Source organism: Chiloscyllium punctatum, chromosome 29, assembly GCF_047496795.1.
Source record: "Chiloscyllium punctatum isolate Juve2018m chromosome 29, sChiPun1.3, whole genome shotgun sequence".
Classification (NCBI taxonomy): domain Eukaryota; kingdom Metazoa; phylum Chordata; class Chondrichthyes; order Orectolobiformes; family Hemiscylliidae; genus Chiloscyllium; species Chiloscyllium punctatum.
The window spans coordinates 20,176,562-20,320,740 of record NC_092767.1 but is presented as its reverse complement, the minus strand read 5'-3'; the positions used below and the strand labels follow the sequence as shown (position 1 = coordinate 20,320,740).

The 144,179-nt window shown below is 43.6% G+C and overlaps 2 non-coding genes across 2 annotated transcripts; both read right to left on the bottom strand.

Annotated features, from left to right (window-relative positions):
* Nucleotides 1-9,612: 9,612 nt before the first annotated feature.
* On the bottom strand, nt 9,613-9,685 carry trnar-ucg (transfer RNA arginine (anticodon UCG)). The gene has a single exon. It is a non-coding gene; the product is annotated as a tRNA-Arg (tRNA).
* Nucleotides 9,686-11,811: 2,126 nt separating this feature from the next.
* trnas-aga (transfer RNA serine (anticodon AGA)) lies at nt 11,812-11,893 on the bottom strand. The gene has a single exon. It is a non-coding gene; the product is annotated as a tRNA-Ser (tRNA).
* Nucleotides 11,894-144,179: the final 132,286 nt, after the last annotated feature.

Genomic DNA, 144,179 nt, shown 5'->3' with positions numbered 1-144,179 from the left:
TAACCAGAGGGTATTTTTTTCCTTTGATGTTCTCTCTCTGATCAAGTTCTACTTGTGAAAAAATGTGCGACTTTATCAGATCACGGCGGAGAGATTGGTTTGTAAATCTTCCCCTTCTAATATCCTGCAAAATTGATGTTATCCAAAAATAAGAGCGGGAAAGCAACTTTCACAAGACTCTGGATACTTTCTAAGATATGGTCTGAGGGTGATGGATTTTTGACACTTAGAATGTGATCAGAATTTCGTCAGAATCTTTCATACACACAGCATCCACCACAGAGAACAAATATATCTGCAGGTGGATATAAACACGGTCACCTCCCTGTTCCTTCGAGGTCAAACGCTGTCCTGCCTTGTCTGACATGCAGTTCTGTTGTAGCTGACATTTCTTAGAATTGCATCATGGCAAAGCTGAAGCCTCTGTCTTCAGTCCCGAAATCAAAATCCACTGGCTCGCTCCTGAGTCGAAAGTGTGCTGTTGGAAAAGCACAGCAGGGCAGGCAGCATTCAAGGAGTTGGAGAATCGACGTTTCGCGCAAGAGCCATCATCAGGAAATAAGCTTGTATATCGAGGGGGTAGAGAGACAGATTGGAGTGGATGGGGCTGGGTTAAGGTAGCTGAGAGTGTGATAGGTGGATGGAGGTGGGTGTAGTGGTGATTGGTCGCAGAGCAGTGCGGAGCGGATAGGTGGGAAGGAAGCTTGATACATAGGACAGTTCATGAGAGCGATGGAAGCCCAGGACCTGCATGAACTTGGGTGATTGGGAGGGAGAGTTGAAGTTTTCGGCCACGGGTCAATGATGTTGTTTGTTAATGGTGTCCGGGGGTGTTTTCTGAAGCGAACTGTTATTAGGTATCCTGTTTCCGCACTGTAGATAGACTGCATCAGGAGCAATTCAATGACATGTGTGGAAGTGCAGGTAAAACTCTAGTGGATGTGGAAGGCTCCTTTGGGGCCTGCGACAGAGTGGAGGTGTGGGTGGATGTTTTGCAAATCCCGTGTTGGAATGAGAATGGGGCGGGAGGGGAGGGTGGTTTGGTGAGGGGCGTGCACTTGACAAGGGAGTCATAGAGGGAATTATCTTTATAGAAAGCGGATAGCGGTGGGGAGGGAAACACATCTTAGCTGGTTGGGTTCATTTAGCTCTGTCCTTGTTGGAGGGATGGGTTTTGTGAGTTGAGTTGCGGCAAATGGATGAGATGAGCTAGAAAGCATCATTGACCATGTGCGAGGAGAAAATGCCTCGTCACTGAATCAATCTTCTCCCTCGCAACTGTCTGAGTCTGAACGAGTCACGTCATAACCATAGTGACATCCTTCACTGCGTTTTGTGCTTTCAACCACATATCGTCATCGTCACCATGTCAGCCTACTTGCACCTCATTAACATCGTTAACTCTTCTCCGTCTCCGCTCTTCTGCAGCTCAAACTCTCATCCATTCATTTGGATTAAACGGTGGTAACACACTTCCATCCGTCCTCTCAAATTCCCCCTCTGCTCTGGCCTAACTCCCTCTGCCTCTATTCAAGAGTGTACTTGTGTTCAGTTCAGTGTTTCATTGTTCCTTACCTGAATGATATTTTTACCACTGCACATTTTCCCAAACTTGCACTGCTGCCTTCGCAGCTTTATCTTTCCACACGGGCTCCCACATGCTGGAAGGGCAGGGATTGCGGGTTATTCATCCAAAGATGTAGTCCTGTGATCTTTCCACAACTCTGCTGCACGTGGGAGTATTAACAACAAGGGCTGTTCACCCATTACCGGGCAGCTAAACACAAACGTTTTTATCACTTCTGCAAATCTCTTGACTGTCTTCGCTCTGTCTATCATTGTCATGTCCTCCAGCCCACTCAAGAGCAATTAGTATTGTTCAATAAATGCCAACCCAGCCAGTGAACACGGCACCCAAGATTTTGTTTTAAAACGCACTCTCAGATACCTGCATAGCCTGGAATTCCAATCTCCGGAGTATGTTCGATTTGAACTGTTCCACGTTTGGTGCCTCAACTTCAACAACCAAGGTCATAAATTGTGAAATCTCTTCACGACGTAAATCGCACAATGCTATAGGAACGAATTAGTCAACAACGGAAGAAGAAAAGCTGTAATCTTTGTTGAAATTAAGGGCAATTAATTGCTATCAAAACTACATCGTGCCTTTCACATAATGGAAACTTCAAAGCTGTTCCTCTGGAGGGAGTTGAAACAAATTTTGATCCGAGTCACATTATGAATTATTGGGAACCTGACAAAGTGTTATATCAAACAAGTGACCAAAGAAATGGATTTCCAGTTGTGTTTTAAAACAGAAAATGAAGCTTGCATCACGAACCTCGGACAACGGAATTTGCTGTGCTAGAGTTCATCAATTTCTGTTCGTCAGAAAAAACGCTTTCCTTGCCGGTGGCTCCATAGCTCAGAGGTCTTATCAACCATTGGTTGTGTATTCAAATCTCGCTTGGGCCTTGCTGAATTTGTTTACAATTGTTGCAACAAACATTCACGGAAGCATTTTCCGTGCTGCTTGGAATTATTTCTGAGGGAACATCGTGAAGTGATTTTCCCCACGGACCAGGCCTCATCTGCTTGACTTTCGAAATCCCCCTCTGTGTTTCTACTTCGAGGAACACAAGGACGACAAGCGTCTGATGCCAAGAATTATCTCGTTTAGCCGAAAGAACAACGTGATACAGTCGAAACAGTAAAGTAACGGTGAAATAGTGGGGAAGGAAAACATACAGAGAAGCGGTTGAATGCTTCAATTCCTTATGGAGGTGCGTGTAGTGGTGATTGGTCGCAGAGCAGTGCGGAGCGGATAGGTGGGAAGGAAGAGGCAGGAATCTGCTGGAATCCAAATGAAACAGGTAGGAGGCTGGAAGAACACGGCTAGCCAGGCTACCTCAACAGGTGGAGAATTCAACGATGAGCATTTCCCAATTATTCACGATTGTGCCAGTCCTAGAAGGACAGTCGCCTGCCTGTTTACCCCTTTGCTTATGCAAACAGAATCGGGTTTTAAAGCCCGAAGTGAAGAAAGAAGAGGCAAACAGTTCAATTCCTCATTTTCTGAATGTTGGCCTCTCCTAAGGCCTTTGTCATTCTCACAAGATGTGTCTGTGTATTTCCCTCTTCGGTTGAAAATGCGGTTCAGTTCTCCCGCAGCTCATGATCAAATTTAAGGGTATCTGACTTCAGTCTCATTCGCTTCCTCACTTGAGATTAAACCTTTGCAGGGAACGTCTCTTTAAGATGAACACTTCAGAAGTCAGGCTGCAGGCTACTGGAAGCTGGAAATGAGAATGGATGGATGTTTAATGGACTGGCATTGACATAATGCATTATTCTGTGCTGTAAAAGCTCGGTGTCACGAATAGTATTTTGGAAGAAACGTCTCATCGCAGGAAAAAAAACTATGCTGTTAAGAGAAGATGCAATTGCACCTGCCGTCCTAAATGTCAGCTAGTGGTTACAATTCAGCACTATCACCGCTGTGGTTTGGTTTCATTGCCTGGTCAGGGAATCAGGATTATTGTTCCTGATAAGGACAACAACAAAAGCGGAGCATCTTTGACAGGAAACGCATTTTACATGCTTCCGCATGTGCCTTGAAATATTGCTGCAGGGCCGCAAGGTGGCTCACTGGTTAGCACTGCTGCCTCACAGAGCCTGAGACATGGCATGAATCCAAATGGGTCGACTGTCAGTAAGGTGCCTTATTCAGGAACAAATGAAGAGTAATAGGGTAAGGAATTGTTCTGTGGGGGTTAATCCCTGGAGGATCGGTGTGAATTTGTTGCATCAAATGGCCAGTTTCTGAACTGACGGCATTCTATGATACCTTACTGTGTTGTTTTAGCACATGTTCAAAGAGGGGAGAAAAGTGAAGAAAAACAGTCATTTCCCAGTCAGTGTTTGATCCATTGTGTGACAACCAACCGATTGACCTGTGACTGAACTAGCTCCCATCTTCCCTATACTGGTAATGACAGTATACACCATTCGAGCGGGTTTTCATGTGTTGCATCAGAACAGTATTCTTTCTCAAGATGGAATTCTCTGGGATATAAAAGAGATGATAAAAGACATGGATGCCGAAGACTGGAATCAAAAGAAGTTAGGAAGAATGGACAGCGTCTACTGAGGAACCATAAAGAATGGAAAGGAAGCCAACGAAGTACTGGGGCATACGCCATTAGAAAAGACAAGGCGGTGTTTCGTGGGATGGTGGAACAGATGAATAGATAATGTGGCGTGGAACCAGGTAAAACTGAGTTGCATCCATATGGAAGTTTCCCTGATGATGTGAATTTGCTGAGAGTAAACAGGAGGGAAAATCCTTCATTCAGATGGATCTATAACTAGACTTTCGAACTTCAAAACCAGTGATGAATGATAAGGAAAAGTTCGGAGCACTTTTCTTTCATTCTGCACGAATTGAAATCGAAAATGATTATTTTTCAGGAAAAATGTGTCAGAAGCTGATTCTAAAGTATTTGTAAAAATGCGTTGAGAAACATAATGAGTGAATTTCACCAAGACATGGAGTCTGGTCGGCCGGGTCGGGTAAGCGTTACGTGCACAATTTCTAATTGGTTAACGTTAATTGGAAATATACCACATATCACCTCCAACTGAGTACGACTAAGTGTAGAAAGTGCTGGTTTTGAAGAAAGGTTTAGCAGCTTGTTCTACGTGAACTTCCATAAATTGTAAAAGAACTGAGCTGTTTCTGTTAGCTCAGCATTAAAGGGAAGTCGGTAAGCTCAGTCCGCTGCATAATTGGTTTATGATATAAAGTTATGCCAACAGTGTGGGATTAATTATCGCAATGTCTCAGCTTACCATCAGAATCCCGATCTCCCCACTCACCTAACCCTTTATACGATGGCGACAATCAAAGTGAAATTATCCTATAGTGACTGGGAACTGACCTGTCGATGGAATGCACCTTTTTTTTCATCTATTGCCTTGGACATTTGGCTGCAATCACAGAGAAGGGAGTGAGACCATTTGCTGCTCACCCATCTCCCCCAAAGTGTCCAGTGACAAGACTCGAAAAATGTTTGAATCCTATTATCTTTAAAGCAGTACTTCAAACATCTTTATCATTTCGGTTCCAGTTTTGACGACAACATTGTCCAAGGAGATAAATCTAATAATTTTTGGATTGTTTTAATGGCCTGTGCAAGGTTGCAACAAAATAAGTAACATGAACCAAATAAACGTCCTTTCCAAAATTTAACACAGCACAGGATCAGCGATATTAGAAACGTCAACATCTAATCTAATCAAACGTCAACATCTAATCTAATCAAACATCACCTCTATATCTCTATTGAGAGATGGATATTCACTCAGGGAGTATTTCTGCTGGTTGTAAGTAACTGAGGTATTTCCTAAGGACAGAACACTCCACAAAATCATTTTTTAAAAAACAAATGTCATTTCAATCAACTTCCTTTTGCAACTTTTAAATATATATGTGCACACGCATACATGCAAGTGCACACAAATTTGTATATACATGTATATATGTTCGTATGAGTGTGTGTATGTGGCCAATATTAGGAATGGATTGCCGGACCTTTGAAATTTCTTTCTGTAGAATGTGAGAGGTTAGGGTCTTCAATAATGTCCCAGATATCCACATCTGCGGGAAGTGCACCCAACTCCTTCTCCTCGGCAACTGCGTTTGGGAACTGTAGCTTGATGTCAGATCATTTGGAGTCTGAGTGGAATTGAGCGAAGTTATAGGGAGGCAGTAATACTTCACGTACAAGAAATAGATAGATGGGATACAGTCGGGAACCGAAACGCTAACAGGCAGACAGTGCCGGCATCTGCTGTGGTCGTGCCCCTCAGTAACATGTATACCATATTTGTTATTTTTAGGTGGGATGACTTCCGAGGGGAAAGCCGTTGGGTGTAAGTGTTTGGCACAGAGTTTGCCCTTTTACTCAGAAGGGTGGGGAAGAGAGGAGGAGAGCATTTGTTAATGGGACTCCATATCGATGGGAACAGATTGAGATTCTGTGGATATCGGGCAGACTCGTGATTGGTGTGTTGTCTCCCAGCTACCAGGGTTTGTGATATCTCTTTTCGTGTTTTCAGGATCCTTAAGGGAGAGGGTGGGCAACCCCAAGTCATTGTCCACATATGCACCAACATCAGTAATAAAATGATGTGAATGTATGGCAGAATTTCAGGGATCGAGGGTGACATCTTAAATCTAGAACAAACAGATTTGTTCTCTCTGATTTGTTGCCCATTCTACGTCGTAGTGAGGTGAAGTGTAGTGAGAGAGCATTTGAAAATGTTTTTGGAAGGATGGTGCGGGAGGGAGAGATTCCAATACCTGGATAGTTGGGGCTTATACTGGAGTCGATGAACCTTTACAAACAGGATGGTCTTCACCGGAACTAGAAGAGTACCAATACCCTGAGGGGATAATTTGCCAAAGCTCTTCATGAGAGTTTGAACGAATTCAGCCGCGGAGTGGGAAACTGAATTGTACCTCGAGTTTGCAGGTGGTTGTGAGTGGTTTTGTCATAAATAGCGTTTCAGGTTTACAAGAGTGTACTGGCAAGGATGAAGGTGGGTTGAAATGTGTTTGCTTCAACGCCAGAAGCATGTGGGATAAGGTAGGTGTCATGGGTTGTTACCTGGGACTTCGATGTTGTGGCCATTTCAGAGACATGAACGGAGGACTGAAGAGAATGGTTGTTCCTGGTACCTCAGTTTCGATTTTTCAGTCAGAACAGGAGGGTCGTTTCAGAGGGGGAGATGTGGCATTATTCGTCAAGGACAGTAATATGGTAGCAAAAAGGATATTGGTGAGGATGCGACTGAATCTGCTGAGGTGGAATGTACTGAGATTAGAATCAGGAATGGAGAGATCACCACAAAAATGTTCTAGATTTATGGAAGAAAAGATTGCAAAGATGATTCTGGATAGGAACAAAAGTGACAGGGTAGTTGTTATGGGAAGCTTGAACTTTCCAAATATTGATTGGAAATGTTATCGGTTCAGCACCTTGGATCGGTCAGTTTTTGTCCAATGTGTGCAGGAGGGTTTCCTGATGCAGCATGTAGACAGGCCAACAAGGTGCAACGATACATTGGATTTGCTTATTGGTAATGAACTCAGCCAGCTGTTCTCTTTGGAGGTAAGTGAGCACTTTATTGATAGTGACCACAATTCGGTTCTGTTTATTTAGTGATGGATAGGCATAGGTATTTATTGCAGAGCATGTGGTATCGCGGGGAGAAAGGCCATTATGATGCGATTAGACAAGAGTTAAGATGCACCGCCTGTGGAAAGCAACTTCATGGATTGTGCACCCCTGAAATATGGAGTTGTTCAGGGAAAAGCTACTGCATGTCCTTGGTAAGTATGTATGCGTCATGCAGGAAATATGAGGTCGACACAGGGAGCAGGGTTTACTGAAGAAGTTGAATCTCTTGAGAAGAAGGAGAAGGAGGCGTATGTAAATATGAGATATGAAGGCTGAGGTAGCACGCTTGGGAATTAAAAGTAAACCAGGAAGGGCCTAAAGAGAGAGCTACTTCGAGCCAACAGGAGGCAGGAGAAGTCTTTATCTGGCAGGAACAATCCTGAAGCTTTCAATTGATAGTTCAAGAAGAAAAGAATGTCTAACATATGATTATGGCCTGTCAAGAACAGAAGTACGAAGTTGTCAGCAGAGTTCAAGGATAGCAGAGACGCTGAATGTATTTTTTTTCATAGCAGAAATGAAAAAGACAATGTTGTCGAAGAGAGTATTGCGATGCAGTCTATTAGAATAAACGAACTTGACATTCATAAAGAGGAGTTGTTAGCAATTCATGAAAGTCTAAAAATAGGTTTGTCCCCTGGACTTGATGGGATGTATCCGAGGATTCTCTGCGAATCGTGGGAGGAGATTGCAGAACTTTTGACTATAAGCTTTATTTCATCAGTGTTTATGTCATTAGTGCTAGAAGACCCGAGTTTAGCAAATATTGTCCTCTTCTTCACGAAGTGGAGTAGAGACAATGCTGGTAATTATAGAACAGTGATCCATAGCTTTCTTGCAGCTAACGTTTTGGAACAGATTATGAGAGATAGAATTTATGATCATCGAAAAGGAAGAAATTGATTCAGGATAGTGTGTACGATTTTATGAATAGTAGGTTGTGCCTCACAAACCTTATTGAGGTCTTTGAGAAGGTGAGCAAACAGGTGGATGAGAGTAAAGTGGTTGATGTGGTGGATATGGTTTTCAGTATAAATGACCTGGATTAGGGCATGGAATGATGGATTCATAAGTTTGCAGATGACATTAAGATTAACGATGTTGTCAATAGTGCCAATATCTGCTCACGGTCACAGAGGGACATGGACAATCTGCCGAGCTGACCTCAGATGTGGCAAATGGATTTTAATGTTGAAAAGTGTGAGATAATTTACTTCGGAAGGAGCAACAAGAATAAAGATTTCTTGACTAATTGTTATATTCTTGGAAGTGTAGATGTGCAGAGCGATCTCGGTGCCCATGTATTTAAAATTCGGAAAGTTACCACCCATGTTGACAGGTTCGTTTGCAAGGAGTACGGTGTGTTAGTTTTTCTTGGGAGAGTGATTCAGTTTCAGAGTGAAATTATCACTTTGCAGCTCCAGAAATTAACTGGGGTGGCCGCACTCGGAGAGTTGCGAGCATTTCTGGTCACCACATTATACGATGGATGTGAAAGCATTGGAAAGGGTACAGAGGATATTTCCTAGGATGTTGCCTTCTAGGGAGAGATGGTTTTACGAGGAAAGGTTGAGGGACTTGAGGCGGTTTTTGATTGCGACAAGAAGTTTGAGGGGTGAATTTAGAGAGACATAGAAGATGATCAGAGGTTGCCATAAGGTGGACAGTGAAGGCATTTTTCTTCAAATGGTAATTTTGGCACAAGGGCACATCGATGTAAATTGAGGGTGATAGTTACCGAGGTAGGTTCCTTTATCAATGAGTAGAAAGGGTGCTGAACAATACAACCAATCCATGGGCGGGAATACGATCCGGGCCACGGTGCTGAGACTATCGAATCCTCACAAGTAAATAACAAGACTAGGCGATAGATACTATCGTATTTGGTGAAAATAAAACACCCTTTATGAACATTTTCGTTGCAGATTATTTTCAACTTGTCTTCGTAGATTTACAAAGTGGGAAAAGGCCATTCCGCCTGTGTGCGTCGCGGCTAATCAGAGAGCCATCCATTCCAGTCTCAGTTTCCAACTTTGGCCCAAAGTCTCGTGTGTTCTCATGTTCCCAGTGCAAATGTCAATGACTTTATCCTGTGTTCTTAAATGGCACAATAATGGGGCAAATGTATGACACTTGCACAACGACTTGGAACTCTTTTGACGAACTCATGCTCATTTTCACCCCCAAAGGGAGACACACAGAAAGATACCCCCAAAGCGACAGAGGTCTCCGTTGTGGTGAGCTGGAATTTGAAATGGACAAGAGGACAAATGCAAGTTCCAAACGTGGAAGCACAGAAGCGAAGTCCCGACAGGATTTCACAAGGGAGCGTCAACCTGGGGCACGATTAAAGTCAGACATTCCCCTTCGAACCAGGTAGGACTCGAACCTACAATCTTCTGATCCGAAGTCAGACGCGTTATCCATTACGCCACAGGCCCAACAGACGCGCTCACCGCTGGCAGAATGTCGATATGTAATGCCATGGACTTTCACGGAATCAGAATTAAAAAGGTGAACAAGCAGCGAAGATAATCACCAACACTGCTTCACTTCGAAGTTTCCAATTTGTGAAGCAGTGCCTTTCACTGGCAAAGGAGAAACATTTGTCCTCAGCTGCCTGCTTCAGGGTCGCCTCCTTCTCTGCTGGAAGTTTCCATCGTTTTATTCGCAGTCCCGACGCGATTTCATGATCCACTCCAGTGAAAACGTGTCATGGTGTCGTCTAAGCAAGACCCTGCCGAAACTCTGCGAGAGACATCTGGTCATTTCGAGCTCAGGATGTGGAATTAGACGAGCTGCGTGACACCTTTTATTGGCGCCGCCACTTCACTGCAAATTAGCGGCTCAAAACGAGCCGTTGTTAGCATCAGCTTGATTTGTACCTTCCTGTCGTGCATTTGCTGAACAACATCAGACAGATCCCGTCCGGCCCAGCTGACTTATCTATTTTCACACTCTGCAGTAGTTCTAATATCTCTTCCATGTGAACCTCAATCTCTTCTAGTCTAGACGCAAGTATCTCTCGATCTTCCTCGCCAACATTTTCATTATCTATAGCGAACTCTGTCGAAAAATATTTATTTAGTGCTTCCTCTATCTCCACTGACTCCACATACGACTTCCCACTATTATCCTTGATTGTCCCAAATTTAACACTCGTCATTCTTTTAGTGCTCACATACCTATGGAAAGCCTTAGGGTTAACCCTGATCCTATCTGCCAACAACTTCTCATGTCTCCTCCTGGTTCTCCTCAGCTCTCTTTTTAGGTCTTTCCTGATATCGTTGGAACCCTCGAGCGCTCGAACTGAGTTTTCACGTTTTCTCCTAACATAAGACTTCTTGTTCTTCTTGACCAGGGTTTCCACTTCCTTAGTAAAGCACGGCTCACGCGTTCTATATCTTACTCCCTCCCTGACAGGTACATACTTATCTAGGACACACAGGAGCTTTTCCTTGAATAAGCTCCACATTTTTAATGTGCTCACCCCCTACAGTTTCCTACCGAACTCTACGATTCCTAAGTCTTACCTCATTGCATCGTGATTTCCCTTCCACCAGCTGAAACTCTTGCTCCGTGGAGTACACCTATCCCTTTCCATCACGAAAGTAAACCTGAGAGAATTGTGATCGCTGTCTCCACAGGGCTCACCTCCTTCCAAATCTAAAACCTGGCCAGGCTCGTTACCCAGTACTAAATCGAAAGTGGCTTCTTCCCTTGAAGGCATGTCTACATACTGTGTCAGGAAGCCCTCCCGCACACAGTGGACAAAGACTGACCCATCTATAGTACTCGTACTGTAGTGATCTCAGTCAATATTTGGATATTGTCTTGAGTGTTCCAGAGTTTTTCATTATCCCACAGTCCAGATGAAGTTTGTATTCCTCGCGTACGGGAGCGAGAATTCTTTCAATGTCTCAAATCAGTTCCTGTCTCGAGAAGATCAGAGTCAATGTCCCTTCCTCTACTCGGACTGACAATTTACACTTCTTCAATCTCCTATGATTCCATTTCCCAAAGGGTTTCTCAAGATTTCCAAAGCTGGAGCCTAAATTATATGGTTTGCTTCCTAAACATTTTTCCAACTGCCAACTGACAATATTTTCACAGGAACTCTTCACAATCATCTGGCTTGCACCATGTCCAGGGATGAGAAGTCCCGTTTGGTGGAGAGAGTTCCTAGGCTGGTGAGTTTCACTTTGGAACAAAGATGGTTAAGTGGCAATTTCCTGCGGTCGTTTGTAATGATGGGAGAGGGAGCGGTGAGGAATGAGCACTCTGACGAGCAGGAGGAAGTGTTGCCAATGACCAGAGTCAGAGAACAGAGGACAAGGGATGGAAGGAATCTAATGAAAAGCAGCACTTCTGCTCAGGGCGTTCAATACAACTGCAGAAACCCGATGTGTCGAGCAGTGTATCTGGAAAGAGAAACAGAGATAATGTTTTAAATGTGGAGCATTTCTGATGAAGAACTCGAGTTTCTCAAGTCTAATCAAATTACAGGCCTGGTTTGCAAAACAGGCCTTCAGAACTTTGAATAGTTCCAGCAGGAAAGCGTTCATAACTTAGTTAGCAGGATTCGAACCTACGTGGGGAAACCCCAATAGATTTCTAATCCATCGCCTTAACCACTCGGCCATGACTACAGACACCAGCGACCCCTGAGCATTGACCAAATCAGCCGTGATCTCATTGAAAGCTGCCGCTGACTTGAGTTACATGTTTCCATCTCCATTCATACCTTTGCTGTCATTTGTAAGGTGCGAGACACCAATGTAAAAGAAGAAAAGCACAAAGTTAGGACAAGATATTTGCAGCCAAATTGAGTCAAAAGTATTCATTGAAAGGAGCTATGGATCTGAGTATTCTTGGATCTGAAACAAACAAAGTTTAATGACATATTCATTTCTTTTTCTGGCGAAGGAACTGGTCTTTCCAGATGCTCACAATGACAGAGATTTTTCCCAATTAAAGAAGGCAAATAAGTCCCATCTCACGCTGACACCATCGTGAGCGCTGCTGTTTCACAATGCCACGGAGTCAGGGTCAATTCCCGCCTCAATCAACTGAATGTGTGGAGTTTGCACAATCTCCCTGTGCCTGCGTGTGCTTGCTCTGCTTTTCTCCCACAGTCCAAAAATGTACCGGTTTGTCGAAATGGCCGTGCTAAATTGACGTGGTTAAAGCATTTGGGCTCGGGCGGGTCGGTGTGGAGTTGCTGGGCTGAAGGACCTGTTTGCACATTGTAAGTATTCTTATCTACAGTAATCAATGACCAAGGTATGGCGCACGTTGTTCGGTGGGGCATGTATGAGTTTTCGATTGTTTTTCTTCAAAGTTTCTTTACAATTCAAACAGGAGAGGAAGAAGGGAAATGAATGTCTCCCATAATTCTTGCCTTCATTTATCATTCACAGGCGGTATTTTTTCCTGTACGTTTTTTGTTACACTGTGGTTACTGTTAGTGTTCTTGTAAGCTGCACCGGCTGGTTTCCTCTTTGCTCAATGTTCCTCATCTCTACCCAAACACACTTTCCAACCTTATCTCCTGTATCAAAGTGATCTCTAACCATTGAATAATTGCGACGGAAAGTGAGCTTTTCACACGCCTGTGTATATTATTTCCCAATATTAATTGATCGTTTCCTGTGTTGCAATTGCGCACGAGAAGAGGAAAACAAAATCGAGGCCGGTGGTCCTGGATTTCAAACGCACGTAATTGCAGCTCAAACGCAGATTACTGCACACAATGCGATCACGGAAGCACACAATAAGTACAATGCTGTCTGTCATGTCAGGAACAGGACTAGAAACACAACAGAAATACGTCTCTTGGGTACTATTTTGGACGTATTTCTCAATGAGCTATCGTGTTTTACATATGTTCCATCGGGAGTTACCTCACACAAGGAAGTAACCAGTGCTGCAGACGGTCATATCATCCGAGTTCCAAGTCCCGGAGTCAGAGACACTCAGAACCCTGTGTGTACCTACAAGGAACAGCTGTGCATGGGGTTTACAGGGTAACTGAACTGCCTGAACGCAGCCCGATGGTCGTCTGTCTGCTTCTCCTCTATCGTTTTATGTGCAGTCCCTGCGTGCAATCCTGTTAACTACGTTTGTCTGGCACAAGTCGGGCATTGGTCACTTGTCTCTGAGAGAGGCTGTTGGTTTATGTGTTGTCATAATTCCGAGTGTAAGGAGGAATCTGGCTGTCAGTTCCTAGAAACTTACTTTAATAAATGGAAGCGTGCTTTTTAACTTGCCGTGTGGCATATACTCATTGCAAAGTTCGTGCACTGCGAATCACGTTGCGGGACTATCCAATTTTGGCAAAGAATTTGTGTGGCAGTCATGAGTTGCCACGACCAGCTATCCCGAGTAGCAATACGGACAAATGGCAAGAACAACAAATTCGATTAGAGCAGCACAAGGTTAATGGGTCAGTGCAAACAGAAGGCAGCCAGAAGATTTCTGGGTGTAGGGCAATCACCCAAGGAACCTTTTCATATGAAAGTCTGTGCATCAGTAGAACCTGGGACCAAAGTAATCTACATTGGTTATTCATATTGCAGACAACTTGCTTTGTTCCTCGTTTACTCTGAAAGTGAATAGACATAGTTATTTCACCGTTATTTCGAAAGAAGATCCTGCATTGAATCTGTTCACCGTTTTTTGATGCTGTGGCAAAAAGGTGGGCAATCGCGATGTGAAACGTTGCTGTGCTTTCATTTCCTTCATTACTGTCCTGGTGAGGGAGAAAGGTGATTGGCTCTCTCGATCAGATGGGGGCACCGGCGCATTGATGGCCGAATTTAATCACGGATATAATTGGAAATGATCACTTTTAATGGTTCGTTGTTGTGTTTTGTTTTATGATACTTGAGCACTTTCTGGGACTTGGCAATACACTAAATCTCCAGTAGGTTTGGAATTGCATTGCTGTTATTTGTGCGAGCAGTTCATGTCAGAGACGACTCACAGTGCCTCACAGACAGCACTTAAGCTTCGGTGTGTCTGATCATGGTACTGCCTTTTCAGTTTTGATTCTGTTCCACGTTAAGAGCTTTCAGTTTTTGGATTCGCTGGAGAGCAATGTGGGTAATGCGATACGTGAGGTATTTTTCTTCATCCAATATCTTTGATGGCGAACTTGGGAAAGTGTCAAGAAGGATGGTCATTGGCAGCAAATATCCGGAAAACCTTCATCTCTGGATCGGTTGGGCTCATCCACCCTCCAAACAAAATAACCAAACTCGCTGGCTGAGTAACAAACAACATGCGGTTTTCTTTTGCAAATGGTGTATTCAAACTGTTGCCGGTGGCTGGAGCATCTCAGACTTGTCCAGAATGGAAACAAATCCCGCGATCCAACTTGCCCTTGCTGAATAGATAACCGAAATTAATCCATACATTTCTGCCAATATTTGTGCCTTATCTCTCCGAGGTCTTCCTGTATATACACCCATTCAGATGCCTTTGAAATGTTGTGAGTGCACCAGACTCTGCCACTAAATGTGGCAAGTCATTCTACACACGCAAAAGTTCTGTGTGAAAAACATGTGTCCGTCACATCCCTTTTCAATTTTTCCTCTCTCACGTTAAACGTTTGCCATGTAGATTTGAACTCGCGTGTCTTGTGAAGAAGTGCTCCCTGACTATTTACTCTGTCTGTCTTCCTCATGATTTTATAAGCTTCTGTGAGGTCAAACATAAGCACTGAAGCTCCTGGGAATCTGACGAAGCCTATTCAGTTTCGTTCTCATGTCCAAGCAGTGCAAACCTTGCAAATCCTTGTAAAGGTTTTCTAAACATACACTTGCAAGAAGTTTGTCCAGCTGCAGCACTTGTTTGACCGCGTGGCCACTCTGGAGCTGCGGGTGGACTCACTGTGGAGTGTCAGAAATTCTGGAGAGTTATATTGCCTCCCAGGTGCTCAGGCCAGGGATGTCGCCCATCAGCTGAAGAGCATTCGAAAAGGAGATCGTGAAAAGCCAGTTGTCTTGGTGCATACAGGCACCAACAAAAAAAAACGAGATGAGGACCTGCAGGGAGAATTCAGGGAGCTAGGAGAGAAATTAAAGAGGAGGACCTCAAAGGTAGTAATGTCGGAATTACTGCCTGTGCCATGTGACTGCCAGCGGAGAAATGAATAAAAAAAAACGGCACGGTGAACACGTGAGTTGAGGAATGGTGCTGCAGGGCGGGTTTCAGATTTGTTGGATTTTGTGATCAGTTCTGGGGAATGTGGAACTATAAGATAATTGATCTACATCTGAACCAGATGGGAACGTATGTCCTTTCGGGAGTTTTTGCTACTGCTGTTGGGGAGGTTTTATACTAATGTGGCAGGGGGCTGGGAACCACAAGATTCAACAAGTCGGCAGTGAGGTGGAAACTGGAAACCCCAAAAATCTGGAAGATAGCATTAATAATGGGAAGAGTAGGCAGAGAGCAGATGAATGCAAAAGAACTGGTGGACTGAAATGCATCTACTTTAATGCATGGATAGAGACAGATGAATTTAGGGCTGAGGTTGGTGTCTGGAATATGAGGTTATTGCGATCACAGAGATTTAGTTGATGGAAGGGCATGGTTGGCAACCAAATGTTCTAGGATATAGACGCTTCAGACGGGACAGGGAGGAAAGTAAAAGGGGAAGGAGTTGCATTCCTGGTCAGGGATGATCTCATGGCTGTGCGAAAGGAGGACACCATATAGGGCTTGGGTCGTGAGACACTATGGATGGAGCAGTGAAATAAGAAGGATGAGGTTAGATATTTGGGGCTGTATTACAGAGAGCGTGAGGTGTAAGAAAAAATAGTTAAACAGACCATGGAAAGACGTAGAAGCAATAATTTAGTGTTGATTGGAGATTTCCGTTTTCCCAACATTGACAAGGATACTCTTAGTGTCAGAGGTCTGGATGGGATACCATTTGTAAGAAGCCTCCAGGTGAGTTTTCTGGAGAGGTATATCAATAGTCCGACGAGGGAATAGGCCATATTGGAACTGATATTGGGGAATAAGCCAGGGCTGGTGATAGCAGTTGCCGTGGGTGATTTCTTTGGGAAGTGTCCAATATTCTGTAAGTTTTAGAATACTCATTTACAAAGATGAGAGTGGTCCTAAGGAAAGAGTACGAAACTGGGCCAAAGCTAACAATATCAAAATTATGCAGGAGGTCGGAAATGTGGATTGGGCACAGCTATTTGTAGGAAAGTCCACAGTTCATATGTGTCAGGCTTTCAAAGATAGTTTAAATATAGTGCAGGATAGGCATGTCCCGTTGAAGGCAAAGGATTTGAGAACTGTTGATGACAGGACAATTGTACGACTCGCCAAGAGGAAAAGGGAAGCACACATATCGCCTCGGCAGCTCACAACATAATGGTCCCTGTAGGAACATGAGAAGAGTAGGACAAGTCTTAAACGAGGAATCAAGGGTGTTGAAAGGGGTCATGAAACAACTCAACGCTAGCACAATTAAGGAGAATCCTAAAGCCATTATTCATATATAAGATGCAAGCAGGTAACCAGAGAAAGGATTGGTACACAAAAGGAAAATTAAGGAAGGCTGCATGTCAAATCTGAGAGAGTGGGTATGATTCTGAATGATTATTTTGCATCAGTGTTCACTGAGGAGAGGAACATGATGAATGTTGAGTCTAGAGGAAGACATTTGATTAATCTGGATCATGTTGACATAAGTAGGGAAGCTGTATTGGGCAGGCTAGGAGTAATTAATGTGGACAAATCGCCAGGAACAGATGGGATCTATTCCTGGTTCCTGAGTGATGTGAGAGAGGAAATAGCTGGGGCCCTGACAGATATCTTCGTGGCATCCTTCAGCACAGGTGAGGTTCTGGCAGACTGGAACGTTGCTCATATTGTCCCCTGTAAAAGAAGGATAGTAGGGATATTCCGGATAACTACAGAACAATGGGCCTAACATCAGTGTTGGGAAAGTTGCTGGAGAATGTACTGAGTGATAGGATCTATTCATATTTAGAAATTAATGTGCATATCAGTGAGAGGCATTGAGTTTTTCGGGGAAGTGCCTAAGTTGATAGATGAAGGAAAGGCTGTTGATGTCATATACATGCACTGCAGTAATGAGTTAGATAAGGTTCCCCATGGTAACCAAATACAGAACGTAAAGTAACATGGTGTGCAGGGTGTTCTACACAGGTGGATAAAGAATTAGTTGAGCAATAGGAGACAGAGTGGCAGTTGAATGGAGTTTCTGGAAATGGAGAAAGATGACCAGTAGTGCTCCACAGGGGTCAGTGTTGTGGTCACTGCTGTTTGTGATATACTGAAGTGATCTGGAAGAGAGCACTGTTGCAATAATCAGAATAATGCAGATGACACGAAGATTTCTGGAATAGCAGAAATTATAAGTGACTATTAAAGAACACAGGAGGATATAGATATACTGGAAAGTTGGGTAGAAAAGTGGCAGCTGGGGTTCAAAACAGACAAATGTGAGGTGACGCATTTCGGTCAGTCTAATTCTAGATGGGGTTATACAATCAACGGAAGAGCTTTGGGGGAAAAAAAGTTGATGGATAGAGAGATCTGTGAGTGCAGGTCCATTATACACTGAAGTTTGCTGCACAGGTGGATAGAGTGGTCAAGCAGGCATAGAATATGCTTGGCTTCATTGGATGGGGTATTGAATAAAATGGCTAACAAGTCATGTTAAAACTGAACAATGCATTGGTCTGACCACACTTAGAATACTGTGTAAATTTGTGGTCGCCACATTACCAAAAGGATGTGGACGCTTTGGAGAGGGTGTGTAAAAGGTTTCAGCGGATGTTGCCTCATATGGATGGTGCAATCTAGGAAGAGAGGTTGAGTAGGTTAGGTTTGTTTTCATTAGAAAAAAGGAAAGTTTGAGGGAGACCTTTTTGAGGTTTACATAATCATGAAGGGTACAGACAGGGTAGATAGAGAAAAGTTTTATTTCCCAGGTTGAAGGATTAAATACCGACAGGTCACGCTTTCAAGGTGAGACGTGAAAAGTTTAAGAGGGATACACGCGGCAACTACTTGACACAGCGGGTGGTGGGTGTCTCGAACGCGTTCCCAGCAGAGACGGGAGAGGTAATCACGGTAGATACATTTAAGAGGCGTCTGGACAGATGCATGAGCAGGTGGGGAGCAGAGGGATACAGATGCTTAGGAATTCGGTGACAGGTTTAAACAGTAGATTTGGATCGGTTCAGGCTTGAATGGATGAAGGGCCTGTTCCTTGTCTGTACACTTATTTTGGTCTTTCTTCTTAAATTACGCCAATTTCATTACAAAATTTGCGAGGTCTAAGTGTCTGAAGTGAATCCATGCTGAAACACTAGTCATAACAAGTCTGAGTGCTGGCTTTTATGTGATAGCGTGGTCGAGCGGTCTAATGTGTTGGATTTTAAGCTTCAGTTTCTATCGAATGGTGGCTTCAAATACCAGCATTGTCAGTGCGCAACTATGTGAGAACTGCGCATGTGTGGATGCCTTTTAATTTGAGTGTTTGCAGTTCCTCAGTGTGCTAACCCTCTCGGTGATAAAATCAGCGACCGTCTCTGAAAACAACGCAAGTTCCTGCTGTCGGACAGATCCTCACATCCCGTCGGTAACTTTGCTTTTGGATATCTGCGTTGCCAGTTTCTGTATCTCAAATGGTCAGTGCATTTGGCTGAAATGTTGGTGGTTCGAGCCAACCCAGGGAATAAGCCTCAAATATTTCGGCACAAGCATTTACCCCGACCATGTATTGATATTATAACCGGGAAAACTCATCCATGATTCACCCCAAGTCCGCAGGGAGCGAGACAGTAACACGAAGCAGAATACGACATCACTTTCTCCAAGCTCCCGATGCCAACAGAAAGCGGCCACTGCAGCTTCCATCAGCGACTTTCTGCCAAGACATAGGAAACAACTCGTGGAAACTGCTCCCTTAGGAACAGCTCTTTCCGTGTGAAAGGAGCAAAACTTTCACTTTAAATTGGAAAGGGCTTCAGGACATTGGAATGTTGCTCCACTTCTTCGAACGTGTTATAAATAAAACTCCTGACTTGATAATAAGAAGTGGTAAAGGTTTTAGGTAGAAAGAACAAATAAAGTGTTCATTCAGACGACTCTGTCTCGTCAGCAGATGGGAAATGCCCCAAACTGGAAAGGGAAATGATTGGGTTTCCTTCGGTAATTGCCCGACTGATTTACTGTCTGCCAGCGAGATTGGAATTCACATCAGCGACAGAAAGGTGAGGGTAAAAATATGAAGATATTAAGGTTGAAACTTAAATCCCGGGACAAGTGGGGAATAGATTGTAATGTTTTGAAGGAATAACTGAAGTGAAAGGTGTGAATGATATTTTTGTGATTCGGAGGAATGAACTGGATCCTAACAAATTGCTGATGAATGATGATCACAATGTCATAGCAAACTAATCCACAGCGCACGTGCTTGGTTAGTTCAGTCGGTGCAGTGTGAGATGCTTAATCTGAGGGTGGTGGGTGCAAGCCTCACAATGGGCGCTTTCGCTGCTTAATACAATTCCGGCTCTTCGTTCCAGGTGCAGTATTGTTGCTGCTTTCATTGACACATCTGTCCACCTGCTTTTGATCACACGTCGGTTTCTGAGTGAACACTGTTTCCATTTTACTGGTGGCGCCAGAGGCAACTTTATCAGTGCAGCCGAAAATACAATGAATGATGTCCGTTTGAAAACGTGAGGTTCCAAACCAACCGTGCACCACCCAAAGTGTTCAAAGGCACGGAAAGCGAATGGCCACTTGCGAGGGGTCTGACAAAGACGGATCAATGTCACATGGGTCCTGAACCAATTTTCAGTGATTCAGATTCTTCTGATGGAAACCGAAGGGTACTCTCCCTCAACGTTTTGCAATTGTTCTTCTTGTGTTTAACGTAATGAAGAGTATATTGTCAGGAACGAGAATGGAGGTGCGGCAGGATCGTGAGGTTTCAGTGTGGGACATAGACACAGTATGTCAAATATACCCAGAGCAAGGGAGAGCTGTTTGGTCCAGGATCACTGCCATCTTCTGTTTCAGAATCAACAAATGAAATTACTGGAAAATCTCAGCAGGTCTGGTAGCATCTTGGAAATATAAATTGATTTAAGACTTCGGGACTAGTGGCACTTCTTTTCCATGTCCATCTCCACCTGCTTTTGCACACTCTTCCTTTTTATTGAATGTCTCCTGACTTCCAACTTTATATTCAGCTTCTCTTTTATTACTTCCTCTCCAACAACTTTCCCAGTCTCTAGTTTTGAATCAGAACTGTTCAATCTTTCACATTGCCCAGGACTTCGAACTAACAAATAACTGTTTCTATTCCCTTAGATAGCAGATGGCCAGAGACTGGAAGGCAGCATTGTTCCGAAAACTCATCCATGATTCACCCCGAGTACAAAGGGAGTAAGACGGTTACACGCAGCAGAATACGACACCATGTTCTCCAATCCCCCGATGCTAACTCAAAGCGGCCACTGCAGCTTCAATTAGGGCTTCCTGCCAAACCCTGGAACACAGCTCGTGGAAACTCCTTTCTCATTAACTGCTCTTCCCGTGGGAAAGGAACAAAGCTTCCATTTTAAATTGGAAACGGCTTCAGGAGATTGGAAGGTTGTTCCTGTTCTTGGAACGTGTTATAAACAAAACTCCTGTCTTGAAAATAAGAAGTGGTAAACGTTTTAGGCATGAAGAACAAAGAAAATGTTGATTGTGAGGACTCTGTCTCGTCAGCAGATGGGAAATTCCCAACACTGTAAACGGAAATGATTGGGTTTCCAAAGGTAACTTTCTGACTGATTTACTGTTCGCCAGAGTGACTGAAAATCACTTCGTATGAAAATATTCGGGTTGAATCTTAAATGCCAGGACAAGTGCTAAATAGATTGTAATCTTTTGAAGAAATAACAAAAGTGAAAGATGTAAATTATATTCTTTGTGATTGGGAGGAATGAGCTGGATCTTTGCAAATTGCTGTGCCAGGTGAATTGTGCTCAGAATGAAATAGCAAACTAATTCGTCGTGTGCCAAGCCTGCATATCTCAGTTCGATGAAATGTGAGGTGTTTTATCAGAGAGTCGTGCGTCCAAGCCCCATGATCGTCGTTTTCACTGTTTAATAGAGTTCCAGCTCTTCGTTCCACATGCAGAATTGCAAACCAACGCTGATGGAGCATTCTTGTTGCTTTCATTGACACATATGTCCCCCTGCTTTGATCACATGCCGGTTTCTGAGTGAAAAATGTCTGCACTTTAGTGGAACCGCCAGAGACAACTTTATCAGTGCAGCTGAAAATGCTATGAATGATGTCCATTTCAAAACGTGAGATTCCACTACATCCGAGCACTCTCCAAAGTATTCAAAGACACAGAACGCGAATGGCCATTTGTTAGTGGTCTGACAGAGACGCTTAATGTCTCATGGGTCCTGAACAACAATTAACTGTTTCAGAATGTGCTGATTGAACGCAACGGAGTTCTCCCTGAACGTTTTGCAATTGTTCTTGTGTGTGCTCCTGTACATTTATGTAATGAACAGTTTATTGCCAGTAACGAGGGTGGGGGTGGGGAAGGATTCTGAGGTTTCAGTGTGGGACAAACGTGATCTGATCGAACGGGTAAGTCAAATATTCCTAGAACATTGAAGAGCTGATTGGTCCAGGATCACTCCCATCTTCTGTTTCAGAATCAACAAATGAAATTGCTGGAAATTCTCAGCAGGTCCGGTCGCATCTTGAAAATGAAAACCGAATGAGATTTCGGGACTGGTGACACTTCTTTTTCCATCTCCATGTCCCTCTGCCTTTCTACAAACTTCCTTTTTATTGAACTTGCCCTGACTTCAAACTTTATATTCAGCTTCACATTTATTGCTTCCTTTCCAAACATTTTCCCAGTCACAAAAATTTCCTTCGATCCTAGATGGCCAGAGATTGGAAGACATAGGAGGACGGTTAGCGCTTTCAGAATATCTAGCCTGCTCTGCCATTCGATTTGGCTAATATCGTTCTTAACCCCATTCTCCAGTCCTCTCCCTGAACACTTAATCCCCAGTCTTAGGATCCAGTCATTATCCCAGAGTGGGTCCTAATCCGTCCCAAAACCCTCCACATGTGTTGGCAGCTGTTACACCATATCTACGTGTTATCAATCTCAGTTTCAATGATTCTCGGCAAACACGAACTGTTCTGAGCAGCTCGATCGGGTCTCTGGCCCCACTGTGATCCTGCGGGGGAGCAGTAATCATCTTCATCTCCTACGGAAAGGATCGGCGCTTCAACAAAAACCGACAGAAAGAAAGATAGGCTTGTGAGTCAAGATATGTGGAGGTAATTGCTTTCTGACCTGGTCAGTAAACCTTACTCTATATATTCCCGCACATTCCAGCTGCTGTGGTGAAAGGGAATGCAAGTCCAATTAATTGCCATCCACACTTTTTTTCGATATGTATTCTTCCTTGTTCTGAATATGCAGCGATGTTTCCAGCACTGATGGTCACCATTTCTAAGAGTGCATGCCGCGAGCCCTGATATTTTCTGGAGAGGAGCAGTAGCAGTTTGTGCGAAAGTGGCCCAGTACTAAGCTTAGAAGAAACATTGTTGTTCCCTCTTTACGGATGACAGTCTTTCATATCATGATCGATGGGGCTTTGTTGCATACTCATCAGCAAGCCTTGTTTTGAATTTACTCGCCCAATACTACTGTAGCGGTGGAAAGAATATAATTCCAAATACCTGCTGCGTGAATTTCATTTTCAAATTTGTATTCGCAGTGGTCCTTCATACGTGGCGATGTTTCTATCACTGCTGGCCATCCTGTTTAAGAGTGCAGTTACATATGTTCCTCTGTCTTGTCACTGCAGGGAAAATTGTCTGCGCCTTTTCAGCCAATATTTCCTGGATATGTCAACATGGTATTCTTTATTTTTTCGATCATGTCCACTTTAAGGACACAGTTACCGGGCACTGATCCTTTCTGTAACAACAGGACCGCATTTGCTTTACATGCGAAGGTGGCCTGGATCAGTAACAAGGAGAGCATTCATTTCCTCCTGTCACAGCGAACACTGGATTCATGGTGTTAGTCTCTGTCAAATTCATCCGAAAATGTGCTCTGAAAGCTTCATTTGAACGCTGTCTGGCCTTTCTCAACGTGTGTCAACCAAAACCAGAAATCCTCGATCATAGTTTGGAGCAGTTCACATATTCGAGTTTCGAAGCAGCAGACACGGATACAGTTCAGTCAGAATGAAAAGATTTACAGGCACAGATGAACTATCCATTCTTGTTCTCATACTGTTCCTAATATTACCGTGTGGCCTAAAGTCTAAGCCATGTTGTAATGGAAAATGAGGAAATCACAGACAGGCTGCCAAATGACAGTATGTGTTTTGTTTTCTTGTTCTCACAGAGTTCCAGGAAAATATGACAGCGAGGGAGAAGAATGCAAGTCACGTGCAGCTCTGGTGAAACACCTTCTGTTTGATTCAGTCATCAATAAGAAACGTGAATGTGACTAAAGCGGGAAACCTTTTCACAATCGAACAAAGAACAATCACGAACAGTGACCACCTCTTTGACATCTCAGATTGCCTTTGACCTTCCCTGAATATGTATAGGAACTAATTTCTGCACACCTCAAAGTGAGAACTGTTTGATTTACCCACCATAAGTGAGTCACATGTCCTTGATTCCCACATAGGTTTCCAACTCAGCTTGCAGCCAGGTGGCAGTTGCTCATGGCTCTGCTGGATAATGCACTATTATGTAAAAATAAAATGAAAGTTGGAACTCTTATTGGCTGTGGGTTTCGAATAAGCTTGCTACGTGTTATGCCATTCTTGGATTCCAGTGATAAACCACACACATATTGCGTCACTATCAGTGACGCCCTCGCACTTCCTATGTTAATATCACCCTCACTTCGAAAACCTACTGCGTCACTATCAGCCTGACTCCATCACACTTTTTGTGTCAGTACCAGACTGACGCCTCACGCTTACCATGTTACTAAAACTCTGCCCCATCACACTGACTGCGTCACTATCAGCCTGACCCCTCAGACGTATTGCGTCAATATCACCCTGTCCCACTCACACTTTTTGTATCAGTTTTAGTCTGACGCCTCGCACTTACTGTATAACTAAAACTCTCCCCCCTCACAATGACTGTGTCATTCTCAGCCTGACCCCTTCATACTTACTGTGTCAATATCAGTCTGAACCCTCAGACTTACTGTGTCACTCTCACTCTGATACTCTCTCATTTACTTCGTCACTCTCACCCTGACCTCCTCACATTTATTGCGTCACAATCACCCTGACCCACTCACACAGTCTTTGCCATTTTATTGCGTCCCCATCAGCCTAACCGCCACACACTTATTGCGTCACTTTCAATCACGCCCTCACGCTTTACATGTTACTATCACCCTGAATCCTTACACTTATTGTGTCATTATCAGGCTGACCCCTCACACTGACTGTGTCACTATCAGCCTGACTCTATCACATTTATTGTGTCAGTATCAGACTGACGCCTCACACTTATCTTGTCACTAAAACACTGCCCGGTCACATTGACTGTGTCACTATCAACTTGACCACCTCACACTTACTGCAACACTATCGCAATGTCCCACTCTCACTTACGACTTCATTTACACCCTGACAAACCCACACTTGCTGTGGCACTATCACACTGAGGGCCGTACACTTAGTGTCACTGTCATCCTGACCCCTTACACTTACTGCGTCACTATCACACTGGTATCTCACACCCACTGTGTCACTATCATCCTGAGCCACTTACGCCTATTGTGTCACTATCACTTTGACCCCAACACACTAACTGCATCAATATCAGCCTGACCATATCACACATCCTGCGCCAGTACCAGGCTAACTCCCTCACATATCCTGCGTCACTATCAGGCTGACCCACTCATGCTCACTGCGTCACTATCACCCTGACTCCCCACCCTTACTGCGTCAAGAGCATTGTGCCCCCATACACTTAGAGCGTAACTATCATCCTGACAACGTCACACTTACTGCGTCAAGATCAGCCTGATGCCCTCAAACTTAATGCGTCACTATCAGCTTCAACACTCACATTTACGGCGTCGCTTCTAGCACTACCCCTGCACACTTACTACAGCCCTAACTGCCTTACCCCCACGCATTTACTTCATCACTATCAGCCTGAGACACTCACACTTACAGCTTTACTACAACCTGGCCCTATGAGTGCATCTACATCACTGTCACCCTGACCCCTTGCCCATTCTGCATCACTATAAGCCTGGCCCCTCAAATGTTATGCGTCACCATCACACTGACATCTCACACTCACTGCGTCAATATCACCCTGACCCCTCACAATTACTGCATCACTACAACCTGACCTCCTGAAAGCATCTGCGTCACTGTCACCCTGACCCCATCACATTGCCATGTCACCATCACAATAACAGTCTGCTTCACTGTCATCCTGACACCTCACACTCACTGGACCACTACCATCCTCCCCCTCATAGTGACCTGTCACTATCATCCAGAGCCGCTCACACATATTGCGTTCCTATCACTCTGCTCCCAACACACTTACTGCGTCACTATCAGCCTGACACTCGCACACTTCCCACATCACTATCAGCCTGACCCATCACAATTTCACCGTGTCTATCAGTCTGACTCCTCACATTTCCTGGATCTCTATCACCTTGTCACTTAACACTTACTGGCCAGTATTAGCCTGACGTCCTCAACATACTGCATTAATATCAGCCTGAACACTCACACTTACTCTGTCAGAATCACGCTGACCCCCTCACACTCACTGCATCACTATCACCCTGTCCCCTCTCACTTCCTCCATTAGGATCACTCTGACTCACTGACACTTACTGCATCACTATCAGCCTGACCCCACCACACTTGCTGCATCTTTATCAGCCTGACCCCCTCACACTTACTGCTTCACTATCAGACTGACCCCTCACACTTACTGCATCACTAACGGCCTGACACCTCACACTCACTGCATCACTATTCCCCTAACGCCTCACTTTTATTGGCCACTATCTGCCTGACGCTCTCAACTTACTGTGTCACGACCAGCCTGAACGCACACACTTACTCCCTCACTATCACACTGACTGTCTCACACTCACTGCGTTAGACTCTGCCTGACCCCATCACACTTACTACGTCACTTTCACCCTCCCACTTTATGTGTCAGGATCAGCCTGACACAGTAACACTTAGTGCATCACTATCAGCCTGATCTCCTTCCAATTACTGCGTACACTATCAGCTTGACCACTCACTCTTACTGCGTCACTGTCACACTGACCCCTCACATGAAGTGCTTCACTATCACCCTGACCACCTCACACTTACTGCGTCACTATTGGTCTGATCCCTCAGACTTACTGCATCACTATCATTCTGACCCCCTTCACTGCGTAACTATCGGCCTGATCCACTCACACAGTCTGCATCACTACCACACTGACACCTCACCCTCATTGTGTCACTATCATGGTCACTCCATCAGTCACTGTCAGCCTGATCCCCTGTAATGGAAAAGTATCATTTTTTGTGAAATCTGTGAAAGCATGGTTGAAACAAAGAAGTATGGACCTAACTTTGCAAAAAGACAGTTAAATGTAAAGTTCAACCTAATTTACAGCTGACTGTCAATGCCAATAATCTATTATATCAGCAGTCAATGAATTAGAAAAAAACAACTCCATGTGTGGAAAGGAACTCGACTGATCCAGGTTCCTGGCTTGAGCTGTGATAAGGCAAGGCGATATATAGTATAAAGGGAATATGTGAAAACCGTCAGGCTCCATTTTATGAGGCGTCTTGCAAATGTGTCGGGTCCATTCTGCAAATTTCAAAAATAAACTTTTTCTTTGCTCTTGGTAGCATTTGCTTTGAGTCGATTGAAATTCCACGGCAGTAAACTCGGGGGCTCTTCTGGGACCCTGCGACTGGGTAAGATTTTTAAGATTCCCAGGAGGTGTACGCGCCACTGCCTTGAAGTTCTTTCACTTCATCTCGAGCGCTGAATTGGCCCCTTTGAGTAAGAGGACGGGGGATAAGTGGATCACCCCAGAGTCGCGTTCCGAATCAAATCAGGTCAGGGTAAGAGTTGTGGCTGAAGTAATCTGACATCGAGACTTGTTCGAAGAGAATATACGAACCAGGAAGAGGGACCAGTGAACTCTCGCACGGTATTTGAGTAAAACTCAAGGGAAAGGATTGCCGTCTCTAGAGAGTTTAAGTGACAGCAAGATGAACGGTGGTTTGAGACTTGGAGTCACCATGGGCAGCGTTGGAGACGCCAAAGCTGTACCGGTAACGTGGGTTCTTGGTTTGTGAAAACCAAGACAATGAGGCGGTCATGCCCAATGAGAAGGGACCTCCGGGAGGTAAAAGCAAGTTATATTGGCAAAGAGAAGATTATGGTATCCTGAGAGAGAGAGAGAGAGATAGACAGATAGGCAGTTGGAGAGACAGACAGAGAGAATGAACACTTTTCCAATATCCATGAAAAATCGGCTCCAGCAAGAGCGAACAAAAAGAGGGTCCACAGACAACTCGGAATGGTCAAGAAAAAATACAAGATATGCTAAATAATTATGGCCGAATTTCTGTATAGCAGTTAAAAATGTAAATCAAGGAATGTGTTTTTCAGGAGGAAGGAAGTTTTAGTAATATTCAGTTGCAAATGCTGAGGTCACCATTGGAGGAGAGAGAGAAGGAAGCGGAAGCAGCAGAGACAGGCCACTATAAATGCCGGAGGAAACAGCACAGAAGCGCTTCACAGGAGGCTCCCAAGCACTGAGGATGTCACCAAGACAGGGGACGAAACGTTTGCAAGACAAATTCCCAGCTCGGCGAACAGAACCACAACAACGAGCACCCGAGCTAGAAATCTTCTCCCAAACTTTGAACACCTACGGGCGAGAGACGCTAAGACAAGCGAGGAAATGGGAATCCTGTGCCAACCGCCTAAGCGCCACATACAAACAACTCCGGTTCCTGCATGAATGCCAAAAGAATCGAATCCTTCCACCATGTGTCAGATACAGACCACCAGTCAACAATCCACAAGTCCGGGACACAGCCAGACAGAACGGATTCAGGATGATCCAGGTAATGATTACAGACGCTCACAACAGACTACACAAATACAAACAATACATTGCGCGCCAAAAATCGTTAATTTCAAAAACCACCAATCAGGAATGGACCTGGACCATAGAACAGGCCGTCACCATAGGACAGAAACGGGCCACACACCGCAAAAAAACGGTACTAAAAGAAAAAATGGCCAAACAAACACACAAAGAAGAGGACACCACAACACACACCTGGGTTAAAAACCTCTCCCACAGACAGCTCACAGACACGGAAAGAACAATACTGGCCAAGGGACTCAACTACAACCACAGGTATGCCAAGACAGCAGACTTCCTAGCAGCACTAGAATGCACACTCAGGAACAATGGACTGACAGAAGAGACACAACAAACTGTGGGACAAAGTATCGTACCGCTGATAACAAGAAAAAAACAAACACATAACCTCAACACCAAGGAGAGGGAAGCACTAAATTCACTAAGAAACGATAAGAACATAATTATACTACCAGCAGACAAAGGCAGAATGACGGTCATCCTGGACAAAGCAGAGTGCATGCAAAAAGCACAACAACTACATGCAGATACCAACACCTACAAAAAGAGGAAGTTTGACGCCACCCGACAGCTCACCAACAGGATAAACAACACACTGAGGAATCTACAAAAAACGAACAGATAACCAGGCCTGACCGACAAAGAATGAAACCTGAAAGCAACAACACCCCCACATTCTATGGACTACCCAAAGTGCACAAGCAAGACATCCCATTCAGACCCATAATATCACTACCAGGGACACGATCACACAAACTGGCCAAAGAACTACAGCAGAAACTGAAACACCTGATCAGCGGATCCAGACAATCTATACAATCGACACATGAATTCTTGGACATTATCAGAAATATACACATAGACAAGGAAGAAACGATGTGAAGGCACTGTTCACCTCCATCGACAAAACACTAGCCAAAGAAACAATAGCCAACTTGCTGGACAGACATAACAGACAACAGGTCGTTGAACATATCAACAAAGACGGCATACTTAAACAACTGGACTTGTGCCTCACAACACACTTCACATTCAATAACCAAATATAAGAACAAATCAACGGAACACCCATGGGCTCACTGATCTCTGCACTCACAGCAGAAGCAGTAATGCAAAGGTGAGAACAAACAGTCTTACCACAACTTCAACCCAAACTCTGGGTCAGATACGCGGATGACACCTTTGTAATAATTATAAACACAGAAATAGAGAACACACACCAGATCATCAACGCCACACTCACAGGAATCCGATTCACGAGAGAGGAAGAAAAGGACAACCAACTCCCATTCCTAGACGTGATGGTACAGAGAACACCGAACGGAGAATTCACCACAAAGGTTTACAGGAAAGCCACACACACAGACCAAGTCCTAAACTATGAAAGCAACCACCCCAACCGACACAAACGAAGTTGCATCAGGACACTATTCAAAGGGGCCACCACACACTGCAGCACACCAGAGCTACAAAAAGAGGAAGAGGAACACCTATACAAGGTATTCGCCAAAAACGGATACTGTCGCAATTTCATCAACAGATGCCTAAGGGAGAGACAACGGAACGAGGACATGCCGCAACCAAAGGACTAGCCACACTACCATACATCAGGAGCATTTCTGAACTGACAGCCAGACTACTGCGACCACTAGGACTCATAACAGCACACAAACCAACAGCCACGCTCAGACAACAACTCACCAGAACAAAGGACCCGATACCCAACTTGAGCAAATCTAATGTAGTGTACAAAATCCCATGCAAGGACTGCAGAAAACACTACATCAGACAAACAGGAAGACAGTTAACGATCCGTATACACGAACACCAACTAGCCACGAAACGACACGACCAGCTATCCTTCGTAGCTACACACAGACGACAAGCAACATGAATTCGCCTGGGACAACACTACCATTATAGGGCAAGCCAAACAGAGAACAGCCAGCGAATTCCGAGAGGCATGGCACTCATCAACAGACTCTATCAACAAACACATCGACCTGGACCCAATATACTGGCCACTACAGCGGACAGTTCGAACTGACAACCGGAAGCGGCAGAGACAGGCCACTAAAAATGCCAGAGGAAACAGCACAGAAGCGTTTCACAGGAGGCTCCCAAGCACTGAGGATGTCACCTAGACAGGGGACGAAACGTTTGCAAGACAAATTCCCAGCTCGGCGAACAGAACAACAACTACCTCTATGTTATATGTGGAAGGTACACCAGTTGCCTTTTTGGTAGAGACATGGCCAGCATATTCACTCCTCAAATCAAGACAGTTCAGAGAGTTAACGCCAAGAAAGATGAGTGGAATGTTCCTGAACTCAATGGAGGCATCAGGCATCGTGATATGAGAGAGTTTTACCTCACCCATGTTGTGTGAAATCAGTCATGTGTATCCATTCTAATTCTCAATTCTGTTAGCGGAATTCTGTTCTTTACATTTGATGGCTTAGAATCTCATAGTGAGACTGGGGTTGTATTTGCTCAGTACTCCGACGGGCTTGCAGGTAATTCAAAGGGAAGATTCACAAGTGTAAACTGTAAAATACAACCCACCACCCCTGGTGTATGTCTATGAGTGGCGATTAAGCCAGAGAGCAATGAGTTCAGTGAGTAATTCACTCACCCTGGAAGCAGGTAACCATGTTAATCCTTTTAACACCGATTCTTTTTTTGCGGGAATATGCTGCACTGCACAGCAAACATACACCACGATAGCCCTGAGGAACCATAAGATTGGTTAAACCAGGTCAGTTGTTATTGTGCAAATTTTATTGAAGGGATGGCAGATGTGCAGTCAGTGTGAACTTATGTAAAGTACCTGCGACGGCAAGTAAGCTCTATATTTCTGATGTGGAAGGCTATTCTCCTCGCGTGTCACTGGCGAAGGTGTCCAGTGACTGGTGGCAGGATTTGGGGCCATGGGTACTAAAGGCATAAAGAACGGAATGTTGGGTGTTCTGGGACGATGTGGGTATGTGGTTCAATGCAGATGTGCGGACATATAGGAAGAAATTAATTTGTCTAACTCAGGCAATAGAACAGTCGAGGTAACCCCCTCTAGCCCTGAAGAGCCTAGAAGGCTGGCCTTGCGTTTCCCTAAGATAAACTTCTCAGATCCAAGATTAATAACGGTCCCTACTGAATTATGGGTAAAAGGCAAACATGATGTGGGGCATATACGAGGTTGTGAACCAATACGAGAAACCACGAAGTCGGAGTATCGTCCTTCCAGAGCACAATACCCGTTCAAACCCGAGGCCATGGATGTAGTTACTCCAGTCTTCCAGTCCTTCCCAAAGGCTAGAGAGATAATCCCCTGTGTAAACTCACCGGTGAGAACTCCCATTTTTCTGATCAAAAAGGCAAAAATTCCAAGTGAACCGGAGGAATGGAGGTTTGTTCAAGACCTGCAGGCAGTCAATAACAGTGTTGTCCCGCGCTCATCAAATGTACCCAAACCCTATACTGTATTAGCTCAATTTCCACCGGACAGGAAATGGTTCTCTGCTGTGGATTAAGCAAATACATTCTTTAGTGGAATGGTGCATCCCGATAGTCAATTCTGATTCGCTTTTTCATTCAAAGGGAAATCTTACGAGTTCACACGACTTTGTCAATGTTACTGTGAGTCACCCACCATATATAATGAGGCTCTATGCAGGAGTCTGGAGGCTCTATGCAGAAGTCTGCAGACTCTTGTTTTCACCCCTGGGTCTGCGCTTCTGCAATCTGTAGACGATTGCTTAATAGTAGCACTGACAGAGGAATAATGTGACAAGGATTCCCTTGCATTGCACGAGGGAAGGGCACAAAGCCAGTCTCGCAAAGCTTCGATTTATGCAACAACAGGTGAAGTTCTTCGGTCACTTAATATCTGAACAAGGGAATACCAAAGGAAGGTCAAGACAGAGTGCAAGTAATTCAGCAAATTCCAAGGCCTCATATGAGGAAACAATTGCTATCCTTTTTGGGCATACGCTCCTACTGAAGAACGTTTATCCCACATTACACAAATCTTGAGGTGCCCTGAAGTGACATGGCCCATGGAAAAAGGTAGCAGAACCAAGGTCCGTTGCAATGGATACCAGCGGCTGAGTTGAATTGAAAAAGTCGTTTCAAAGTATACCTACTCTGTGGATTCCGAATCCAAACAAGCCTTCTGTCAAATGGTAGATGAAAAACATCGCTACATGACATCTGTGTTGTTGCAGGATCATGGGGGAAAATTTCGGCTGGCTGCTTATTTTTCGGCTAAGCTTGACCTCGTAGCGGCAGGATTGCGTAAATGCCTGCGAGCTGTGGTTGCGATATAATCGGCTATGGCGAGTTAACCAAACTGATCGCACATGCAGTATCCTTACTGCTTTGCGAGCAAAAGACAGCAAATACGTCGGCAGCACGTTGACTGAGATACAATACTGTGTTCTTGGAGAAGCCTAACATTGTAATAAAACGATGTAACGTCCTTCATGCTGCTAGTCCTCTCACTAGAGAAGGAGACGGAGACCCACATGATTGTATCGCTGTAATTAATGAAATGTGCTGCCTCGACAAGACTTGCAGAATTCACCACTTCAGAATCCAAATATGGCGTTTTTTTTGTGGACTGGTCAGCATTGAGGAGCAAGGAGACAGGCCAGAATTGTATTGGGGATGCTGTAGTAACTACCCATGAGGTATTCAAAGCAGGATCACTCCCTCCACAACTGTCAGCGCAAGCAGCGGAGCTGGTTGCATTGACTGAGCCATGTAAATTGGCTAAGGGAAAGACAGCGAATATTTAACCGAGAGCAGATACACATTCGGAGTCCCACATGATGTTGGAATCCTGTGGAAAAATAGGGACTCCTTGACTTTCACCGGAAAGCCCACCACACACCGTGATCAGATTTCTGACCTCTTGGAAGCGGTCCTAATGCCTAAATCAATCGCTGTGTTTACATATGATGCCCACACGAAAAATAACGATTCCGTTTCTCAGGGAAATGCAAGGGCAGACTCAGCGGCAAGGACGGCAGCCCAGCAGCCGATAAATGATCAGTTTGACATGGGAATGACAAAAATCCTTACCCCAACATCAGACGGACGGGAGTCACAGTCGAAGTCCAGGCTTGAAGACACGTTTGAGTGGGAAAAAAGCAGAGTGCAGTTTGAGGTAAGGGGTATGGTGTGGCCCCAATGTTAAACCTTTTCTACCACGATCATTAATTCCATTCTATGCTAAACTGACACACGGTAAGGAACATGTGTCAAAAGAGGGGAGATATGACAGCATTTCAGCACAGTGGTACAATGAGGGATTTACTCATTACTTCCAGAAATATTGTGAACGATGTGTTAACTGTAACAATAATGTGGGGAGAGGAATACAGAGAGTCATGTATCACATCCGAAATCCCAAAAACAATTTGAATATTTACAACTGGATTTTACCGAACTAACACCCTGCGAAGGAAAAAGGTATTGTCTGGTAATAGTAGATATGTTTTCCAAATGGGTGCAAGTGTTCCCCACGGCAAAACAAAATGCCAGTGCCATAACCAAATCTTTCCTAACTGAAATAATTCCGAGATGGAGCATCCCTGAGAGGCTTAGTAGTCCCAAGGATTGTGAAGGTTTATAGCTCAGGTTGAAGTTTATGGTGTCGGTTTGCTCGCTGAGCTGTACGTTTGTTATCCAGACGTTTCATTACCTGGTTAGGTAACATCATCAGTGGTGCTCTCCAAGTAAAGTGAAGATGTTGTCTCCTGCTTTCTATTTATATGTTTGTTACGGATGGGGTTCCTGGGGTTTGTGGTGATATCATTTCCTATTCGTTTTCTGAGGGGTTGACAGATGGTAAATCGATCTATGTGTTTTTTTATGGCGTTGTGATTGGACTAAGAGGCCTCTCGGAATTCTCTGGTGTGTCTGTATATACAGCAAACTGACAAACACTGACCAAATACTTAACTACACCAGCAACCATCCCAATACGCAAAAAGGAAGCTGTATCAGAACGCTATTCCAACGATCCACCACACATTTCAGCACAGACGAACTTCGGAAAACAGAGGAGAACCACCTATAAAACGTATTTAAGAAGAACGGATACTTAAAAAATACAGTCCACAGATTCCTCAGGAACAAACCACGACAAGTAGACCTAACACAGCCAGAAACCCGATCGACCTCTCCATACATCAGTGAAGTCTCAGAAGTGGCAGCCAGACTATTAAGACCTCCCGGAATCCCACGAACAGTCTCAAACAAAACAAACAAGTTTAAAAGACCCAGTACAACCCATGCACAAAACCAACGTCATATACAAAATTACATGCGAGGACTGCCACAAACAATACGTAGGACAAACAGGAAGAAAGTTAGCCACCAGGATACAGAACACCAGTTGGCCACAAAAAGACATGACCCTCTCTCCCTCGTAGCCCTTCACACGGATGAAATTTAAACACCATTTCGACTGGGACAACACATCTATCCTGGGACAGGCTAAGCAAAGACATGCCAGAGAATTCCTTGAGGCCTAGCACTCCAACCACAACACCATAAAAAAAGACAAATATCTAGATAGCATCTATCAACCCCTCAGAAAACGAACAGGAAATAGCATCACCACAAACCGCAGGAACCCCATCCTGGACAAACATATAACTAGAAAGCAGGAGACAACAGCTTCTCTTCACTTGGCGTTCGTCACTGATGATGTTACCTAGAATATAGAACATAGAAAAGTACAGGGCAGTACAGGCCCTTTGGCCCTCGATGTTGCGCCGATCCAAGCCCACTTAACCTACACTCGCCCAGTAACCTCCATATGCCAGGTACTGAAACGTCTAGATATCAAACCTACAGCTCAGCGAGCAAACCTACATTCTAGGCTTAGTAGTGACAGTGGGACACAATTTGTCCATAATGCCCTACAGCAGATTAGTGAGTATTTGGGAATAAACATGGGATAACACTATGCCTACCACCAAACGAGCGGTAGGGCAGCGGAAAGAGAAAATTCTACCTGAAAAAATATATTGAGAAAATGCTGAGAGGAACTCGGGATGACATGGACAAAGGCACTTCCAATTGTGCTAATGTGTATGAGATCTAGGAGGAGAGGGAGAGCTAACCTTAGCCCGTTTGAAATTTTGTTTGGTAGGCCGTCAAACACAGGAATTGTCCCGAGACGTAAGGGAAGCCAGATAACAGGCCACTGTGAGGATGAGATGTTGTGTTACTGCATGAAACTCTCTACACTTCTGTCCCAAATACAGAATCAACTGAAGACAGCACTACCCCATTCAGCAGAAGGGAAGATGTACGATCTATAACCTGGAGTCTGAATGGTGGCGAAATACTTCAGGAGGAAAAACAGGAAGGCGAAGAGGTGGCTGGGACCGTTTCAAGTACGTCTTACAAGCACAGATAGCTGTGAAGGTCGCCGGAACAGCTTCGTGGATACACGCCAGCCATTACAAACGTGCAGCTGGGACTGAGGAGACATCGCACAACACCAAAACCAATTTAGAGCAAGTATTTATTAGAAGACTGAAGCAAATGTGGGGCTTCCCCAGTTCACACTGTTGGCAAGCGCCCTGGTAGGACAATTCATAAAGGCAGGGGCGTCTGGGATGCAACAGCTGATGGTAATCTTAACTGATTGGACGAAGTGGATCTTTACATGTGACCAATAGCCGTTCAGTAACAAGGACAACTGTCGATTGGATAATTAAGATTTATGCAGGGATCCATGCCGCGCCAGTGACTGGCATTTAGTAGTAGCCACCACAGCAAAAGGGGCACCTGACATGGGAAATAGATATTCTATGATCAAAGTAAGACTCAGAAGAGCAATGAGGGAGTCTCGTGGTGTGGAGTAGATAGATCCTTCTCCGACATCTGTAGACAGTTGAACATATGGTGCAGTCGCCCTACACCCACCCACCGAGATGCAGTGCAGAATGTACTACAGACGATAGGAGCAGTGGGGCATGGCAACCAATCAAACCAGATCATGGACAGAACCCAAAGCTGGGCAAAGGTCATTAATGACACACCCGAACCCGAAGGGAGACGGCCGTGGTGAGAAAGCGAATTTAAAGCAGGAGGGGTATTTTCTTGCTGGATATAAATGGCGTAAATGCGACTCCAGTAGGTTGGGAGCTGCGAAGGGCCATTGCTAGATGTGAAGGGAACAGAGCATGTGCTTTGGGCATAAGACAAAACGAGAGATTAGACGTTGGCTACACTTGTTGGATATGTTTGCACACAGCCCAAAGGTAGACTGCCCAGCAAATTACTGAGAGCCTGGCGAGAAATGCCAGCTTTCTGCTTCCACGGGAGGCCACGAGCCTGACCGTGATAGTGGGGGGCAATTTGGGCAAATCTCGTGTCACCACCCGAACTCCAGGCTAACTACAGCCCCAAGCCTGACACGCTCCCGTCCACAGCCTTTGACATAGTGGATTGCAGGGGAGAAACGTGTATTTGCACCAATCGGGGGAGACTCCTTTTGCGTATCTCCCAGTGTACCTTGATACTGTACTTGAACAATGACTCTTGTACTCCAACATACACGAATGATACGACCATAAACATTGCTTGTTCCTTTATCAATGGTCACACCATGAGCGGCATGGTGGCACAGTGGTTAGCATTGCTGCGTCACAGCGCCAGAGACCCCAGTTTAATTCCTGCCTCAGGTGACTGACAGTGTGCAGTTTGCACATTCTCCCTGAGTCTGCGTGAGTTTCCTCCCACAGTCACCAGGATGTACCGGTCGGGTGAATGGGCCATGCTAAATTGCCTGTAGTGTTCGGTGTTAAGTAAATGTAGGGGTGGGTTGCGCTTCGGCTGGTGTGTGTGGACTTGTTGGGCGGAAAAACCTTTCCACACTGTAAGTAATCTAATCTAATCAGGATGGCAGGAATAATATGGGCAAGTGGCGAGAAAGGGTACCACCACTCCCCCGGGGAGAAAGGGGTGCTGCTACACTGCAATACTGTTCACCAACACAACAGTGTTCGCCCTAAAAGGCAGCAATTGCCGAACTCGAAGGGGCATCCCTCTGCATTGGAATGGGTACACACTGGCAGAACATCCTCGCATATGGTGTATTCGCAAATGCGATGGAGGAAGGCCTGGCACTCATTAACACTGATTTAATGGCGGTTAGGAAGCAGTGACACAAAATCGATTAGTACGAGACATCCTGACGGCCAAGAAAGGGGACGTCTGCAAAACGTTAGGTACCTCGTGTTGTATTAATGTTCCTGATGAGTCCCAAAATATTACTGGTTTAATAAATGGTATGAAGGCAGCTAAATGACCGCCTCCACGAGCAGATGACTTCTCCTCCCGATGGCTCACGTCCCTTATGGAGGATGGGGGTAATGGACCCTTATCGTTCTACTAGTTGTTGGACTGGTCTTACTCATCCTGCTTTGAATAAAACCCTAGTTGTGTATCTACCTACACCACTTGCTTATGAATGCAGTAGGATACGAAATGTTAAACTATCAGTGGCCCCAAAGAAGGAAGATCCGATTGCTTGTCGACACCCTACAGCGACGTTGACGAATGTGACGTGTGAAGATGGGCTGTGTATCGGGCAAACAAGGAAAATGGAAAAACCACCACAAAGCTTTGTTAGAGTTAGGTGGTGTCTGAGGAAATGCCTGGTGTTCATAAATTATTTTTGATGTATAGCAATCTGGCCTTTTATTTGGTTGTTGTCCTTGTTGTAAAATGACAAGAATTTGAAAAATGCAATGGAAAATTAACAAAATTAACATTTACTGTGAAATCTGTCAGAGAATGTTTTGCAAAATTTAATACTTCGCAGAGGTTGAAATATAAAGCTTTTTCTTTGCTCTTGCTAGCAGTTGATTCGAGTCGATTAAATTTCCATGACAGGTGTCAGGGCGTCAGGCAGTGGGAGAATTGTTGGGTATCAGTAAATGGGAGAATTGTTGCACAGTGCCATTACATTGGAGAATTAGTACAAATTGCCTATTCATTAAAGAATTTTAGCAGAACACCTCTAAATGGAAGAATAGGGGCCGGGAAAGATTGAGAAGGAACAATTTTGCAAGCAGCAGTAAAGTCGAGATTCGAGTCCGCCCACCAAGAAATGAAAAAAAAAACTTTGGAGCAGGGAAGCCAATACGTGGAGGAAGTGGATCAGGAAACAACGCAATGGGACAATTGATGCAGGGCATCAATAACAGGAGAGTTGGTGCCGATGTCACGAAAGTAGAGAATTGGTGGAAGACGTGGGAGAACTGGTGCTGAATAATATTAAATGTGGTGGAGGTGCAATTGCTGATGAAAAGAAGATTCTTGCAGGACTCGAAAATGGGAGAATGGTGCACGGAAGTGAAGCTGTATTTGGGACAATTGTTGCACGAACCACAAAATGGAAAAATTTCACAGTGGAACTTTAACAGCGAATTGGGGTATGGCACCACTATCTCAGAGAGTCAGAGTGGCGTTTCCCACACTGGGAGAAGTTGATTTGGTTATCAATGAACATGAGAATTGTTTCAGGGCAATATTGAATTCGAGAATTGGTGTGGGGTGCTTCAAGCATGCAGAGTTGGAACAGAGCATAGTTAAATTGGAGAACACGGGCAGGAATCAGTAAGTCGGAGAAATGTTGTAAAGTGCAGGAAAGTGGCCATTCGATGCAGGGCGCCAATCATGAAAAAACTTTGAGCAGGAAACCATTATGTGGAAAATATTTGTCAGGAAACAGCAAAACAGGATAGTTGGGGCAAGGCAATACTCAGTGGGAGAGTTTCTTCAGTTCATGACGAAAGGGTGGATTAGTGCAGAATTGGCAATTTGAGAATTTGATGCAGGAAACGCCAAAATTGGAGAATTACAGCAGTGGATCACGACATGGGAGAATCATTGCAGCTACATAGTTAATGGAAGAAGTGGTGCAGAGTGGACCAAAATTAGATATTTGGTGAAAGTCACCATTAAAATGTAGAATTAGAGTAGGGCACTCCTAAATGCGAGATTTGAACTCGGGCATCAGAAAATGAGAGAATCGTACTGGGATATGAGGAAATGGCAGAATTAGGATCGTTATATGAAAAAGCAGGAGAATTCAGTGTCGGAGTATGAGGAATTGGGTGAATAAGTATACGGGTATGAGTAAATGGAGCTGCAACAAGATCTCACGGCTCTTAAAGTCAATCCCCCTGAAAATGAAAGCCAAAAGCACCATATGTCCTCTTAACAACCCTGTCCACCTAGGTGGACATTTTAAGGGATCTATGTACCTGCACACCAAGATCCCGCTGTTCCTCCACACTGCCAATAATGCTGCCTTTAGTCCTGTACTCAACTTTCAAGTTCGATCTTCTAAAATGCATCACCTCGAATTTATTCAGTTTGAATTCCATCTACCACCTCTCAGCCCATCTCTGCATCCTGGCAATGTCGTGCTGCAGCCTGCAACAGTCCTGTACACTGTCAATGATACCTCCAACCGTTGTGTCCTCTGCAAACTTGCTAACCCATCCTTCAATATCCTCATCCTAGTCATTCATAAAAATTACAAAGAGTAGAGGCCCAAGAACAGAGCCCGTGGAACACCATTCATCACTGACTTCCAGGCAGAATATTTTCCTTCCACAACCACTCGCTGTCTTCTATCGACCAGCCAATTCTATGTCCAGACAGCTAAATTTCCCTGTATCCATTCCTCCTGACATTCTGAACGAGCCTACCATGGGGAATCTTATCAAATGCCTTGCCGAAGTCCAAATACACAACATCCACCGCTCGACCATCATCAACTTTTCTAGTAACTTCCTCAAAGAACTCATTAAGATTCGTGAGGCATATCCTGCCCCTCACAAATCCGTGCTGACTGCATTTAATCAAGCCATGCTCTTCAAGCTGGTCATAAATCCTTTCCCGCAGAATCCTTTCTAACACCTTGCAGATGACAGACGTGAGACTAACTGGTCTGTAATTTCCGGGGATTTTCCTATTTCCTTTCTTGAAGAGAGGAATTACATTTGCCTCCCTCCAGTCCTCAGGTACGAATCCGGTGGAGAGCGAGAATGCAAAGATATTCACAAGTGGCGAAGCAATCATATTTCTCGCTTCCCATAGCAGCCGAGGCCAAATCTGGTCTGGCCCTGGAGACTTGTTAATATTAATGTTTGTCAAAATTTTCAACACATCAGCTTACTCAATCTATCTGTTGCAGCAGGATTACCTGTTCCTCAATGGTTTCTTTCACTACAAAGTCCTTTTCTTTTGTAAAGACAGAAACAAAAAACTCATTTAGGGCTTCCCCTACCTCCTCAGACTGTATCCACAAGTTCCCTATGCTATCCCTGATCGGCCATACTCTTTCTTTTATCATGCTCTTATTCCTCACATATGTGCAAAATGCCCTTAGATTCTCCCTAATCCTTCCTGTCAAGCCTTTTTCCTGCTCCCTCCTGGCTCTCCTCAGACCATTTTTGAGCTCCTTCCTGGCCTGCCTGCAATCTTGTAGAGCTGAGCTTGACCCTAGCTTCCTCCACCTTACGTTAGCTGCCTTCTTCCTTTTGACGAGAAGCTCTTCCGCTCTCGTCATCCAAGGTTCCTTTATCTTATCCTTTCTTGCCTGTCTCAGAGGAGCACATTTGTGCATCACTCGCAACAACTGTTCCTTAAACAGTCTCCACATGTCTATAGTGCCCTTTCCATGGAACAATTGCTCCCAGTCCATGGCTCTCAACTCACGTCTGATAGTATCATAGTTTCCTTTTCCCCAATTAAATATCATTCCATTGTGCCTGCTTCTCTCCTTCTCCATGGCTATGTTGAAGATGAGGTAGTTGTGGTCACTATCACCAAAATGCTGTCCCACCGCAAGATCTGACACTTGCCCCAGCTCATTGCTGAGTACCAAATCCAAAATGGTCTCTCCCCTCGTCGGCCGCTTCAACGTACTGAGTTAGGAAACCCTCTTGAACACACCTTACAAAAATAACTCCTTCCAAATCATCTGCTGGAAGGAGGTTCCAATCAATATTGGGAAAGTTAGTCACCCATTACAACTACTCTATTCCATTCACACTTTTCCAAAATCTGCCGACCGATGCTTTCTTCAATCTCCCTGCTTCTATTGGGGTCCTGTATTTAACCCCGAGTGAGGTGATTACTGCCTTACTGTTCCTAATTTCCACCCATACTTACTCAGTACGTAGCCTTTCCTCGATAATGTTAACTTCTGTAGCTGTGATGCACTCTCTGATTAGCAGTGCTACACCCCTTCCTCTTTTTACCTCCTCCCTATTCTTTTTAAATGTTCTAAATTCTGGAACATCCAGCAACCATTCCTGCCACTGAGAAACCCATGTCTCTGTTATGGCCACAACATCATAGCTCTAAGCTCATCACTTTTATTTACATTTCCCCAGTATTACCGAGCACAGTGACTCCGTTTTGGAGGAGGGGGAGGGGATGGGGAATTGTGTCTCAGTGGTTAGCATGGTTGTTTCACAGTACCAGGGACCCGGATTGGGGGGCAGGAGGAGGGGGAGGGTACACGGCTGTCTCTCAGTACCAGGGACCCGGTTTGGGGGTCGGGAGAGGGGGGCATGGTGTCTCAGTGGTTAGCAGGGCTGTCTCACAGTACCAGTGAACCGGTTTGGGTGGAGGGGGAAGGGGGCTTTGTGTCTCAGTGCTTAGCACGGCTGTCTCACAGTACTAAAGACCTGGTTTTGGGGGGGATGGGGAGGGGGCATTGTGTCTCAGTGGTTAGCACGGCTGTCTCACAGTACCTGGGACCCGGAGTGCGGGAGAGGGGGAGGGGGTCATGTTGTCTCAGCGGTTAACACGGCTGTCTCACAGTACCAGGGACCCGGTTGGACGGATGGGGGTGGGGAATTTGGACATGGTGTCTCAGTGGTTAACACAGCTGTCTCAAAGTACCAGGGAATCGGTTTGGGGGGAGGGGAGGGGGGGCATGGTGTCTCAGTGGTGAGCACGGCTGTATCACAGTACCAGGGACCTGGTTTTGGGGGAGGGGGAGGAGGACATGGTGTCTCAGTGGTTAGCACTGCTGTCTCACAGTACCAGGGACCCCGTGTGGCGGGGGGGGGGGGGAGGGGGAGAGGGACGTGATATCTCAGTAATTAGCACAGCTGTCTCACTGTACATGGGACCCGGTTTGCGGGGAGAGGGAGGGAGGCTGGTGTCTCACTGCCTTTGACATTTTCCAAAACCTTTCTCCAAAAACCTTAAAATTATGCTCACCTCGTGACAACCATTCATGGGAGGAAGTCTCTGGCTCTTTACTCTGTCTATAACTCTCACTATCTTGTTCAGCTCGACCACTCATCCTTCTTTACTCCAATGAGAAAAGCCATAGCTCCCTCAACCTTTCTTCATAAGACAAGCCCTCTGGTCCAGGCAGCATTCTGGTAAATCTCCTCTGCACCCACTCTAAAGCTTCCATATCCTTTCTTCAGTGAGGTGACCAGAACATTTCAAATATGGTCTCACCAGAGCTTTATAGACCTGCAGCATAATCTTGCGGCTCTTCAACTCAGTCCACCTGCTAATGAAAACCAACACACCATACGCCTTCTTAACAACCCTATCGACTTAGGTGGCAACTGAGACAACGACAGACATGGGCCCCAAGATCCGTTTGTTCCTCCACACTGCTACGAATCCTACATTTGTCCCAGTAATCTGCATTCAAAGTCGATTTCCAAAATGAATCCCTCCACAAAATAGTAAATTGGAACAAAATTAGTTCATTTAGCCCCTTGGATCTGCTGTGCCGTTTGATCACAGTTAAAATGTTTCTCAGCCACATTCTCCTGCCTTCACCAACTGACCATTGATTCCCTTATTCATGAAAAACATACTTATCTCTATCTTAAAGAAAACACGGTGTCTGTGGGCGTGTGCATGTATTTGTGTGTAAGCGTCCATATCGGTATGTATGTGTGTTGTGTGTTTAATGTGTCTATGTATGTTTGTGTGCATTTCTGTGAAATTATGGCTCTGTGATTTTGGGGGTAAATCCATTGAAATTGAGACAAACTCTTACTTCCCTCTTCCACCTCGATGTCTGTCCCTGTTAAGTTTATAGTCATACAATGCCACCCTCTGCTGGTCTCCCCATGCCACTGCACAAGGGTCATGTTTTTTTCTATCAGAGGACATCAAACATTGTGAATCTCTCACATTGCACGGTTGTTTAGTTTTGCAAATATCTTTGGATGCACTGAACAGTTTTGTCTGATACCTAGATATATTACTATCACCACTGGGTCAGTTTCAGGACTTTTCAAACATTTCTCACTTACAACTTGTAGAGGTGAATTATAAAATATTCCAATTTAAAAAACATGTAATAAATTAATCGCATCACCTTACAGACGACTTGGTCAGAGTTGCTTGGATGCAGTTGCAGTGGAAATATTCTTTAAGGTGTACACTCTGTGCAATGATTAATCTTCAAAGACAAATCACTTTAACATTGCAGAGCGAGCACAGATATTACTCAGGAGCATTCGCCACTCTGAGTGTCCTCAGTACAATTATGATCCTCCCTATCCCCAACTGTGTGTTGCATGACTTTAAAAACCACAGAGGCTGGCAGATCCGCAGTGCACACGGATACGCACAGAGACACACAGATACACAAAGATGTGCATATAGTTACACAGGCACACATAGAGATTGGTGCAGTCACACAAATACTAAAGTACACAGAGAGAAATGCCAATACACTGATGCACGTGCACACACAAATATACAGACATCAGTACAGACACACCACAAACACTGACACATTGACGTTTATACAGACATGCAGAATCTGCCAGTATTTATTTTTCGCGTGGTGACTTCCTCAATATTTCACTCGATCGTGTGGTGTGTGCCAATATTTCTGTTGATCCCTAGGGATTCCTCTGCACCCTCAATATAGCTTCTGCATCTTTCCTATAACAAGGCGACCGGAACTGAACACAATGTTCCAAGTGTGCTGTTACGACACAGCAATGAATCCGTTTGTGAATTAAACCAAACACCCAGAAAAGCTCACCTTGACTTATAATCTGTTAAAGCACCCACCCTCCTCCTCTAACCAAAAACAAAGTACCCGTGCCACAGCTTGGAATGTTTATGAGTTTTTTATTCCTTTTTTTTTCAACAGTCCATTTGGGAATTTAGACTAGTGGGAATTGAGGTTAGGGCAGTTGAATGTTCCTCCTGCAGAATGTGGGAGATAAGGGTCACCACCAGTGTCCCTGCTGACTACATCTGCTGGAAGTACACCTGACTCCAGCTCCTTGAAAACCGCGTTAGGGAACTGGAGCTGGAGCTGGATGAACTTCGGATCATTCGGGTGGAAGAGTGGGTTATTGACAGGAGTTACAGGGAGGTAGTCACTCCTAAGGTACAAGAAAAAGGCAAATGGGGTACAGTCAGGGGATGGAAAGGGAACCGGCAGGCAGTGCAGGAATCACCTGTGGTCATTCACCTCAACAATAAACATACCGTTTTGGATACAATGGGGGGGGGATGACTTACCAGGGGAAAGCAGTGGGGTAGAGGGCTCTGGCACAGCATCTGTCCCTGCTGCTCAGAAGAGAAAGGGGAAGAGGAGCATAGCAGTATTCATTGGGGACTCCATAGTTAGGGGGACAGATAGGAGGTTCTGTGGGAACGAGAGAGACTCACGGTTGGTGTGTTGCCTCCCCGGTGCCAGAGTTCGTGATGTCTCTGATCGTGTTTTTGCATTCCTTAAGAGGGTGAGGGAGCAGCCCCAAGTCGTGTTCCACATAGGCACCAACGACATAGGTAGGAAGAGAGATGGGGATTTAAGGAAGAAATTCGGGGAGCTAGGATGGAAGCTTAGAGCTAGGACGAACAGAGTTGTTGGCTCTGGTTTCTTGCCTGTGCCACGTGCTAGTGAGGCAAGGAATAGGCAGAGAGAGAGAAGGTGAACATGTGGCTACGGGAATGGTGCAGGAGGGAGGGTTTTGGGGTCTTGGATAATTGGGGCTCTTTCTGGGTTAGGTAGGACTTCTACAATCAGGATGGGCTTCGTATGAACCAGAGGGGTACCAATATCCTGGGGGGGGGGTGGGTGGAATTCGCTAAGGCTATTGGGGTCGGTTTAAACTAATCCAGCAGGATTGGAACAAAAATTTTAGTTAGCGTATAGAGAGGAATGAGAGTAGGGAGGTCCAAAATCAAGTTTCAGGGATGCAAGATGGCACCGGCAAGCAAGATCTTGGTTTGAAGTGTGTCCACTTCAACGCCAGGAGCACCCGGAATAAGGTGGGTGAACTTGCAGCATGGGTTGGTACCTGGGACTTCAGTGCTGTGGCTATTTTGGAGACATGGTTAGAGCAGGGACAGGAATAGTTGTTGCAGATTCCAGGATTTAGATGTTTCAGTAAGAACAGAGAAGATGGTAAAAGAGGGGGAGGTGTAACATTGTTGGTCAAGGACAGAATTACAGTTGCAGAAAGGATGTTTGGGGACTCGTCAACTGAGGTAGAATGGGCTGAAGTTAGAAACAGGAAAGGAGAGGTCACCCTGTTGGGAGTTTTCTATAGGCCTCCGAATAGTTCCAGAGATGTAGATGAAAGGATAGCAAAGATGATTCTCGATAGGAGTGACAGAGATAGGATGGATGTAATGGGGAACTTCAACTTTTGAAATATTGAACGGGAACACTATAGTACGAGTACTAAAGAGGGGTCAGATTTTGTCCAGTGTGTGCAGGAGAGCTTCCTGACACTGTATATAGACAGGCCAACAAGGCGCAAAGCCACATTAGTTTTGATACTGGGTAATGAGCCTCGTCAGGTGTTAGACTTGGAAGTAGGTGAGCACTTTGGTGATAGCAATCACAATTCTGTTATGTTTACTTTAGTGATAGAAAGGGATAGGTGTATACACTGGGCAAGAGTTACAGCTGAGGAAAGGCAATTACAATGCCATTAGGCAAGTTTTAGGAAGCATATGATGGGAAAGGAAACTGCATGGGATGGGCATATTAGAAATGTGGAGCTTATTCAAGGAAAAGCTACTGTGTGTACTAGATATGTTTGTACCTGTCAGGCAGGGAGGAAGCTGTAGACTGCGGGAGCCATGGTTTACGAATGAAGTAGAATCTCTGGTCAAGAGGAAGACGGCGACTTATGTTCGGATGGGATGTGAAGGCTCAGTTGGGGCGCTTGAGGGTTACAAGGTAGTCAGGAAAGACCTAAAGAGAGAGCTGTGGAATGCTTTGCCTGCAACAGTAGTAGATTCGCCAACTTTAAGTACATTTAAGTTGTCATTGGACAAGCATATGGACGTACATGGAATAGTTAAGTTAGATAGGCTTCAGATTGGTATGACAGGTCAGCGCAACATCGAGGGCCGAAGGGCCTGTACTGCGCTGTAGTACTGCGCAATGTTGTATGTTCCCCTACCTCCTCCGACTCCTGGTGCAAGTTCCCTCCACTATCCTGATGAGCCTTACCCTCACTAAAGACATCATCTTGTTCCCCACAAAAGTATAGAACATCTTAAGTTTTATCTTAATCCTACTCACCAAGTCTTTTTCATGCCCGCTTCTCACTCTCCTGAGATTATTCTTCACTTCCTTCCTGACGACCTTCTAACCCTCTAGAACCTTGTCTGATCCTTGCCTACTTAACGCTAAGTCATTTTCCTCCTTCCTCTTGCGATATTCTACATCCATTGATACAATGGAGATATGGAGCTGCAAATGGATTGGAGCTGCACATCCCGTCACTTCCAGCATGGGCTGCAGGTTTCCCCACGCTGGGCAGTGATCTAACACAGTGTTACTGAACAATGCACTGGGGCAGTGTACACAGCTCTACATGCTGGGAGGGTAACTACTCCTGGTTTACAGATCCATGTCCTGGGGTGGCGTACACTGCTGTACATGCTGGGAGGGTAAATGCTCCTGATTTACATAATAATTTACGGCTGTTCAATGCATAGCTCCCAGTGCTGGAGAGGCAGTTCATGGATTGGTGTGGTCTGCACAGATTGCTGAGTTGTATTGAGCAGTACACTAGTCTGGTTTGAACACTGCTACATGCTGCACAGATATATCATCTGGATTATGGTGTCTGATTCTGTGATGCGGATTTCAGCTGGTTTGTCAGCACATTTGCTTTATATTCTTATTTTTGTTATTGGACCTAAGAAAGTACTACTCATCCAGTTTATCCCATTTGTCTGAGAAGAGCCACGTTTACTGAACTTGTCGATCAAGTTATCATCCAATTATAAACATGAATATCCGTCCTTCTGTACCTCAACCTGGCCGTTGTTGCTCATATCACTGGAATCCCGGGGAAATCATTATGAAGCTCAGAAACAATGTGCAAAACGTATGGCTCGTGGTCTCCTGTACGTCCCGGCTGTGGGTCCCATTTGGATCCCTAGTGTATCGAGAGCTGGCATTGAGAAGCTCAGAAACAATGAAATGGTATGGGTCAGACTGCTGTTCACTTCCCGGTGTGTTCCATGTCGTGCTCCATAGACAGGGGTGTGTGTGTGATGGGCTGTTATTCACTTCCAGGTGTGTTCCATGTGGTAGTCCATCGACAGGGAGGAGTGTGCTGGGCTGTTGCTCACTTCCTGGTGTGTCTCATGTGGTACTCCATGGACAGGAGTGTGTGTTTGACTGTTGCTCACTTCCCGGTGTGTCTGATGCACTGCTCCATGGGCGGGGGGGGGTGGTGGTGTGTTTGGCTGCTGTTCACTTCCCGGTGTGCCCCATGTGGTGAACATTGGAGAGGGGTGTGTGCATACTGGTCTATTGTTCACTTCCCGGTGTGCCCGATGTGGTGCTCCATGTTGGACAGGGGTTCCAGCAGTTTAGACACGTCTTTGAACCTTGCTCTGTGCGGGTCCACTGAACACCTGTGCTTATCCCTCTCAGTTGATTGTGTAGTCAGTAACACGAGTAAACCTCTCGAGTATTATTGTATAAAAGCAGGCATCTAACTTGTACCTGAGGGGCTTCTGACTGACTCCTGTTATAGAAAAGTTAGTGGAGGTTAGTGGATGGTTTGCTAGAGGTTGTGCTGTGACCCGCCTCAGACATTAAGGGAGACCTGAGGATTTGGTGACCCAACTCTGGATGGAGCATAGGGACTGTAGTTACAACACCTGCGTCTGTAAGATGAACACCAAATGGAGCAGAGGCTGCACAGAGAGGAAGATCTGAAACCCCGGAGTGAGTGTCCTTTTAGCGAAAGGGATGTGCTGTATCCACACCGGGTTTTCCAGGAACAGCTTCCCAAGTTACATTTAACTCAGGAGCAGAGTGTGAGGGGATCCTGATTGAACAAGGAGCTGGTCACAGAGTGGTGTCACTTCCGTCAACACAATGAGCATCTTCACACCAGGGGGAGGACGGTAGTGCCAGGGTCACTGTTTCACTCAGCATCTATGATGCAAACTTTCCAGGCAGGAGTGGGTGACAGATCCATCATCTCCCAGTATGCCGACGTCGACATCACCATTTGGAGGCGGAGGATATATATGGTGGTTGAGAGCAATGGGGTCCCTGGGAACATCAGGAAGATGGAGCAACACTTCCCGTGTCTGATCGGGTCAGAATTAACCCTCCAGTACACACTGCATCACTAAGTCCTGTAGTATCTTTCCATTTCAGTAACATACTACCTACCATTCTTCCTAAAGAAAATGACAGACTATATATTATCTTTAATCCCATTTGCTAAACTTTTATCCATTGAATTCACCTGTCCATATCCAATTACAGACTCTCCACCTTCCCTTGATAATTTAGTTTCCTGTTTATCTTAGTTTAATCGGCATACATAGTTACAGTACATTTGTTCCACTCCTCCTGATCATTGATACAGATTGGAAAGAGCCTTGGACCTCGCACTGGTCACTGTGTGACTCCACTGGTGACGTTCTGTCAAATTGACTAAGGCTGATTTATCCAGAGTGCCTGCTTCCCGTCCGATAACCAGTCCTCCCCATTTATGTGTAACACCTTCAAAGAGCTGAATAAGAACGAGGAACATCAGTTCAGCAATCCAGCCCCTCAGGCCTCTTCCGACATTGAATACAATCATAGCTGATGTCATTCTGGCCTCAGTTCCACGTTCCTGTCCGCTCTCCATATTACTTCACTTACGCAATATCCCAGATCCTACTGGACTCTGGGGCAGGGAATTACATAGTTTCCCAACCCTGAGACAGAAGTATTTTCTTCTCACCCTTGTTTCATTTCTCCCTCACCTCATCCTGAAACTATGGCTTTAGTATCATTCGAGATTGTCCCGCATAAGGAAATATCAACTTCACATCTACATTGTAAATCACATTTAACATCGCCCAGATCTCCGACATCTCCTCTCATTTTTCTATATTCCAGGCAGTGTTGGCCTGAACTGCTCAATCTCTCTTCAGAAGACAATCTCCTCATCTCTGGAGTAAATCAAGTAAACCACTTCTGAACTGCCTCCATGGCAAATACATCCCTCCTACAGTCAGGACACCAAGACTGCACACAGTACTCAGTTGCGATCTCACATCTCCCTCCCTTTATAATCCCGTGTTTTGGAAATAAATGCCAAAGTTGCACTTCCCTTTCTCATTATCTGCTGTACCTACATCGGAGTATTCTGTAGTATGGACGCGGACAGCCAGATCCCTCTGTACCTAATCATTCTGAAGTCTCTCTCCATTTGAATAATAATTTGCCTTTCTGCTACACTGATCCAAACGGATACACTCATACTTTTTGTTGTTCAGTTTCTTCTGTCAAATGTTGCCCCAACCTATGCATATAAATTTTCTAACTTTCTTGCATCTTCATTGCAATTTCTCACCTGAGTTAGTGTCATCTGTTAATTTGGTTATAACATGTTCTATCCTCTCAACTAATTAAGGCTATAGATTGTAAATAGTTGGGGCCTGGGAACCAAGACATATAGTTTCCTAAAAGTTGACTTTTGCCAAACAGAAAATGACCCATATTTTTCCATCTCACTGCATTTTGTTGCTTCACTAAGCCTGTATCCAAGCTGATAAATTACTTTTAATCGTAAACGATCTTATCCTGCAGATTAATCATTTGTGCAGAGCTATTCAATGCCTTCTGGAAGTCCAAATATTTCATCTCTAGGATCTCCATGATCAAAATCATGTTGATTCTAATGGATTGTGGTTTGACTTTTCAAATTTCTTGTCATTAATTCCTGAATAATCGACTGTAACAATATTTCTTAAATTTCAACAGTATTCTCACTGCTATATATTCCATCGCGAAGATGATAATTCTAAATTCTTACCTCTCTATGATCTCTTTGTTCGCTCAAATCCTGTATAATTGGCACATGGCATGAAATGACCTGCTCTGATTGCTCTGTAAGAGGTCGGAGTCGCTGAATGGACTCATTCTCTTCCTTTTTCACAAAGTCGGTGGGCTGATGTCTTTCTGGTGTTCCACATCACCATCTCGATGGTCTGCCTGTCCTCCTCCTGTTGATGCATAAGAGTCGTGAGGGCTTATGCAGTCTTCCTGTTGCTGTGTAATAGTTTGAGGGGCTGAAAAAAACTTCTCCTATTCCTACATCACAGACTGGAGATACTGAACGGTCTCTCCTGATCACTGATATAGGACTGAGGGAATGATTGGCCTTCTTCTGTTCCCATACACGAGACAAGTGAGGGAAACGTCTTCCTCCTTTCCCATCAGAAATCTTATAGTTTGCATCCTTCTCCAATTCCCATGCAACAGGCTCGATGGGACTGAATGTCCTCCTGGTATCCCAGTGCATCAATCTCCAGTCCCTCTTCCAGTTCCTATGTTACAGACTTGAGGAGGCTCAATAGACTGATCCTATTGCTGCATAAAAGGGCACTGGTGCTGCATGGCCTACTCTGGGCCCAGTGTTATCGACTCGAGGAGCTGACTGGCCTCCACCCGTAACTGTATATCAGACTCCAGGTGCTGAATAGCCTCTTCCTGTTCTGGTGTAACAGGGTCAATGTCCTTCGAGACACTACCTACTAATAAATGACAGAAGTTGCTTACCGAGAGAGTGTCCGTACTCTGAAGCTCTCTCATCTCCATATCTGACTTACAGAGACGAACCATTAGAATATTCTTTTTTCTGTATAAAGTCCTGAAGCTGAAAGTAACAAAAGAGGTCCCTCCCAATACCTCATATTCCTGGCTCAGCTGCTCAAAATTCATCATGACCTCCCCGTCAAAAACATTCTCCCAAACAGGAAACTCATCTGGACTCCCAGAGCCTAAAGCCCAATCCATCAATCCCTGCTGGAATCCTACAAATCCTACAATGGGAGTGAAAGCCAAAGTTTTGGTTTTGTAAAGTGCCCTCAACTTGTCGCATCATTCTCCATGCTTTCACTGTGTTAAGGACAATCGGTTTCTGCAATTCTCCATAACAGGCCTCATCTTGTCCATGAACAACAGATTAATGAGGGGACAATTTGACTGGAAGGCCTGGATGTCGAGCCAAATTGACCATGCGTCCTGACAAGCCAAATCAGCCACATCGGATAGCAAGGAACTTCGTTGGTATTTCTTAAAGAGTCTGGAAAATCGACACGCCCCCATTCACTGTGGAAGCTGAAATTTGTTCAGTTTAATAAGAGGCCATCTGTGACACCAGATGAGAGATCAAAGCCAACTGTTAAGCCTCCGTAGCGCCTGTCTGGGCAGCGTCAAAGGGAACATTGGCATGGGACATCATAAACAAGGAAGGCCATTCATTTTAACCACAGCTAACCCAAACAGAATATTGGAAGATTCTGTCTTATCTTTTCTAGCAACTGCACGAAGTTAGCTTTATGTAATTGATCGAAGGCTTGGATGATAAAAATACCTAAACCTCCTTGTGACCATCTGGAAGGGAATCAGATTCCACCCCAACAGGGATGGCCTCCGATTTCATAAAATTGATTTTATACCATGAGAAAGATCCAAATAACTTCGTCATTCATATTAAACAGGACACAGATATCATTGGGTCGCCGAGTAAGAAATAATCAAATCCCTTGTATAGGCTTTGGCAGTCTCCCAGAGCACCGTTGGATGACTGGCCGTACAAATGTTAATGTTCCAAAAACATTTAAATTCCCCCGAAAAATACTCAATGAATTTGCTATCCATTAGGAGGAAAGGATCCCCGTGCCAGTGCCGTGAGCCTGTCCCATCGCCACCATCCTTGACCTCCATGTACACTGCCACATGATCAGAAATGGCTACGTTCTCAATTCTACAGGACAGCACTGAACTTAAAAAGACCAATGGGGCATACAACATGGCAATCCTAGTATAGCATTTATGTGGGTTAGAAAAAAAGTGAAGTCCCTATTTTCAGGGTGAAGACATCTTGCACATCCACCAACCCAGCGACCTGTTCAGGGCCACCAGCTGCCTGGGTGGCGGGGAAATACCCGCGAGACACCTCGACATCCTATCCACCTCGGGGTCCATACGTCAATTAGAGTCTCCTCTTAACTGTATGACGTGCCCCCAGGATCATCGACCTGGAGACCGCATCTAAGTGAAATTTGAGGGGGTGTGCTGGGGGCTATATTATTCAAGGTCCAGTATTCCTCTCGATGTATTAAAGCTTTAAGGATCAGAGACCACCCACATTCAATCTTAATTTGGTCAAGCAACTGAAGTGGAAGGTTCTTATGAATGAGTATATCTACTCCTCAACTTGTTGAATTAAAGGATAAATAAACAGCCGTCTGAACCTTCCCTGCTGGAACTTTAAATGCTCCTTATCGGTTAGATGTGTTTCCTGCAACAAGGCTACCTCAACCATCTCCTTTTTTTCTTCATTTGTTCTCTTAATCGATGAATGGCTCCCTTTACCATTCCAGCTGCACCATTTAAACGAGCAGTTAGCTGTAACCATCCGAAGCAGCCCATGACCCACTGGGAGAAGAACCTCATTTATAGCGTGCCGAGTGAAAGCTATAAACAGTTCGTATAAACTTGAAAATATAACTACAAAAACAGCTAAATAAAAACTTCTAACAGCTACTTCTACCATGAACCAACATGGAACACAAATAAGCAGAGACTTGCCCACAGGGGATGCTCATACTACTTACTAATCCCCCATGGCTCCTCCGAGCTGAAGCCACTCCCAACCAAGACAAAACAAAGTTAGAAAACGTGTCTCACAACAAGAAAGTTAAAAGTGGGCATTCAACCCCGTCCCATCCATACCTTCACCCGAAACAGTCCGGGTGAAACAAAATGTAACCACCTCACCTCCCCAACCCCCTTTCCTATTCCACACTAAGAGAGAGAAGTGAAAAGCAAATGATCGAAAAAACAAAGGATAATGGGAGGGGAGGAAGAAAGGAGGAGATAGAAAAAGGAAAAATGGGACCTCCACATACTAAAAAAAACCCAAAATGAGGTAAACCAGGCAAACCCCAGAGAAAATGAAGGGAACACATTTGTCCATATTATTTGATCCAGTCAGTCTATTTTAATGTGTACAGGAAGTCCGTTGCGTTTTCTAGTGAGTGAAAATTAAACACAGACCCTCCCTGGCTGAAACGTAATGTTGCTGGATATCTTACCAAGTACAGAATATTCAAATCCCTCAGCATCGTTTTTGCCTAACCAAAGGCTTGCCTCTTGCGGATCACAGCCGTAGAAAGGTCTTGGAAAAAATATAATTCATGATCCTTTGTAGATCAGAACCTATGGATCCTTTCGCAGAGCTCGACAAACTTCCAGCACCTGTTTTTCTATATCGTGCTGGAGTTGCACTAGAACCGGGCAGGGACGCTGGTCCGATCCAGGCCTGCACAATGCGACCCAGTGGGCCCACTCGACCGGCACCCAGCCAGCCCTGACTTCCAGCTTCAAACATTGTGTGAGCCATTGTTCCAAGAAGCTGACAAGCTGGCTTTCTTGTTCCAGTTCCGGAAGCCCGAACAAGCTGATGTTCTTCTAACGGCTCCGATTTTCGTGGTCGTCGACCTGCTCTACTAATGCCTGTGCCTACCATTCCAGAGCTTGGACCCGACTCGCTGAGGATTCTGCCATGGTTTCCAAAGCCGCTGTCGCCTCTTGCACCTCCAGGACCTGTGGCCCGAGACTCTGGATCTCCTGGTCATGCTTCAGCAGCTTGCCTGAGATCAGTTCCAGCATGGTTCTGTTCTCCTCCATTGCTGAATCAATCTTCTCTCGCAGGCTCCTGCACTCCGGGACCAGGCTCTGCTCCATACATAAGTTCCCTGGGGTGCTCGCGGAGGCTGTGATCACAGCCGCGGGCGTATCCATTGCTGCAGTGCCATGCTGGTTGTGATACTCGTGGTCATTTTCCCTTAGTCATTGTTCTTACTCACTTAAAATGGCAAATACAAATACTGGGATCAAATACAACAGATTTTAACACAATAGGGAAGAAAGATAGGGTGAATGCATCACTGTGTCTGGGTTCTGGTGCAGAGCTCAGCAGGGCAGTCCGACTGGATCGCCGCCATCTTTGATCTCACCCGAATAATCACTGTTAACAAACTTTTTTTGAAATGGTTTGATGATGTTTCTTGTAGGGGAGACAATGGAGAACTATTGGTTGTGATATAGTTAGATATTCAGGTGGAAGTTTAAGAGTCCAGAAATTAAATAGTAAATAAAATTGAACTTACGTGGTTCAGGGGTGACTTTTGGAAATGGAAAGGTAAAAGTGAAGTTGCCCTTCATTTAATGGAAATTGGAATATCGAAGAAAAGGCGTTCTGCACAGATTGCATGCAGTGTGGATGAGATTATACTTGTGTTCTGTCCTGTTCCAAAGAATAAGAGATGATGTGAGGGAAACTTAGAAAATTCAACCACAGCAGACTAACTAATACAACGGCATGGAGAAGTGCAGCAGGCAAAGTTAGGGGGAACCCAAGATGTTATACAAAAACATCATACTGAACATAATAACTAGGGAAAAATTAGGACCCATTTCGAAACGAAGGGGGTAATCAGTATGTGAAACTGGGGAACGTTGATAGACCGTGACATGAGAGCTTCACATCTGTTTTAGTTGGGATAAGGAAGATGCAGGTACAGAATTCAAGAAGATGGACTGGGAAGCTCTCGAACAGTTTGATATAAGATGCAAGTTGGGATTGATGGTTTTGGATTATGTAAAGTCCAGATGAGTTGTATCGCAGGATTCGGTTGGAGACAAGAGAGGAAATGTCCTTACCTAAATGTTCAGTCGAATCTGACCATACAAGGGAGGTGCGAGAGGACTAGAGAACAACTATGTCATCCCAAGTTACTGAGCGAGCAGTACCACAGTGAGCAGTGCAGTGTATCAAATTGTTTGTGGTATTCATAAATGATGTAAATGTGAATGTGGAGGGGTGGTGGAGGGTGGGGGCTGAGCGTAATATGTAATTTTGTGTTTGACACAAAGATCGGCCAGGTGGTCGGCAGTGAGGAGGAAGGCCTTATGTTACAGGAAGATACTGGTAGAATGGTCAGATGGTCAGATCAGTGACAGATGGAATGGAACCATGATAAATATGAGGTGATGCACTTTGGAAGAAGGAACGAGACAGGGGAGAATTCAATGAATAGCAGAACACTAGGGAGGTCAGAGGGTTTTCTCCACACATCACTTAATGTGACTGGACAGTGTAATAGCAGTTAAGAAATCACACGGGACTGTAGGCAGAGTGTTTATTCATCGAGGCGACATAACATGAGGTAAACATGCCATTGGTTAGGCCATAGATAGATTAATGTGTGCAGTTCTGGCAGCCACATTACAGCAAGTGTTTTGGTTTCTCAGTAACATCAAAAGCTATTGAGTTCTCCACAGAGTTGAAAGCTTCAGTGGAAATCTCCTGGCTGCAACTCTGTCTAAATTTTCACTTGATTTGTTTTCCCTCCTCAATTGGATATCTGCATCTGAGAATCTGTGTCTGATTTTTCCTTTTTGCCAAGTACATGTTTATGGGATATTACTGTATCAGAACCTTTAAGTATTAGAAGAGTCTAGGCCAACGCCTTCAAATATTTTTGAGGAGCTCTGCTGTCGTCCATAACACGTGACTCCTTCTCTTCCTGGGTAATTGGTTGGAGGCATTAAATGGGCTATCTCTACACTTCTCCAATAATATCATTGAGCTGAATGACTTCCTCATATTCCTGTGAAGCTAGCATGAGGCGCTGAATATTCTCCTCGTTATAACACTGGAAATGTGCCGTGTCCAGCAGCACTGTTACATGAATGTTATCGATACTTCCAACAACACAAGCCTGAATGTTGTCCAGGCCTTGCTGCACATGGGCATTTGCCCGAAACGTCGATTTCGAAGCTACTTGGATGCTGCCTGAATTGCTGTGCTCTTCCAGTACCACTAATCCAGAATATGGACACAGACTAGTTCAGTAGCTGAAGGGATATTTTTTCCTGAATATTGTGTGATCTTCAGTGAACACCCCCACTTCTAATCTTATGGTGTGAGCAAGACATTTATGAAGCAGCTGAAGACGTTTGTGCTGAGGAAGCTACCTTGAGGATCTTTTTGCAGACATGTCCAGGACTGCATGGAGTTTTGTACACAAACCACAATCATTGTGCTTTATACTTTAAATGACTCTAACCAGGGAAGTTGACAACTCATTCCCAATAAGTGCAATCATGCTCAGGCTCCTTGAGACCTTCCTTAGTGAAATGATGCCTTGATATCAGGGCCGGCCACGCTTCCCTGAGCCCTTGTGTTCACTCTTTTGCTCATATCAATAGGCCACAGTGTGGGGCAGGAAGTGCTTTTTGACCAGTCAGAGTTGAGTGCTCTGACACGAATTGGACACGAAAGAGGATATTAGAACTTATGATCTTATTGTGGGAGAAGACCTGCTTGTGGGTGGGGAGGGGGGTGGTGGGTGGCGTGTGGATGAATGACATATCCCTGTTTGTGGCCTTCTCACGTTCTATTCTTGGAAAGTAGAGGCTGATATTTTCCTGGAAGCTCTGTTGTTGAATATTACCAGATCGTCTGGGCCATCTCTGGGTGAGGAATGGGGGCTATATTCACAGTGAAACTGAGACTACAACTTGACCAACAAACGAAGCACATGTTGCAGAAAGGGGAAGCTCAGTTATGAGTGATGAGGACCCTCTTTCATACCACTGCCTGGGATTTCCAATTACACCTTCCAAACCATCCCAAACTGGGTTTGACAGTTTTGAGGGGGTGAATCATCTCCTCTGTTTCTGTGAAATGAGTAAGTAGCCTCTAATTGCTCCTGTATAGCAGGTTTGATGGGCTGAATGGAACACAGAAACATGGGACTGAGGAGCAGGAGTGGGTCATTGGACACTTTGAGCCTTCTCTACCAGGGACTAAGATTGTGGCTGATCAGGTTGTGATCTCAGCTCCACTTTCCTGTCTGTGTGCTATTGTCGAAGAATCACTTCTCTGTCGAATATTTAACTAACTCAGTGTTAAATAAATATAAACAAAGAGACATCTCAATCTTGTGGGGATGAGAATTCCTACTTGAAATGCCTTCTTTAGAATTTCTGCTCATCCCTCTTATAGAGTCATAAAGCCTGCAAATGTGTAAGTGCTGACCACATATCCCATTATGTTCGAGTCTGATTTGAGAGCATTTGTGTCATATTCCTTTAAACCTCCTTATTCAAATACCCATAAAGATGCCAGAGTCTACCACTTCCTTTGGGAGATAATTCCATATGGATACCTCCCTCTGTATGAAAACATGGCGTCGAAGTTCCCTCTAAAATATTTCCCATTGTACCTTAAAACGGGACTCTAGTCTGAAATGCAATCCTCTACCAACCTCTGTCTCCTCCCGTCAATTTAAGTTTGTATTTAATTGACTTTGGTGCGCTGGTTCCCATGTAACCTAACCTTACTAACTTGCCTAATATGCAGAATCTTGTCGATCAACATGTTCCAGTCTGTATGGAAAACATCTACAATACTGCCTTCATCAATCTGCTTTGTCATCTCTTTAACAAACTCAGTCAAATTCGTACAACACGATTTCTCATGCAAAAAGCCATGGGGACTATCACCAATCAATTCTTGCCTTTGAAAATGCATGCAATTGGCTATCCCTCAGAATCCCCTCCAACAATTCACCCACCACTGATGTCAGGCTCACTATTCCAGAGTTCCTTGGGCTGTTGGGTAACTGTTTTATTTTCTACTGCCACTCTTCCATTGGTCACAGCAAATTATCGGTGTAACCAGGTTGATGATATGGCCAATGGCCAATGTCTCACATTGGGTCAGGGTCATCCTCGGAAGAGGTCAGGTTGATTTCCTTCATTTGTTAAAAAAACAAATTCATGACGAAAACAAAGTTCCTCAAATTATGATGGAAAGATGAATGTCAAACTGAATAGAAATTTTAAAAAATGTACATTGATATTTCCGTTTCTGAAAATACTGAGGAGCACAAACATACGCAGACACACACACACAGATACATACACAGACAAGCACACTCAAACACACACACACAGACATGTACACACAGACACACTCAAACACACAAAAACACAGACACAAAAACATGGACACACACAGAAGTATGTGCACAAACACAGACAAATGCATGTACCATAGACCGTAAATAATTATGATGGACCGTAATTATTTATGACCGTAAATAATTAGAAAAGAATAAAAGGCCATTTGGCCCATCCAGTCTACTGAGTTATTGATCATGGCTGACATGCTTTTCAAGCCATTTCTCCTGCCTTCTCACAACAAGCCTTGATCCCATCATTAAGCGTAACTTATCTCGTTATATCCTAAAGATGCTAATGTGTCTGTGTGTCCGTGTGGGTCTGTGTGCATGTATTGTCTCTGTGTGTTACCCAGTGTCCTGCCCTGTGCTTCATGTTGGAGAGTAGAGTTTTAACAGTTTTGAGGCACATCTTTGTAACTTGGTCTGTGCCTATTCATTGAACGCCTGTGTTAATAACTCTCTGCTGCTCATGTGCTCAGTAACATGAGGAATCCCCACAACTGTTAGTGATTCAGGCCAGGCTTCTCACTTACATTTCACTGACATTTGACCTAACTCTAGTACGTTTGTGGAAGTGCTGGGGATGGTTTCCTGGAGGCTATGTATTAAACTGCTGTGAAAATTCGGAAGACCAGAGGCTTTGGTGACCCAACTCTGGATGAAACATGGTGACTGTAGTTACGGTATCTGGATCTGCAACATGACCAACAAATGGAGCAGAGGCTGCAGAGAGGGGAATCTCTGTAAAATGGAATGAGGGAATTGCAATCAGATTAGTCATGATTTAGAAGAATGTTGGAGCAGGACTCAATGGCTCACTCATGCAACTTATTCAGATATTCTTTTCGTAACAAGCCGATTTCCCTTTTCTCCCAGTGCCACAGACGGGTGGGTAGTGCGTCACCTCCTCCACCTCCTGGGAAACAGAAATCTGGGGCCTCACTAGTCTTCAGATTTCCCTGTTTCCCAGTCTCGAGCAGTTGAGTGACTACCTCCTGTCCCTGTGTCCCAGTCTCGAGCAGTTGAGTGACTACCTCCTGTTCCTCTGTCCCAGTATCGAGCAGTTGAGTGACTCCCTCCTGTTCCTGTGTCCCAATCTCGAACAGTAGAAAGACTGTCTCCTGTCCCTGTGTCCCAGATTCGAGCAGTTGAGTGACTACCTCCTGTTTCTCCCTGTTCCTGAGCAGCAGTTTGAATGTTCTGATTGATGTCACAAGGTTAAGAAAGGACTTGATAACAGGGAATTTCAAACTTGTAGCAGCATTACACAAAGGTATCTAGAAACGTCTCCACCAAACATTTTATGCAGCCCGTCTGTTATTTTATTCCTGCCTTCTTTTATAAACAGGGGGAAACATATACAACAGTGCAGTGTTCTGACAATACTCCCACAAACAGGGAAGACAGATTAAAAAGATTAAAAGATTTATAGTCCATCCCTCAGCAACCCTCATCCATTCCATCCAAACTGAGGCTGCATAAATCTTTAAACTGTATATTGTAATGAATTTGTGGTATAAATGTCACACTTTAACACTACAGTCACTGACTACAGCCCTGCACCTATCACCAAGTTCTTCTTCAGAAAGCGCGCGAGCTGACTGACCACGTGATGCCGATGCGGAATTCCAGTTCTCTCCAAGATATTCCCCTCCAGGTTTGAAATTAATTTCCTTCTAAATGTAGACTACAAATCCCACATTCAAGCTCAGTTGCAAGGTTTGCAGAGCGGATTATATTCCTGCTTTAGCTGAATACACTGAGGGTGCATTTGGCAGACAGAGGGATCCTGAGGCTGGGATTTGCCGTTCAGCTGGTGCCAGAAACGGACTCCCACAACAGTGAACGGGAGCTCGCTTTATAAAGAAAGGGGCACAATTCACTAATTGTGTTGCAGCGAAATTGCATTTAATAAGAACACCTTTATTGGATAACTGCCTGTATTTTGAATGGAGGCTCAAAATTGATGCACCAAAGCGAATACAGTAGTTCCTATTTTACATGTTCCGATGTTTAAACATACTAAAGGATATGAACACTGTGTGGGGAAAACTGAATTGAGGAGATTTTCACCATGAACTAGAATGGAGGATGCTCAGTGTGGTGAATGACCTACTCCTTTCCCGATGTTTCTGTGCAGTCTGTGGGAAAGCTCTGTCAATCCTGCCACCAACTCTCAGATGTTAGGAAGGAAATCTCTGCAGAGTCAACACAGTAGTATTTCCAGTTCCCAAAATACTGAGGCTGGTGCCGGGTGATCTGTACGGTTTTATCCTTTAAGACCCCGGAACAGTTTGACACAATAGAGTATCTTGCTTGTCCGTTTCCGAGACCATTGAAGAGGGTTTCACATGTCTGTGTATCTGGAGTCACGTTTAGGCCAGACCAGGAAAGCACGGGAGATTCACTTCCTGAAAGTACATTGAGGAAGGAAATTGGTGTTTACAATCGACATTGGCTGTTAATGACTCCAGGTTTTACATCTCGATATTTTATTAATTATAACGTCCACCAGCTGCCACAGCATTAGCCTGGTCTGGATTAGTAATCCAGTGACTTTTCCACAACTGCACCATGTCTACATGGGGACCTATCTGAAACCACACTGAGCTGGTTATTTCTGTGCTGCTTGACAGCTCTGTCATAAAGAACTCCCACCAATGTGACTATCGCGACGGGACTCAGGGCGTAGTAAATAGTTAGACTGTAGTTATTCCCTTGTTATGGGATTGGACATAGCTGAGTAAATTTCCACATTGCCAGAATGATGTCAGAGTTGGAGCTGGAATGAAACAGCTTCCTCAGGGAGACAGCTTGTTGTGCAGCACAAGTCTTTTGTCCCATTGCAGGAATGGGTTCAGGGCCCATTGCCTTTGTCGTATCTATTGTGTTCAGCTGTTTCTTCATGTCACATACAGCAAATCAGATCGATTAAAGACTGGCATCTGTGATTCTGTGGGCAGCATGGCGAGGGTGAGGTGGATCATCAACTCAACACTTCTGGCTGAGGACGATGCAGATAATACAACCATGTCTTTTACACTGATGTACAGGGCTGCCCCGTGATATAGGATGGCGATATTTATGGAGTCCTCTCCTCCAGTGAGTTGTTTAATAGTCCATCGACATTTATGTCTGGATGTGGCAGCACTGCAGAACTTCGATCTGATCTGTTAGTCTTGGGATCATTTCGCCCTCAGTATCAGATGTTAGTCCTGCTGTTTCGAATGTAACCAGTCAAGTGCGCTGGCTTTAATGGATTGTCATCAGGTTTAGGTACACATGGTTCTGACCCTATCATGTTCACCCGCACTCATCACTGAACCATAGATCAGCTTGATGTTAATGGTAGGCTGAGGGATTATCCTGGGGAAAATGTTACGGATTGCAGTTGAATACAATTCTGCTGCTGCTGTGATTCTACCGCACCACATTAATGCCCACTTTGAGCTCCAAGATGTTCAATTCAATTCTACTGACTGTCCCCCAGCTCACACCAAAACCCATTCATCCATCACCCATATACTCAATGACTTAAATTGGTTTCTGATGTGGTAACACTTCCATTTTCCTATTCTCATTCTGCTCTCCCTGGTGTCGCGCCTCCAATTTGTTATTTTACTCAAGCCCCTTCACATACTCATCTGAATCTCTTCCATTCCCCCAATGCCATCTCCTGTGTTTTATGTGAATGTGTTCCCCTCTGTTTCTCACCCTGAGCATGATGAAATGCTCTGCAGTGTCAGCGATGCCAGCCTTATGTAGTTTCAGATCAAGAAATTTGTGCACCTTGCATTATTGGTCACTTCCCATTGCACGGCGTTCTGTGTTAGGCAAGGCGTTTGAGCAGCTTTAACACATGTCTGTGGAACTTGTTCAAAAACAGAAATTGCTGACGACACTCAGCAGGTCTGGCAGCATCTCGTGCAGTGAAAGCAGAGTTAATCTTTCAGGGCCAGTGAACCTCTACAAAGCTCCCATTTTTTCCAGCAATTTTTGCATTTTCATTTCCAGTATACATAGTTATTTGTTTAATTGAAAATTTGTTCTGAGCCTATTCATTTCTAGAGATACTCAACAGGTTTGGTATCAGCTGCAGAGATAGAGAAACAGAGTTAGCGTTTCAAGTCCAGTATGACACTTCTTCAGAACTGAGAAGGATTGGAAAATGAGCTTTATAATTCATTGCCAGATGTGGGCAGTGTGTTGACGGGTAAAAGAGGGTGTGTGGCAAGAGTCAGACATGCTTTTAGTAGTGGTGAACGAGAAGATCATATGAAATAGCCTAATAATTAAAATGTGAATGGGGAAAAGGGGTTCTCTCTGTTGAGTGAACGATAAAGAAGATACAACCACACAAGGTCAGAGGGAGGCCAGGAGGGAGAATGTACGGAAACTGCAGAACAGTTATAATGGGGTCAGACTGTGAAGTTGTGAAATTGGACATTAACTCCTATAGAATGTTCCGTATGCAAGTGTAAAGTGAGTTGTTACTCCAGCTTGGGTTGTGCTTCCTTGGAACATTGCAGCTGACCAGGGCCGAAATGTTAGCATGAGAGCAAGGTAGGTTATTGAAATGGGAAGCAATGAGATGGTGAATGTTATTTCTATAGACAGAGTGGGAGTGTTCCCCCAAACAATCTCTGTTTGGTCTCGCCAATATAGAGAGACTGCATTGTGAGCAGCAATGATCGGAGACCAGATTGAAAGGTTACAAGTGAAATACTGCTTCACCTGGAAGGTATGTTTGGTTCCTTGGACAGTGAGGAGGGAAAAGGTGAATAAGCAAGTGTTGCAGCTTCTGCAATTGCATGGGAAGGTGCCATGGGAAGTGGGGAAGTGTTCTGGGTGATGGAGGGGACAGAGAGGGAACGGTTCCTGCGAAATACTGACAGTGGACCTGAGGGGAAGATGTGTTAGAGGGTACTGTCCTTTTGGAGACACTGGAAATGGCGTAAGATTATTATGTGAATGTGGATTTTCGTGCAGGAGGAAGTGTGGACAAGAAGGAATCTATCATTGTTCTGGGAGAGAGGGGATGGACAGAGGGCAACACCGTGGGAGATGGGACAGTCATAGCTGAAGGCCCTGTCCACCAGAGTTCGGGGATTTCTGGTTTGAAGGAAAATGAGGTCATGTTAGACGCAGCTCACAGGAACGTGGCATCATCAAACAAAAATGGAGAAACTTGGAGAATTCAGTCAGCCTCCGCTGATCTTGTGTTCTGCCACAGGCAGAAGATCCCCCTGAATGATTAAAAAGAACCAGGCTTCTAAATTGAGGATTTCTGCCTCACATCTGGTCTGAAGCGGAATGTGAAAATCGACCCAGAGGAAGGTCAGTGACTATACATGAGCAGACATTCAAGCAGATATCCCAAACCGCTCAGTAATTATTGTTTCTGTTCAAAACGAAGAACTCGGTAAGCAGATGAACCATCCATGGTTGACAAAAGCTCTCAAGGATACTATTGATGAGCATCAGTGGAGGGCCAGATTTATGATATTTATTTCAGGGACCATAAACTGATGTTAGGCATGAATTTCAGCTGTGATTCCTGATTTACCCCACAGAAAACACTGCCATTGCTGAACCATCCTCTTCCCCGCTCGTCTCCCCTTCCTGATTCCAGGTTCTTCCTCTCAAGTTACAGAGTACATTCTCTCACATAATGATCCCGAACCACTTCACCTGAAACTCTTTAATCAAGTCTACCTAATCTGCTCTCGCATCAAGCTGCGTTTTGTGCTGCCACTTTGCTCTGGTCTCAGTATTGCTTGGGCTCTCCATTCATACTGTTTTACACCTCCTACTCCCATCTCATTCTGGAAAGTTTCCTTCTTGGAGTAAACCTTATTGAAAACACCTCTCTCCCTTAGGACTGAATTCACACTGTGATCCAAATTTCAAAATGTATACTCAGCCTTCATCTAATTCTGATAAAGGTCGACGCTGACCGTGTGGTACAAGAATTCCCCTTCTTATATGGTTCAGGGCAGAGATCCGCTTTCACTGTAGAGATCATCACACGATTTGGACAAAGCAATTCAGGTGTTTGACCTCTTATTGGTACTCATAAGAGTTTCCTGCTGCCTTAGTTACTGTAACATGGAGAAAAACAAATCACAGCAGGAAGCTTGGGCTGAGTGCTATTTACCTGTCATTTGAATACTGTCTCAAATTTGCAGTGCTTATCTTTAAATGCTTGTTCGTGAAGCTAGTGTCAGACAGCGAGTAGGAGGTTGAGGGATAACATTGTAGAAGTTTATATAATCATTAGAGGTTTGAATAGAGTGAATAGCCAAGGTTTTTTCCACGGAATGGGGGAGTTCAACCATAGTAGGCACAGGTTTAAGGTGAAAGAGGGAAGATTTAAAATGGACGAAGGGTCAATATTTTCGCACAGAGAGTGATGTGTGTGTATGGAATGAGCTGTCAGAGGAAGAGTGGGAGGTGCAAGTACAGCTACAACATTTAAAACTCATTAGGACAAACATAAGAATGGGAAAAGCTTAGAGGCATATGGACAAAATGCAATCAGATGGTACTAGTTTCGTTTGGAAAACCTGGTCAGCATGGACAAGCTGGACCAAGGGGTCTGTTTGTGCGCTATATGACTGTATTAATCTAGAACGCGAGGAAAAGGGGAGAAAAGACATGATGTAGTAAATTGGCAAGAAATACAAAATCAAGCAGCATGAGCTTTTCCGAGCATATAAAAAAAGTCTGAGATGAATGTGTGACCTCAGGTGAAGCAACTAGGAAAGTATATTGAGGATAATTGGAGGGTGTGACTGAAGAATTGGCTACAGGGAGCAGACAGATAATTTACACCCATGTTTTACATCTTTCCGCACAGGGGAAGGCACAGTAAGTATTTCAATGATATAAACCTAATGATAATAGGAGGGAAGTTCTTGAAACGTCTCGAACAAAAGGAACAAGGATTTTTCTATCAGATAAGACTAAGAGTAGACAGGCCAGCAGTAATTCATACCTGGTTTTAAAAGAAATGGTCACAGTAGCTTGAATGGGTTGTCATCAGGTTTGGATACACATGGTTCTGACCATGGCACGTTCACCCACACTCATCAATGAAGCGGAGATCAGCTTCATGTTAATGGTAGACTGAGAGATTATATTGTGGTTGAATACAATTCTACTGCTGCTGATGCTGCTACAGCTGCTATGATTTGCCGAATCACAACGAATGCCCAGTTTGAGCTGCAATATCTGCAATACAAATCTGCCTCCTGTCCTCAATTCGCACGGGGACCCAGTCACCCTTCTCCCTTGTACACAGTGCCCTAACCCGGTTCCTGATGTGGGAACGCTTCCATTTTTAAAAATTCTCATCCCGTTTGGGTATCCTCATAATGCAATGCCTCCAATTTCTCGCATTCCTCAAAAGCATTTCACGTTTTCACCTGAATCTCTTCCCCACCGGTAATGACATCTTCTCTTTAAAGCAAATGTGTTTCTCTCTGTTTCTCTCCATGACCATGATTAAGAGCTCTGTTGTGTCGGTGATGACAGCCGTATGTAGTTTCAGAACAAATGAATTTGTATACCTTGCGTTATCATTCACTTCCCGGTGTATGGCGCTCCATGTTGGTCAGAGCATGTGAGCAACATTGACACACATGTTTGAAACTTGTTCAAAAACAGAAATTACTGAAGACACTGACAGGTCTGACAGCATCAATGGAGTGAAAACAGAGTTAATATTTCGGGTTCTGTGACTGTTCGTCAAAGCACGCAGTCATTCCAACAATTTTTGTTTTTGTTTCAGATTTCCTGTATCCAATGATCTTTGCTATATTGAAAATGTATTCTGTAACTTTTCATTTTTGAAGGAACTCAGGGTTCTGGCAACATCTGCAGAGACAGAGAAACAATGTTAATGTTTCAAGTCCAAAGTAAATCTTCTTCAGAAGTGCAAAAGATTGGAAAGTGAGCGTTTTAGTATCTTGGCAGAGGTGGGAAAGAGTGTTTGGAGGCCCAGTGTGAAAGACAAGTGGGCTTTAAATTGTAGTGAAAGAAACACAGATATAAATGGGTGTAAATTAATGTTTAAATATTAGAAATCGATTTTCTCTGTTGAATGCAACATGAACAAGACACGATCTTAGGGAGCCCAGGAGGGAGAGTGTACGGAAAATGTTGAACAACCATAATGGGTTCAGGCTGTGAATTTATGGAATTGAATATTCACTCTTACAGACTGTAACGTACCAAAGTGTAAAGTGAGGTGTTACTCGAGCTTGGGTTGTGCTTTATTGGAACATTGCAGCAACCTGCATTTTCTTAGAATCCCTGCAGTGTGAAAACAGGCCCTTCAGCCCAACTGGTTTATACTGACCCTCCAAAGAGTATGCGAACCTATCCCATTCTCTACCATAATACTGTATATAGACCCTTGACTATTGCATCGGACATCAACATCGGCAATTCAGCATGGCCAGTTCACCTAACCTGCACAACTTTGAACTGTGACAGGAAACTAGAACACCCAGAGGAAATCGAACCCAGTTCACTGATGTTGTGAGTTAGCAGTGCAAACCACTGAGTCAACGTGCCATCCAGGACCGAAGTCTTATAAGGCCACAACTCTATACTCGCAGAAACGAAGCCATTCGGACCATCAAGGCTACTCCGCCATTCGATCACGAATGATAGATTTTCCACCCCAATTTCCTGCTTCCTCTCAGTCACCTTTGATCCCCTTGTCAATCAAAACTTATCTGTGTCTCTTTTAAATATACTAAATAGAACATAGAACAGTACAGCACAGAACAGGCCTTTTACGCCACGATGTTGTCCTGACATTTAATCCTAATGTAAAACGTAGTAATTTAACCGATGCACCCCTCAACTCACTGCTATCCATGTGCATATTCAACAGTCACTTTAATGTCCCCAATGACTCTGCTTCCACCATCAGAGCTGGCAATGCATTCCATGCATTCACAACTCTCTGCGTAAAGAACCTACCTCTGACGTCTCCCTTTTACCTTGCTCCTAATATCTTCAGACTATGACTTCTCGTACTAGTCAATCCTGCCCTGGGGAAAAGTCTCTGGGTATTGACACTATCTATTCCTCTCATTATTTTGGACACGTCGATCAGCTCTCCTCTGTCCTCCTTGTCTCCAGAGAGAAAGATCCAAGCTCGTTCAAACTTTCTTCATAAAGCAAGCCCTCCAATCCAGGCAGCATCCTGGTAAACCTTCTTTGCACTCTCTCGAAAACCTCTGAGCTTTCCAATAGTAGGGCGTCCACAACTGGACACAATACTCCAAGTGTGGTCTCTTTCAAAACCTCACGGCTCTTAAACTCTGTCCCCCTGTTAATCAAAGCCAAAACACCATATGCTTTCTTGACACCCTATCCACTTGCGTGGCAACTTTGAGGGATCTATGCACTTGCGCACCCAGATCCCTCTGTTCCTCCACACAGCTAAGAATCCTGTATTTAATGCTATATTCAGGATTCGAATTTGACCTTCCAAAATGCATTACTTAGCATTTATCTAGGTTGAACTCCATCAGCCATTTCTCAGCCCAGCTCTGCATCCTGTCTATGTCACGCTGCAGCCTACAGTAGCCCTCTATACTATCGACGTCACCTCCAACCTTTGTGTCATCAGAAAAGTTACTAACCCACACCATAACCTCCTCATCGAAGTCATTTATAAAAACTACAAAGAGCAGAGGCCCAAGAACACAGCCCTGTGATATCCCTCTCAACACTGTCCTCCAAGCAGAATACTTTCCATCTGCAACCACTGTCTGCCAACCAGCCAATTCTGAATCCAGATAACCAAATTTCCCTGTATCCCATACTTCCTGACTCTATGAATGAACCTTGCATGGGGAACCCTATCAAATACGTTGCTGAAGTCCACATGCATCACATCCACTGCTCGACCGTCGTTGACCTGTCTTGACACCTCCTCAAAGAAATCAATAAGATTTGTGAGGCATTAACTGCCCCTCCTGAAGCCATGCTGACTGCTTTAATCACACAATGCTTTGCCAAATAGTCATAAATCCTATCCCTCAGAATAGTTTCCAAACTTTGCTGACCGCAGACTTAAGACTGACTGGTCTCTAATTGCCAGGGATTTCCCTATTACCCTTCTTTAAATAAGGAACAAGATTCGCCTCCTTCCAATCCTCTGGTACGACTCCTGTGAAGAGTGAGGAGGCAAATATCCTGACCAGCGGCTTAGCAACCTCCTTTCTCTCTTCCCGCAGCAGTCTCGGATAAATCTGGTCTGGCCCTGGGGACGTATCCATCTAAATGTTTTCCAAAATTGCGAGCACATCAACTTCATCAATCTCGATCTGGTCAAGACTGATCTGGCCCAGCTCCTCTACGTTTCATTTACAAGTTCACTTTCCTTGGTGAAAATCGAATTAAAAAACTCATTTAGGGCTTTTCCTATCTGCTCAAACTTCATGCATAAGTTCCCTCCGCTATCCCTGATCGGCCCTACCTTCTCCCTAATTATTCTCTTAATCGTCACGTATGAGAAAAATGCCTTTGGATTCTCCCTAATCCTTCTTGCCAAGCCTTCTTCGTGTCCCGTCATGGCTCGCCTCAGTCCTTTTCTGATCTCCTTTCTAGCAAGCCTGTAATCCTCTAAAGCTGTGCTAGATCCTTGCTTCCTCCATCTTACGTTAGCTGCCTGCTTCCTTTTTACAAGACGTTCCTTTGTTCACATCATCCAAGGTTCCTTAATCTTACCCCTTCTTTCCTGTCTCAGAAAAAGAAATTTGTGCATCACTCGCAACAACTGCTCCTTAAACAGTCTCCACATGTCTGCTGTGCCTTTTTGTGGAACAATTGCTCCCAGTCTGTACTTCCCAACTCCTGTCTGATAGCATCATAATTTCCTTTTCCACAATTAAATATCTTCCCTCAGAAACTGCTCCTTTCACTCTCGCAGACTCTGCTGCATGTGAGGCAGTTGTGATCACTTTCACCAAAGTGCTCTCCCACCGTGAGTTCTTACACCTGTCCTAGCTCGTTGCCGAGCACCAAATCCAAAACAGCCTTTCCCTTCGTCGGTCTGTCTACATACTGAGCAAGGAAACCCTCTTGAACACACCTGACAAAAACGGCTTCATCCACACCATCTGCACTTACGAGGTTCCAGTCGATCTTGGAAAAATTGAAATCACTCATAACTATAATCCTGCTACTTTTGCATTTTTTCAGAATCTGCCCGCCTATGGGATCTTCAGTCTCTCTACTGTTATTAGGTTGTCTGTTGAAAACTCCCAAATGCGGTGACTGTTCCTAACTTCTACCCATACTGACTCAGTAGACAAACCTTCCTCAACAACTTTCATTTCTGTAGCTGTGACGCACTCTTTGATTAGCAATTTTACACACCCTCCTCATTTTCCACACACCCTATTTTTTTTAGTATAGATTAGATTACCTATAGTGTGGAAACAGGTCCTTTGGCCCAACAAGTCTACACCAACACTCCATCGAGCAACCCACCCAAAACCATTCCCCTACATTTACCCCTTCATCTAACACTACGGGCAATTTAATATGTCCAATTCACCTAATCTGCACATTTTTGGATTATGGGAGGAAACCGGAGCACCCCGGAGGAAATCCACAGGGAAAGTTTGCAAAATCCGCACTGACAGTTCCCTGACATGGAAATTGATCCCGGGTCTCTGGCGCTGTGAGGCAGCAGTGCTAGCCATTGGGCCACCGTGCTTCCCCAAAACATTTCTATAAGTTCTAAACCCTGGAAAATCAAGCAACCATCCCTGTCCCTGTGAAACCTACGTCTCCGTTATGGCCACGACATCGTTGCCCCAAGTACTGATCCATGCTTAAGTTCGTCACTCTTATTTCGGAAAATCCTTGCATTAAAGCAGACGCACTTTAACCGATCCCTTTGTTTCATCGAGTGAGAAACCTTCCTCATAGATTCAATATATTCTGTCACTGTCCCGTCTGCAACTCACCCCCTCTCAGACATGTGGTCTTATTCCTAATCCCCTGCCAAACTAGTTTAAACACGCCAGAATCACACGAGCAAAACTCCCAAACAGGCCATTTGTGCCCCTCCAGTTCAGGTGCAACCCGTCCTTCATGTACAGGTCCCACCTTACCCAGAAGGTATCCCGATGGTTTAGGTATCTGAAGCCCTCCCTCCTGCACCAGCCTCGCAGCCACGTGTAAATCTGCATTCGCTGAGTGTTCCTCATCTCACTAGCTCGTGGCACGGAGCAAACCTGAGATCACTACTCTACTCGTCCTGCTCTTCAGCTTCAAAACTAACTTTGTGTAGGCACTTTTCAGATCCTCAGTGCCTTTCCTGGCTATATCGTTGGTGCCAAATGATCTGATTTCCACAGCCTTCTGTGGTAAGGAATTCCACAATTTCACCACTCTCTGGCTCAAGACGTTTCATCTTATCGCCGTTCTAATGGGTTTTCCCTTTGTTCTAAGCCTGCGCCCTCCTGCCAGTGCAAACGGCCTCCCAATTTTGTCTGTATCCAGGTCATTCAGTATTCTGTAAGTTTCAATTGGATCCCCCCTCATCCTTCTAATCTCCATCGAGTATAAACCCAGAGTTCTCCAACGTTCCTCATGTGTTAAGCTTTTCATTTCTGGTGAACCTTCTCTTGACACACACCAAGGCTAATACATCCTTCCTGAGGTATGAGGCACAAAATACTGGAAATGTGGTCTGACCAGAGCCTTAGAAAGCCTCAGAATCCCCACCAGTATATGCTACTCGTCTCGAGATGAATGACAACATTGCATCTGCCTTCTTAACTACTGACTCAAACTGCAAGTTTATCTAAGGCGAATCCTGGGCTTAGAATCCAAGACCCTTTGTTACTCAGATTTCTGATTTTTTTTCCCATTTAGTAAATAGTCCATGCCTGTATTCTTCATATCAAAGTGCATTACCTCACACTTTCCCACATTGTGTTCCATCTGCTACTCCTTTTCCCACTCTCCTAAACTGTCGAAATCTTTCTGCAGGCTCCCTGCCTTCTCAATACTACATGCCCCTCCACCTATCTTTGCATCATCTGCAAATGTAGACAGAATGCATTATGCCCCGCCACTCAGATCATTATCCTAAAATGTGAAATGTTGTGGTCCCAAAATTGGCTTTTGTGGAACACTGGTAGTCACCGGCTGCCGTCCTGAGAGGGACAATTTTATCCTCACTCTGCATCCTGCCAGAGAGCCAAACTTTTATCCATCCTAGTACCTGGCCTCTGACGTCATGGTTCCTTAGCTGACTCTGCAGCCTTGTGTTCGGAACCATATCCGAGGCCTTCTGGAAGTTCCGATAGGTATCTCTCTCTGGTTCAACCCATCATCAACTTCTCAAAGAATTCTCATAATCATGAGAGTAATGTAGGTTATTGAAATGGGGTGCAATCAAAAGGCCAGGGAAATTTCTACAGACAGAGAGGAGATGTTCCTCAAAACAGTTTCTCTTTGGCTCACTAGCGTAAAGGAGACTGCATTGTGAGCAGCAATGTCAGGAAACTGGATTGAAAGTGTACACGTGAAATGTTGCTTTACCTGGAAGGTGTGTTTAGGGCCTTGGACAGCCAGGAGGGAAGAGGTGAATGGGCAAATGTTGCAGCTTCTGCATTTACATGGGAAGTGCCATGGGGGTGTGGGGAAGTGTTCGGGATGATGGAGGGTGCCACAGAAGGAGTGGTCCCTGTGAAATGCTGACAGTGGATGGGAGGGGAAGATGTGTTTGATGGTGCTGTCCTGCTGGAGGTGGTGGACGCGGCGGAGGATGATTCAGTGAATGTAGATTCTAGTGCAGTAGGAAATGAGGGCAAGGGAGATCTATCATTGTTCTGCGAAGGAGGGGATGGAGTGAGGGCAGAAGTGAGGGAGACGGGATAGACATAGCCGAACGCTCAGTACATCAGTGTGAAGGGATTTCTCGTTTGAGTGAAAAAGGATGACATGTATGAACCTTTCCAAAGGAATGCGGCATCATAAATGCAGAAATGACAGAGGCAGGGAAACTGGGAGAGTGGAGACACCCTCAGCTGATCATGTGTTCAGCCACATAGTAGGTTCCCCATCAATGATTGAAAAGAGCCAGGCATTTCAAATGCAGATATATATCATATATCTGGTCAAACACGGAGTGTGAAAACAGACATAGGTGAAGGTCAGCAGATGTGTGTGTGTGTGGGGGAGGGGGTGGGGTGGGGGGACATTTAAGCAGGTACTGCTTAATAACGCTCAGTAACGATTGACTCCTATCAAAAAGAAGATGATATGAAGATGTGAAATTGAACCACCCATGATGTACAAACACTGTGAAGTATGCGAATCAATCACAAAGAAGAATGCAGATTGGGGCGCTCTGGCGTCGGCCACATTTGGGAAATTTACTTTTGGAACCAGAAGCAGATTGTATAAAACAAAATACAAAGAAAAATATTCCAAAACTGGCAAGAAATATGAAAAGAAACTCACCGCAAGAGTTTTCCCATATCAAATAAAAAAAAACGTTTAAGATGTATGTGTGACCCTTGGAAGAAAGGCAGGAAAGAATATGTGGGACAAAGGGAGCTTGTGACTGGGGAACTGGTTTCAGGGAACAGGCAGAGAATTTAAAACACTATTTTACATCTTTCCTCTCAGGGGAAGGCACAAAGAGTTTCAACATTATAAACAAGATTGTAGTCAGATGAAAGTTTTGCATTGTCTCTAACAAAACCTACAAGGCCTTTCTCAAACAGAAAAGACCAAAGGTAAACAGCTCACCAGCAATTCATAGCATGCTTTAATAGAAGTGGTTACAGAGTGACTGGTGGCACTGTATGAAATATTCCATAACTCTCAAGATTACAGGAGTGTTCCAGTGAAACTGGCGAATCTCCAGAGTGGCGCCTGTCTTCAAGAAGAGAGTGAGTATTCAAGTGTCTAAGTGCTCTCTTTGTCTGAATAGCGGAGCATATTTAAGAGGCTTAATGGCCTCATGAGGCACTTTCATCCTGAGTGATTCAAAAAAAGTAAAATTCTGCTTCTTCCTCTGATGGGTAACATACTGGGGGATGAACAGTTTGCTAAAGTTGAATTATTTTGAAAATTATCTGGAACATTGTACAAATGACATCATCCAGAGAATTCTAGAAACTGCACTCATAAGAACATTTTATAACCATGTGGGGGTATTGGGTAGGTGTGTGTGTGTGTGTGTGTGTGTGAGAGAGAGAGAGAGAGAGAGAGAGAGAGAGAGAGAGAGAGAAGGTGCTGCATTGCAGTGGTGAGAGTGCTGGAGCCTTATTCTAGTGAAGGCGCTAACAGATATACAGTGATTGTGAGAGAGTAGAGAGAATATGGGGACCCTTATCCTGACAGAGTGGGGAAGGTTATTGATGCGTTTACTGTATTGCTGGACTTTTCTTCGGACCACTGAGCTGAGTGGTGTGCTCAGACCATGCTCGATGAATCTGGTGGTGAGGATCCCTCTGGGAAGAGAATGGTCCCGCTTTATACCAGACCATTCACCCAGCCCTCCGTGCCCCTGTCGACAAGCTGTGGTGTAATTTCCCTAATCTGCCATGCTCGAGGTAAACTGTGAAGGGCAGCTCCAAACTGAGAGAGTTCAACCGTGTGCCCATTGTCCTTTTAACGATGGCAGCAGTGCCCCACAGTGTCGGGCTGGTATTGAATGAGAGGGACACCATGGGATCCGGTGGGTAGTTAATGAGGTGAGTTCGATAAGGTAACACCAGGAAATTAGCTCTGCCTCGTGCAGACATTCCTTCTGTCGCACTCAATGAAAATGGCACTGAGACAAATTATTGTTCGATTTAGTCCAATGAGTAAAAGACTCTGCTGATCCTACTCCCAGTGACAAAGCTGCAGGACAAATGCTTATCCAAAACTCTCCATCATCTTAACTTACACCAATATCCTGCTCACCCATCATTTCCGGAAACAGTGACCTATATTGCAAGACGCTGTCGAAATGTTTTCATTTCACAATTTTCAAACCTAACATCAGATCCTTCTCTGAAATTCTCTCTCAATCTCCCCCTCGCTTTAATCCAAGCTCCTCCCATTAGTTGGTATTAAAACTGATTCCCCCGCCATCTATCTCTGAGCTGCAAGTTTCCCCACGCTGGGCAGTGATCTAGCACAGTGTTACTGCGCAATGCAGTGATTGGTGTGCACAGCTGAGTATGCTGGGTAGGTAACTGCTCCAGATTAATAGATAAATTCAGTGCTATTCACTGCACAGCTCCCCATACTGCACAGGTATCCAGTCCGTGTGTATAGAACAATGCCTTTGTGTGTCCTGCACAATGCCCTGTGCTGAAAAGATTATCTATCCAAGTTTATAGATCAGTGCACTGTTGGACCGATAAGTAGTGAACTGGTGAGTTCTAAACAGTGTTCGATCCTGGACGGATTGCTGAGCAGTACACCAGCCTGGTCTTCGCAGTGCTTCATGCTGAGCAGGTACCTCATCTTGCCTTATACGTATCCGGGCTGGATCGGAGAGATGGATTAAGTATCTGATATAATTCCTGAGATGATTATCACTCCTCCAGCTTGGCTCATTCCGCTGGTAAATGTGAGGTCATATGTTTCAGATAAAATTTACTTGGTCAAAATATTTAACATTAAGCAAAACAAAATTTATTCGAATACTGTCGATAAAAGACAGCAAAAGGAAGAGGAACGTCCAATAACTTAATTCTGTTAGAAAACTTAGCAGAATAATAGTTTACTTAATAGCTATACAGTAACAGCTCCAATATGGTATCGTTCAATAAGCACCCAAATGTCAAAAAACAAATGCAGTAAACAGATTGTCTCACATGCAGTTCACCAACCCGGGAGGAAAGAACATCAAAAGACAGTTCCGAGAGAAATCAAACAGAGAGTGTGTAGCACCCGCGGGAGATTTTCTGCCTTCCAACTCTGCTGAGACCCCAGCAATAACTACGAAACGTAAAACTAAGAAGCCTGGTTCTGTGAGAGTTTGACCATCACTCCACAGGACCAGGCCGTGGCTGAAAGAACACAAGGAATGGACTGTATCTACATCGTCTATGGCTCTGTAGGTGTCTCTCAAAAATGCTTAAACCCACCTAAGCCGTTAAATGCTGGACAGACAAAAGTCAAAGTTAAACATAAATTAATAAAACGAAAAGATGCAGCGGGCCTGGTGATCAGACAAAGACGGCCTCAGGAGCACAGCAATTCCTACACTGCCAAAACACAGCAGAATTACCGAGCTTGTGAAGAGAAAGAATTATCTCTCTCCCTCAGCTCTATGTTTACAACATGAGCTATGCTATTAGACCAATAATCAGTGATATCAAAATCCCAACCACACCAAGTATTATTGTGATATGTAAGGGTTGCCGTGAAATGGGTTAACTGGAATTGTTTGTTCAGTGACTGTGATTTATATCAGTCTTCCTGGAACTAACTGGGTCACTGGAGGATTTCCCTCTTCCATAATTAGGGACTTCTTTCACTTATTCCGCCATATTATTCGGCGCAGAGTCAACCTCAACAAGATTGGGATCAGCAGCTACAGAGAAAGAGAGAAAAATCAGAATCTGAGAACATTATAATGGTCCAACAATGGATTATAATCTGAAAACATTAGGCTGAAATGTTCCAACAATGGATCAGAATCTGAGAACATTAGACTGGAATTTACCAACAATGGATCAGAATCTGAGAACATTAGACTGGAATGTTCCAACAATGGATCAGAATCTGAGAACATTAGACTGGAATGTTCCAACAATGGACACGAGTTTATCCTGGGCTCTTTATTGGCTTTCTCAGGATTGGGCATGGTTAGAGTTGCGGATACAAGCCGTACTGATGATTATTCAAGTTGGGTACTATCCCATCCTCGCTATTATTGGTGTTCCTGGTAAGTCTTTCTCTGTCAATTCGATCAATGATGATGAAAGGTATTGCTATTCTGGTCGATTATATTTCACAAATACATAAACTTTCAGTCACAAACGCCACTTCCTTCTCATGCATTTCCAAAGTACTTACTCATAAACATCTGAGAAGGAACAAGACTGTTCGGAACCTTGAGTCCCTTTTTACCGTGAACTGTTTTATGTGTCCATATTCGCTCTGTCATCAAACCTGCTGACACCCCCTTCATAATATCCACAATTTCCAGCTCTGCCTGAGTTCTGTTGCTGACTTCGCCATCACCTACCCCTTCGTTAACGACAGTTTTTTTGGCCCCAGCTTTCTTCTGACCTCTCTTCCAGTTACAAATAGTTTGACCACAAACGTGTTCTTGTCTGTACAGTTACTTCACAACAGGGACTCTTAAACAGAGTAATAATATCACTGACTGTGTAATTCAGAGGCACGGATTATGACTCTAAATGCATTGTCTGAAATCCTACCACAGTCAATGACTAAATTTAAATTCCAATGACAAAAATTGGAATGAAACCTAATTTCACTCATAGCAACCATAAACCATCAGGATTTATTTTCTTATTTTATTAATAAACTTTGGTAAAAAAAAACCTAATATGTTTGCCCTGTCTGAACTAAGTGTCACCTCAGATCCACAACAAGCTGGTTGTCTCCATATTGTCTTGACAAATGGCCGCATGGTCAAGGGCAGTGACGATGGTCAAAAATGCTGCCCTTGCCAGTGATGCTGGTATCCCGCGAAACAAAAACATTAAAGGTGAAATAACCAAGGAAATGTAAATGCTGGCGATCTGAAATAAAATTCTCCACCGTCTGAAAGAATGTTGGAGAATCTCAGCAGGTATGGCAGTCTGTCTGAAGAAACACAAATAGTGTTTCGAGTTCAGTGACCCTATCAAAACTGAATGCAACTGAAAAATAATATTATGATATCCGGGATGGTTGGAAGGGTGAGCGGGCGGTTTGTGTTGAGTCGATGATGTCCAGCAAGAGAGAGAGAGAGAGAGAGAGAAAGGAAATGCAAGCAAAAGGATTGCTGATGATGGACTGGAAGGAAAACAGAATGTGATGTTATTCTAACAATTCCCCTTTTCACATATTCCTGAATATCTAATTTATTATGGGATGTCCCTGCTTACCGTGAGTTATGTTCCTCTATCTTCCTCTCTGAGTGTGGTGATCAGCTCCATCAGCAATACTTATAGTCGCTGAGATAGAAAGAAATGTAATGTTCCATTGTCAACTGCTTCTTTGGAGAGAGGAACTGTTACTGTGCGACTGTGTGGAGATATAACAGCTTTCTCAGCCAGGAAAAGAAACTGAGGAGACCGAGGCATTTTCAACACTGAGTGAATGCACTGTGGGTGTGGGGAATTGACTTGCTGCTGTCATCTAGAAAGTCAGTGGAGTGTCTGTGGATGGTGTTCTCAGGATTGTGATGTCAGCTACTGGGTTCATTCAGGGAGCCCCGAGGGTCTGGGGACCCCACTCTGGATACTGCATTTGCAGTGTTTCTGGGTCCATGGTAAACAAATGGAGCTATGACTACAAAGAAGGGAAGCTGTGTAAATAGGGAGGAGCAGGGTACTGTACTATACTTCTGGGATTTCCAGGAAAATTTGTCTATGCTGCACCTATTCAGGTGTAAAGTATAAAACCAGCTTGTCTCAAAATTGAGGTGGTCATTGAGCTATATCCTCTCCTTCAGTATAACCTGTCGTCTCACACCGGGGACAGGACTGTGCTGACACTCACGATGAATTAAACTGGATTGTCTGGAACTTTGCAGGCAGCAGTGGGTAATATATCCATCTCCGAAGTGCAGTCCTCCAATGTATTCACAAGCAGTCAGAAACCACCTGCCTGTTGAGAGGAATGCATTTGTTCCATCTCCACAGGGGAGGGTACGGAAACTAACTTGCAGAAATATTAAGGAACAGAGTGATTGGTAAAAATGGGAGACTGCAGGAAATCAGAAGTAATGAAGAGTATGTTATTGAAATTCCAATTGAATTGAAGTTTCATAAGTTGCTGCATCTGATGAGCTCCATCCCAAAGTGCTTGAGATGAGAACAGAGCTAGTGATAGAATTGCTGATTATTCTTCAAAGTTAGTTAGAGTCTGGAAAGGATGCCGCAGACTGGAAAACAACTATTGTAAACTTCATTGTTTAAAACAGGATGGAGAGGGAAAACAGTAAACTAAATAGCTTGATGTCAGCTGTGAGAATAATATATTGGAACATTTTATAAGGAAAGTGACAACTACATACTTGGAGAATAATGATTTGATTTGGTTCATTCGGCCTAGATTCAGGAAAGGGAAATGATCTTTGATAAACCTGTTTGTGGACATTGTCCGCTGTGACATTGACAGTTGAGAACTAATTGGAGTGGAGTATTTGTATTTTTAGAAGACGCTTGACATGTTTGAATACAGGTTAGTGGGGAATGTTAGAGTCCATAGATAGGTAGGCGTGGAATATAAACAACATGGATTAAAAATTGGGTAAAGGAGATACGAGAAGAATTCTGTTTTTCTCTGGCCTGAAGGATTGATGGGTGGCAGCAGGATCAATGTTCGGGCAATAGCTGTTCACAAGGTATAAAAATGATTCCGATGTGAACAACAAATATCATCATGTACATTTATATTTATTAATTGATAGAGAGGTTGGCGAGTGCTTTTGTTGAAAAGGACCTGGATGTCCTTGGTCATAAGTCACTGACAGAATTCATACAGGGGCAGGAGATAAATGATATGTGGCTCTTCAGGCAAAATGATTGAAGTACCAAAGTTAGAATATCTTTCCCACTGATCGTGTTTTTTGAGAGAGTATTTGGTGCATTTTGTCAAGATTTGGTCTGTTTTACAAACAATGATCCATTTGTCACTGAGAGAGTGGAAAGTATTTTGACCAGACTAAACACTGGCATGATGTTACCATGAGGAGAAGGTGCAGTAACTGTGTTTAATCTGTAGCAATGTGAGAGAATAAGAAGTTGAAGGTTGATGTCTATGGACAGAAATTCATTATGTCCCAAACAGCAGAATAGGGTGAAAATTTCATGCTTTTCATTAGATGTTTGATTCACGACAGTTTATGTGCATCTGCAGAGCCACCATGTCAATTGACAGCGAGGTACAGGCTCTGAATGAACTTTGAACACTTTAATGCACAGTTAATGTATGACACTGCATTGAATGTCGCTTTGTACACAATCCTGTCAACAGGCAAAATACCTTCATTCTGAAACAGTTAGTTAATCCCCAACAGTTTCTGACCTCCACGGAGACAATTGGTCTGCCTTCTTGGAGATGGATGGAAACTTGGAGAAGGGCTAAAAAATGTTGGCTTCATTCCGACTGCCAGAAAACCATGTTAAAGTAACACGTATGTACCATGAGTACTTGAGCCATGTGGATCAATTTGGAGCAGTCTGTCTGTGTAGCCCCTGCTCCATTTGTTTGTGATGTTGGAGCATCTCTGACACTTTCCTGTTCCTGTGTTAGTGGCTTGACAAGCTGAATAACCTCTTCCTGTTCCCTTTGTAAGTGACTCCGGGTGTGAAAGGGTTCTGTCTGTTCCCATGTATGTGACATTTGGTAGAGAGTCGACTCCCTGACTTCCTGTGCAACAGGCCAGAGGGACTGGGTGGTCTATCCTTCTACTTGTCCAGTAGTTTTGATGGGATGGGATGAATGGCTTCCTCACATTCTTGTGAAACCAAATTGAGGTGCAGAATAAACGCCTCCTCTTACCGTGGAAATGTACTATGCTGTTACATAAATGTTACCCAGACTTTAACAGCACGATCTTTAATGTTGTCCAAGTCTTGCTGCACATGGTCACAGGTTGTTCCAAGAGCTGAAGACGGACAACTTGTCCTGAGAACTTGGTAAACTTCAGTGAATGTCCCCTCTTCTGCTGGCACGGTGGTTCAGTAGCTTACACTGCTGATTCACAGTGCCAGGGTCCCAGGTTCGATTCCAGCCTTGGGCAACTGTCTGTGTGGAGATTGCTCATTCCCCACTTGTCTACATGAGTTTCCTTCGGGTACTCCGGTTTCCTCCCACAGTTCGAAGATGTTCAGGACGGGTCAATTTGCCATGCTAAGTTGCCTATTATGTTAGGTGCATTAGTCAGAGGGAAATATGTCTGGGTGGGTTACTCTTCGGAGGGTCGGTATGGACTGGTTGGGCTGAAGTGCCTGTTTCCACACTGTAGGGAACCTAATCGGCTCAGTTTGGACTAAATGGGCTGAATAGCCTCCTTCCACACTGTAGGGATTCTATGATGACAAACTGGAGATGCCTGGGCTGAGGAAGCTACGCTGAGGATCTCTTGCAGATGTGTCCCGCGGCTGAGATGATTGATGCCCACCAATTATAATTATCTTCCCTTGTGCCATGAATAATTCCAAAAAGTGTAGAGGTCTAAGTTAATTCTCATTAAGTGCGATTGACCAGGAGGAGATTTATTAGGATGCTGCCTGGACCCGAGGGCAGATCTTATGAAGAAACCATGAGGGAGCGAGAGCTTTTCTCACTGGAGGTGTACAAGATGATGAGAGGCATAGAAAGTGAATAGCCAGAAGCATTTTCCCAGGTGAAAAATGTCTGTGACTAAGTGACATAATTGTAATGCAATTGGAGGAAGGTTTAGGGGAGATATCAGTGATAGGGTTTTTACACAGAGAGTGGCGGTTGTGTCGAATGCACTGCTTGCGGTGGTAGTAGAGTCAAATACGTGAGGGAAACTTAAGAGACTCTTGGAGAGGCACATGGAACAAAGTGTACAGAAGCATATAGATTTGTCTGATCTTAGAGTAGGATAAATGGCACAACGTCGAGGGCTGAAGGTCCAAACTGCGTGCATTCATGTAGAACTCTGAGCGCAAAAACTGCATGAATTCACGTTAAACTGCGTTATCTCACATTTTAGATTAGAATCAAACTAATCATCATGGCCTAGACAGAGAGCACAGGGGGCAACACCTTCACCATATTGTCTAGCGATCACCATTGATAGCAGCTAACCTGAGAATGCAACTTTAAAAAAAGGTTTTCGTGATTTACACATGAGGGAAGTGAAACTATCATGGTATTCCAACAGATGAAAGGCTTAGCAATCAAGTTTCCAATGTATAATTTCAGTTACATCTCACTGCAAATTTCTGACATAAATTCTGTGTTACGATTGAGCCCTCCACTATCACCTGATGAAGAAAGGTAGTGTGCTTCCAAATAAACTGCTGGACTATAACCAGGTGCTTTGAGATTTTTAACTTTGTACACCTCAGTCCAACACAGACATCTCCAAATCAGTACTGTTCTTTTTTCTGTATTCTATGGAAGCGCTCAAGAAGACTTGGGCATTGAGGAATATTTGAGACTTGGAGGAGGTCAGCCTTGATCTTAGTGAAGGGCAAGGCAGGCCTGGGATGTGAATGACCTGCCCCTGCTTCTGATGTTCTCCCATTCCGTTATTGGAAAGTTAGTTGGTGTTATTTTCCTGGAAGGTCTTTTATGGAATATTGCAATCAGGGACACCAGCGAATTTTGTGAGGCCTCACTGGGTGAGCCTTTGGGGCGGTATTCACAGTGAATCTGGGTCTACAACATGATCAACAAATGAAGCACAAGTTACAGAGAGGGAAAGCCCTGTAAAGAGAGATGAGGGGCCTCTTTTATATCTCGCCTGTATCTTCCAGTTACATTTTGAAAAGCTCCCAAACCGTGTGGGACAGTCTTGAGGGACGAAGTGGTCTCCTCTGATTCTGTGCACCATGCTATAACAGTTAGTGGACTCCAATAGCTCCTGTCTAGCCGGTTTGAGGGGTTGAATGGAACGCAGAAACATGGGACTGAGGAGCAGGAGTGGGTCATTAGAGAATTTGAGCCTTCTCCACCAGGGTTTAAGATTGTGGCTGATCAGATTTTGGTCTCAGCCTCATCTTCCTGCCTGTGTCCCATTATCCGTGACTCACTTCTCTGTCAAATCTTTAACTAACTCAGCTGTGAATACTTGTAATCAGAGAGGCACCACAAACTTCCGGGGAAGAGAATTCCCATTCGAAAGGCCCTTTTGGAATTTTCCCTCATCGCGTTGGGAGAATAAGAGAGTCATACAGCATGGAAACAGATCTTTTTGTCCAAATTGTCCACGCCAATCTGGCATCCTAATCAGATCTCATCCCACTTGCCAGCATTTGGCCCACATCCCTCTTAACCATACCTATTTATGGACCTTTCCAGATACATTTTAAACGTGTAATTGTACTTGCTTTCACCACTTCCTCTGACAGTACACCCACCAGCCTCTGTATGAAAAGGTTTCACCTCAGGTCCCTTCTAAGTCTTTGCCATTTCACCTTCACACTATGCGGTCTAGTTCTGTACGCACCGACCCATTCGGACTATCTATGCCCCTCAGGACTTTTTTAAAACATCTGTCATATCACCATTCAGCCTCTGACAGAACAGGGGGAAAAAACCCTCATCCCGTTCATCATCTCCCTGTAGCTCAAACCCTCAGGTTCCAGAAAATTTTTGTAAATCTTTTCTGCACCCTTTCAAGCTTAACAACACCAATCCTTTAGCAGAGTCAACTGACATGTACGCAGTATTCTTAAAGTGGCCTCACCTACGTCCTGTACAAGCACAACACGCTACCCCTACTCCTATACTCAATGTTCTGACCGATTAAGGCAAGCATGCCAACTACATTCGTCACCATCTACCGACCTAAATTATACTTTCAAGGAACTATGAATCTTCACCTGTAGGTGTCTTTGTTCACCAACAATCCCAAGGGCACTACCCTGCTTTAGCTTACCAAAATGCAAAAACTCACAAATATCTAAATTAAACTCCATCTGCCAGTCCTTGGCTCATTGATCGTCAAGGATGCTGTTATGTTCTTCACTGTCCACTGCACCACGTTGGTGATGTTATCTGTAAGCTTACTAACCACGCCTCCGATAATCACATCAAAATTGTTTACATCCGTGATGAAAAGCAGTGAGCTTGCCACTGATTCTTTCAGCACACCGCTGGCCACAGGTCTTCAGTCTGGAAAACAATCCATTACCTTCAATCCAATTTTGTATCCAATTGGTTAGTTTTTCCTAGATTACATATAACCTAATCTTAGTAACCTGCCTACAATGAAGTACCTTATTAAATGCCTTGCTGAAGTCTGTGTACACAATATCTACCACAGTGTCTTCTTCAATCTTCTTTGTCACCTCTTCATAATACGCAATCACATTTATTAGACATGATTTGCATCACACAAATCCATATTGACTATCCCTAATCAGTCCTTGTCTTTCAAAATAGATGTAAATCTTATCCCTCAGAATCCTCTCCAACGAACGCCTCGGTGCAAACGTTGGCTGATTGAGTCGATAGTTTCCCGTGTTGTTTTGGCTTACTTCTCCCTTTCCTAGCCCCACTCCTCCACTGGCCACAAAAAAAATATAACTAAGTTGGTGATATGGCCAATGATATAGTTCTCAGAGTGTGTCAGGATCAGTGTTAGGAACAAGTCAAGCAGATTTCTTTAATCTGCTGAAACAACACGTTTATGACCAAAACAAATGTACTCAAACTATGATGGAAAGGGGAATGACGAGAGGATATTCCAAATATGTACATTGATATTTTGCTGAGAAACACACACAGACACACACACGCACACGCACACACACGCACGCACACACACACACGCACGCGCACACACACGGATTGTCGATAATAAACTGAAAAGCGAAATATCTGCAAAGTTAACTTGAAAGAAAATTGTCCAAGTATGATTCGAACTCATGAAAAAAGGAAAAATGAGACTTTGACCCAAATGCTGTTCTATTTGTAGAGTCATCACGTCCTACAGCATGGAGAGAGGCAGAGAGGCCCTTTGGCCCAAACTCGTCCATGCTGACCCAAATATCCAACCACACTAACCTCATTTCCCAGCACTTGGTCCTTAGCATTCTCGTCCTTTCCTGTCCATGTACTTGCCCAAATGCCGTTTAAATATCGTTAATATAAATGCTGCAACCACGTCAGTTGTCAGCTCATTCCCTTGGTGTACCACTCTCTACGTAAAACAGTTTCCATCAGTTTCCCTTTTATTCTTTCCCCTCTCACCTTAAATTGATGCCCTCTCCTCCTCGATTCCCCAACTCTCGGAAAAAAAGGCTGGATCTATCCTATCCATGTAAACTTCTATAAGATCCCTCTCAGTCTCCTATTATCCAAAGAAAAAAGTCCTCGCTTGTCCAACCTCTCCCTACAATTCATACTGTTGAGACCTGGCAATTTTTTTTGTAAAATCCGTCTGCACACATTCGAAATTAAAAACATCCTCCTGATCGCAATGTGACTAAAAGTGAACACAGCACGACAAGTGCAGCCTCACCAACATCCTGTATAACTGCAACATAACTTCCCAACTGCTCACCTCCATGTCCTGACCGATGCTTGCCAGTGTGGCAAAAGCCTACTTCACTACCATGTCTAACTATGACCCCACTTTCAGAGAACAGTGGACCGAAACTCCATGGTCCCTCTGCTCAACTACACTCCTTAAGGTCCTACCAATCACCATGAAACTCCTACCTTGATCTAACGTTGCCAAAATATTCCTCTGCCCACTTCTCCAGTTTGATCAATGTCCTGCTGCAATTTCTGATATACATCCTCACTGTCCACGATACCACCTATTTTAGTGTCATCTTCAAGTTTCCTAATCATGTCTTGTACATTCGCAAGAATATCATTGATACAGATAACAAACAGCAACGGGCCCAGCACCGACCCCTGAGGCACTTCATGCGTCACAGGCATCCAGTCCGAGAGCTACCTTCCACTATTACCCTCTGCTTACTACCATGAAGCCAATTGTGTGTACAATTTGCAGCTACCATGAGATTCCAACCTTCCAGAACAGCCTATCAATGGTTACATTGTCAAAGGCCTTAGTGAAAACCATACAGATGACGTATACCGCCCTACCCTCATCAACATTTCTGGTCACTTCATCAATGAACTCAAACAAATTTGAGAGGCATGATCTCCCACTCGCAAATCTTCCCAGTCTAAAATCATCTATTAATGATAATTACTAAAATTAATAATAACATACGAATTAGTAAAGAATAATAAGATGACATTTTCAGTGGAGAATAAATTATCCATGGTATGTAATATTGGAACGTGCATCATGGATGAAGGGCAGAATAGATTTTGTACCTGTGTCATTGAACTGTGTTGAAAAAGGTAAAGCTGGCATGGTGATTCCGTAGTTAGTACTGCTGCCTCATAGTGTTATGGATCCGGGTTTGTTTCCAGCTTCGGGTCACTCTCTGTGTGGAGTTTCCACATTCTCACTGTATTTCTGTGTGTTTCCTCTGGGTGCTCCATTTTCCTTCTACAATCCAAAGATGCATAGGTCAGGTGAATTGTCCATGCCAAGTTACCCGTAGTGTTATGTGCATTCGTCAGGGATAAATATAGGGCAGGGGAATGCGACTGGGTGGGTTACTGTTTTTGGAGGGTCGGTGTGATCTTGTTGGGCCAAATGGCCTGTTCCCATATTGTGGGGAATCTGTCAAAAAACTATTTCTAAACAAACCTTATCTATCAAAATGCATGTATATCTTATCCCTCAGAGTCTTCTCAAGTAACGTACCTACCACAGTTGTTAGGTTTCCTGGTCAATAAATCCCATATTTTTCTTTGCTTCCCTTCTTGAATAATGGCACAAGATTTGCTAAACTCCAATATTCTGGAGTCTAAACTGTAGCTAACGATGATGCAAAAGTATTAACCGTAGTTTCTTCTGTAGCCTCTTGCAGTGTTCTTGGATGCATCTGTTTAGGATCAGGAGATTTATCCACCTTCATACGTTCTAATGCATCCAACACGTCTTCTCCTGTGATATTGACTCACCCCAAGATAACACTACTACCTTTGTTAACCTCCCTAGTCTTCATGTTTTTTCCACGGTAAAGGCAGAGAAGAAATATTCATTGAGAATCTCGCAAATCTCCTACGATTCTAGACGTGCATGTCCACTTTGGAACTCGAGGGGTCATATTCTCATTTAGTTATTCATTTATCTTTAATATACTTAAAGTACCTCTTTGGATTCACCCTAATCTTCTCAGCCAAAGCTATCTTGTTCCCCCTTTTCGCCCTCCTGATTTCCTTCTTCAGTAAACTACTTTATCCCCTGTATACCTCCGGGTATTCCCTCGAGCCCAGCAGCCTGGGCCTGAGCCACGCCTCGTGTTTTGCTGGTCAAAGCCTCAATATCTCCTGGCATCCGAGGTTCCCTCTTCCTACCAACCTTGCCTTTTATCCTCACAGTAACATATGGACCTTGAACCGAAGACATTTCACTTTTAAAGTCCTCCCACTTGCAGGAGATCCCTTCGCCTGCAAACAAACACCTCTAACCAACCCCTACAAGCTCCTGTCTAATTTCATCAAAATTCGCCTTGCCCCAAGTTTGAACTTGAACATGTGGAGCAGTTTTGTCCTTCTCCATAATTATTTAAAAATTAATAGAACTGTGGTCACTGATCCCAGAGGGCTCCCCCACTGTCACCTCAGTCACCTGTCCTGCCCTAGATCTTAGAGTAGGTCAAGGTTTGTCATTTCCTGAGCTGCACCCTCCACTTACTGCTTGAGGAAATTATACTGAACGCACTTAATAAATTCACCCCATCTCAGTCCTTAATTCTATGTCATTCCCAGTCTATGTTAGGAAAATTAAAATCTCCTACTAATGCAATCCTATTGGCCCTGCAAGTCTCCCCAGTCTGTCTACATATTTTTGTTCCCCTAATTCCATGTATATTATTTGGGGGCCTATAGTACAATCCAAATCCTATCACCATTCCCTTCTTATTTATTAGCTCTCCAGACAAATCCTCACTGGATGATCCATCAGTGACTTTTTCTCTGATTACTGCTGTGTTACTCGCCTGAATCAAAAATGAAATTCCCCGTCCCCTCCTTCCACCATCTTGTCCCGCATAAAGCACCTGTACCCTGGTATATTAAGTTGCCAGTGTTGTCCCTCCCTTAGCCATGTGTCAGTAATGGCTATAATATCCCAGTCCCACGCACCGATCCATGCCCTGAGATCATCGGCCTTACCTGTCAGCCATCTTGCATTGAAACAGGAGCAATTTAATCCAACAGGCATTCCTTGCTCCCTGTCATTGTCTAGCCTGACCTGTCTTTACATTTTACTGTTTCTGATTACTGTATCTCCTTCCAGCTTCGCACTTGCCTCCCTGCTGTTGAGGATACCACACGCACCCGCCCCAACCCCAGCCAATCCAGTTGAAATCCTCCCTTGCAGCAGTTGCAAACCTGCCTGCCAGGATATTGGTGACCTTCCAGTTCAGGTCCAACCCGTCCTTCCTGAACACGTCACCTTGCCCCACAAAAGATACCAGTAATCCAAAAATCTCTGCCCCCTGCACCAATTCTTTAGCCACTCCTTCATCTGCCATATCCTCCTGTTCTTACCTTCACTAGCACGGAGCACTGGAAATAAACTGGGTATTACCACTGTCATGGTCCTGACTTCTCCCCTTTTCCCAAGCTCTGTCCAATCACTCTGCAGGATGTCATCACTATTTCTACCTGTGTCACTCTGTCCTTTGTACCAATGTGCACAATGACTTCTGGCTGCTTCCCGCAACACCCCCCCCCCACCCCGCCCCACCACCCCCGGTGTGAACGTTCTGCAGCCGCTCTGATACATCCTGGACCCTGGCATGTGGGAGGCTACACACCATTCCGGATTCCCATTTGCAGCCACAGAATCTTCTGTCTGTTCCCTTCTCTATCGAGTCGGATAATTACTTCTGCAGTTATTCTGCTTGCACAGCCTTCTGACAATGGGATTTCTTCATGAAACAATTGAATTTGGCTGAACAGTTTTGCTTCAGGCAATGAGGAGATTCCAATGAATCCTCATCAGGAATCCTCCATTAGTGGGAAAGACGACTGGGCTTTTTTTCACTCCCAAACATTGCTGTGATGAGCGATTGGGAAACAGAAAGGGAGCAATAGAATGTTTCTCCAAAGATAGGCTATATTTTCCATCTGTCAGTTAAATCCGTAACGTTATCAGTCCCACACTGGACTCCGTGAGCTCTTCTTGAACATTGTCCGAACCCAATGACTCCATTATTTTCTTGACTCCAGGTCAGTGCGTTATCGCAGAATCAATTCATTCACAATAAATGGTCGTAATTGTTTTGAAGATCTGTTAATATGTGCTTGCATAATGTAAAAATAAGCGTTTCATGTCTTCACAATATCTGTGTTAAAATGAATATTCTTAAACATATACAGTAATTGCTGGAAAAGCTCAGCTTGTCTGTCAGCATGTAGGAAGAGAATTCACAGTTCAATTTTTCTGTCCAGTGACCTTTCCTTTGAAACTGACTTATTCTTAAAGAATTTCCCCAGTTTTATTCTCTTATTCAAGAAGAAATATCCATCCAGTATTCACCAACTGCACTCTTCTCAAGATCTTATATGGTCAATAAAACATCCCTCATTCCCAGGCCGAACTGTTAATTCTTCATAACGTAATGTCTTCATCCCAAGAATGCGTAAAGAGAAATATCTTTGAGACGTTTCGAAAACAATTTTGTTTTATTTTATTTTCAGTTTAGACAGTTCTAACTACACATAATACAACAGATGTAATCTCAGCAATGCCCTGTACTGATGCAGAAAACATCGCTAAGATCATACCCAACACCCCTTGCATGAAACAGAATCAAGACATTTACCTTCCAAATCACTTGCTACATCTTCAGGTTAATTTGATGTGATTCATGTACGAAGACACACAAATTCCTCTGTACCACTGAGTTCTGCATTCTCCTTGCATTTAAATAAATTTCTGCTGTTTCGTCCTTTCCCCAAAACAGAAAATTTCCATCACATATCTATTGTACTTGTTTTTTTCTGTTCAAGCTTTGCTCACAGCCATCCTCTGTTTGTATGCCATTGCTTGTTGCTGTGTCCTCCCCCAATCTGTGTCCCATTGCAGACGTTCTGCACTCCCACTGTCTGTGTCCCATTGCTGATAATTTCCCCCCTCCATCTGTATTCCATTACCGATGCTCTGTCTCCCAGTCTGTATCCCATTGCAGATGCTCTGTCCTCACCCATCAGTATCCAATTGCAGACGCTTTGCTTTTCCCCTGTCTGTATCCCATTGTAGATGCATTGCCCTCGCTCTGCCCTCCGCTGTCTGTGTCCCATTGCAGATGCTTTGCCTTCCCCTCTCTGTCTCCCATTGCAAACGCTCTGCCCTCCCCCAGTCTGTCTCCCATTGCAGATGCTCTGCCCTCCCCCTGTCTGTATCCCATTGTAGACGCACTGCCATTGCTCTGCCCTCCGCAGTCTGTATCTCATTGCAGACGCTCTGCCTTCCACCTGTTTGTATCCCATTGCAGTCGCTCTGCCCTCCTCCTGTCCCTATCCCATTGCAGACGCTATGTCCTCCCCCGTCTGTATCCCATTGCAGATTCTCTGCAGTCCCTCTGTCTGTATCCCATTGCACTCTGTCTCCATTTGACATCTTATTGAATGACTATCCTGGTGCATGATCAAACTGAGCTCTATCTCCTTCATCCAGTTCATTGGAATAGATTGTACTTTGTTGATGACCTCAGACAGATCCCTGAAGAATTCCACTCATTACAGCTTTCCAAACACAAAATGAATAATGATCTCTACTCTGCATTTCCTGACAGCTACCCAGGGTGTCCCTGCTTCTGCATAACAGCCTGGGATGGTTATATGACGTCCCCCTGTGCTGTGTAATTTACTGAATACTTCATTCTGTTTGGTGCGGCCTGTTTGGTGCAGCCCATTTTGCCGCAGACCCATTTAGGCGCAGAACTATTTCAGCGCAGCTCATATTTATTCTTTTTCAGGCTTCGCTGAAAGCATTAATCAAAGCAATAAAATAAAAATAATGTTTATTACCTTGAGTAAAAATGTTAAAAAGACACTTGAGTAAGTATAACATTGACTCAGAGTTTTCTTTCAGAGCTAAAATGATAATTAGTCTTTCATTTATTCAGATTGAAAACATCCATGAAGCTATTGAATATTTGTCTGATGCGCTTCCAGATGAACAGCAACCGCTGCTGGACTGGTTCGAGGATAACTATGGAGGTAGAAGATTACGCAGAGGAAATGGTCGGCGTCCACCGCCTTTTCCAGTTGGAATGTGGAATTTATATGAAAGAACTTTAAGCAATGAGGAAAAAACAGACAATAATGCAGAAGCTGCCCACAGGAGATGACAATGCGAACTTGATGTGGAACATCCAGTTATTTGGAAATATATTGACAGTTTACGAAAAGTTCAGAGAGGAAGGGACATTTATTATGAGCATCTGATAGCAGGCACGATATTCCGTTGAAATTAAGGAAGCAGATGATTGAATACAAACATTCGTATGAAGGTTTATTGAGAGAAATGATGTCGAGTATTTACGAGGATTGCCCATAATTTTGAATGAACGTCATGTTTTAGATTTTTCGTAACGAACTTATGTCGTTTATTTTTTTTTCTTTTTAACATTTTTACTGAAGAGAATAAACATTATTTTTATTTTTAGTGCTTTCATTAATGCTTTTAACTAAGCCTGAAAAGTGAGACAGATGAGATTGGAAATGCCAGCGAGTTTAAATTGAGAATTGCTCTTTACTGAACATTGCTGATTACTTGGTTGGTGGGACGTCGATGTTTCAGAATCTCCACACAAGGTGTCCTGGTCCTCTCTGGCTCCTTCCAGGATCGGCCCCACATGTCGAGATAGAGGGTGAGAGAAGTGATATCGGGCACTCTAACACCCGGCTTGGACTTTTATGTCCTATTCCAGGCTGTTTCTCCTGGAATGGGAGAAGAGGAGGGACGGAGTGAGGGTGGGAGTGGGTGTCCCTTCTGTTAATGCTGGTATAGGGGAATGGGGAAGGATGAGATGTCCGTAGGGAGTCTGACCACAGTGCTGTATCCATGCAGTGGTATTAGTGTGCGGGGCTATTGCGTCAGTGACAGAAAAAATTGAGGGAAGGAAGGTGCTGAATTCAACAGTGAGTGTGGTCGTGCTTGTGCCTTATTTGGAGATAGAGTGTGAGCCTTGTTCGGGGGTAAGTGTTTTTACAGATATACAGTGAGTGTGAGGGAGCAGAAGAATATGGTGACACTTATCCTGGCAAAGTGGGGGGAAAGAATATTGATGCTTGTCCTGTATTGCTGACCAACTCTTCAGATCATCTCAGCGTTGAGGTGAGTCTCCCTGAACGTCTTGTCCAAGTTAATCGCTAATAACGCCACAGACCCTTTCCCTCACTTCTCACAGAATCAGTTCGGGTGGATGTTACAAATAGCAAGGTGAAGCAAACATTTGTGTGTTATTTATCAAAACCAAATCAGTCACGTAAATACTTCACAACATATGCTATGAAAATTAGGTATGCAAGTATATGCAAGGGGGAGCAATGACACAGTGATATTATCGCTGGGCTCTTAACCAAGAGACCCACGTATTATTCTGGGGACATGAATTCAAATCCTGCCATGGCAGATGGTGGAATTTGAATTCAATATGTATCTGGAATGAAGGGTTTTTGATGACCAGGAATCCATTGGCGATTGTTGGAAAAACTCATCTGGTTCACTGATGTCCTTGAGGGAAGGATACTGCTGTCCTTACCTGTGCGGCCTGGATGTGACTCCAGACTCAAGACAATGCTGCTGACTCTTAACTGCTCTCTGGCATGGGCAATAAATACTGGTTATCCTGCAGTATTAATGGATGGTCAAGTTGCACCGAAACTGCAGTGACTACTAATACTGTGACGAAAAACTTCCGTAAGTGTGTATTAGGTAGGTTGAACAGTATGTTGTGAACCAAACTAGAGAGCAGGTTATTTCAGATTTGGTGTTGTGTTGTTAGGAGGACTAATTAATAACCTTCCTCTGAAGCAGCTTTGGAGGAATAGTGATATCAATATGTTGCATTTTTACACAGCGTCTGAATACAGTATCGAATGTTTGATCATTCTGGTCAACATCATGGAAGCCCGGAGGCTTGAGGCTCAATTATGCTCCAATGAATTGGGGAAGTATAATATAACATTCAATGGGAGAAGCAATGATTGTGAGATTCATAGAGTCCGACAGCACGGAGAAAGGCCCTTCAGCCCAAACTGGTCCATTCCAAACATAATGTACATTCACATTAACCCCATTTCCCTGCCCTTGCCCCGTATCCTTCTTATTCTTTCCTATCCGTGTATTTGTCCAAATGCATTTTAAAATTTATGAATGTCCCTCCCTCAACCACTTCTGCTGGCATCTCATTCCATGTGCATACCACCCTGTGTGTAAAAGAAAATGCCCCTCAGGTTCCCATTTACTCTTTCCACTCGAATCTTAAATTGATGCCCTCTAGTCCATGGGTTGTTCAATCCTTTGGAAAAAAGACTGAGTGCATTCACTCTATCCATGCTTCCTATGATCTTATACAATTGTATCGGATCCCCCTCAGTCTCATACACTCTAAAGTAAAAACTCCTATCTTGCCCAACCTCTCACCATATCTCAGACCATTGAGTCCGGGCAATATCCTTATAAATTTCCTCTGCACTATTTCCAGTTTAATATCATCCTTCCTATAGAAAAGTGAACAACACTGAACATAACACTCCCAGTTTTGCCTCACCAGCACCCTGCATAACTGCAACATAATTTCTACTTTCGATACTCATTACTCTGACTGATGAATGCCTTTTTTCACTGCCCTATCGACCTGCGACTCGACTTTCAGAGAACCTTGAACCTGAATTCCAAGATCCCTTTGTCTCAATACACTCCTTAAGACCCTGTCATTCACCATGAAACTCCTACCTTGATTTCACTTTCTAAAATGCAAGAACTGACATTTATCCATATTAATCTCCATTTGCCGTTTCTCGGCCCACTTCCTCATCTGATTAAGGCACTGCTGTAATTTCTGAAATTTCTGATAATCTTCCTCACTGTCCACGATACCACCTATTTTAGTGTCACCTTGAAACTTATAATTCATGCCTGTGCATTCTCATCTAAATCATAGATGTGTGTAACATGTAAATATATATTCTATATACATGCTAAAACAAACAGTAATAGTCCCAGAACAGACTCCTGAGGCATTCCACTCATCACAGGCCTTCAGTACGACAAGTATGCTTCCACTATTACTCTATGTTTCCTACCATCAAGCATATTTTGGATCTGATTTGCTCAGCTCCCCCTCAATTCCATATGATCTAAACTTCCAGAGCAGCCTACCATGTGGAACCTTACTGAAGGTCTTACTGAAATCCATATACACTACATACACCACCATGCCCTTGTCAAAGTTACTGGTCATTTCACCATAGCACTCTCACAAATTTTTGAGCCATGATCCCACATGCACAAGGACGTGCTGACTGCTCATAATCACACCATGCCTTTCCAAATGCGTGTATATTGTCTCTCTCAGAATCTTCTCAAGAAACTTACCTACTAGAGATGTCAGGTTTACTGGTCTATACATCCCAGGTTTTTCTTTGTAGCTCTTCTTGAATAAGGGCATTCGCTACGCTCCAGTCCTCCGGGACCTCACCCGTTGTCTACCGATGATACAAAGGACCAAACACGATCCCCGCTATTTCTTCCCTGTCCTCCTGCAGTGTTCCTGAATATATCTGGTCAGGACAAGGAGATTTATAGAAATGCTGCATAGTCTGAAAGATATGTCTACTTATTTCAGGTGAAAACACCAAAGAGTGAGTAAGTGACTTAATGATGATTAACATAACAAATTCAAGGTTATATTAATCACAGGAAGTGACTTCATAAGAATTCCAGATGTTGTGGAATCCTAGGAATTCTCAGAAGATTGCAATCCAGAAAAGGAGGGCCATGAAACTAATCAGGAAATCAAAACGTGAACAAGCATGCAAACAAACAGGAACACAAAGACTGCAAAAATCTATGATCTTTATTTCAAAAGGAAAAAAAAAAGACAAATGTGGAAATTTGCAATCGGGAGAGACGAGTTTGTGGTGGATAACAGGGAAATGGCAAAGCAAATGCCCAGTTACTTTCCATCTGTCTTAATGGAGTAAGATCCAGAAAATCACCCAGAAATACGGAGTGATTGTATAGGACTTGTGGAAGTAAAGACATAAAGTCAATTCATATCAGTAACAAGGCAATATTGAACATGCAGCTGGATTGAGCATTGCTAAGCTTGACAAATCAGATGTACTTCATACCAAAATCTTCAGAAATAAATCACAAATAGAAGTATTGATTGCATTGTCGATGACTGCGTTCTATTTTCCTGTACATTCTGCAGAGTCTGGAAGTAGATAAATGCACATTAGTAAACGTGATCCAAGGATTATAGATGAATGGTCGGGATCCAAGCATCTACAAAGAGAAGAAGAGATAGTGTGGAGAACTGCTGACAAATTAACTTGATATTTGTCAGGAAACTGTTGGAATATATTATATAGGATGCGATATTGGATACTTAGACATTAACAGCAAACTTTGAGAGACTCAGTATGCATTTCTGAAAGGGACATCATACTTGACAAACTTTGGAATTGTTTGAAGTTGATTCTTATAGCATAGATAATGGGGATCCAGTAGAATTGGTATAGATTTTAGATTTTCAGACGGCTTTCGATAAGTACACACACAGTGAGTTCGAAAATGCAATGATGTGAAGGGTATTTGGAGGAATATATGTACGTGGAAACTTAAAATGTGGTTTGCCTTCCTTGAAGGGAGTCAGAATATTGATGGAAAGACATGTTGAAGCAGTTTCACAGAGTGTTAGAGAGACTGTACCTGGAGTATTGAGAACAGTTTTGGTGACCAAATCTAAGAAAGAATATACTGACAACAGAGTTAGTGTAATGGACATTATCCTGATAAATCCCTCAGATGGCGAGATTGCGTGATGAGGAAACTCGGCCTATGTTCTCTCGAGTTTCAAAGAATCAGCGGTGGGTCACTGTGAACTTTATAAAACTCACAAAACATGCGGCAAGTTGGAAATTAACAGGAAATTTATCAGGCTGTCTAATCCACATTCAAGGCAAATAATGACAGGATAAGGGACAAACCATTGAAGACTGCAATAAGGAGGAAATTCTGCACGTGGAGGGGACTGACTAACACGGGGCAAGGCAGGACAAGATTACAGAGAATCCCCAGATAACTTACAAGTGTGTCAAGCGGAACAGAAAAACCAGTGAACACGTCCGACTCATTAGTGACTTGCCAAGTTGCATCTAAATCAACTTTAATAGTAGGAGAAAGAGGGGAGTGGTAGAAGGCTGTTTGTGTGACTGGAGGCTAGTGTCCAATGGTGTACCACGGGCATCAGTGCTGGGTCCCTTATTATTTGTGATTCGGAGGTGCTCGTGTTGGGCTGCGGTGGACAAATCTAAAAATAGCATAACACTAGACCATAGTCTAACAGGTTTAATCGGCAGCACGAGCTTTCGAAACGCTGCTTCTTCATCAACTTGCACAACCACATGAAGTAATTGATGAGAGATTTTTATCCTTATTATTTGTGGTATTCATAGATGATGCAGCTGTGAATATGGATGAGGGGTGGGATGTGTAATAAATAAGTTTGTATTTGATGCAAAGATTGACCGGGTGGTTGGCAGTGAGGAGGAAGGCCTCATGTTGCAGGTCGATACTGATGGAATGGTCAGATGGGTGGATCAATGGCAGATGGAATGTAACCCTGATAACTACGAGGTTATGCACTTTGGAAGAAGGAACCAGTCAGGGGAGTATCAATGAAGGCAGCACACTAGAAAGCTCAGAGGCTGCTTCTCCACACATCGCTGAATGTAACTGCACAGGTTAATACACAGTCAGGGAAAGGCTAGGGGATTGTAAATATAGCCTTTATTAATCGAGGCATAGATTATAAGAACTATGTGGAACTTTGGTGAGGGCAAGATGGAATACTGTGTATAGGTCTGGGACCAACACTACAGGAAGGATGTGATTTTAGTGGAGGGGGAGCAGAGATGTTCCCTAGGATGGAGCATATCAGCTATGTGGAGAGGCTGGGTAAGCTCGGGTTGTTCAGTTTGGAGGAGAGAAGGCTGTGATGTCTGTGATTCAGAAGGATAGGATTACGAGGTACATGGACAGGTTGGATAGACAGCAGTTGTTTATTTTAGTCAAAGGGTCACACTTTTAAAGTGAAAGATTTACGGTTTAGTGAAGATTTGAGAATTGTTTTTCAACCAGAGCGTGTTGGGGTTTGGAATGCACTTCTTGAGAGTGGAGTTGTCATGCTAACCTCAAACCATTAGTAACGACACGCCTGTGCGTTTCAAATGCTTTAAGATTCACGGCTAAGGTCTTGTTTAGGAAAGTGGGCCGAATGTAGACTGTGCTGTATTTCTGGTAGTACAGAGTCTGTGCTTCTGTGATTGTATGGCTGTGGAAGGTCAATCATTGAGTAGCTTAACGTAGGAATTGATGGGTTTCTGAAGATTATCTTAACAAAGTTGATAAGAGAGAACTTGTCCTATTTTCTGGAAATATGTCAATGGCAAAATTAAGAGAAAAAAGTTGCAGATTCCTTGCAGTCTGATACCAGATAATTGAGGACCTGGAAATAGCAGAACTATGGAGAAAATACTTTAATTCTGCCTTCACAGAAGAAAACAAAACAAAAATGAAAACTTCCTAGCTATAGGAGGGAATTTCAGTCTTGTGAGAAAAGGGGAATAGAATGTGAATAGCAGCTAAACAGTTTAGAGAAAGTATTGGACTGAAATTAATGGGCATAGACAAAGGCAACAGAGATTTATAAAATGGGAATCATATTTGAGAAAGTGGCTTTTAGTAAAATTATGTAGGAGGTATCAATGCCATGCGAGTGGATTATCAGAAAGATTTTTGATAAAGCCCCAAGCCTATTGTGGAAATTCGAATCCTATGGGACTCGGGCTAATATATGGTCATAGATTTAGAATGGGAGAGCTGGCAGGAAACAGTGAGTAGGAATGAAACCATGTTTTATATTTAAATGGAAGGCTTGGAGGATATTGCACGGATCGTGTCTTGGGCTCCAGCTATTCCCAATACACATCATATCTTTGGGTGAGGGGCGCAAATGCAATATTCCCAAGTCTGCTAACAGCATTAAACGGTGTCAGCCTGTGAGTGGATGAGGAGGATATAAAAAAGCTCCAAGGTGACTGAGACAAGTGGAGTGACTGGGCAAATACCTGGCAGATGGAGAGCAATGGGAGAGATGAGATGTTGTGTACCTTGATGGGAACAATGGACGGGCAGCCTCTCATTTGAAAAAGGAGTGGTTGAAAAATGTTGCACTATAAATGAACGTAAGCTGCATTTTTGTTTATTTCTGCGTAGCCCTCAGAGTCCATGTAGGGCAGTGAGTTCTGAAGCCAGAAGTCAATACTGGGAATGCCATTGGCACGCTGACCATTGTATGTAGGCCCAGCACATGGGGAACTGTAACTTTGAAAGGAATCTGGATCTCCCTGTACACCAATCACTTAAAGCAATATTGCAGGAGCAGAAAGCAGGAAGGAAGAAAAATGCTGTATTCACCTTCATTTCAGGGGGATTTGAGTACAGGAGTAAATTTATCTTACTGCAGCTGTTCAGGGCCTTGGTTAGGCCCATCTCGAACATTGTGCAGTATTGTGTGCAGGTTTGGTCTCTTTTCCTAACAGATGACAAACCTGACATTGAGGGAGAAAAGTAAAGGATGACCAGACTGATCTCTGGGATGACAGATTTGTTGTGGGAGCAGAGTTTGGGGTAACTGGACCTGAATTCAATGGGGTATAGGAAAATGAGTGGAAATCTCAATGAAATATATAACACTCTGACAGGGCGAGACAGATTACAAGCAGGGATGGTAATTCCCGTGGCTGGGACGTCTAAAACAACGGGCCACAATATTCGGAACAGACAGGCCACTTTGCATTGAGATGAGAATAAATGCCTGCACTCGGAGACTGGCGAACCAGGGGTACTCTCTCCCAGATCAGGCTGTGGAAGTCAAGGGGCTGAATATAAATAAGGATTTCTGGAAACTAAAGGGATAGGGAGAGAGCAGGAGTATGGTGTGAAGATAGAAAATCAGCTATCATTCCAGGTTGTTCTCCAATAACGCAATAACTGTGTTCCTGTGCAACACTGTTTTGTACAAAATCGTGCAATATTAATAATGGGGTCTATGGAAAAGAGGGAAATTGGCGAACCCCAAAAATATCAGTAAAAACCAATGATTAAATTTGATCTAACACACAATAGGACAGTCGAAATAAATCTTTAAGCAACATGTTGTAATGGAACTGTGCTGTAAATGTAACGCATTCACACTACAGTCACTCACTGGTGCACTGCACCTTTCACCATAATCTTCACCCGAAAGCGCGCGGGGGCTGACTGACCATGTGATGCCGATGGGGAATTCCAGTTCTCTCCAGCATTCTCCCCACAGTTTGAAATAAAGTTCTTTCGAAATATAGACTACAATTCCTAGTTTCAGGCTCAGTTTCAAAGCCGGCAGATTCAATTGCATTCCTGTTTTAGCTGAACACATTGATTGTACCTTTTGTAAATAGAGGGTTTATGAGGCAGGATTTGCTGTTCAGCTGGTGCCCGCCAAGGAATCGCATCACAGTGAAAAGGGTTCATCAATTGAATTGCAGCCTAATTGTATTTAATCAACACGCGTTATCGGTGAACTGCCTGTACATAGAATGGAGGCGCAAATATGATGGGCGGAATGGACTACAGCAGTTCTCATTTTATGTTTCGCAATGTTTAGACATATTAAGGGATATGCATTGAGGAAAACTGCGTTTAGGAGATGTTCGACCATTAAATAGAATAGGAAAAGCTCAATGAGTTGTATGACGTATTCCTTTCCTGATGCTTCTGTACAGTGTGTGGGAAAGCTCTGTAAATGTTGTCACATGCTTTCAGCTGTTAGGAAGGATGTCTCTGCAGGGTTGAAAGGATTGTGTTTCCCATTCCCTTTTCTGATAACGAGGCTGTTGCCGGGAGTTCTCTCCGGGTTTATCCTTTAAGACCTCGGAGCAGTTTGATACAATTGAGTTCCTTGCTTGGCCGTTTCAGAGACCATTGAAGAGTTTAGCACATGTCTGTGTGTCTGGAGTCACTTTTAGGCCAGACAGGAAAACACGGGGGATTCACTTCCTGAAAGTACACTGGGGAAGGAGATCAACATCTATTATTGACATTGAACACAAGATCACTATTATTGATACCAGATAATAGAACTCGATATGTTATTAATGTTTTTAACTTGCACCAGTTGCCAGAGATTATCCTGGTCTGGATTAGCAATCCAATGACAATTCCACAACTGCACCATCTCCACATGGGGGCCTATCGGAAACCACACTGAACCGATTATTTCTGTGCTGTGTGACAGCTCTATCAAAAAGAACCCCAACCAATTTGGCTATCGTGATGGTACTGAGGGCCTGGTAATTGGTCTGATTGTAATTATTTCCTTCTTCGGGGATGGGACATAGTTGAGTAATTACCCACATTGCCAGGGAGTTGTCAGAGTTGGAGCTGGAATGAAACAGCTTCCTCAGGTACACGGCTTGTTGTGTAGCAAAAGTCCTCAGTCCTATTGCAGGAATGGTGTCAGGGCCAAATGCCTTTGTCATATCTACAGTGTCCAGCTGTTGCTTCATGTCACGTGCAGTGAATTGAATTGGTTGAAGAGGGCATTTGTGATTCTGAGTGTATCATAGTGAGTGCGAGGCGGGTAATCGACTCAACACTTCTGACTGAGGATGGTGCAGATACTGTATCTTTTACATGGATGCACCGGGCTGTTCCATTATTTAGGATGGAGATATTTGTGGAGTCCTCTCTTCCAGTTGTTTAATGGTCCATCGACTTTTATGCATGGATTTGACAGGACGAGAGAGCTTCGATCTGATCTGTTAGTCTTGGGATCATCTCTCTCTCTGTATCAGATGTTAGTCCTGCTGTTTGTAGTGTAACCAGTCAAGTGCGGTAGCTTTAATGGATTGTCATCAGGTTTAGGTGCACGTGATTCCAACCCGACCATGTTCACCCACACTCGTCACTGACCAATGGATCGGCTTTATGGAAGTGGTAGACGGGTGGACTACCCTGGGGGAAAAGTTACAGGTTGTCATTGAAATCTACCGCATCAGATGATAACCAAGTTTTAGCTGCAATATCCACAATTCAATTCTACTGACTGCCCCGCCCCCCCTCACCTACTCTGGTTTCTGATGCGAAAATACTTCCATTTTCATGTTCTCATTCTGCTGGAAGTCTTTCCTTGGTGTCACGCCTCCAATTTGTTACATAAACAATATCCATTTAAGGTGCTAATCTGAAACGTTTCCTTTCAGTAATGCCATCTTCTGTATTTGAAGTGAATGTGTTTCCTTCTGTTTTTCTCCCTGACCATGAATCAGAGCACTGCAGCATCAGTGATGCCAGCCTTATGCAGTTTCAGAGTCAAGGAACTTGTCACCATGCCTTACTGTTCAGTTCCCAGTGTACAACGCTCCATGTTGGACAGGATGTTTGGGCATCTTTGACACTGTGTCGTTGGAAATTGTTCAAAAACAGAAATTGCTGAAGAAATTGCGAAAGATTCTGCAGAATATTCTGGAGTGAATGCAGAGTTAAATCTTCAGGTCCAGTGAACCTTGTATAAAGTTTTTTTTAAAATTTTTATATCCAGTATCCATAATTATTTGTTTATTGAAAACTCGTTCTGTGCCTATTCATTTCTGGAGACACTCAGCAGGTCTGTCAACGTCTGCAGAGAAAGAGAAACAGGGTTAGCGTTTCCTGTCCAGTGTGACAATTCTTCTAAACTGAATACAATTTCAAAATGGTCTTTTAATCCCTTGCAGGAGGTGGAGGATGGGTGACAGGGAAAAGAGGGTTTGGCAAAAGAAAAACGGACTTTTAGCAGTGGTGAACGAGAACATTCTGTATGATGGGTCGAAGTTAAGGTGTGAATAGGGGAAAGGGGTTCTCTCTATTGAATGCAAGATAAATAAGACACAACCAAACAAAGTCATATGGAGGCCAGGAGGGAGAATGTTGACCATGTGGTATTATATAAATCTGGCCACAGAAACGTTTTCACTGTCGTGATCATTACCCCCTTTAGACAAAGGAATTAAGGTGCTTGACTTCTTATTGGCACTAGTAAGCGTTTCATGCTGCCTTTGTATTGTAATATGGAGAAAAACAAATCACAGTATGACGTTTGGGCTGAGTGTTGGTTACCTGTCATTTTTAATAATATTTCAATTTTGCAGTGCTTATCTTTAAACGCTTGTTCTTGAAGTTAGCATCAGATGGAGTGTAGGATGTTGAGGAGTGACATTATAGAAACTTATAAAATCATGAGAGGCATGGATAGGGTGAATAGACATGGTCTTTTCCAAAAGGAAGGGGAATCCAAACATAGAGGGAATAGGTTTAAGGTGAAAGAGGGTAGATTTTAAAGGGACTAAGGGGCAGCTTTTTTTACAGAGAGGGCGGTGTGGGTATGGAATGAGCTTCCAGAGGAAGAGTGGGAGATGCAAGGACAGCTACAACATTTAAAACTCATTTGGACAAACATATGAATGGGAAACATTTAGAGGCATGTGGACCGAATGAAAAATGATGGGACTAGTATAGTTTGAAAAACCTGGCAAACATGGACATTTACAAAGCTTCACGCAGAGTCAGGGTGGGTTTGTGAAAGGGAAATGATATTTTGCCCTGTAAAATCATGTCAAGTATTTCTGGACATGCCTGAAAATGTAAAAACGGAATTGATAAAGGGGATCTGGTGGACACCAGGCTTTTCAGAGATTTTCCACAAGGTATTACAAAACAAAAGTTCTTACACAAAACAGGAGCTCCAGGACGTCGGATACTGTATTAACATGGGATGATGATTGTTTAACACAGAAATCGGAGAGTCAGGATTAATGGATCTTTATGATCAGGGTGTATCGGCTGGAGTACCACAAATATCAGTCTGACGGCATCAGTTATTTACAATCTATACTGATAGCCTGAAGGAGGGAGCTGAGTGCAATACACATCCGAGTTTGAGGATGACACTGAGAATCAAAAGGCAGGCTGTTACTTAATGGAGACGTTTTAACCCTGGGTGGGGTATGTGGCTGTATTCCCAGTGTATCTGGGGCTGCAAGATGACCCACATCTGGAGCAGAAGTTGCACAGAGGGGAAGCATGGAAACAGGGACTGGGGGGTGGAAGTGGTGGCCACTTTCTGATCCAGCCTGGATTTTCCAAGTACATTTCCAAATCGACACCTAACCATCGGAGTGGCCTCGATCTGCCCCGGTTTAGCATGTCCGAGGGCTGAATGGAACATGAGAACATAGGATTGAGGGACACAAGTGAGCCATTCGGCCCTTTCACACTACTCCACAATAAATAAGGTCATGGCTCATCTCATTGTGATTCCAGCTGCACTTTACTTTCCATGCTCCATTATCCCTGATTCACTTGTCCATGGAAAATCAGACAAAGCAGCTTCGATGTAATATAAAGGTCCAGCCACCCCAAACTTCTGGGAAAGAGAATTCCCACTTGACTGAAATCCCACTTTGTGGAGTTATCCTAATTTCTGCTCTGACGGATGTTGGATGGTGTCACTGTTTCCTTTTCTCATTCCATTCCTCCACTGCTGACACCAAATTTTAAATGTAATCAGGTTGGTGAAATGGCCAATGATAAAGTTCTCAGACCGAGTCAGGTTAAGTGACAGGAACAAGACAGGCAGATTTCTTTAGTTAGCCACAAGTAACTAATAGAACTAACGGTGGATCTGTGGTTAGCACTGATACCTCCCGTCACCAAGTAGCTGCGTTCAGTTCCAATCTCGGGCAACCCTCTATGTGGATTTTGGACATTCTCCCCATGTCTGTGCGGGTTTCCTCCCATCGTCCTTAGAGCGATTGGCCATGCTAAATTGCCCATAGTGCCCAGGGATGTTTAGGTTAGATAGATTAGTCATGGGAAATGCAGGGTTACATGGATAGAGGAAGGGGGGCAGGTCCGGGGGGATACTGTTCTGAGGGTCAATGTGGACGTGATGGACGGAATGTCCTGCTTCCACGCTGTAGAGATTCTATAAAAACAACAAGACGTTTGGACTATACAAACATCCAGTGGGTATCTATCTGATCACTCTCCTCTCGGTTTTGTATGTTTCAATAAGATCGCCTCTCATTCCAAGAGTAACCTGTTAAAGCCTTCATAATATAAGACCAACATTCCTGGAATCCATGAAGTGAAACATCTGCGAACTGCTTCCAATTTAATTATATCCTTTCTCAGGTAAGGAGGCAAAAATAATCTCTCACAGAGATGAAGTTATTTTTTGTTTTCTCAATGGTGAGGGTATTTGGAACTCTCTTCCCTGCTAGAGCATTGGACGTAGAGATATTGAATATGTTTGAGGCACAGACAGAAGGTTCGTAAAGAATAATGGAGTCAAGGATTACCGGGGAATGGCAGGAATGTGCAGTGTTGGGGAAATGCTGACAGTGGTAAAAAAAAATCACACTGCTCCAGCAAATCCAGGAATATAATGCAAAATGAAATGATAATATCGATAAAATGTTAAGGGGAAATACAAGATGGTGGTGATCTGGAAGGTCTAATTGTTGGGCTCTGCATCACAGCATGGGCAAAATGGTTCCCGAACCCACTCCATCCCAGCCATTTACTTAAAATGTTGTGGTTCTGTTCGCCGAGCTGGGAATTTGCATTGCATACATTTCGTCCAATGTCTAGGTGACATCCTCAGTGCTTGAGAGCCTCCTGTGAAGCGCTTCTGTTATCTTTCCCCCGGCATTCACCTGATGAAGGAGCATCACTCTGAAAGCTAGCATGCTTCCAATTAAACCTGTTGACTATAACCTGGTGTTATGTGATTTTTAACTTTGTGCACCCCAGTCCAACACCGGCATCTCCGGATCTTGTTTATTCATGATCAGTAATTCGAGTTCTTCCTCTCTCGAGTTCAAATGTTGCTACAGCGTGTTCTGAGTAATGATGTGCTTTAATGGTCTACCTGGAGCATTAAGGTGAGACATTGGCCAGAAAAGAGGAATCATTTACTTTCTAGTCTTAAAAAGAGAGGGTGGATGTTGTCCTATTGCAGGAGATGCACCTTGATGACAAGGAAAATTTGACATTACAACAGGTCGGGCTTGATCGGGTTTATTTCTCGTCTTTTAATATTTCGAGAAGGGGAGAAGAAATAATAGATCAAAAAGAATCTTCCATTTAACCTTCAAGATTGTATTTGACACTCATGCAAGGTTCATAATACCAAAAGCCTTGAACAATAGTAAAGAATATAGTATTTTGAATGTTTATTGCCCATCCGCCCTCACCCCCCCCCCCCCACGATCCCCCCCCCCGCCCCCCCCCCCCCCATCCCCCACCACTCCCAGCGTGCCCTCTTAAATTCCTGGTAGATGCATTTTCCAAATTCAGTTATCTTGCATCGTGGCACATTATTGTAGAAGTTTTCAAAAGTCTTATGGACCCCACGGTGGACAGAATGTCCAAAGGTGCCCCAATACCCCCGTTATAAGGTAAGAAATTAGTGGATATGTGTGCAGAATGAGAGCTGGTGGATGTCTGGTGGCAGATCCACATCACAAGTCGGGATGTTGTTTTCATTAACTGGCATAAATGCCACGCGAGGGTTGATATCTTCCCCATTCCTGAAACAATCTTAGATTCGGTGGCATCCTGCACAATTGGGAATATTACCATTTCTGACCATGAAGCAGTATACTTATTGATTAAGATTAAGGGCAATATAATAGATTCGAGACACTAGCAAATGTATCCCTTTGTTCTTAAGATTAGTTGGTTAATTGAGTAGTTACATTAGATTACGTACAGTGTAGAAACAGGCCATTCGGCTCAAAAAGTCCACACTCACCCACATTTACCCCTAACACTACAAGCAATTAAGCATAGCTAATTTACCTAACCTGCATGTGTTTAGACTGTGGGAGGTAAACCACGCAGACACAGGGAGAACGTGTAAACTCCACACAAACACTTACCTGAGGCAGGAATTAAACCCCGGTCTCTGGCGCTGTGAGGCATCAGTGCGATCCATGGTACCACTGTGCTGACCACTGCAATGTATTCAGGTCTTTCTTCGCCATTAATTCAGATTCAACCAGTAAATCATCCACTCTATGGGAAATTGCTAAGGCTTATGCCAAGGGAATAATTATTCCTTATGATGTTGTAGAAGGGGGAGCAGGAACGCTGGTTTGAGGCAAAGCTGAGGGCAGCCGAAAGTACATACTGTGATTGTCCCTCAGTGGCTAAGCTGCAGAGGATAACAACGCTTCGGCCTACAGTGAATTCCACGCTCACGCAAACATCCAAGAAGGAACTTACTTTTGCAAAACAAAGGCTGTTTGTACATGGTGATAAGCCAAGCAGGTATTTATTCTATCTTGCCAGGAAAACGATCGCCCCTCTTCAGCCATTAACTCAATAAGGGAAGGTATTGGGATCCTTACCTTCAATTCCAAAAAGATTAATGTCTCCTGTCCGAGATGTTTCACCGAATTATTTCAGACTGAGCATTTTGAGGATAGATGATTAAGATGGAGTCATTTTTCAAGAACCTGGGTCTTCCAGGAGTAACCCCTGAATAGGTGTTGTGCCTTAATGCACCATTGTCAGCACAGGAGGGTGTGAAGCAGCTTCAGAATGTAAAGGAGCATGTTCCTGACAGATTTCCCAGTGAGTTTTATAAATAATTTATAAACCTATTGTCAGGGTTGATGTTTAACGTGTTCCATCAATCATACAGTCACCAACCCCTCCCTCCATCCTGAATAGAGGTTCATATCTCTCTGATGCTGAAGAAATGAAGACCCTGGAGGATTGTGCTTCTTACACGCCAATCTCACTTTAAAATTTTGGTCTCAAAATCCTGACTGAGATCCGTGCATTAAGTTGGAAACTTTGCTGACTTCCGTTGCAAAAGAGGACCAAACATGCTTTATAAAGGGCCGCAGATCTTCCTACAATGTTAAGAATTTACTCAATATGAACTAAGAGTGTCAACAACAATCTGTCCAGGGATTATTGATCTCTTTCGATGAGGGAAGGCATTTGATTGGGTGGAGTGGCCGGATCTCTTCTGTACATTAGAACGGTTTGGTATACGCAAAGTTTTTATCAAGCTGGTGAGTGAACTTTACCGCGATCCTCTGGCTGCGGTTCTCACTAATGGTGTGCAACCAGTCGTATTAATATTTCTCCAGGCAGCCGACAAGGTTGACACCTTTCACCATTGTTGTTTACTTTGGGGATTGAGCCACTGGCGGAGGCCATCCGTAGGGATGTCAACATATCTGACCCAGAGGTGGGATCGAAGTCTCGAAAGATTACATTGTATGCAGATGAGGGTCTTATGTTTTTGTCAAATCCCGTAATTCTGGTTGTTCATGTGATGCAATGCATTAATTCACTTGTTGCCTTTTCAGGCGATAAGATTAATTTTACAAAGTTGGTGGCCATGCCTATGGGAGATCTTAGGGAAATACCTGATACTGAGGGCAAATCCTGGTTTCCTTTTAAATGGTCACGGGGGTGGTCTCCCTATTTCAGTATATTCATTATATTTGTCTTTGATCATTTATTTAACGAGAACTATGTCCATTTGTTTGACAAAATTAAACAAGTCCTTCAAAGATGGGAGGCATTTCCAATATCCTGGTTAGGTCGGATAGCTGTTATTAAAATGAATGTCCTTCCTCATTTCCTACACCCAGTTCAAATGCTTTCTATGATGTTTCCCAGACAGATATTTCGGAAACATAATGGCTGGTTTAGCTCTTTTATTTGAGACCATAAGCGATTCTTTATCTAGCTAACAAAATTGCAACTGTCCCACAGATTGTAAGGAGTAGATATCCCCGATTAAAAGCCAACAATTAAGTTATTTTTCATCGTATGTTAGTGCCTGTGCTGTTAGGGTCTCGGCATCAATACGGCTAGACATTGAGCCCTCTCAGACAAAGTGAACCCTTATTAGTCTGTTGTTCTTAGATAAAATGACAACATTTATGGAATATTGTCATAAAATAATGATTATCAATACTGTTAAAACTTGAAGGACAATGCGTCAGATTGAGGGCAATACAGCCAAAACCATGTTTCTTACCACTATAATTGGTATACCGGGGATAATGGATTCCAGGTTTAAAATGTGGGCAGTGAGGGGATACCTTGTTTGCGTGATTTGGAATTAGTAGTATCCCTACAGTGTGAAAACAGGTCCTTGGGCCCAGCAAGTCCACTTCGATCCTCTGAAGAGTAACCCACCCACACCCATTCCCCTACCATCTTATATTTACCCTGATTAATGCCCCAACTTACAAATCCTGGAACTTTATGAGCGATTGAGCAATGGCCAAGTCATCTAACCTGCACATCTTTGTGAGTGTGGGAAGAAACCTATGCAGTCACAGTTGAGAATATACTAACTCCACACAGCCAGTCACCCACGGCTGGAACCAAATCTGTGAACCTGGTGCGGTGAGTCAGCAGTGAAACCACCGAGCCACCATGTGTTACTTGAAGGAGAAACAATGATACCGTTTGATCAAATAATTCGTAAGTATGGACTACCTAGTAAACATGGTTTTGGCTGTATTGCCTTCTTTTTTTTTCCAGATGAGAGATTTGATTAAAAAACACAATTTTTAAAGACACTTATAGATCCGATACAGAGAAGCAGGTGATTATTGTAAAGAATACACTCTCTGTCAGTACCCTTTACCTATTGTTGGAGAGGGTTCCCGCAGACAAGTCTGTGCAGCTTCGTGACGCCTGTGCGAGAGAGTTGGGGGTTTAGATCTTTTCGGAGACATGGCAGGATATTTGTGAAAATGCTCGAAGGATTTTGATCTGTAAAAGGACACATTCCATGAAGTTCAAAAATCTTCATAAGTTCTATCTGACCCCAGGTTTTCTCTCAAACTTCACAGTGGGGTTATCTTCAGCATGTCCAAAATGCAGAATGACTACAGACACTCTTACTCATTGCATGTGGTCCTGCTGCAGGTCCTGTAGATATTGGAGCACTGTGTTCGGTGTGGTAGAGTGGGTCTTGGGGACTGAATTGGAGATGGACCCGATTTCTCTTTTGCTGGGCATGCCCAGAGTATTTTACGCAGATGCACATGGGAAAAAAAATTATATCCTTTCTTTCTGTGCTAGGAAATAATATTATGTTGTGTTGTATGTCTGAAAACTCCCCGGGTCTGTTGAGACTTTGTAAGCTCATCATGGAGAATATCCCTTTGGACTTTCTCACCAGTATGGTGCACCAAAAAAACAGAGATTAATATAAGTCATAGAATCATAGTCATGGAGACATACAGCATGGAAACAGTCCCTTCGGTCCAACCCGTCCATGCCGACCAGATATCCCAAACCAATCTAGTCCCACCTGCCAGCACCTGGCCCATAACACTCCAAACCCTTCTTATTCATTTACCCATCCAAATGCCTCTTAAATCTTGCACTTGTATCAGCCTCCCTGACATCACCTGGCAGCTCATTCCATTCACGTACCTCTCTCTCTGTGAAATAGTCGCCCCGTAGTTCTCTATTATATCTTTGCCCTCTCACCCTAAACCTATACCCTCTCGTTCTGAATCCCCAACCCCGGGGAAAAGACTTTACCCTATCCATGCTCCTAATAATTTTGTAAACCTCAATAAGGTCACCCCTTAGCCTCCAACGCTCCAGGGAAAACACAGCCCCAGTCTGCTCAGCCTCTTCTATAGCTCAAATCCTCCAACGCTGGCAACATCCTTGAAATCTTTTCTGAAACCTTTCAAGTTTCACGACATCTTTCCGATAGGAAGGAGACCAGAATTGCACACAATATTTCAACACTGGCCTAACCAGTGTCCTGTACAGCCGCAACATGATCTCACAACTCCTATACTCAATACTCTGTCCAATAAAGGAAACGCCTACTTCACTCTCCTATCTACCTGCGACTTCACTTTCAAGGAGCTAGGAATCTGCATTCCAAGATCTCTTTGTTTAGCAGCACTCCCTGCGACCTTACCATTAAGTGTATAAGTCCTGCTAAGATTTTCTTTCCCAAAATGCAGCACCTCGCATTTATCAGAATTAAACTCCATCTGCCACTTCAGCCCATTGGCAATTTGGTCAATCTGAGGTGACCCTCTTCGCTCTCCACTACACCTCCAATTTTGGAGTCATCGGAAAACTTACTAATTGTACCTCTCATGCTCGCATCCAAATCATTTATGTCAATGACAAAAAGTAGTGAATCCCGCACCGATCCTTGTGGCGCTGCACTTGTCACAGGCCTCCAGTCTGAAAAACAACCCTCCACCCCCACCCTCTGTCTTCTACCTTTGATCCAGTTCTGTATCCAAATGGCTAGTTCTCCCTGTATTCCATGAGATCTAATTGTGAACCTCATCAAAACCCATACTGAAATCCATATAGATCACATCTACCCTGCTGCCCTCATCAATCCTCTTTGTTACTTTCTCAAAAAACTCAATCAAGTTTGAGACATGATTTCTCACACACAAAGCCATGTTGACTATCCCTAATCAGTCCTTGACTTTCCAAATACATGCACAGACTGTCCCTCAGGATTCCCTCCAACAACTTGCCCACCACTAACGTCAGACTCACTGGTCTATAGTTCCCTGGCTTGTCCTTAACAACCTTCTTATACAATGGCACAACGTTAACCAACCTCCCGTCTTCCGGCACCTCACCTGTGACTATCCATACTACAAATATCGCATCCAGAGGACCAGCAATCAGTGCGATCCATTGTACCACTGTGCTGACCACTGCAATGTATTCAGGTCTTTCTTCGCCATTAATTCAGATTCAACCAGTAAATCATCCACTCTATGGGAAATTGCTAAGGCTTATGCCAAGGGAATAATTATTCCTTATGATGTTGTAGAAGGGGGAGCAGGAACGCTGGTTTGAGGCAAAGCTGAGGGCAGCCGAAAGTACATACTGTGATTGTCCCTCAGTGGCTAAGCTGCAGAGGATAACAACGCTTCGGCCTACAGTGAATTCCACGCTCACGCAAACATCCAAGAAGGAACTTACTTTTGCAAAACAAAGGCTGTTTGTACATGGTGATAAGCCAAGCAGGTATTTATTCTATCTTGCCAGGAAAACGATCGCCCCTCTTCAGCCATTAACTCAATAAGGGAAGGTATTGGGATCCTTACCTTCAATTCCAAAAAGATTAATGTCTCCTGTCCGAGATGTTTCACCGAATTATTTCAGACTGAGCATTTTGAGGATAGATGATTAAGATGGAGTCATTTTTCAAGAACCTGGGTCTTCCAGGAGTAACCCCTGAATAGGTGTTGTGCCTTAATGCACCATTGTCAGCACAGGAGGGTGTGAAGCAGCTTCAGAATGTAAAGGAGCATGTTCCTGACAGATTTCCCAGTGAGTTTTATAAATAATTTATAAACCTATTGTCAGGGTTGATGTTTAACGTGTTCCATCAATCATACAGTCACCAACCCCTCCCTCCATCCTGAATAGAGGTTCATATCTCTCTGATGCTGAAGAAATGAAGACCCTGGAGGATTGTGCTTCTTACACGCCAATCTCACTTTAAAATTTTGGTCTCAAAATCCTGACTGAGATCCGTGCATTAAGTTGGAAACTTTGCTGACTTCCGTTGCAAAAGAGGACCAAACATGCTTTATAAAGGGCCGCAGATCTTCCTACAATGTTAAGAATTTACTCAATATGAACTAAGAGTGTCAACAACAATCTGTCCAGGGATTATTGATCTCTTTCGATGAGGGAAGGCATTTGATTGGGTGGAGTGGCCGGATCTCTTCTGTACATTAGAACGGTTTGGTATACGCAAAGTTTTTATCAAGCTGGTGAGTGAACTTTACCGCGATCCTCTGGCTGCGGTTCTCACTAATGGTGTGCAACCAGTCGTATTAATATTTCTCCAGGCAGCCGACAAGGTTGACACCTTTCACCATTGTTGTTTACTTTGGGGATTGAGCCACTGGCGGAGGCCATCCGTAGGGATGTCAACATATCTGACCCAGAGGTGGGATCGAAGTCTCGAAAGATTACATTGTATGCAGATGAGGGTCTTATGTTTTTGTCAAATCCCGTAATTCTGGTTGTTCATGTGATGCAATGCATTAATTCACTTGTTGCCTTTTCAGGCGATAAGATTAATTTTACAAAGTTGGTGGCCATGCCTATGGGAGATCTTAGGGAAATACCTGATACTGAGGGCAAATCCTGGTTTCCTTTTAAATGGTCACGGGGGTGGTCTCCCTATTTCAGTATATTCATTATATTTGTCTTTGATCATTTATTTAACGAGAACTATGTCCATTTGTTTGACAAAATTAAACAAGTCCTTCAAAGATGGGAGGCATTTCCAATATCCTGGTTAGGTCGGATAGCTGTTATTAAAATGAATGTCCTTCCTCATTTCCTACACCCAGTTCAAATGCTTTCTATGATGTTTCCCAGACAGATATTTCGGAAACATAATGGCTGGTTTAGCTCTTTTATTTGAGACCATAAGCGATTCTTTATCTAGCTAACAAAATTGCAACTGTCCCACAGATTGTAAGGAGTAGATATCCCCGATTAAAAGCCAACAATTAAGTTATTTTTCATCGTATGTTAGTGCCTGTGCTGTTAGGGTCTCGGCATCAATACGGCTAGACATTGAGCCCTCTCAGACAAAGTGAACCCTTATTAGTCTGTTGTTCTTAGATAAAATGACAACATTTATGGAATATTGTCATAAAATAATGATTATCAATACTGTTAAAACTTGAAGGACAATGCGTCAGATTGAGGGCAATACAGCCAAAACCATGTTTCTTACCACTATAATTGGTATACCGGGGATAATGGATTCCAGGTTTAAAATGTGGGCAGTGAGGGGATACCTTGTTTGCGTGATTTGGAATTAGTAGTATCCCTACAGTGTGAAAACAGGTCCTTGGGCCCAGCAAGTCCACTTCGATCCTCTGAAGAGTAACCCACCCACACCCATTCCCCTACCATCTTATATTTACCCTGATTAATGCCCCAACTTACAAATCCTGGAACTTTATGAGCGATTGAGCAATGGCCAAGTCATCTAACCTGCACATCTTTGTGAGTGTGGGAAGAAACCTATGCAGTCACAGTTGAGAATATACTAACTCCACACAGCCAGTCACCCACGGCTGGAACCAAATCTGTGAACCTGGTGCGGTGAGTCAGCAGTGAAACCACCGAGCCACCATGTGTTACTTGAAGGAGAAACAATGATACCGTTTGATCAAATAATTCGTAAGTATGGACTACCTAGTAAACATGGTTTTGGCTGTATTGCCTTCTTTTTTTTTCCAGATGAGAGATTTGATTAAAAAACACAATTTTTAAAGACACTTATAGATCCGATACAGAGAAGCAGGTGATTATTGTAAAGAATACACTCTCTGTCAGTACCCTTTACCTATTGTTGGAGAGGGTTCCCGCAGACAAGTCTGTGCAGCTTCGTGACGCCTGTGCGAGAGAGTTGGGGGTTTAGATCTTTTCGGAGACATGGCAGGATATTTGTGAAAATGCTCGAAGGATTTTGATCTGTAAAAGGACACATTCCATGAAGTTCAAAAATCTTCATAAGTTCTATCTGACCCCAGGTTTTCTCTCAAACTTCACAGTGGGGTTATCTTCAGCATGTCCAAAATGCAGAATGACTACAGACACTCTTACTCATTGCATGTGGTCCTGCTGCAGGTCCTGTAGATATTGGAGCACTGTGTTCGGTGTGGTAGAGTGGGTCTTGGGGACTGAATTGGAGATGGACCCGATTTCTCTTTTGCTGGGCATGCCCAGAGTATTTTACGCAGATGCACATGGGAAAAAAAATTATATCCTTTCTTTCTGTGCTAGGAAATAATATTATGTTGTGTTGTATGTCTGAAAACTCCCCGGGTCTGTTGAGACTTTGTAAGCTCATCATGGAGAATATCCCTTTGGACTTTCTCACCAGTATGGTGCACCAAAAAAACAGAGATTAATATAAGTCATAGAATCATAGTCATGGAGACATACAGCATGGAAACAGTCCCTTCGGTCCAACCCGTCCATGCCGACCAGATATCCCAAACCAATCTAGTCCCACCTGCCAGCACCTGGCCCATAACACTCCAAACCCTTCTTATTCATTTACCCATCCAAATGCCTCTTAAATCTTGCACTTGTATCAGCCTCCCTGACATCACCTGGCAGCTCATTCCATTCACGTACCTCTCTCTCTGTGAAATAGTCGCCCCGTAGTTCTCTATTATATCTTTGCCCTCTCACCCTAAACCTATACCCTCTCGTTCTGAATCCCCAACCCCGGGGAAAAGACTTTACCCTATCCATGCTCCTAATAATTTTGTAAACCTCAATAAGGTCACCCCTTAGCCTCCAACGCTCCAGGGAAAACACAGCCCCAGTCTGCTCAGCCTCTTCTATAGCTCAAATCCTCCAACGCTGGCAACATCCTTGAAATCTTTTCTGAAACCTTTCAAGTTTCACGACATCTTTCCGATAGGAAGGAGACCAGAATTGCACACAATATTTCAACACTGGCCTAACCAGTGTCCTGTACAGCCGCAACATGATCTCACAACTCCTATACTCAATACTCTGTCCAATAAAGGAAACGCCTACTTCACTCTCCTATCTACCTGCGACTTCACTTTCAAGGAGCTAGGAATCTGCATTCCAAGATCTCTTTGTTTAGCAGCACTCCCTGCGACCTTACCATTAAGTGTATAAGTCCTGCTAAGATTTTCTTTCCCAAAATGCAGCACCTCGCATTTATCAGAATTAAACTCCATCTGCCACTTCAGCCCATTGGCAATTTGGTCAATCTGAGGTGACCCTCTTCGCTCTCCACTACACCTCCAATTTTGGAGTCATCGGAAAACTTACTAATTGTACCTCTCATGCTCGCATCCAAATCATTTATGTCAATGACAAAAAGTAGTGAATCCCGCACCGATCCTTGTGGCGCTGCACTTGTCACAGGCCTCCAGTCTGAAAAACAACCCTCCACCCCCACCCTCTGTCTTCTACCTTTGATCCAGTTCTGTATCCAAATGGCTAGTTCTCCCTGTATTCCATGAGATCTAATTGTGAACCTCATCAAAACCCATACTGAAATCCATATAGATCACATCTACCCTGCTGCCCTCATCAATCCTCTTTGTTACTTTCTCAAAAAACTCAATCAAGTTTGAGACATGATTTCTCACACACAAAGCCATGTTGACTATCCCTAATCAGTCCTTGACTTTCCAAATACATGCACAGACTGTCCCTCAGGATTCCCTCCAACAACTTGCCCACCACTAACGTCAGACTCACTGGTCTATAGTTCCCTGGCTTGTCCTTAACAACCTTCTTATACAATGGCACAACGTTAACCAACCTCCCGTCTTCCGGCACCTCACCTGTGACTATCCATACTACAAATATCGCATCCAGAGGACCAGCAATCACTTCTCGAGCTTCCCACAGAGTTCTAGGGTACACCTGATCAGGTCCTGGGGATTTAACCACTTTTACCCGTTTCAAGACATCCAGCACTTCCTCCTCTGTAATATCGACATTTTGCAAGGTGTCACCATCTATTTACCGACATTTTTTTATCTTCCATATCCTTTTCCATAGTAAATACCGATGCACAATACTCCTTTAGTATCTCCCCCATACATCCTGTGCTAGTAAAAATATTCTGTTGTGTTGGATGTCTGAAAAACCTCCGGAACTGTTGGGTGGTTGTAAGCTCGTCATGGAGAATATCCCTTTGGACATTGTCACTAGTATGGTGCACAGAAAAGCAGAGATTTATATAAAATATGGCAACCCTTTTTGGATTACCGCGATACAGGCTTATCTGCCACTCTAAAAAGGGCTTTTATATCGCCATGACGATATTGTCTAATGAATCACATATTAAAAATTATGAATGTATGAATGTGTATCAGTTCATGCTCTCAAAGAACGAAAGCTATCACTTTGTTATGCTGAGCCGTAATATTTATTTAATATTTATTGTTTATTTTTGTTTTTCTTCTGTCCGCTTAGAGACTTTAACTTATTTTGTATGTACATGCACATGGGTGTCATTTTGTTCAGTTATTTGAGTTGTTTTGTTATTGGTTTAATATAAATAATAAAATAACTTTTAGAAAAAAATATTTTGTTAAAAAATTAAAACGCTTACATTGATAGATTAGAGTCCCAAATAACTCTCATTAGAGAGACCACTCATGATGGTTTACGTTGAAGGTCACCACACCTTGGGTGATGGGGTGAGGTTGAGAGAACATCCCCTTCATGGTAACCTCTGTCAGTGTGGGGAATTGAACCTGCGCTGGTGGCCTTCCTCTGCATCACAAACCAACCATCCAGCCAACTGAGTGGGAGAGTGTGTAACTGTTACACACAGAATCAGTCACAAAAAAGGCAAGAGAAATTTTAATGACAAGGAAAAGGGTATATTTGAGATAAAAATGTTCTCTGTTAGAAATTGTATTTTATAATGAGGCAAGTGTTTGGAAGCTGTCTTTGGTTTAATACAATAAGGTGAGACAAGTGAAATAACCAGAATGACTAATTGTGATTGGATATCGATAACCATAAAATAAGTGCATGTTTTTGATTGGTCTGTGGAAAGCATGCTGACTGTTGCATGAATTTATAAATCAGATGAAATATATTGTAAGGAGAGACCGTCCCCGTGGGAAATGCCTTCTGAACACATGCTAGAAGAAACCCGTGGTATGAAGTGTCTGAGAATCGTCTGCTCAGTAACAGGAACCTGGGGGTTGAATGACTGGAAGTTCCAGGAACATGGAGCTGAGAAAACCATCAGATCACCCCCAAACGTATTGAATGTTGGAGCATGTTTGAAGTACTGAATGGCCTCATGATGGATTTTAATTGTGTGTAATTTGAAAAACGTACATCTCTACTCCATCCTCTTACGTATTACGCACTGGGGCACAGGCGTTTTCCTGAAACTGGGAATAAGTTGGAACAATACCTGGAACATTCCATAATTGACATTCTGCAGAATATTCTCTAACTATGTGGTGTGGGGGGGGGGGGGGGGGGGGCGGGGGAGGCATTAGAAAGGCAAGAGAGAAAGAGAGGGTTGGTGTTGCATGCAATAGTGAGAGTGGTGGAGCATGAGGGTCGATGCTATAACAGATATACAGTGAGTGTGAGGGACGAGAGAAAATATGGTGACCCTTATCCTGACAGAATGGGGAAGCTTATTGATGCTTGTCCTGTTTTGCTGGACATTTCTTCAGACCCCAGAAACTGCTCTGAGCTGGGTGGTGAGCTCAGCCCATGCTCGGTGGATCTGGTAGTGTGGCCCCGTTTGGGAAGAGATACTAGCGCAATAACCAGGACCTCCATGCTGCTGTCGACAAACCGTGGTGTAATTTCCCCTTCATTGCCATGCTTGGGGAAAATGTGCAAGGCAGCTCCAAACTGAGAAAGCGCAACCGTGTGCCCATTGAACTTTTAAAGATGGCACCAGTGTCAGGAATTACGGAATATCCAGGGGCATCCGGGCGACTGTGAGTACCTCCAGTCATGATGGGTGTCAGAATCGGGCTGGCATTGTATGGGAGGGACACTATGGAGTGGGATGTGTAGTTAATGAGATCAGTTTGGTGAGATAGCACCATGAAACTAGCTCGGCCTCGTGCAGACAACCCCTCTGTCACACTCTATGAAAATGTCATTGAGACAATTTTTTGTTAGGTTCAACCCAGTGAGGCGAAGACTCTGCTGTCCTCATTCCCAGTTACAAAGCTGTAGAACAAATGCTCATCCAAAACTCTCCATCGGCTGAACTCACAGCAATATCCCTTTGACTCATAATTCTTCGAAATACTGACCCGTGTTACATGATACTATTGAAATGTCTTCATTTCAGCATTCTGAACCTGTGAACATATCCTTCCATGACATGTTATCTCAGTCACCGCCCCCCACCCTGTCTTCACACCAAAACACACTCATTACAGTCATATTGCACGAGGCTGACAGTATAATTGGCCATTTGGCCTAGCTGGTCCATGGCAACCAAAATGTCCTTCCAGACTCACCCCATTCCCCTGTCCTTGTTCTGAATCCCTCTCATCCTTTCCTATCTGTGTATTTGTCCAAATGCCTTTTCAATGTTGTTATTGTACCCACCTCAATCACTTTCACTGACAGCTCAGTCCATATGCATACCACACTCTATAAAATAAAGTTGCACCTCAGTGTCCTTTTTATATTTGTTATCCTTTCCAAACATTAATGGATGTCCTCTAGTCCTCGATTCCACAACCTTGTGAACAAATTTTGAAGTATTCACCCCATGCACACATCTCATGATTTTATAAGGGCTACACTTCTATAAGAACCCTCTCAGTTTCCTATACTGCAAAGAAATAAGTTCGAACCTGTCCAACCTCTGCCTATAACTTAGAGACTTGAGCTCAGGAAACATCTTTGGAAATTTGTTCTACGTAATTTCTTGTTCAATAATATCCTTTCTAGAGCAAGCCGAACAAAACTGAACACAATACTCCAACTGCAGCCATAACAACATCCTGTACAACTTCAACATAACGTCCCAACTTCTATACTCAATGTGCTGATGAAGGCCAATGTGCCAACAGCCTTCTTCACTGTCCTGTGTATCTGTGACTCAAATATCAGACAACTGTGCACCTGATCTCCAACATCCTTTTTTTCTACTATACGCCTGAAGGCACTATCATTCGTCATTAAATTCCTACCTGGACTTTCCTAAATGCAAGACACTTATCTATATTAAACTCCATTTGCTATTTCTCAGCCCACTTCCCCAGCTGATCAAGATACTGCTGCAATTTCTGATAACGTTCCTCACTGTAAATGATGTCTCCTAATTTAGTGTCATCTGCAAACTTACTAACGTTGCGCTGTGCACTCTGGTCAAAATCATTGATATAGATAACATACAGCAATGGGCATGAACCGATCACTGAGGCAGTCCACCAGTCACAGGGCCTTCAGTCCGACGAGCATACATCTACCATAGGCATTTGCTTCATAACGTCAAGACAACTGTGTCACTAATTTGCCAGTTTACATTGGAGTGCATGTAATCTAACCTTCCAGAGCGGCCTACCATGTGGAACCTTATCAAAGGCCTTACTGAAATCCATATAGAATATGTCTACCACCCTGCCCTCGTGAACCTTCCTGGTCACTTCCTCAAAAAGTCTATCAAAATTTCTCAGGGATGATCTGCCATGCACAAAGCTATGCTGACTGCTCCAAGTCAAACTCTGTCTTTCCAAATGCATGCAAGACTTATATCTCCGTACCTTCTCAAGTGGTTTCCAGAAACAGATGTGAAGCTTACTGGTCTATATTTCCCAGGCTTTTCTTTGCAGCCCTTCTGAATAAGGGCACAACATTTGCTACTGCCCAGTCTTCCGGGACCTTACCCCTGAACTATCTTCTCTCGCCTCGTGCAGTGCTCTTAGATATATCTGGTCAGGACCAAGAGATTTATCTGACTTTATGCATTCTAATATGTCCATCAGCACCTCTACCGTGATATGAACTGTGCCAAGATATCACAACTAACCTCCCAAAGGTCACAGGTCTTCATGTCTTTCTTCATGATAAACACAGAGGGGAAAATGAGGACCTCACCCATCTCTTGAGGTTTTACACATGCATGCCTATTTTGGATTTTAAGGCGTCGTATTCTCTCTCTAGTTGTTCTTTTTCTTTGCTATACTGAATTTGGATTCACACTAATCTGCTCAGCCAAGGCTATCTCATACCCCCTTTTTCGCCTTGCTGATTTCCTTCTTCAGTAAACTCCTGTATCCCCTATGTACCTCCAGAGATTCCCTTGGTCCCAGCTGCCTGTACCTGAGCGACGCCTCCTTTTTTTTCTGGTCAGAGCCTCAATATGTCTTGTCATCCAGGGTTCTCGCTTCCAGCCTCACTTTCCCTTCACCCTCACAGGAACATGCAGACCTTTCACTTGAGCTATCTCACTTTTCAAGCCCTCCCATTTGCCCGGGATCCTTTTACCTTGAAACACACTACTCCAATCAAGCCCTGCAATCCCCTGCCTAATTCCAAAAAAATTCGCCTTGCCCCAATTTAGAACTTGAATCTATGGACCAATTTTGTCCCTACCATCCCTATTTTAACATTAATACAGCTCTGGTCACGTTTCCCAAAATGCTCCCCCACTTTACCTCCATCACCTATCCATTCCTATTTCCCAACAGTACGTCGAGTTTGTCCCTTCCCGAGTAGGATACTCTATATATTGCTTGTGGAAACGTTCCTGAACAAACTTAACAAATTACGTTCCATCTAAGTTCTTAACCCTCTGGAAGTCCCTGTCTATGTTAGGATAATTAAAATCACCTATGATGAGAACCCAATTGCTCCTGCAAGTCTCGCCAGTCTCCCTGCATATTTGTTCGTCTAATTCCCAATGATTATTTGAAGGCGTATACTACAATCACTATAACATCACCATCCCCCTCTTACTTGTTTGCATCATTTACAAAATCTCATTGGATATTATCTGAGTTATTTCATCTTTAAATATTAGAGTGATACGCGCCTTAATCAGAACTATTGGTATTTAAATTGTTTCCATCTCTTCCTCGCAGTGACTTTCACATTTGCAGCATCCCTTGTCAAGGCACAGTGGAGATATGGAGCTGGAAATGGATGGGAGCGGCACATCCTGTCAGTTCCAAAATTGGCTGCAAGTTTCCCCACACTGGGCTGCGATCTAACACAGTGTTACCGAACAATGCAACAGCCTGGGTTTATATATGAATCAACCAGTGTGGACTGCACAGCTCCCCATGCTGGACACTTAGTCCAGGATTATAGATCCAGTATTGGTGTGGGCTGCACAGAGTTTCACTCTGGAAATTGCTGGGTTACATACAGCTGTACACTAGCCGGATCTACACAGTGCTCCATCCTGAATATGTAATGGATGGGCTGGTTATGTGAGTTAAATTGCGAATGTGAGAGAACTAAACATCCGGCTATACATTTATTTTATGTTTTCATTCTCGTGATTGGACCCTTCAAACCCAGACTCATCCGATTAGACCCGAACCTCTGGATGAGTCATGGTGACTGTTATTACAGCATATGGGTGTGCAACATGATTAACAAATGGAGCAGAGGCTTTAGAGAGGGGCGTCTCCGTAAAATGGAATGAGGGAATCACCATCAAATCAGCCGTGGTTTTAGTGAATGTTGGTGCAGGATTGTGTGGACCACTGATGCAACTTATTCATATATTTGCGTTTGTTCCAAGCAAACTCCCCTTCTCTCCCAGTGTCCCAGACTGGTGGGGAGTGAGTCACCTCCTCCTGTTCCTGCGAAACAGGATCGTCGGGCCTCAGTCGCCACCAGATTTCCCTGTGCCCCAGTTTTGAGCAGTTGAGTGATTCCCTCCTGATCCCAAGTTTGTGACAATGCATGTCCTCCTCCTGCTCCTGAGTAACAGGTTCCAATAGCTCTGTGCTCACCTGCTGCTCCTGTGGAATTGAGGTGAGGGACTGAATGGCCTCTTCACATTCTTTGCAGATTTTCTTGACAAAAAACCTTTCTCCTGTTTCTGTAAAATACCATCAAATTCTGAATGATGTATTTTTGTATTTGACTCTCAGTAATTGAGCAAAAAAGCCGACTGGCAGAATTCAGAAGCTGAATAGCCTCCTCCTGTTCCAGTGTTATACACTGAAGAGTCAATAGACTCTCAGAGATGTACAGCAATGAAAAGATGTCATCCATACCGCCAAATATCCTAAATTAATCTCGTCCCCCTTGTCAGCAGGTGGCCCATCTCCCTCTAAACACTTCCCATGCATATATCCATCCAAATGTCTTTTAAATGGTGTAACTGTACCTGCCCCCACCACCTCTTTTGTCTGTTCAATCCATACACACAGCAGTCTCTGTTTGAAAATGTTGTCCCTCATGTTCCTTTTTAAATTTTTCTCCTCTCACCTTAAACCTTTGTCTTCTAATTTTGGCCTCGTCTATCCTGGGAAAAGACATTGACTGTTTACCTTATCTATTCCCCTCATGATTTTATAAACCCCTTTAAGGTCCCCCTCAGCCTCACCACTTGAAAATAGTCCCAGCCTATTCAAACTCTCCCTGTAACTCTGACCCTCCAACACCTGCAACAATTCTTTTAAATCTCTTCTGCATGCTTTCAAGTTTGACAACGCCTTTCCGACAGCACGGAGACCAGGATTAAAGGCAGTATTACAAAAGTGGCCAAACCAATGTCCTGTACAGATTTTGTCATACAAATGTTTCGACTCAAAGCACACACCAATAAAGGGAAGATCACCAAATGCCTTCAGCACTGCGCTGTCTACCTGTGACAGCACTTTCAAGGAACGGAGAACCTGTACCACAAGGTGCCTCACAGAGCAGCGATCTGAGTTTAATTCCATCTTTGAATGACTCGCTGTGTGGAGTTTGTACATTCTCCCCGTGTCTGTGTGAGTTTCCTGCGGGTGATATGTTTTACTCCGACAGTATAAGGATCGATTGGCCATGCTAAATTGCGCACCATACCCAGGGATGTGCAGGGAAGGTGGATTAGCCATGGGAAATGCAGGCTCAGAGGGATAGGCTATGGGTTTATCCAGTGGGATACTGGTTCGAGGGTCGGTGTGGCCTCCATGGGCCGAAAAGCCTGTTTCCTAACTGTAGGGATTCGATAATTCCTATGGAGTTCTATCATGTCTTGCCTTGATTTGTCTTGCCAAAATGCAACACTTCACAAGAAACTAAAATATACTCTATCTGCCACTCCTCGGCTCACCTAAACAAGGTCCCATTATAGTCTGAGAGATCGTTCTTCACGGTCACGAAATTTGTTATTATCTACAAACTTACAGACCATTCTTCATATACTCAAATGCAAATGATTTGTATAAGTGGCAAAAGGCAGTGGACCCATTATTGATCTTTGCGGCACGCCACTGGTCACAGGTCTCCAAGCTTAATGAACAAATGTCGACTCTCACGGCCTGTCTCCGATATTCAAGAAAATGTTGGATCTAAATGGCGAGCTCTCCCTGGATCCCAGGCAGTATCACCTTGTTAACCGGTCTACCATGTAGAACATTTTGGTTTTCTTACTGAGTTCCATAAAGACAATATCCACTCTCCTGCCTTCATCAATCATCTTCATCACTTCCTCAAAAGATTGCACCGAGTCAGTGAGACGTGATCTCCAATGTACAAAGCCCTCTTCAGTCCTTGTCTTTCCAAATGCATATACATCCTTTCCCACAAAATACCCTCCAACAATTTAGTCACCTTTGACGTCAGGCTCACCAATCTATAGTTACCTGTTTTTTCCTTACTTTCTTAAATAATGACACTATGTTAGCAGCCCTCCAGTCTTTTGACACCTCACCTGTGGAAATCAATAATACAAATACATCATCAAAATGCTTACCGATCTCCTTCTTGGCTTCCCACAAACATTTGGGATACAACTGATCAGGTCCCAGGGATTTGCTCACCTTTATGCGTTTTAAAATGTCCAACACCTCCTTGTAATATAGACACTTTTAAATGTATCACTATATATTTATTCATTCTCTCGCTCTTGTAACCTCCTCCTCATTAATTACTGAGGAGAAATTTTTGTTTCATATCGCTCCAATCTCGTGGGGTTCCACACAAAGGTAACTTTACTGACATTTAAGGGGCCCTGTTCTCTCCCTTGTTAATCTTTTGCCATTAAAGGATTTGTAGAATTTCTTCAAAGCCTCGTTAACCCTATTTTTAAAGCCATCTCATGTCCACATTTTTCTGGCCTGATTTCCGCATTGACTATGCACTTGCTGCCATTATACACCTCTCTGGATTTACTTGATCTCAGCTCTGTTTACCTGACATATGCCTCCTTCCTTACCTTGACCAGAGCATCAATATATCTAGCCATCCAGCACTCCCTGCACACCCACCAGCCTTGCCCCTCTCACTAATGGGAACACGTTGGCTCTGGACTCTCTGAAACAAGGTTTTGATGACCTTGCATTTTCCAACCATCCCTTTACCTGTGAATAGGGTGTTCCAATCAGCCTTTCACAGGGCTCGCCTAACACTTTCAAAGTTGCCTTGTTCAAAGTTAGAACTTTAATGTTTAGATCAGGTCTTTCCTATTCCACAACTAATTTAAAACTAATATTTATGTGTAACAGAAAGTTAAAGAAATACTTCCTGCCTCTCTGTAACAGGCTCGACAGGCTGAATGGGCTCCTCGTGGCCCTGTGTAATAGACTGGAAAGGCTGAATTGCCTCCTCCTGTCCTTGTGTAACAGACCCGAGACATTAAATGAGACACAACCCGTGGATTACGAGCAGCCGTTAAACTGTATCTGATGGAGGTCCATCCCTTCTCAGTTTCAGAAACACAACCAACACACTGTATTCCAGGTGCCCCCTCAGTAACACCTCATACAGCTGCAGCGACACATCTCTTTGTTTTGAATGATTCTGTTGGCAAAATGTGCTGTAAAATGTGTTGCTGGAACAGCATGAAACGTCGATTCTCCTGCTCCTTGGATGCTGCCTGACCTGCTGCGCTTTTCCAGCAACACATTTTTCAGCTCTGATCTGCAGCGTCTGCAGTCCTCACTTTCTCCTTGTTGGCAAAATGTGCCAATATTCTAGATTTCCTCCTTTTCAAGTAGCGACAGGCTAATATGAGCTGAATGGCCTTCTCTTATCCCTCTATAAGAGGCCCATAGGGACACAATTGCTTCGGCCTGTTGTTGAGCAGCACTCTCAATGCTCTGTCTCAAGGTTATGAAAGGATTTGATAGCAGGGCACTTAAAACCAGTAGTAGCCTCACACTGGTCAATAAGGAATCTAGAAACTTGCCCACCCGACCTTTCTTTACGCAACCTATCTGATATTTTATAACTGATTCTTTCATAAACAGAGTGGAACATATATAGACCACTGTAGTGTTCTGTTAATACTCTCATATCCAAGTTTAAAAAAAGATTTAAAGATTTATGGTCCATTCCATTTTTTATTATCCATTACATCCAAACTCAGTAAATGTTCTCTTTTGTAGTTATATCAAAAGTGACTCGTGAAACTGGTTAATTGAGCCTGTTTGCTCAGTCATGATTTGGAGATGCCGGTGTTGGACTGGGATGTACAAAGTTCAAAATCACACAACACCAGGTTATAGTCCAACAGGTTTAATTGGAAGCACACCGGCTTTCCGAGCGACGCTCCTTCATCAGGTGATAGTGCAGGACACAATTCGAAGGCACAGAATTTATAGCAAAAATTTGCAGTGTGATGTAACTGAAATTATACATTAAAAATACATTGATTTTCTGTTGGGTTTTTCATCTGTTCGAATACCATGAAATTTTCACTTCTTTCTTGTGTAAATTCTTAAAAAAAAAAGTTGCATTCTCAGGTTAGATGTAACAGTGAGTTTTAGATGGACAATATGTTGAAGGTGTTAGCCCCCTGTGTTCTCTGTCTATGCCATGATGGTTAGATTGATTCTAATCTGAAAAGTGAGATAACAGAGTTTTACATGAATCCATGCAGTTTTTGAGCTCAGAGTTTTACATGAATGCATGCAGTTTTTGAGCAAACTGCAATGTAACTCTGCAAGTACAAATTCATCCCACAACATATATGTGTGCATGTGGGTCTTTGTCGGTTTGTGTGTGTGTGTGTGTCTGTCTGGGTTGGGGGGTTTGTGAGTGTGATAGAGAATGTATATATGTGTGGAGTGATGTAGAGTGTCTTAAGTCTGTGAGGGGGTGCATGTGTGAGTGTGGGAGTATGTGTGCGTGTCTGGGGTGGGGGGTTTTGACTATCAGTGAGAGAGAGTGTATATGCGTGTGCATTAGTGTAGAGTGGTTTCAGTCTCTGAGAGGATGCCGTGTAAGTTTGGGAGTGTGTGTGTCTGTAAGGGTGTGTGTGAGTGTCTGTGTGCGTGTCTGCGTACATGTGCTTCCGTATGTATGTGTGTGTATAGGAGTGTCTGTGTGTGTGTGTATAGTGAAATGGTGGTCACCTGTAATGTGACATGAACTCAAGGTCCCTGTTGAGGCCCTCCATATGTGTATCGAAATTAGCTGTAAGCCTCTGCTCGGCCACCTTTTGCTGCTGCCTCTCCTGAAGTCCGCCTTGGAGGATGGTCACCAGAAGGTCAGAGGTTGAAGATCCTGGACCACTGAAGTGTTTCCCAACTGGGAGGGAACCCTCCTGTCTGTTGATTGTTGTGCGGTGCCCAAGAATTTGTTGTTGTAGCCTTTGCCCGGTTACCCAGTGTTTGTTCAGTGACTGTGATTAATGCCAATCTCCATGGATTCTAATTATTCCCGTGGAGGGTTTCCATCTTTAAATGACAAATGGGCGCCGTTCAATGTGGTATCTCATAACACGAGCGGGAGCATCACCGACAGCACTGACAGGGATCAGCAGATTTGGAGAGAGGGCGAGGAGAGATCAGAATCTGAGAACATTCGACTGGAATGTTCCAAAAAATGTATCAGAATCTGGGAACATTAGACTGGCATTTTCTAACAATAGACAGGAGTTTATCCAATTATGTTTGGTATCTTTCTGCATTGAATTGGTTGTCATTATCATTGTGGATCTATTACGCTCTTCTCATTATTCAATATTTTTATTATCCTTTCCTGGCTGTCGTTGGTGTTCCTGGTGAGTGTCACTGTCCAGACTTTTCTTTCTTTAAACCGGTTATGACTGTATTACTGTTCTTTTATATCGTCTACACTTCTTGTCCCTATTATCTTCCTGTTGAAACTTTCAATCCAAAGATTCACTCTACAGACTACTGCTAACTACATCAAGGAATGTGTGCCATTCCTGTCTCCCTCTCCGCTCTGGCAGTGTTACTCATGGGTCTCTATGTTGACCTACTCAGTTTCAGCGGAAAACTACAATTTATTGTATCATTGCCTTTGTTAGTGAAGTATTAACAGCATGGAGATCATTTTCTAATGTTCTGGTTACAAACTTCACTTCCTTCCACTGTTTCCCTCCCATCCCTGGCAAATATCTGCGGCTGAAGCAGACAAGTCACAACTGTGGGTGATCCCTTTGACCATGAGCTGATTCCTGACACCATACCCTGACCATTTCTAACTTGAAATACTCACCACTCCCGAATATATTTCACTGGCTTATTCCCATCTCCTGTTTGATACTTGAGCTATGAAATGCAGGCTTAAGGAAGCCAAAATTTGCCGAAGCAAATCTGATTCGAACTCACACCAAACTCCCATCCATCTGTCATTCATGTGCACGCCGATGTATATTGCTATTGTGTCTGGCAATGCCTTTATTTTGACATTCTCAAACACTTTATCTCATTTGTCCATGAAATTTCTCTCGTTCTCTCTGTTGATTAATAAAAAGCCTGCTAGTTGTTCTTATTTAAAATAATTTCCTCCATGTGCTTTCCTTCTCAAACAATGAGTTTTGCATTCAACCTCGCCTATCACACACACACATTCACTCTCCCACATTTTCTGATGAACACACACACGCAGCAAATCTTCCCATTGTCGGCGGTAATCTGATGTGAGCATGGTTAGCATATGATAGTAAAGTCTGCAATGCTCTCATGCTCTGCAGATAGTGCAGTTTACTGAGGAACACACTAGCATGCTCTGCACAGCTCTCCATGCTGGGCTGCTATCATCTCCCAGTTTATGTTGTTTGTGGTGTTCTGTCAAGCAGATTCAGAATTTGATGTAACAAACCATTCCAGCTGATCTGACAATGCTTTTATTCAATGTTCTCATTCTTGTAAGTTTTCTGTCGAAGATCTCAATTCCCCAGTTAGTCCCACTGCCCTGTCTTTTTCCCGATATTTCCACAACAGTTAATTAACTGTCTGTTTCTGTCTTTAGTGTGAATCTTTCTGTCCCTCTGCATCTTTCCCTCGCCTTTGCTTTTGGCTCCCTCGTGTATCGAGTGCAATCATTGTGAAGCTGAGAAACAGTGAAATGGTGTGTGTCAGGCTGTTGTTCACTTCCCGGTATGTCCCATGCATGGTCCATGGACAGGTGTGTTTCAGAAGTTATGAGACACATCCTTGTAACTTGGTCTGTAGCTGAATTTGTCCCTCTCAGGTGACCTTGCGATCAGTAGCACGAGGAAGCCCCTAGAAAAAGGACCAGGCATCTAAATTGTGTGACAATGCTGTCACTTTTAAAAAAAGTTATTTTCTCCATTTTTAAATCAGAGATCTTAAAGACCAAACTGCCTGCTGAAAATGGCTCAAGTAAAGAACTTACGACGCTTTTAGGGTTTATAATAAATCGTAGTAACACCGGCCTAGTAACTTATCCCCAGCTGCTACTCTGTCTGAAACCTGACTTGATGCTGTTTCCTCCTGGATTGGAGAACTGTATGCAAGAATGTATGTCTGAATGTTCCTTTTTGCCAAGGGGTGTATTTATAGGATGTTAGTGCATTGGAACAGTTCATCTGTAAAAGGTACTGTATCCATTATTCAGTTAAGGTTTCCAATAGTTAAATTATTCTACATTCCTCGTCATTTTGAATGGACTTTCATTAGAGTGTTTAAATATATTGTGTTTTGCTTAATGGTGAGTGCTTTGACGAGTAACATCACATCTGGAACACCCACTTCACATCTACCTTTAATATAAGAAAAGGTTGGCATCCAAGCGACCCTCTTAAAATAGTTTGAGGCAGTCTGGTTGGTCTATAGCAAATTGGGGACTCTTGTCTTGTTCTAAATCGATAATACCAAATTGGGTTTAGAATTACAATCCCTACTGTGTGCAAACAGTCCATTCGACCCACCAAGTCCACACCGACCCTCCGAGGAGTAACCTACCCAGACCCATTCCTTTACCCCATTATTACACATTTACCCCGACTAAGGCACCCAACCCACACATCCCTAAAAACTATGAACAATTTAGCATGACCAATTTACCTGACATGCACATCTTTGGATTGTGGGAGGAAACCAGAGAATCCAGAATAAGCTCATGCAGACACTGGAGATTATGCACCGGTAGACTATTGCGTTCAAAGGTCGTATATGGTCGCTGTTAGTGTCTTTTGTTGTGGATGTTGAATTCGGTTGGTTTAAACAGTGTTTTGTGTATAAAGATTCTTTCAGTCATTAAGAGTTCTCTGGGTGTGGAGGAAGTGAAGTTGGGGTTTTTACAAAAGGTAATGAAGGCAAAGCTGTAGGAGTTGGCAGACAAGCTGGAGGTGGGGTTGTGTTTGTCTGTGAGAAAATGAGAGATAATTACAGCTATAGCTCGGCAATTACATTTATTAGAACTGCCATCAGACTCTTTGGAAACGGCAGGAATTCAATTTCAAATGAGGCACTTTGAACATGAGAAGGAATTGAAACAGTTTGAATTATGATGAAAAGTAGAAATAACAGAAAAGGAAATAAAGAAGAAAAAGAGAAAAGGACAGAAGAAAAACAGAGAGTTTTAACTTAAAAAGTTAGCAATTGGAGAGGAAAGTTGACATAGAAGGCGGAGATGAAGGTAGACGGTCGGCTGGATGAGGAGGATAGTGAGGTTAAACAACCCTATTGTAACCAATAGACTAATGGGGTTCTGTTTAAATACATCCAGGCATTATCTAAATTTGATGAGAAGGATGTGGAAGCGTTTTGAATTTTATTTGAGAAAGCGGCTAAACAAATGCAGTGACCAGTGACCATGTGTATTTAGTTTATCCAAACAAAGCTAATAGGTATTTGCATCCCTATCGGGGGAGGTATCTGGCTAGTATGGGGTGTTGAAGAAAGCCATCTGAAGTGCATATGAGCTTGTGCCAGAAGCCGACAGAGAGCATTTCAGGAGTTTAAAAAAGGGTCCCTGGTTAATCGCACATTGAGTTTGAAAGGATCAAACGAAGTTATTTAGAAAAGTGGGAAAGGGTATTAAAACATAGCAAACCTATGACACTCTTAGAGAGATTCTTATTTTGGAGAAATTCAATAATTCACTTCCTGCAGTCGTGAGAACTCGTGTGGAAGAGCAGAGAGTTACAATGGCAAGGTTAGAAGCTGAAATGGATGATGATGATGATGATGATTGAGTTCAGAAATCAAAGTTTGGTTTCTTTGAGAGGTTGAGAAGAATGTGTGAGATCTTCTTAAAACATATACCTGTGAGAGTAAGATTAACTGGCATAGGCCAGGAGTAGCAGGTAACGAGTTTAGAGCATTAAGAGGCACAGAAGCATGTAATTCTTTTCTGCTGAGACATGAGGAGCTGCCATTCAGAAGGACTATTGGAGAGATGTGAAGTGCTCCATTATGTAACGTGTGGTTGGAGTGTCCAGTGGAAACATCAACAGATTTATTCCACACTGGGGAAGGAGGCCTTGAGCTTGGTGTTGGGGTTACAACATTTCAGCATTTAAATTGTGAATAACATACATGAGAAAAACCTTTATCACTGATCGTGGTCCGGTAAAGTTTTTGCAGAAGTCTAGGGAGAAAAATACCAGTCTGTTTCGATTGAGCTTATTATTGCTGCCATTCAGTTTGAAATGATACAGGTGACAGGGCGAGAAAACCTACGTTTTGACAGGTTGTGGAGACTTGGCAGGAATAAAATGCCTGAAATCGAAACCAATTGTGAATATTTATATGCTCACAGTCAATGTAATGTATATGCATTTCAGTCTACGAATAGAGGAAGATTAGGAGGTCTAAAATGAATCCACCGTTGTATATTGATCGAGTATTGTATAAAAGATGGAGTTGTGAGTATACTATCACTGTAAAAAGGTTATTTTCTCGGGGTGTTTTTTTTTATGAAGAGAGGTTTTAAAGGCAGAGGTGCAGAACTGCTGTCTGAAAACAGTTTAAGTAAATAACTGAGATTTTAGGTTTCATTAAAACGGTGGTAAAGATGGAAGGGCAGTGGCCAGCTCTCCCAGACCAGGGTTTCTCATTTTGTTTTTTGCTGCAGCATTCAGAAGCTGCTTGGGATCCCAAAAGGGTTGGAAGTTTCAATAAATGACCCCTACCTGCTTTTCTTTCTGAGATCTCTGTTGATGTTGTTTCCTCCTGGATTGGAAAACTGCTGTAAGGATCTGTATTTGAATATATCTTTGTGCCAAGCGGTCTATACCAAGAAGGTACGGTATCTAATGTTTGTGTAAGTGTTCCAACATATAAGCTATCCAAAATGTTCTTTTCTTTAATTGTATTTTAACTAAAGCATATGAATAGATTATATTTTGCTTAATGTCGAGTGGTTTGACCAGTCACAACATATCTGTAAAGCACACTTCCCATCTATATTCAAAATAAGGAAAGGTTTGGGTCTAAGCGGCCTTCTTAAAATATTTTGCAGGGATCTGGTCTGGTTCACAACACTTGTACCAATGGGTTTCTGACTGGCTCCTGTAATTGAAAATTTAGTGGAGGGGCAGGGGATGGTTTGCTGGAGGTTGTGCTGTACGTTGCCTCAGACATTCAGGGAGACCTGAGGATTTGGCGACGCAACTCTGGATGGAGCATGGGGACTGTAGTTACAGCATCTGAGCCTGCAACATGAACAACAAATGGAGCAGAGGCTGCAGAGAGGGTAAGCTCTGAAACCACGCAGTGAGTGTGTGTGGGGAAAGGGATCTGCTGTGTCCACCCCGGGTTTTCCAGGACCAGCTTCCCAAGCTCCACTTAACCCAGGAGCAGAGTGTGAGGGGACCCTGGCTGAACAAGGATCTGGTCACAGAGCGGTGTCACCTCCTTCAATACGACCTGCAGCTTCACACCAGGGGGAGGATGGTGCTGCCAGGGGCTGTTAGGGTCACTGTTTCATTCAGCTTCTATGATCTGGACCTTTCCAGGCAGGACTAGGTGACATATCCATCATCTCCCAGTATCTCAACATCAATGTCACCATTCGGTGATGGAGGATATCTTTGATGGATGAGAAGCATTGTTTCTCCCTCAGCAGGGAGCTCCCGGGTGTATTCAGTATAGTGGAATTCCCGATGGTGTACATGGCATCTGCGGAGTATCCATGTCAATGGGGAGAAGTCGAGGAACTGAAGGAGCTCTCTCTCTCTCTCTCTCTATTAATGTTACAATGTATCCATGCACAGTACATCATGTTGGTGAATACCCCCTGCCCTGGCAGCAGTCACGGCCTCTTGTTTCAGGAGCAGTCAGCCTTTCCCATCGTCATCGGGTCTGCACGTAGAAAGAATTGAATATATCTTGGATAAAGGACTTCCCCTTGATGCACATTTCAAAACACCACCCCCACTGCCAATCAACCACATCAAAGTATTCCATGTGTACGGAGAGCAAAAGGGTCACTTGGGGTGCCTGGGAGCTGACGATCAGCAAAACCTCATATGTATGAACGGATCTGAGTGAACCCCCCGGTAACAGTATCATTAAGTCCTGTAAGCCCTCTCTACTTCAGTAACATATTGCTCTCTGTAAAAGAAATGACAGGTTATTCCTGTAAAAGAAATGACAGGTTATATCATCTTAACTTCCACCTGCCAAACTATTATCTATTGCCTTTACCTCTCTGAATCTATCTGCAGACTCTTCACCCTCTCTTGATAATTTAATCTCTTGCTTACCACAGCGACATCACCAAACTCAGCATCTGTATATCTGTTCCATCCTCCTGATCATTAATATAGATTGTAAATAGTTGAGAACCCAGTGCTGGTCACTGTGTGACCCTACTGGTTACGTTCTCTCTAACTGATTGAGACTGATTTATCCTGAGTGCCTACATCCTATATGATACCCAGTCCTCCCCCATTCCTGTCCAACACAGTCGTAGGGTTGAATAAGAACACGGAGCATCTGTGAGGAATCCAACCCCTCAATGAGACTGATGTCAACACCGCCTCTGTTCCACTTTCCTGCTATCTCTCCATCCTAAAACTCTAGACTCTTGTTGGAGATTGCGACACATGAGAAAAATCCACTCCATATCTACACATTCAATTACTTTCAGCATTTTACAGACCTCAATGAGATCTCCTTTTATTCTTTTCAACTCGAGAGTATAGGCCTAAACTGCTAAATTTCTCTTCATAAGACAAACACTTCAAATATGGAATCAATCTAATGAAGCTCTTCTGAATTGCCTCCAATGGAAATATCTCATTCTGCAGGACACCCAAACTGTACTCCAGTTACAGCCTCACTAATGACTTGCATAGCTACACCAACACTCCCTACCTTTCTACTCTATCCTTTTATAAATAAACACTGAAACTATGCTTGCATTTCTCATTACTTGCAGTACCTGCAGGCAGTTTTTCTGTGATATGCAAGCAGACACCCAGATCCCTCTGTACCTAAGCACTTTGAACTTTCTCTCCATTTAGGTAATAATTTGTCTTTCTATTATACTGGCCAACTTGAATAGCCCATATTTATTCACTTTAATTTTCCTTGCTAAATGTTGGTCCATTCATCCAATCTATCCATACAGTTTTAAATCGCTTGCATCATCATTCCGAAGTAATTTCCCAACCAATGTTAGTGTCATCTGAAAATGTGGCATCGCATTTTCTATCCCATCAACCGAGTACAGTACTACCATCGATCGCAAATGTATGAGGCATGAGTACTGAAATCAATGGCACCCCACAAATTGCATTTGCCAAAAGAAAATGACACATTTATTCCATCTGACTCCATTTTGTTGGTTAACCAATCCTGCATCCGAGCTAATAAATTACTCCTAAACCCATGTTGTCTGATCTTACCATTTACTCTTTGGAGAAGCGACATATCCGATGCCTTCAGGAAGACTAGATATGTTCCATCTCCAGGATTCCCACGATCCATATTGTGTGTGACATCTTCGAATAACTCAAGCAAACAATTCAAACACGATTTAGCCTTCGTAAAACCATGTTGACTCTGATGGATTGTGGTTTAACTTTGCAAATATTCTGAACAATGGACTCTAACAGTTTGCCTTAAATTACAACAGTTTATTGTTACACTTTAGTCCTGAATGTATACCATTATTATAAGTTCTTCCCTTTCGAAACCCTTCGCGTTTTCTTTGAATTCCTATGTAATGGACAAACGTTTTAAAGAGATCTGCTCCAATTGCTGTGTAAGAACCATGTATGGCTGACTGGACTCATCATCCTGCTGATGTACAATATCGATGGGCTGCCGTCTTCCTGTTGTTCCCATGTTGTCATTTCCAAAGCCAGAATGACCTCCTCCTGTTGATGTTTTAGAGCATTGTGAGATTATGGAATCTTCCTGTTGCAGTCTAACATTTTGAGGTCTTCTCATATTTCTCCATAACAGATGGAAAGACTGAACGGTCTCCTCATGTATCCCGGAGATAGGACCGAGGGATTGATTGGTCTTCTCTTGTTCTGGTACAACAGACACGTGTCTAAATTACCTCTTCCTTTTTCATGAAAGAAGTCTCAGATAGTTTTTATCCTCATCCAATTCCCTTACAATAGACTCGGTGGGTCTGAATGGCCTCCTGTTATCCCAGTGTAACAATCCCCAGTCACTGTGTGACCTCTTACAGTTCCTATGTTACAGACTTGAAGAGGCTGAATGGACTGATCCTGTTGCTGTTTAACAGGATACTGGTGCAGCATGGCCTACTGTTATAGGCTCGAGTGGCTGATTGGCCTCCTTCTCTAAATGTATATCAGGCTCCAGGGGCTGACAAGCCTCGTCCTGTTTTGGTGCAACAGGTTCAAAGGCCTGAATATCCTTCTGTTGTTCCTGTATAACAGGCTGGAGAACGGAATGGATTCCTCCACTATCTGTATAATTCACTTCACTTGTTGACTACTTCTGTCATCTATGTTGAAATAAGATCATCCTTTATTTTTATAAACTCCAATGACTACTGGTTCAACCTGATCATCCTTTTGTTATAAGTTAGCACCTTCATTGCAGGAATCAGTTGAGGGAACCATCTCTGAGCTGTTTCCAATATAACAACATCCTTTCTTCATTGAAGAGATTAAATCTGTACACACTACTCCAGATGTGATCTCATTAAGACCCTGTACAGCAGCAGCAACACTTTACCAGCCCGCTGTAAAGTTCCCACCCAGGTTAGAGCAGTCTCAGGTCTCTGGGGGAATACAGAGCATTGTTGGAAGATCATTGTCCCTCTCTACTCCATCAGCATCATGGGAAACCTGGAGACATTAAAGTTTGAGAAGATTATAAAGGATGTGGCGAGATGATATCCACCATTAATCTCCCCAGAGCCCACGTCGCTCAGATTCCACATAAAATAGTAAGGAGGTATCTAGTAAACAGCAAGGAGGATTAAACGTTGATGGGAGTTATATATCAAAGTGAAAGCTGCAGTATAAATGCTGGACATGTTATAAAACAGGAAATGATATGTACACATTTGTGGATACTTCAGTAATAATGTGCTGTTTAAATTATATCTAATCTTTGTTAACCCAATTGAATGCTGATGCTGGGAAAAATGGATTTCATGACCACGTGTGAGATGGTTTGTGTTAACATTATGTTGAGCACTGAGCTCGAGATCAGGTTATTTAGGAATTGGTGTTGAGTGATCAGAAGAGCTAATTGAAACTTTTGCTGGAAAGGACCTTTTGGGAACAGTGACCACAATGTATTGGTTTTCTTTTACGCTGTTTGAGTACACGACAGTTTTTGTTTTATTTGCAGTAACCGTTATAAATCGGAGTCATGCAAGCCATGAAGGTGTGAGGAGAAAGTGGGGGCAACAGATGTGTTGATCAGAGTCAAAGAATGTGGTGCTGGAAAAGCACAGTCAGGCAGCATACTAAGAGCAGATAAATCGATGTTTCGGGCATAAGCCGTTCATCAGGAATGAAGCTTATGTGCCAAGAGGGCTGAGAGATAAATGAGAAGGGGGTGCGACAGGGGGAGGTAGCTGGGATTGCGGTAGTTAGATGACGGTGGAGTTGAAAGTGATAGGTGATTAAGGTTGACAGAACGCCTCATCTGCTGCATCCATTAAACCCAATGTGGCCTTCTCTACATTGGCGAGGCAGGAGGTCAACTTGTGGATCATTTCAGAGAACATCTCTGGGACAGCCAAATTGAACATCTCCATCACCTTGTGGCTGAGCACTTTAACTCCCCTTCCCTCTCTGACAATGACATGAGGGTCCCAGACATGCTCTATCACCAAACCTGAGCCACCAGAAGCCTGTAGGAAGAAAGCCTCTCTTTTGCCTTGGGACCCTCCTACCACAGGGGATCAGAGTGGATTTCCCCATTTCCCCATTTCCCCGAATCCCATCTTATCTCGCTCCAAACTTCCAAGTCAGCAGCGCCATTTTGAACATTCCTGTGTGTCCATCTTCCTTCCTATCAGTCTGGTCCACCCTCCCCTCCGACTATCACTTTCAACCGCACCTTCATCTACCTATTAGATGAAAGGAGGCAGTTTAGAAAAATGCCAAGTGTTGCAGTAAGCCAGTGGATTCAGAGAGATGTAGGACCCAGCAAAGGATGACCAAGAAACTGAGAAGAAAATCAAGAAGAGAAAAAGCGTGAAAACGAAAGAAAAACATAAAGACTGCTAAAAAGCGTATATCAATGTATGAAAAAAAATAAAAATAAGGTCAAATGTGGAACAGTTGGTGTGCGTTCAGGATAATTTATTGCAGAGAACAGAGAAATCGCAGGGAAAAGAAACAGTTTCTTTGTGTCTATCTTCATGGAAGAATGTCCAGAAAATCTTCCAGAAATACCAAGTGACCATGGGACTTGTATAAGTAAAGTCTAACATCATTCTTTTCAGTGTTGAGGTTTTCTTTGAAAAGAAAGCTGGATTGAGTATTTATAAATCTGACAGACTATATGTACTTCATACAAGAATTTCAGAGGAAGCAGCAATAGACATGTTGAGTGCATCGTGGATTTTCACTTTATTTTCCGACACCTTCCCGAAAGGCATTTAGCCAATCTGGATAAGGTTACAAGTATTATCTAACAGGTTAAGAAAGGATGCATTTGGTGAATTGTGACCTACAGACCAGTTATCTTGTCATCCACCGTCAGGTATCTGTTGGATTCCATTACAAAGAACATGCTACTAGATATATAGAAGGTAATAACATAACTGGGGAGTGTGAGAATGTACCGATGAAAGGAAAATCAGAAGTGGCAAACATTTTTTTGGAATGGTTTGAAGATGATTCTTGTGGACATAGGCAATGAAGAACCAATGGATAACGTATAGTTGGATATTCATGAGCTTTTTTTTTTCAAAGAACTCACACAGTAAGCTCATAAGAAAAGTTAAAGTGAGAGGTATTGGGAAGAATATATGCAAATAGGAAAGTAAAAATTAGGTTTACATTCATGTGAATGTAATTGGAATATAGAGGATGTCGTGCATCAGTTGTATCGAGTGTTCATGAGACTACACTTAGAGTATTTTGTATCGTTTGGTGTCCCAATCTAAGAAATAATATATTGACTACAGAGGAACTGCAAAATGTATTATCCAGATTAATCCCTAAAATGGCAAGATTGTCTGATGTGGAAAATCGGCCTGTGATCTCGAGTTTCAAAACATGATAGGTGATTGCAGTGAAATATAGAAACATAAGGGGACTGAATAACAGAAGAACATGGAGAAGTACAAGTACGCGAGATCAGGAAGAATCCCACGATATTCTACACAGACAAGTCGAACAGAATAATCAGCAAACAGTTAGTGTCCATTAGAAACCAAAGGGGCAATCAGTGTGTCAAACTGAATAACATTGATGGATTGTAACATGAGACCTTCACATCTATTTTACTTTTGAGAAGGAGGATGCAGGTACAGAATTCAAGAAGATGGACGGGGAAGCTCTTGAATAGATGGATGCAAAATATGAGAAGGGATTTGAGGCTTTGTTCTGTATAAATTTGGACCAATCTCCATGTCTGAATGAGTTGTATCACAGGTGGCTGTTGGGGCCAAGGGAGGAAAGACCCTGACTGAATATTTTTATTAGAAGCTGACCATAGGGGAGGTGCCAGAGAACTGGAGGACTGCTAATACGCTTCCACTTCACAGTAAGGGTGGGAGACATCGACTAGGGAACTATAGACGAGCGATTATTAGATCACTGTTAAGGAAACTACTAGATAAAACAGGGAAGGAGAAAATCGAACTCCAATCAGAGTCGCAAGGTTTGATCAGGGATAATCATCATGACTTTATCAGAAGGAAGTTACATCTAATGGATTTGATTGAATTAGTTTGAGGAGGTGGATTATTTAGTTTTGTAGGAAGGCCTTTGACAAATTTCAGCCTGGGAAACTGAAAAATAAAGTAAAATCTCACAATATGAAGGGTACCTTGACAGGTTATAATGAAAATTATCTGAGTAGCAGGAGACAGAGGGTGGTGGGAAAAGGCTGTTTGTGTGCCTGGAGACCAGTGTCCCCTGGTATGCCACAGTGATCAGTGTTGTGTCCCTTATTGTTTGTGTTATTCATAAAAAATATAGATGTGAATGTGGAGGGGGCTAGGTGGAGCGTGGGGGAGGTGTGACAAGTAAGTGTATGTTTGACATAAAGATTGGCTGGGTGGTTAGCAGTGAGGAGGAAGACCTTAAGTTACATGAAGATGCAGATGGAATGGTCAGATGAGCAGATCACTGGCAGATGGAATGTAACCCTGATAAATATGAGTTGATGCACTTTGGGAGAAGGAACCAGGCAGGGGAGGACTCAATGAATGGCAGCACACTGGGAAACTCAGAGTGTGCTTATCCACACATCCCTGAATGTGACTGGACAGGTTAATGGACTAGTTAAGAATTGGACCTTGGGTGTTGTGTTTCCTAATCAGGGCATAGATTATAAGAGCTTTCAGGGCTCTGGTTCAACCAAAATGGAGTATTGTATATAGCTCTGGTCGCCACATTCCAGGAAGGATGTGATTGTACTGGAGAGGGTGCAGAGGTGATTCACAAGGATGTTCCCTGGGATGGAGCATATCAGTTATGGAGAGAGGCTGGATAAGCTCAGGTTGTTTAGTTTGGAGCAGAGAAAGCTGAGGAGTCAGTGATTCAGAAGGATAAGATTATAAGCGACACGGGCAGGGTGGATAGACAGCAGCTGTTCCTTTTAATCAGAGGGTAAAGAACAAAGGAGCACACTTTTAAAGTGAAAAGTCTGAGGTTTAGAGAGGATTTAAACTTTTTTTTCACCTAGAGGGTGTTGTGTTCTGGGATTACTTCCTGAGAGGGGAATTATCACGGGTAACCTCACAATCGTTAAAAAGTACTTGGACGAGCACTTTGTCATAACATTCCAGGATATGGGCCTGCTGTAGGAAAGTGGGACTAATATAGATCGTGCTGTATTTCTGTTGGCACAGAGTCTATGCTCCTGTGAGTGTATGGTGTGGAAGGTCAATTATTGAGCAGTTTAAGGCAGGAATTGATGAATTTCTGAAGAGTGTATTCGCAAGGGTTATAAGAGTGAACTGTAGTAACTTGATAAATCATGTCAATGTCAGAAATATGAGAAAACAAGTGCAGTTTCCTTACAGTTTGAAACCAGAGAATGGAGAATTGGAAACAGGGAAATGGCAGAACTATGAAGCTACTACTTCAGTTCTGTCTTCACAAAACTTTCAAACAATACAAGGAAAACCAAGTCTGGTGTGGGAAAATGATAGAGTACATTGAACATAGAACATAGTAAGGAAATGGTTGAGGAGAAATTATTGGGGTTGAAAGTAATGGTCATAGACAACACTAACGTAGATTTATGAAATGGGAATTATGTTTGAGAAACAGACTGGGAGACAAGTGAAAGAGAAGCAATGGATGTTAAACATTTTGATTTTTAGAAAAGTTTTGGCAAAGCTCCAAGTCCAGTTTGCAAAATCAAATCTGAGTGGATTGGGGCTAATGTATAGGCATGTTTCTAGAATGGGACAGCAAGCAGGAAACAGTGAATAGAAATAAACAGACTCGTGAAGCAACAGCCTGACATTGTCTGTAACGCATGATTCTGTAAGGTATAAGTCCTTCCACATTTCGTCAAGAAACTTTGGGGACAATTAAACAATTCACTGGAGGAAGAGATTCCACAAATAACCCCTTCCTCCATGATGGAAGAGCCCATCAAATCAGTGTATAAGATAAGGCTGATTCATTCGCAACAATCTTCAGTCAGAAGTGCTGAGTGGATGATCTATTTCAGCCTATGTCCCAGATTCCCCATCAACTTCCCCGGATATCTACTGTCTCATCAGTAAGACGGATACAGCAGAAGTGGCGGCATATTGGGATACAGTTGTAAGGGAATTGCTCTTGTCTGAGTATCTCATGAAGTCTCATGGCATTAGTTTACACATGGGAAAGGAAACCTTCTGCTGATAACCATGTACCAGCCTCTCTCAACTGATGAATCAGTACTCGTCCATGCTGACCAACACTTGGAGGAAGCACTGAGGGTAGCACGGATGCAAGATGTACTCTGGGTGGAGGATTTCAATGTCCACCTCCAAGAGTATCTCAGCTACAGCAATACTGATCGAGCTGGCCGGGTCCTTAAGGATATAACAGCAAGACCGGTACTGTGGCAGATGGTGAAGGAACAAACCAGAGGAAAATACATATTAATCACAGACTTACTAATCTGCCAGTTGCAGAAGTATCTGTCCATGACAGTATCGGTAAAAATAGCCACCGCATAGTCCATTGTGGAGACAAACTCACAATTGCACATTGAGAATAACCTCCACCAATTTGGGTGGTACTATCACGGTGCTAAACAGGACAGACTTCGAACATATCTAGCAGCTCAAGTCTGGGTGTCCATAAGGTACTGTGGTTCATCTATAGGAGCAGAATTGTACACCCTCACAACCTCATGGCCTGGCGTATCCCCCTCACAACAATTACCATCAATCCAGAGGATCAACCTTGGTTCAATGGAGTGTGCAGGATGGCAGGAGGAGCACTGGCCATACCTGACAATGAGGTGCCAGCCTGGTGAAGCCACCAAACAGGACAACGTGTGTGCCAAACAGCAGAAGCAGTAAGTGATAGACAGAGCTATGTGATCCCACAAGCAAAGGATCAGATCTAAGCTCTGCAGTCCTTCCACATCAAGTCGAGAAACGTTGGGGACAATTAAACAATTAAATAATTAAACAATTCACTGGAGGAAGAGATTCCACAAATAACCCCTTCCTCCATGATGCAAGAGCCCAGCACTTCAGTGTATAAGATAAGGCTGATGCATTCGCAACAATCTTCAGTCAGAAACGCTGAGTGGATGATCCATTTCAGCCTCCTACAGTGGTCCTCAGCGATTCAGTTACCAGTCATCAACCAATTCGATTCAGTCCACGTGATATACAGAAACTGTTGGAGACACTGGATACTCCAAATGGTCCATACTCTGACAACATTCTGGCAAAAGTACTGAAAACTTGTGCTCTATTAATTGCCACTCCCCAAGCCAAACTGTTTCAATACAGTTACAACAATGGCTTTCCCTGATTATGTGGAAAATTACACCAAGTATCTCCTGTTTATAAAATGCAAATATATTTCCAAGTCAGGATGGTGAATGGCTTGGAGGGGAACCTAAAGAGGATGGTATTCCCACTCTGTCAGTCTACTCTCGATCATCAGTAAAGTGGTGGAAGGTCTCGGTGCTTTTAAGCAGCACGTGCTCAGCAATACCCTGGTCAATGACATCCAGTTAGGGCTCCACCAGTGCCACTCAGCGCCTGACCTCATTACTGTGGTTCAAACATGGACAAAAGAGCTGAATTCCAGAGGTGGGGTGTGAGCGACAGCCCTTTAAAACGAGGCTGCCTTCGACCAAGTGTGGCATTAAGAGGCATTAGCAAAACTGGAATTAATGTGTATCAGGGGCACACTCCCCGCTGGTTAGAATCATACCTAACACGTAGGAAGATGGTCATGGTTGATGAAGGTCAGTCAACTCAGCTCCAAGTCTGTAGGAGTCCCTCGAGCAGTGGCCAAAAACGTCTTCAGGGCTGCTTCATTAATGACCTTCCCTCTATTTTAAGGTCTGAAGTGGGGATGTTCACTAATGATTGTACAATATTCTGCAACATTTGTGGCTCCTAAGATACTGAAGATACTAATGCGACAAGATCTGGAAAGTATCCAGGCTAACAAGTGGCAAGTAATATTCAGGCCACACGAATGCCAGACCATGACCATCACCAATAAATCCCATTGGCATTCAATGGTGTTACTATCACTGAATCCACCTGTATCAAATTCCTGGTGGGTAATCATTGCTCAGAAACTCACTGGTCTCGCCACATAAACACAGTAACTACAAGAGCAGGTCAGAAACTTTGAATACTGCGGCGAGTAACTCACATCCTGACTTCCAAAAGTCTGTCCATCATCTACAATGCATAAATCAGAAGTGTGATAGACGACTCCCAATTTGCCTGGATGAGTACAGCCCCAATAACACTCAAGAAGCTTTACATCATCCAGGACAAAGCAACCAGTCTGACTGTCCCTTCATCCACAATGCTCCACCATCAACGCTCAGCAGCAGCAGCAGTGTTTTACGATCTACATGCTGCTATGAAATGATTCACCAAAGATCCTCAGATAGCATCTTCCCAATCACGACTACGTCTATCCAGAAGGACAAGGGCTGCAGATGTATGGAAAAACTCACCTTTAGGTTTCCCTCCAAGCCATTCAGCATCCTGTCTTGGAAATATATCAGCGCTCCTTCACAGTCGCTGGGTCAGAATCCTGGAATCCCCTCCCTAATGGCATTGGAGGTCAACCACAGCAGGTGGACTGCAGCGTTCAACAAGGCAGCTCACCACCACCTTCTCAAGGGCAAATAGTGACAGGCAATAAATGCTGGCCCAGCCAGTGACACCCAGATTCACGAAATTAATAAATAGAACTTAACAGAGGAAGGTTGCTGAGGTGTCGCAGGGATCGGTGCTTGGGGCCCAACTGTCCACAATGCCGTTTAAACATTTGGATGCTGGAATCAGATACAATATATCCCAGCCTGCTGACAGCACTAACGGATGTGGGATTGTGAGTGGGTGAGGAGGATGTAAAAAAACACCGAGAAGACTAAGACAAGTGGAGTGAATGGGTAAATATGTGACAGATGGAGAACAATGTGGATAGAGGTGACGGTGTGCCCTTTGATGGAAACGATAAATTGGCAGCCTACCATTTGAAAGGAATTGGTTGAAACATGTTGATTTACAAAGGGACGTATGCTCCTTTCTGTTGTTTCCTTCTGCATGAACCTCTGAGGACCCTGCAGTGCAGTGAGTTCTGCAACCAGAAATCAATACTAGGAATGATATTGCCACGCTGACCAGTGCATATAGAACCAGCAAGTGGGGAGCTATAACACTGAAATGGATCTGCATCTCCTTGTACACCAGTCACTGAAAGCAATATTTCAGAAACAGAAAGCAGTGAGGAAGATAAATGGTGTGTTGACCTTCATTTCAGGGGTATGTGAGTCCAGGAGAAATGGTGTCTTACTGCAGCTGTACAGGCCCTTGGAGAGATCCCATCTCGAACATTGTGCAGTATTGTGTACAGGTTTGGTCTCCTTACCTAATAAAGGACAAACCTGACATTGATGGAGAGCAGTGAAGGATGACCAGATTGGTCTCTTGGATGACGGGCTTGTTTTGGGAGCAGAGTTTGGGGAGACCGGGCCAGTATTC